Source organism: Microcebus murinus, unplaced genomic scaffold (genome assembly GCF_040939455.1).
Source record: "Microcebus murinus isolate Inina unplaced genomic scaffold, M.murinus_Inina_mat1.0 scaf017_hap2_Mmur4.0, whole genome shotgun sequence".
Lineage (NCBI taxonomy): Eukaryota > Metazoa > Chordata > Mammalia > Primates > Cheirogaleidae > Microcebus > Microcebus murinus.
Window position 1 is genome coordinate 1 of NW_027438963.1, and position 122970 is coordinate 122970.

General features: G+C 62.8%; 31 pseudogenes; all 31 read left to right on the top strand.

The window, feature by feature from the left end:
- Window positions 1–953: 953 nt before the first annotated feature.
- On the top strand, window positions 954–1072 carry LOC142867451 (uncharacterized; annotated as a pseudogene).
- Window positions 1073–4912: 3840 nt separating this feature from the next.
- On the top strand, window positions 4913–5031 carry LOC142867523 (uncharacterized; annotated as a pseudogene).
- A 3844-nt stretch (window positions 5032–8875) lies between these two features.
- Window positions 8876–8994, top strand: LOC142867534 (uncharacterized; annotated as a pseudogene).
- Window positions 8995–12840: 3846 nt separating this feature from the next.
- Window positions 12841–12959, top strand: LOC142867545 (uncharacterized; annotated as a pseudogene).
- A 3839-nt stretch (window positions 12960–16798) lies between these two features.
- Window positions 16799–16917, top strand: LOC142867547 (uncharacterized; annotated as a pseudogene).
- A 3847-nt stretch (window positions 16918–20764) lies between these two features.
- On the top strand, window positions 20765–20883 carry LOC142867556 (uncharacterized; annotated as a pseudogene).
- A 3861-nt stretch (window positions 20884–24744) lies between these two features.
- On the top strand, window positions 24745–24863 carry LOC142867457 (uncharacterized; annotated as a pseudogene).
- Window positions 24864–28702: 3839 nt separating this feature from the next.
- On the top strand, window positions 28703–28821 carry LOC142867468 (uncharacterized; annotated as a pseudogene).
- A 3839-nt stretch (window positions 28822–32660) lies between these two features.
- Window positions 32661–32779, top strand: LOC142867479 (uncharacterized; annotated as a pseudogene).
- Window positions 32780–36599: 3820 nt separating this feature from the next.
- Window positions 36600–36718, top strand: LOC142867490 (uncharacterized; annotated as a pseudogene).
- Window positions 36719–40537: 3819 nt separating this feature from the next.
- LOC142867501 (uncharacterized) lies at window positions 40538–40656 on the top strand (annotated as a pseudogene).
- Window positions 40657–44478: 3822 nt separating this feature from the next.
- On the top strand, window positions 44479–44597 carry LOC142867512 (uncharacterized; annotated as a pseudogene).
- A 3860-nt stretch (window positions 44598–48457) lies between these two features.
- LOC142867519 (uncharacterized) lies at window positions 48458–48576 on the top strand (annotated as a pseudogene).
- A 3828-nt stretch (window positions 48577–52404) lies between these two features.
- On the top strand, window positions 52405–52523 carry LOC142867520 (uncharacterized; annotated as a pseudogene).
- A 3811-nt stretch (window positions 52524–56334) lies between these two features.
- Window positions 56335–56453, top strand: LOC142867548 (uncharacterized; annotated as a pseudogene).
- Window positions 56454–60298: 3845 nt separating this feature from the next.
- LOC142867549 (uncharacterized) lies at window positions 60299–60417 on the top strand (annotated as a pseudogene).
- A 3826-nt stretch (window positions 60418–64243) lies between these two features.
- On the top strand, window positions 64244–64362 carry LOC142867521 (uncharacterized; annotated as a pseudogene).
- A 3853-nt stretch (window positions 64363–68215) lies between these two features.
- On the top strand, window positions 68216–68334 carry LOC142867522 (uncharacterized; annotated as a pseudogene).
- Window positions 68335–72148: 3814 nt separating this feature from the next.
- LOC142867550 (uncharacterized) lies at window positions 72149–72267 on the top strand (annotated as a pseudogene).
- Window positions 72268–76093: 3826 nt separating this feature from the next.
- LOC142867551 (uncharacterized) lies at window positions 76094–76212 on the top strand (annotated as a pseudogene).
- Window positions 76213–80039: 3827 nt separating this feature from the next.
- Window positions 80040–80158, top strand: LOC142867552 (uncharacterized; annotated as a pseudogene).
- A 3826-nt stretch (window positions 80159–83984) lies between these two features.
- LOC142867553 (uncharacterized) lies at window positions 83985–84103 on the top strand (annotated as a pseudogene).
- Window positions 84104–87944: 3841 nt separating this feature from the next.
- Window positions 87945–88063, top strand: LOC142867554 (uncharacterized; annotated as a pseudogene).
- Window positions 88064–91902: 3839 nt separating this feature from the next.
- On the top strand, window positions 91903–92021 carry LOC142867524 (uncharacterized; annotated as a pseudogene).
- A 3839-nt stretch (window positions 92022–95860) lies between these two features.
- Window positions 95861–95979, top strand: LOC142867525 (uncharacterized; annotated as a pseudogene).
- Window positions 95980–99816: 3837 nt separating this feature from the next.
- On the top strand, window positions 99817–99935 carry LOC142867526 (uncharacterized; annotated as a pseudogene).
- Window positions 99936–103782: 3847 nt separating this feature from the next.
- Window positions 103783–103901, top strand: LOC142867555 (uncharacterized; annotated as a pseudogene).
- Window positions 103902–107740: 3839 nt separating this feature from the next.
- Window positions 107741–107859, top strand: LOC142867527 (uncharacterized; annotated as a pseudogene).
- Window positions 107860–111693: 3834 nt separating this feature from the next.
- On the top strand, window positions 111694–111812 carry LOC142867528 (uncharacterized; annotated as a pseudogene).
- Window positions 111813–115651: 3839 nt separating this feature from the next.
- Window positions 115652–115770, top strand: LOC142867529 (uncharacterized; annotated as a pseudogene).
- Window positions 115771–119605: 3835 nt separating this feature from the next.
- On the top strand, window positions 119606–119724 carry LOC142867530 (uncharacterized; annotated as a pseudogene).
- The last annotated feature ends 3246 nt before the right edge of the window (window positions 119725–122970 follow it).

Below are 122970 nucleotides of genomic sequence, written 5' to 3' on the forward strand. Positions count from 1 at the left end.
AAAGGCTTCCTTACTGGGTGTGGAAATCTCCTATGCCTTTCCTCGCCTATTCTGTCAGCTCTAAAATTCTCTTTCGGTTGCCACCCTCACAGATGGATTAGGAAACTCTTTGCGGTGCACTCATTAGTGAAATGACCTCAATGACGCTGGAATCCAATATCTAATCGCCGATTTTTGGCGAGTCCACACGCCAGGGTGGTTGGGGTCCAATGCAGCCCCGGCCAGGCCCAGGCCCCTTGGACTGGGCCACAGGAGGACACAGAGGAGGGTCCCGGCCCCCACGGTAGGTAGAGGTGCGGGCAGTTCTCCAAGGGCTTGGGTGTTTTCCAGAGGGAGGAGATGGAGGGGACTGATTTCTTCAGCGCCCCACAAACCACGCCACCCCACCCCACCCATGGGACACATCCCGAGAGAGAGAGACGCCCCATACACTGGCTCCCCTCCCCCGTGCGCTGTGCCCCAGCCCTGGCCCGGGGGAATAGGCGGCCGCCAGGCCACAGGGTGGGGGGCGCAGCTGAAAGGGGTTGTGGGGGAGGGCCGCCCCTGGCTGGGGTCAAAGGGCGAGCGCCCCGCCCCTCCCGCCCGTGCGCAGTCAGCGGCCCCGGCGCGCTGGGGGTGGGGGGCGGGGAGGTGAAGGAGGCCAGGCGAGGAGAGGAGGGGGGCTTGAAGGTCTCCACCTTGGCGGGTCCAGCCGTGGAGGCGCATCTTGTGTGAGTGTGAGTGTGAGTGAGTGAGTGAGTGTGAGTGTGAGTGTGTGTGTATACAGAGACAGCCCCCAACCCCGGCCCGCCGCTCCCTGCCCGCCCCGCCTGTCACCCCCGTCCCTCGGAGCCCGCGGGACCCGGCCGGCGAACTCAACAGGCCCGACCCGGCGCGGGGCCTGGGGCGGGATTAGGCGGCGGGGAAGCGTGGAGAGGCTCGGCTTCTTGAGCGGGGCAGGGGCGCCCTCCGCCGTCCACGGCCACACCACCCCGAACGCGCCCGATCCCGTCTGGTCTCGGAAGCTAAGCAGGGTCGGGCCTGGTTAGAACTTGGATGGGAGACCGCCCGGGAATACCGGGTGCCGTAGGCTTCTTCTTTTTTTTTTTGCCTCTGGTTCTGTCGCGTTTCTGGGAGTGCGGGGGCGGCCCGGGGTGGGGGGGACCCCCACCCTCGGCGCCCGCCGCGGTGCCTGGCGCCCCAGCCCGCACCGTGGGGCCTCCTCTTGTCCCGAGCCGTGACACCGCCGCCACGCGGCAGCATGCCTGGCTTCTGGACAGTCAGGTCTCAGACCAAAGGTCTGCTCTGTGGGAGCCGACACGCTGGAGGAAACCTTGAGAGTCTGAGAGGGGAGGGAGTTCCAGAAGAAGGCCAGGATGTCATTTTGAGGGAGTATGTGACCAGAACTCCTCCCGTTGCTTTTGGGGTTCTATGGGCTACACGTAGGAATCTTTGGTGGTGGCACCTGATGTTCGGGGATCCGGAGTCACACCCAGACCTGCTCCACAGGCCTCCTTTTACTTTTCTCTTCGGATTCATTTTTTTTTTTTTTTTTGAGACAGAGTCTCGGTTTGTTGCCCAGGCTAGAGTGAGTGCCGTGGCGTCAGCCTAGCTCACAGCAACTTCAAACTCCTGGGCTCGAGTGATCCTTCTGCCTCAGCCTCCCGGGTAGCTGGGACTGCAGGCATGCGCCACCATGCCCCGCTAATTTTTTATATATATATCAGTTGGCCAATTAATTTCTTTCTATTTATAGTAGAGACGGGGTCTCGCTCTTGCTCAGGCTGGTTTTGAACTCCTGACCTTGAGCAATCCGCCCGCCTCGGCCTCCCAAGAGCTAGGATTACAGGCGTGAGCCACAGCGCCCGGCCGGATTCATTATTTTTAAAAAGTGTCTCTTATCTCTATTATTGCATTTTCTTTTCTCTCTCTTTTCAAGCAGATGATGGGAGTCCAAGTGTTAAGGTGACATGTGTTGCCCGTGCCCCCCTCCCCCCCCGTGTTCTTATTCATTTACCTCTCATGTTGTTCCAGCATATTGTGGGGGCACCAATGTTAAGGTCGGGTGCGTTGCCCTCTCCCAGCCTCCCCCCTCGGGTCAGAGCTTCAAGTGCGCCCATCCCCCAGTCGGTGCGTACCCACCCCATTCCTAATGGATGTGTATGCCCATCCCCTCCCCCCACCCGCCCGACACCCACCCGAAGAAGGTGATTCCTCTGTGTCCACTTAGGTGTCCATCGGTTCGTACCCATTTGCTGGTGAGCGCGAGCACGTGGTGCTCGTGTGTCCATTCTTGGGATACTTGGCTTACTGGAACGGGTTCCAGCTCTGGCCAGGAGAACCACGAGAGGTGCCCCCTCACCGCTGCTCCTCATAGCCGAATAGCACTCCGTGGTGTCCACGGGCCACATTTTACTTACCCACTCGTGGGTCGATGGGCACTCGGGTGGCTTCCAGGTCTTTGCGATTGTGACTTGTGCCCTGACACTAACCCTAACCCTTACCCAGCCCGTCTCCTCCACGGCCCCTGCCTGACTGACTCCTTCCCGCCCGGCCTGTCACCTGTCACCGTCCTCTGCCCCTGCCTGACACGCTCCTCCCCGCCCGGGCCGTCACCGTCCTCGGCCCCTGCCTGACGGGGCTCCTCCGTCGCCTGGGCCTTCCAAGGGCTTGGTGTGGACGCTGGTTCCAGGACGCCCTCCCAGGAACCCGGTAGCAGGGCGGCCGCAGCGTCTCGCGCAACCCAACCGTCCGCCGGCTGGCCGCCGTCGCTAAGTGGCCTGCGGGGGACGTGCTCCCGCTGTGCCGTGGGGGCCCAGCCTGGTGTCTTCTCTGAGGCCCCGCGGCTGCCGCTCCCCGCAAGGGGATAGCCGCGGAGGTGGGGACCGCCTCCTCATGGGGACGTACACCCAGCTCTCCACGTCGGATTCCGGGGCTCTCTGTCCTGCCAGAAGGCCCAGCTGGCCTGCGGGTCCTTAGAGTGGCAAAAACATCCGAAAACTGAGATTGAGGGTCCGGTGGGTGTCTGCACTTTTGTGCTGGGCTCCCCAGGGAGGCCCGGGGGCTGGCTGGACAACGCGGTCTGCTGGGCTGGGGGGGGGGTTTGGAGGAGCAACTGATGCCCTTTGCACTTTGGGTAGCAAGTGTCTGAGGTGTCTCTGGGCCCTGTGCCATGTGGGGGCGGGGGCGGGGGCGGGGTGGGAGGAGGAGGAGGAGGAGGAGGAGGAGGAGGAGGAGGAGGAGGAGGTGGGAAGGGCCGTGGCCTGCAGTCGTGTTCCCCGGGGTGGCACAGCATGTGGCTTCTTCCACAGGCTGCTTGGCCTGGGCTCCCTGCACCTGGGCCTTTGGAGGACTGGCCCTGTGCTTGCCAACACTTCCTGCAGGGACCCAGAGCTGGGAGGTTGCATCTCTCAGCCCTGGGTCGGGCAGAGCCCCAGCGGGCCAGGCCCACAACCTCTCTCAGCAGGGGTCCCCCAGAAGGCTCCTTTGGGACCAGGATTCTCTTGCGGGTGACTCTTTAAGGTCTGGCCCCTGGATGGAGGGGCACCAGGAGTAGAGGAGCAGGAAGGGGAAGGGGGTGGCCATGCGAGGGGACACTTTCAGGCCAAGTCCCAGCTTCAGTCTGATCCTCCTGGGAACGCCGGGGTGGACATCACACCTCCTGGTTGCCCCGCTCTGAGACCAGGAGCCGGGCTTCGCATTCCCACAGCAGCCAGTCGTGGGCTGAGGACACCTGGGGCGTTGGGAACTCCCTGGCTTCTCCTTGGTTTAACATCTGGAGCTGCTTGTGAATTGTGCCGCCACACACACCCGAGTGCAGGTGTCTTCCGCACAGACTGCGGGCCTCGCTCTTCTGAATGCCGCTAGCTCGCGACCCACCCACGGGTGAACCTGGTCAGGGTACTTTCTCTCAGGGGCAGACTCTGATCCGGGCGGGCTACCGGTGTCTCTGTTTGCTCCTTTCTTTCTTCCACTTCGGGAAAGGCTTCCTTACTGGGTGTGGAAATCTCCTATGCCTTTCCTCGCCTATTCTGTCAGCTCTAAAATTCTCTTTCGGTTGCCACCCTCACAGATGGATTAGGAAACTCTTTGCGGTGCACTCATTAGTGAAATGACCTCAATGACGCTGGAATCCAATATCTAATCGCCGATTTTTGGCGAGTCCACACGCCAGGGTGGTTGGGGTCCAATGCAGCCCCGGCCAGGCCCAGGCCCCTTGGACTGGGCCACAGGAGGACACAGAGGAGGGTCCCGGCCCCCACGGTAGGTAGAGGTGCGGGCAGTTCTCCAAGGGCTTGGGTGTTTTCCAGAGGGAGGAGATGGAGGGGACTGATTTCTTCAGCGCCCCACAAACCACGCCACCCCACCCCACCCATGGGACACATCCCGAGAGAGAGAGACGCCCCATACACTGGCTCCCCTCCCCCGTGCGCTGTGCCCCAGCCCTGGCCCGGGGGAATAGGCGGCCGCCAGGCCACAGGGTGGGGGGCGCAGCTGAAAGGGGTTGTGGGGGAGGGCCGCCCCTGGCTGGGGTCAAAGGGCGAGCGCCCCGCCCCTCCCGCCCGTGCGCAGTCAGCGGCCCCGGCGCGCTGGGGGTGGGGGGCGGGGAGGTGAAGGAGGCCAGGCGAGGAGAGGAGGGGGGCTTGAAGGTCTCCACCTTGGCGGGTCCAGCCGTGGAGGCGCATCTTGTGTGAGTGTGAGTGTGAGTGAGTGAGTGAGTGTGAGTGTGAGTGTGTGTGTATACAGAGACAGCCCCCAACCCCGGCCCGCCGCTCCCTGCCCGCCCCGCCTGTCACCCCCGTCCCTCGGAGCCCGCGGGACCCGGCCGGCGAACTCAACAGGCCCGACCCGGCGCGGGGCCTGGGGCGGGAGGAGGCGGCGGGGAAGCGCGGAGAGGCTCGGCTTCTTGAGCGGGGCAGGGGCGCCCTCCGCCGTCCACGGCCACACCACCCCGAACGCGCCCGATCCCGTCTGGTCTCGGAAGCTAAGCAGGGTCGGGCCTGGTTAGAACTTGGATGGGAGACCGCCCGGGAATACCGGGTGCCGTAGGCTTCTTCTTTTTTTTTTTGCCTCTGGTTCTGTCGCGTTTCTGGGAGTGCGGGGGCGGCCCGGGGTGGGGGGGACCCCCACCCTCGGCGCCCGCCGCGGTGCCTGGCGCCCCAGCCCGCACCGTGGGGCCTCCTCTTGTCCCGAGCCGTGACACCGCCGCCACGCGGCAGCATGCCTGGCTTCTGGACAGTCAGGTCTCAGACCAAAGGTCTGCTCTGTGGGAGCCGACACGCTGGAGGAAACCTTGAGAGTCTGAGAGGGGAGGGAGTTCCAGAAGAAGGCCAGGATGTCATTTTGAGGGAGTATGTGACCAGAACTCCTCCCGTTGCTTTTGGGGTTCTATGGGCTACACGTAGGAATCTTTGGTGGTGGCACCTGATGTTCGGGGATCCGGAGTCACACCCAGACCTGCTCCACAGGCCTCCTTTTACTTTTCTCTTCGGATTCATTTTTTTTTTTTTTTTTGAGACAGAGTCTCGGTTTGTTGCCCAGGCTAGAGTGAGTGCCGTGGCGTCAGCCTAGCTCACAGCAACTTCAAACTCCTGGGCTCGAGTGATCCTTCTGCCTCAGCCTCCCGGGTAGCTGGGACTGCAGGCATGCGCCACCATGCCCCGCTAATTTTTTATATATATATCAGTTGGCCAATTAATTTCTTTCTATTTATAGTAGAGACGGGGTCTCGCTCTTGCTCAGGCTGGTTTTGAACTCCTGACCTTGAGCAATCCGCCCGCCTCGGCCTCCCAAGAGCTAGGATTACAGGCGTGAGCCACAGCGCCCGGCCGGATTCATTATTTTTAAAAAGTGTCTCTTATCTCTATTATTGCATTTTCTTTTCTCTCTCTTTTCAAGCAGATGATGGGAGTCCAAGTGTTAAGGTGACATGTGTTGCCCGTGCCCCCCTCCCCCCCCCCCCGTGTTCTTATTCATTTACCTCTCATGTTGTTCCAGCATATTGTGGGGGCACCAATGTTAAGGTCGGGTGCGTTGCCCTCTCCCAGCCTCCCCCCTCGGGTCAGAGCTTCAAGTGCGCCCATCCCCCAGTCGGTGCGTACCCACCCCATTCCTAATGGATGTGTATGCCCATCCCCTCCCCCCACCCGCCCGACACCCACCCGAAGAAGGTGATTCCTCTGTGTCCACTTAGGTGTCCATCGGTTCGTACCCATTTGCTGGTGAGCGCGAGCACGTGGTGCTCGTGTGTCCATTCTTGGGATACTTGGCTTACTGGAACGGGTTCCAGCTCTGGCCAGGAGAACCACGAGAGGTGCCCCCTCACCGCTGCTCCTCATAGCCGAATAGCACTCCGTGGTGTCCACGGGCCACATTTTACTTACCCACTCGTGGGTCGATGGGCACTCGGGTGGCTTCCAGGTCTTTGCGATTGTGACTTGTGCCCTGACACTAACCCTAACCCTTACCCAGCCCGTCTCCTCCACGGCCCCTGCCTGACTGACTCCTTCCCGCCCGGCCTGTCACCTGTCACCGTCCTCTGCCCCTGCCTGACACGCTCCTCCCCGCCCGGGCCGTCACCGTCCTCGGCCCCTGCCTGACGGGGCTCCTCCGTCGCCTGGGCCTTCCAAGGGCTTGGTGTGGACGCTGGTTCCAGGACGCCCTCCCAGGAACCCGGTAGCAGGGCGGCCGCAGCGTCTCGCGCAACCCAACCGTCCGCCGGCTGGCCGCCATCGCTAAGTGGCCTGCGGGGGACGTGCTCCCGCTGTGCCGTGGGGGCCCAGCCTGGTGTCTTCTCTGAGGCCCCGCGGCTGCCGCTCCCCGCAAGGGGATAGCCGCGGAGGTGGGGACCGCCTCCTCATGGGGACGTACACCCAGCTCTCCACGTCGGATTCCGGGGCTCTCTGTCCTGCCAGAAGGCCCAGCTGGCCTGCGGGTCCTTAGAGTGGCAAAAACATCCGAAAACTGAGATTGAGGGTCCGGTGGGTGTCTGCACTTTTGTGCTGGGCTCCCCAGGGAGGCCCGGGGGCTGGCTGGACAACGCGGTCTGCTGGGCTGGGGGGGGGGTTTGGAGGAGCAACTGATGCCCTTTGCACTTTGGGTAGCAAGTGTCTGAGGTGTCTCTGGGCCCTGTGCCATGTGGGGGCGGGGGCGGGGGCGGGGTGGGAGGAGGAGGAGGAGGAGGAGGAGGAGGAGGAGGAGGAGGAGGAGGTGGGAAGGGCCGTGGCCTGCAGTCGTGTTCCCCGGGGTGGCACAGCATGTGGCTTCTTCCACAGGCTGCTTGGCCTGGGCTCCCTGCACCTGGGCCTTTGGAGGACTGGCCCTGTGCTTGCCAACACTTCCTGCAGGGACCCAGAGCTGGGAGGTTGCATCTCTCAGCCCTGGGTCGGGCAGAGCCCCAGCGGGCCAGGCCCACAACCTCTCTCAGCAGGGGTCCCCCAGAAGGCTCCTTTGGGACCAGGATTCTCTTGCGGGTGACTCTTTAAGGTCTGGCCCCTGGATGGAGGGGCACCAGGAGTAGAGGAGCAGGAAGGGGAAGGGGGTGGCCATGCGAGGGGACACTTTCAGGCCAAGTCCCAGCTTCAGTCTGATCCTCCTGGGAACGCCGGGGTGGACATCACACCTCCTGGTTGCCCCGCTCTGAGACCAGGAGCCGGGCTTCGCATTCCCACAGCAGCCAGTCGTGGGCTGAGGACACCTGGGGCGTTGGGAACTCCCTGGCTTCTCCTTGGTTTAACATCTGGAGCTGCTTGTGAATTGTGCCGCCACACACACCCGAGTGCAGGTGTCTTCCGCACAGACTGCGGGCCTCGCTCTTCTGAATGCCGCTAGCTCGCGACCCACCCACGGGTGAACCTGGTCAGGGTACTTTCTCTCAGGGGCAGACTCTGATCCGGGCGGGCTACCGGTGTCTCTGTTTGCTCCTTTCTTTCTTCCACTTCGGGAAAGGCTTCCTTACTGGGTGTGGAAATCTCCTATGCCTTTCCTCGCCTATTCTGTCAGCTCTAAAATTCTCTTTCGGTTGCCACCCTCACAGATGGATTAGGAAACTCTTTGCGGTGCACTCATTAGTGAAATGACCTCAATGACGCTGGAATCCAATATCTAATCGCCGATTTTTGGCGAGTCCACACGCCAGGGTGGTTGGGGTCCAATGCAGCCCCGGCCAGGCCCAGGCCCCTTGGACTGGGCCACAGGAGGACACAGAGGAGGGTCCCGGCCCCCACGGTAGGTAGAGGTGCGGGCAGTTCTCCAAGGGCTTGGGTGTTTTCCAGAGGGAGGAGATGGAGGGGACTGATTTCTTCAGCGCCCCACAAACCACGCCACCCCACCCCACCCATGGGACACATCCCGAGAGAGAGAGACGCCCCATACACTGGCTCCCCTCCCCCGTGCGCTGTGCCCCAGCCCTGGCCCGGGGGAATAGGCGGCCGCCAGGCCACAGGGTGGGGGGCGCAGCTGAAAGGGGTTGTGGGGGAGGGCCGCCCCTGGCTGGGGTCAAAGGGCGAGCGCCCCGCCCCTCCCGCCCGTGCGCAGTCAGCGGCCCCGGCGCGCTGGGGGTGGGGGGCGGGGAGGTGAAGGAGGCCAGGCGAGGAGAGGAGGGGGGCTTGAAGGTCTCCACCTTGGCGGGTCCAGCCGTGGAGGCGCATCTTGTGTGAGTGTGAGTGTGAGTGAGTGAGTGAGTGTGAGTGTGAGTGTGTGTGTATACAGAGACAGCCCCCAACCCCGGCCCGCCGCTCCCTGCCCGCCCCGCCTGTCACCCCCGTCCCTCGGAGCCCGCGGGACCCGGCCGGCGAACTCAACAGGCCCGACCCGGCGCGGGGCCTGGGGCGGGAGGAGGCGGCGGGGAAGCGCGGAGAGGCTCGGCTTCTTGAGCGGGGCAGGGGCGCCCTCCGCCGTCCACGGCCACACCACCCCGAACGCGCCCGATCCCGTCTGGTCTCGGAAGCTAAGCAGGGTCGGGCCTGGTTAGAACTTGGATGGGAGACCGCCCGGGAATACCGGGTGCCGTAGGCTTCTTCTTTTTTTTTTTTGCCTCTGGTTCTGTCGCGTTTCTGGGAGTGCGGGGGCGGCCCGGGGTGGGGGGGACCCCCACCCTCGGCGCCCGCCGCGGTGCCTGGCGCCCCAGCCCGCACCGTGGGGCCTCCTCTTGTCCCGAGCCGTGACACCGCCGCCACGCGGCAGCATGCCTGGCTTCTGGACAGTCAGGTCTCAGACCAAAGGTCTGCTCTGTGGGAGCCGACACGCTGGAGGAAACCTTGAGAGTCTGAGAGGGGAGGGAGTTCCAGAAGAAGGCCAGGATGTCATTTTGAGGGAGTATGTGACCAGAACTCCTCCCGTTGCTTTTGGGGTTCTATGGGCTACACGTAGGAATCTTTGGTGGTGGCACCTGATGTTCGGGGATCCGGAGTCACACCCAGACCTGCTCCACAGGCCTCCTTTTACTTTTCTCTTCGGATTCATTTTTTTTTTTTTTTTTGAGACAGAGTCTCGGTTTGTTGCCCAGGCTAGAGTGAGTGCCGTGGCGTCAGCCTAGCTCACAGCAACTTCAAACTCCTGGGCTCGAGTGATCCTTCTGCCTCAGCCTCCCGGGTAGCTGGGACTGCAGGCATGCGCCACCATGCCCCGCTAATTTTTTATATATATATCAGTTGGCCAATTAATTTCTTTCTATTTATAGTAGAGACGGGGTCTCGCTCTTGCTCAGGCTGGTTTTGAACTCCTGACCTTGAGCAATCCGCCCGCCTCGGCCTCCCAAGAGCTAGGATTACAGGCGTGAGCCACAGCGCCCGGCCGGATTCATTATTTTTAAAAAGTGTCTCTTATCTCTATTATTGCATTTTCTTTTCTCTCTCTTTTCAAGCAGATGATGGGAGTCCAAGTGTTAAGGTGACATGTGTTGCCCGTGCCCCCCTCCCCCCCCCGTGTTCTTATTCATTTACCTCTCATGTTGTTCCAGCATATTGTGGGGGCACCAATGTTAAGGTCGGGTGCGTTGCCCTCTCCCAGCCTCCCCCCTCGGGTCAGAGCTTCAAGTGCGCCCATCCCCCAGTCGGTGCGTACCCACCCCATTCCTAATGGATGTGTATGCCCATCCCCTCCCCCCACCCGCCCGACACCCACCCGAAGAAGGTGATTCCTCTGTGTCCACTTAGGTGTCCATCGGTTCGTACCCATTTGCTGGTGAGCGCGAGCACGTGGTGCTCGTGTGTCCATTCTTGGGATACTTGGCTTACTGGAACGGGTTCCAGCTCTGGCCAGGAGAACCACGAGAGGTGCCCCCTCACCGCTGCTCCTCATAGCCGAATAGCACTCCGTGGTGTCCACGGGCCACATTTTACTTACCCACTCGTGGGTCGATGGGCACTCGGGTGGCTTCCAGGTCTTTGCGATTGTGACTTGTGCCCTGACACTAACCCTAACCCTTACCCAGCCCGTCTCCTCCACGGCCCCTGCCTGACTGACTCCTTCCCGCCCGGCCTGTCACCTGTCACCGTCCTCTGCCCCTGCCTGACACGCTCCTCCCCGCCCGGGCCGTCACCGTCCTCGGCCCCTGCCTGACGGGGCTCCTCCGTCGCCTGGGCCTTCCAAGGGCTTGGTGTGGACGCTGGTTCCAGGACGCCCTCCCAGGAACCCGGTAGCAGGGCGGCCGCAGCGTCTCGCGCAACCCAACCGTCCGCCGGCTGGCCGCCGTCGCTAAGTGGCCTGCGGGGGACGTGCTCCCGCTGTGCCGTGGGGGCCCAGCCTGGTGTCTTCTCTGAGGCCCCGCGGCTGCCGCTCCCCGCAAGGGGATAGCCGCGGAGGTGGGGACCGCCTCCTCATGGGGACGTACACCCAGCTCTCCACGTCGGATTCCGGGGCTCTCTGTCCTGCCAGAAGGCCCAGCTGGCCTGCGGGTCCTTAGAGTGGCAAAAACATCCGAAAACTGAGATTGAGGGTCCGGTGGGTGTCTGCACTTTTGTGCTGGGCTCCCCAGGGAGGCCCGGGGGCTGGCTGGACAACGCGGTCTGCTGGGCTGGGGGGGGGGGTTTGGAGGAGCAACTGATGCCCTTTGCACTTTGGGTAGCAAGTGTCTGAGGTGTCTCTGGGCCCTGTGCCATGTGGGGGCGGGGGCGGGGGCGGGGTGGGAGGAGGAGGAGGAGGAGGAGGAGGAGGAGGAGGAGGAGGAGGAGGAGGTGGGAAGGGCCGTGGCCTGCAGTCGTGTTCCCCGGGGTGGCACAGCATGTGGCTTCTTCCACAGGCTGCTTGGCCTGGGCTCCCTGCACCTGGGCCTTTGGAGGACTGGCCCTGTGCTTGCCAACACTTCCTGCAGGGACCCAGAGCTGGGAGGTTGCATCTCTCAGCCCTGGGTCGGGCAGAGCCCCAGCGGGCCAGGCCCACAACCTCTCTCAGCAGGGGTCCCCCAGAAGGCTCCTTTGGGACCAGGATTCTCTTGCGGGTGACTCTTTAAGGTCTGGCCCCTGGATGGAGGGGCACCAGGAGTAGAGGAGCAGGAAGGGGAAGGGGGTGGCCATGCGAGGGGACACTTTCAGGCCAAGTCCCAGCTTCAGTCTGATCCTCCTGGGAACGCCGGGGTGGACATCACACCTCCTGGTTGCCCCGCTCTGAGACCAGGAGCCGGGCTTCGCATTCCCACAGCAGCCAGTCGTGGGCTGAGGACACCTGGGGCGTTGGGAACTCCCTGGCTTCTCCTTGGTTTAACATCTGGAGCTGCTTGTGAATTGTGCCGCCACACACACCCGAGTGCAGGTGTCTTCCGCACAGACTGCGGGCCTCGCTCTTCTGAATGCCGCTAGCTCGCGACCCACCCACGGGTGAACCTGGTCAGGGTACTTTCTCTCAGGGGCAGACTCTGATCCGGGCGGGCTACCGGTGTCTCTGTTTGCTCCTTTCTTTCTTCCACTTCGGGAAAGGCTTCCTTACTGGGTGTGGAAATCTCCTATGCCTTTCCTCGCCTATTCTGTCAGCTCTAAAATTCTCTTTCGGTTGCCACCCTCACAGATGGATTAGGAAACTCTTTGCGGTGCACTCATTAGTGAAATGACCTCAATGACGCTGGAATCCAATATCTAATCGCCGATTTTTGGCGAGTCCACACGCCAGGGTGGTTGGGGTCCAATGCAGCCCCGGCCAGGCCCAGGCCCCTTGGACTGGGCCACAGGAGGACACAGAGGAGGGTCCCGGCCCCCACGGTAGGTAGAGGTGCGGGCAGTTCTCCAAGGGCTTGGGTGTTTTCCAGAGGGAGGAGATGGAGGGGACTGATTTCTTCAGCGCCCCACAAACCACGCCACCCCACCCCACCCATGGGACACATCCCGAGAGAGAGAGACGCCCCATACACTGGCTCCCCTCCCCCGTGCGCTGTGCCCCAGCCCTGGCCCGGGGGAATAGGCGGCCGCCAGGCCACAGGGTGGGGGGCGCAGCTGAAAGGGGTTGTGGGGGAGGGCCGCCCCTGGCTGGGGTCAAAGGGCGAGCGCCCCGCCCCTCCCGCCCGTGCGCAGTCAGCGGCCCCGGCGCGCTGGGGGTGGGGGGCGGGGAGGTGAAGGAGGCCAGGCGAGGAGAGGAGGGGGGCTTGAAGGTCTCCACCTTGGCGGGTCCAGCCGTGGAGGCGCATCTTGTGTGAGTGTGAGTGTGAGTGAGTGAGTGAGTGTGAGTGTGAGTGTGTGTGTATACAGAGACAGCCCCCAACCCCGGCCCGCCGCTCCCTGCCCGCCCCGCCTGTCACCCCCGTCCCTCGGAGCCCGCGGGACCCGGCCGGCGAACTCAACAGGCCCGACCCGGCGCGGGGCCTGGGGCGGGAGGAGGCGGCGGGGAAGCGCGGAGAGGCTCGGCTTCTTGAGCGGGGCAGGGGCGCCCTCCGCCGTCCACGGCCACACCACCCCGAACGCGCCCGATCCCGTCTGGTCTCGGAAGCTAAGCAGGGTCGGGCCTGGTTAGAACTTGGATGGGAGACCGCCCGGGAATACCGGGTGCCGTAGGCTTCTTCTTTTTTTTTTTGCCTCTGGTTCTGTCGCGTTTCTGGGAGTGCGGGGGCGGCCCGGGGTGGGGGGACCCCCACCCTCGGCGCCCGCCGCGGTGCCTGGCGCCCCAGCCCGCACCGTGGGGCCTCCTCTTGTCCCGAGCCGTGACACCGCCGCCACGCGGCAGCATGCCTGGCTTCTGGACAGTCAGGTCTCAGACCAAAGGTCTGCTCTGTGGGAGCCGACACGCTGGAGGAAACCTTGAGAGTCTGAGAGGGGAGGGAGTTCCAGAAGAAGGCCAGGATGTCATTTTGAGGGAGTATGTGACCAGAACTCCTCCCGTTGCTTTTGGGGTTCTATGGGCTACACGTAGGAATCTTTGGTGGTGGCACCTGATGTTCGGGGATCCGGAGTCACACCCAGACCTGCTCCACAGGCCTCCTTTTACTTTTCTCTTCGGATTCATTTTTTTTTTTTTTTTTGAGACAGAGTCTCGGTTTGTTGCCCAGGCTAGAGTGAGTGCCGTGGCGTCAGCCTAGCTCACAGCAACTTCAAACTCCTGGGCTCGAGTGATCCTTCTGCCTCAGCCTCCCGGGTAGCTGGGACTGCAGGCATGCGCCACCATGCCCCGCTAATTTTTTATATATATATCAGTTGGCCAATTAATTTCTTTCTATTTATAGTAGAGACGGGGTCTCGCTCTTGCTCAGGCTGGTTTTGAACTCCTGACCTTGAGCAATCCGCCCGCCTCGGCCTCCCAAGAGCTAGGATTACAGGCGTGAGCCACAGCGCCCGGCCGGATTCATTATTTTTAAAAAGTGTCTCTTATCTCTATTATTGCATTTTCTTTTCTCTCTCTTTTCAAGCAGATGATGGGAGTCCAAGTGTTAAGGTGACATGTGTTGCCCGTGCCCCCCTCCCCCCCCGTGTTCTTATTCATTTACCTCTCATGTTGTTCCAGCATATTGTGGGGGCACCAATGTTAAGGTCGGGTGCGTTGCCCTCTCCCAGCCTCCCCCCTCGGGTCAGAGCTTCAAGTGCGCCCATCCCCCAGTCGGTGCGTACCCACCCCATTCCTAATGGATGTGTATGCCCATCCCCTCCCCCCACCCGCCCGACACCCACCCGAAGAAGGTGATTCCTCTGTGTCCACTTAGGTGTCCATCGGTTCGTACCCATTTGCTGGTGAGCGCGAGCACGTGGTGCTCGTGTGTCCATTCTTGGGATACTTGGCTTACTGGAACGGGTTCCAGCTCTGGCCAGGAGAACCACGAGAGGTGCCCCCTCACCGCTGCTCCTCATAGCCGAATAGCACTCCGTGGTGTCCACGGGCCACATTTTACTTACCCACTCGTGGGTCGATGGGCACTCGGGTGGCTTCCAGGTCTTTGCGATTGTGACTTGTGCCCTGACACTAACCCTAACCCTTACCCAGCCCGTCTCCTCCACGGCCCCTGCCTGACTGACTCCTTCCCGCCCGGCCTGTCACCTGTCACCGTCCTCTGCCCCTGCCTGACACGCTCCTCCCCGCCCGGGCCGTCACCGTCCTCGGCCCCTGCCTGACGGGGCTCCTCCGTCGCCTGGGCCTTCCAAGGGCTTGGTGTGGACGCTGGTTCCAGGACGCCCTCCCAGGAACCCGGTAGCAGGGCGGCCGCAGCGTCTCGCGCAACCCAACCGTCCGCCGGCTGGCCGCCATCGCTAAGTGGCCTGCGGGGGACGTGCTCCCGCTGTGCCGTGGGGGCCCAGCCTGGTGTCTTCTCTGAGGCCCCGCGGCTGCCGCTCCCCGCAAGGGGATAGCCGCGGAGGTGGGGACCGCCTCCTCATGGGGACGTACACCCAGCTCTCCACGTCGGATTCCGGGGCTCTCTGTCCTGCCAGAAGGCCCAGCTGGCCTGCGGGTCCTTAGAGTGGCAAAAACATCCGAAAACTGAGATTGAGGGTCCGGTGGGTGTCTGCACTTTTGTGCTGGGCTCCCCAGGGAGGCCCGGGGGCTGGCTGGACAACGCGGTCTGCTGGGCTGGGGGGGGGGTTTGGAGGAGCAACTGATGCCCTTTGCACTTTGGGTAGCAAGTGTCTGAGGTGTCTCTGGGCCCTGTGCCATGTGGGGGCGGGGGCGGGGGCGGGGTGGGAGGAGGAGGAGGAGGAGGAGGAGGAGGAGGAGGAGGAGGAGGAGGTGGGAAGGGCCGTGGCCTGCAGTCGTGTTCCCCGGGGTGGCACAGCATGTGGCTTCTTCCACAGGCTGCTTGGCCTGGGCTCCCTGCACCTGGGCCTTTGGAGGACTGGCCCTGTGCTTGCCAACACTTCCTGCAGGGACCCAGAGCTGGGAGGTTGCATCTCTCAGCCCTGGGTCGGGCAGAGCCCCAGCGGGCCAGGCCCACAACCTCTCTCAGCAGGGGTCCCCCAGAAGGCTCCTTTGGGACCAGGATTCTCTTGCGGGTGACTCTTTAAGGTCTGGCCCCTGGATGGAGGGGCACCAGGAGTAGAGGAGCAGGAAGGGGAAGGGGGTGGCCATGCGAGGGGACACTTTCAGGCCAAGTCCCAGCTTCAGTCTGATCCTCCTGGGAACGCCGGGGTGGACATCACACCTCCTGGTTGCCCCGCTCTGAGACCAGGAGCCGGGCTTCGCATTCCCACAGCAGCCAGTCGTGGGCTGAGGACACCTGGGGCGTTGGGAACTCCCTGGCTTCTCCTTGGTTTAACATCTGGAGCTGCTTGTGAATTGTGCCGCCACACACACCCGAGTGCAGGTGTCTTCCGCACAGACTGCGGGCCTCGCTCTTCTGAATGCCGCTAGCTCGCGACCCACCCACGGGTGAACCTGGTCAGGGTACTTTCTCTCAGGGGCAGACTCTGATCCGGGCGGGCTACCGGTGTCTCTGTTTGCTCCTTTCTTTCTTCCACTTCGGGAAAGGCTTCCTTACTGGGTGTGGAAATCTCCTATGCCTTTCCTCGCCTATTCTGTCAGCTCTAAAATTCTCTTTCGGTTGCCACCCTCACAGATGGATTAGGAAACTCTTTGCGGTGCACTCATTAGTGAAATGACCTCAATGACGCTGGAATCCAATATCTAATCGCCGATTTTTGGCGAGTCCACACGCCAGGGTGGTTGGGGTCCAATGCAGCCCCGGCCAGGCCCAGGCCCCTTGGACTGGGCCACAGGAGGACACAGAGGAGGGTCCCGGCCCCCACGGTAGGTAGAGGTGCGGGCAGTTCTCCAAGGGCTTGGGTGTTTTCCAGAGGGAGGAGATGGAGGGGACTGATTTCTTCAGCGCCCCACAAACCACGCCACCCCACCCCACCCATGGGACACATCCCGAGAGAGAGAGACGCCCCATACACTGGCTCCCCTCCCCCGTGCGCTGTGCCCCAGCCCTGGCCCGGGGGAATAGGCGGCCGCCAGGCCACAGGGTGGGGGGCGCAGCTGAAAGGGGTTGTGGGGGAGGGCCGCCCCTGGCTGGGGTCAAAGGGCGAGCGCCCCGCCCCTCCCGCCCGTGCGCAGTCAGCGGCCCCGGCGCGCTGGGGGTGGGGGGCGGGGAGGTGAAGGAGGCCAGGCGAGGAGAGGAGGGGGGCTTGAAGGTCTCCACCTTGGCGGGTCCAGCCGTGGAGGCGCATCTTGTGTGAGTGTGAGTGTGAGTGAGTGAGTGAGTGTGAGTGTGAGTGTGTGTGTATACAGAGACAGCCCCCAACCCCGGCCCGCCGCTCCCTGCCCGCCCCGCCTGTCACCCCCGTCCCTCGGAGCCCGCGGGACCCGGCCGGCGAACTCAACAGGCCCGACCCGGCGCGGGGCCTGGGGCGGGAGGAGGCGGCGGGGAAGCGCGGAGAGGCTCGGCTTCTTGAGCGGGGCAGGGGCGCCCTCCGCCGTCCACGGCCACACCACCCCGAACGCGCCCGATCCCGTCTGGTCTCGGAAGCTAAGCAGGGTCGGGCCTGGTTAGAACTTGGATGGGAGACCGCCCGGGAATACCGGGTGCCGTAGGGTTCTTCTTTTTTTTTTTTGCCTCTGGTTCTGTCGCGTTTCTGGGAGTGCGGGGGCGGCCCGGGGTGGGGGGGACCCCCACCCTCGGCGCCCGCCGCGGTGCCTGGCGCCCCAGCCCGCACCGTGGGGCCTCCTCTTGTCCCGAGCCGTGACACCGCCGCCACGCGGCAGCATGCCTGGCTTCTGGACAGTCAGGTCTCAGACCAAAGGTCTGCTCTGTGGGAGCCGACACGCTGGAGGAAACCTTGAGAGTCTGAGAGGGGAGGGAGTTCCAGAAGAAGGCCAGGATGTCATTTTGAGGGAGTATGTGACCAGAACTCCTCCCGTTGCTTTTGGGGTTCTATGGGCTACACGTAGGAATCTTTGGTGGTGGCACCTGATGTTCGGGGATCCGGAGTCACACCCAGACCTGCTCCACAGGCCTCCTTTTACTTTTCTCTTCGGATTCATTTTTTTTTTTTTTTTTGAGACAGAGTCTCGGTTTGTTGCCCAGGCTAGAGTGAGTGCCGTGGCGTCAGCCTAGCTCACAGCAACTTCAAACTCCTGGGCTCGAGTGATCCTTCTGCCTCAGCCTCCCGGGTAGCTGGGACTGCAGGCATGCGCCACCATGCCCCGCTAATTTTTTATATATATATCAGTTGGCCAATTAATTTCTTTCTATTTATAGTAGAGACGGGGTCTCGCTCTTGCTCAGGCTGGTTTTGAACTCCTGACCTTGAGCAATCCGCCCGCCTCGGCCTCCCAAGAGCTAGGATTACAGGCGTGAGCCACAGCGCCCGGCCGGATTCATTATTTTTAAAAAGTGTCTCTTATCTCTATTATTGCATTTTCTTTTCTCTCTCTTTTCAAGCAGATGATGGGAGTCCAAGTGTTAAGGTGACATGTGTTGCCCGTGCCCCCCTCCCCCCCCCGTGTTCTTATTCATTTACCTCTCATGTTGTTCCAGCATATTGTGGGGGCACCAATGTTAAGGTCGGGTGCGTTGCCCTCTCCCAGCCTCCCCCCTCGGGTCAGAGCTTCAAGTGCGCCCATCCCCCAGTCGGTGCGTACCCACCCCATTCCTAATGGATGTGTATGCCCATCCCCTCCCCCCACCCGCCCGACACCCACCCGAAGAAGGTGATTCCTCTGTGTCCACTTAGGTGTCCATCGGTTCGTACCCATTTGCTGGTGAGCGGGAGCACGTGGTGCTCGTGTGTCCATTCTTGGGATACTTGGCTTACTGGAACGGGTTCCAGCTCTGGCCAGGAGAACCACGAGAGGTGCCCCCTCACCGCTGCTCCTCATAGCCGAATAGCACTCCGTGGTGTCCACGGGCCACATTTTACTTACCCACTCGTGGGTCGATGGGCACTCGGGTGGCTTCCAGGTCTTTGCGATTGTGACTTGTGCCCTGACACTAACCCTAACCCTTACCCAGCCCGTCTCCTCCACGGCCCCTGCCTGACTGACTCCTTCCCGCCCGGCCTGTCACCTGTCACCGTCCTCTGCCCCTGCCTGACACGCTCCTCCCCGCCCGGGCCGTCACCGTCCTCGGCCCCTGCCTGACGGGGCTCCTCCGTCGCCTGGGCCTTCCAAGGGCTTGGTGTGGACGCTGGTTCCAGGACGCCCTCCCAGGAACCCGGTAGCAGGGCGGCCGCAGCGTCTCGCGCAACCCAACCGTCCGCCGGCTGGCCGCCGTCGCTAAGTGGCCTGCGGGGGACGTGCTCCCGCTGTGCCGTGGGGGCCCAGCCTGGTGTCTTCTCTGAGGCCCCGCGGCTGCCGCTCCCCGCAAGGGGATAGCCGCGGAGGTGGGGACCGCCTCCTCATGGGGACGTACACCCAGCTCTCCACGTCGGATTCCGGGGCTCTCTGTCCTGCCAGAAGGCCCAGCTGGCCTGCGGGTCCTTAGAGTGGCAAAAACATCCGAAAACTGAGATTGAGGGTCCGGTGGGTGTCTGCACTTTTGTGCTGGGCTCCCCAGGGAGGCCCGGGGGCTGGCTGGACAACGCGGTCTGCTGGGCTGGGGGGGGGGGGTTTGGAGGAGCAACTGATGCCCTTTGCACTTTGGGTAGCAAGTGTCTGAGGTGTCTCTGGGCCCTGTGCCATGTGGGGGCGGGGGCGGGGGCGGGGTGGGAGGAGGAGGAGGAGGAGGAGGAGGAGGAGGAGGAGGAGGAGGAGGAGGTGGGAAGGGCCGTGGCCTGCAGTCGTGTTCCCCGGGGTGGCACAGCATGTGGCTTCTTCCACAGGCTGCTTGGCCTGGGCTCCCTGCACCTGGGCCTTTGGAGGACTGGCCCTGTGCTTGCCAACACTTCCTGCAGGGACCCAGAGCTGGGAGGTTGCATCTCTCAGCCCTGGGTCGGGCAGAGCCCCAGCGGGCCATGCCCACAACCTCTCTCAGCAGGGGTCCCCCAGAAGGCTCCTTTGGGACCAGGATTCTCTTGCGGGTGACTCTTTAAGGTCTGGCCCCTGGATGGAGGGGCACCAGGAGTAGAGGAGCAGGAAGGGGAAGGGGGTGGCCATGCGAGGGGACACTTTCAGGCCAAGTCCCAGCTTCAGTCTGATCCTCCTGGGAACGCCGGGGTGGACATCACACCTCCTGGTTGCCCCGCTCTGAGACCAGGAGCCGGGCTTCGCATTCCCACAGCAGCCAGTCGTGGGCTGAGGACACCTGGGGCGTTGGGAACTCCCTGGCTTCTCCTTGGTTTAACATCTGGAGCTGCTTGTGAATTGTGCCGCCACACACACCCGAGTGCAGGTGTCTTCTGCACAGACTGCGGGCCTCGCTCTTCTGAATGCCGCTAGCTCGCGACCCACCCACGGGTGAACCTGGTCAGGGTACTTTCTCTCAGGGGCAGACTCTGATCCGGGCGGGCTACCGGTGTCTCTGTTTGCTCCTTTCTTTCTTCCACTTCGGGAAAGGCTTCCTTACTGGGTGTGGAAATCTCCTATGCCTTTCCTCGCCTATTCTGTCAGCTCTAAAATTCTCTTTCGGTTGCCACCCTCACAGATGGATTAGGAAACTCTTTGCGGTGCACTCATTAGTGAAATGACCTCAATGACGCTGGAATCCAATATCTAATCGCCGATTTTTGGCGAGTCCACACGCCAGGGTGGTTGGGGTCCAATGCAGCCCCGGCCAGGCCCAGGCCCCTTGGACTGGGCCACAGGAGGACACAGAGGAGGGTCCCGGCCCCCACGGTAGGTAGAGGTGCGGGCAGTTCTCCAAGGGCTTGGGTGTTTTCCAGAGGGAGGAGATGGAGGGGACTGATTTCTTCAGCGCCCCACAAACCACGCCACCCCACCCCACCCATGGGACACATCCCGAGAGAGAGAGACGCCCCATACACTGGCTCCCCTCCCCCGTGCGCTGTGCCCCAGCCCTGGCCCGGGGGAATAGGCGGCCGCCAGGCCACAGGGTGGGGGGCGCAGCTGAAAGGGGTTGTGGGGGAGGGCCGCCCCTGGCTGGGGTCAAAGGGCGAGCGCCCCGCCCCTCCCGCCCGTGCGCAGTCAGCGGCCCCGGCGCGCTGGGGGTGGGGGGCGGGGAGGTGAAGGAGGCCAGGCGAGGAGAGGAGGGGGGCTTGAAGGTCTCCACCTTGGCGGGTCCAGCCGTGGAGGCGCATCTTGTGTGAGTGTGAGTGTGAGTGAGTGAGTGAGTGTGAGTGTGAGTGTGTGTGTATACAGAGACAGCCCCCAACCCCGGCCCGCCGCTCCCTGCCCGCCCCGCCTGTCACCCCCGTCCCTCGGAGCCCGCGGGACCCGGCCGGCGAACTCAACAGGCCCGACCCGGCGCGGGGCCTGGGGCGGGAGGAGGCGGCGGGGAAGCGCGGAGAGGCTCGGCTTCTTGAGCGGGGCAGGGGCGCCCTCCGCCGTCCACGGCCACACCACCCCGAACGCGCCCGATCCCGTCTGGTCTCGGAAGCTAAGCAGGGTCGGGCCTGGTTAGAACTTGGATGGGAGACCGCCCGGGAATACCGGGTGCCGTAGGCTTCTTCTTTTTTTTTTTTGCCTCTGGTTCTGTCGCGTTTCTGGGAGTGCGGGGGCGGCCCGGGGTGGGGGGGACCCCCACCCTCGGCGCCCGCCGCGGTGCCTGGCGCCCCAGCCCGCACCGTGGGGCCTCCTCTTGTCCCGAGCCGTGACACCGCCGCCACGCGGCAGCATGCCTGGCTTCTGGACAGTCAGGTCTCAGACCAAAGGTCTGCTCTGTGGGAGCCGACACGCTGGAGGAAACCTTGAGAGTCTGAGAGGGGAGGGAGTTCCAGAAGAAGGCCAGGATGTCATTTTGAGGGAGTATGTGACCAGAACTCCTCCCGTTGCTTTTGGGGTTCTATGGGCTACACGTAGGAATCTTTGGTGGTGGCACCTGATGTTCGGGGATCCGGAGTCACACCCAGACCTGCTCCACAGGCCTCCTTTTACTTTTCTCTTCGGATTCATTTTTTTTTTTTTTTTTGAGACAGAGTCTCGGTTTGTTGCCCAGGCTAGAGTGAGTGCCGTGGCGTCAGCCTAGCTCACAGCAACTTCAAACTCCTGGGCTCGAGTGATCCTTCTGCCTCAGCCTCCCGGGTAGCTGGGACTGCAGGCATGCGCCACCATGCCCCGCTAATTTTTTATATATATATCAGTTGGCCAATTAATTTCTTTCTATTTATAGTAGAGACGGGGTCTCGCTCTTGCTCAGGCTGGTTTTGAACTCCTGACCTTGAGCAATCCGCCCGCCTCGGCCTCCCAAGAGCTAGGATTACAGGCGTGAGCCACAGCGCCCGGCCGGATTCATTATTTTTAAAAAGTGTCTCTTATCTCTATTATTGCATTTTCTTTTCTCTCTCTTTTCAAGCAGATGATGGGAGTCCAAGTGTTAAGGTGACATGTGTTGCCCGTGCCCCCCTCCCCCCCCCCGTGTTCTTATTCATTTACCTCTCATGTTGTTCCAGCATATTGTGGGGGCACCAATGTTAAGGTCGGGTGCGTTGCCCTCTCCCAGCCTCCCCCCTCGGGTCAGAGCTTCAAGTGCGCCCATCCCCCAGTCGGTGCGTACCCACCCCATTCCTAATGGATGTGTATGCCCATCCCCTCCCCCCACCCGCCCGACACCCACCCGAAGAAGGTGATTCCTCTGTGTCCACTTAGGTGTCCATCGGTTCGTACCCATTTGCTGGTGAGCGCGAGCACGTGGTGCTCGTGTGTCCATTCTTGGGATACTTGGCTTACTGGAACGGGTTCCAGCTCTGGCCAGGAGAACCACGAGAGGTGCCCCCTCACCGCTGCTCCTCATAGCCGAATAGCACTCCGTGGTGTCCACGGGCCACATTTTACTTACCCACTCGTGGGTCGATGGGCACTCGGGTGGCTTCCAGGTCTTTGCGATTGTGACTTGTGCCCTGACACTAACCCTAACCCTTACCCAGCCCGTCTCCTCCACGGCCCCTGCCTGACTGACTCCTTCCCGCCCGGCCTGTCACCTGTCACCGTCCTCTGCCCCTGCCTGACACGCTCCTCCCCGCCCGGGCCGTCACCGTCCTCGGCCCCTGCCTGACGGGGCTCCTCCGTCGCCTGGGCCTTCCAAGGGCTTGGTGTGGACGCTGGTTCCAGGACGCCCTCCCAGGAACCCGGTAGCAGGGCGGCCGCAGCGTCTCGCGCAACCCAACCGTCCGCCGGCTGGCCGCCGTCGCTAAGTGGCCTGCGGGGGACGTGCTCCCGCTGTGCCGTGGGGGCCCAGCCTGGTGTCTTCTCTGAGGCCCCGCGGCTGCCGCTCCCCGCAAGGGGATAGCCGCGGAGGTGGGGACCGCCTCCTCATGGGGACGTACACCCAGCTCTCCACGTCGGATTCCGGGGCTCTCTGTCCTGCCAGAAGGCCCAGCTGGCCTGCGGGTCCTTAGAGTGGCAAAAACATCCGAAAACTGAGATTGAGGGTCCGGTGGGTGTCTGCACTTTTGTGCTGGGCTCCCCAGGGAGGCCCGGGGGCTGGCTGGACAACGCGGTCTGCTGGGCTGGGGGGGGGGTTTGGAGGAGCAACTGATGCCCTTTGCACTTTGGGTAGCAAGTGTCTGAGGTGTCTCTGGGCCCTGTGCCATGTGGGGGCGGGGGCGGGGGCGGGGTGGGAGGAGGAGGAGGAGGAGGAGGAGGAGGAGGAGGAGGAGGAGGAGGAGGTGGGAAGGGCCGTGGCCTGCAGTCGTGTTCCCCGGGGTGGCACAGCATGTGGCTTCTTCCACAGGCTGCTTGGGCTGGGCTCCCTGCACCTGGGCCTTTGGAGGACTGGCCCTGTGCTTGCCAACACTTCCTGCAGGGACCCAGAGCTGGGAGGTTGCATCTCTCAGCCCTGGGTCGGGCAGAGCCCCAGCGGGCCAGGCCCACAACCTCTCTCAGCAGGGGTCCCCCAGAAGGCTCCTTTGGGACCAGGATTCTCTTGCGGGTGACTCTTTAAGGTCTGGCCCCTGGATGGAGGGGCACCAGGAGTAGAGGAGCAGGAAGGGGAAGGGGGTGGCCATGCGAGGGGACACTTTCAGGCCAAGTCCCAGCTTCAGTCTGATCCTCCTGGGAACGCCGGGGTGGACATCACACCTCCTGGTTGCCCCGCTCTGAGACCAGGAGCCGGGCTTCGCATTCCCACAGCAGCCAGTCGTGGGCTGAGGACACCTGGGGCGTTGGGAACTCCCTGGCTTCTCCTTGGTTTAACATCTGGAGCTGCTTGTGAATTGTGCCGCCACACACACCCGAGTGCAGGTGTCTTCTGCACAGACTGCGGGCCTCGCTCTTCTGAATGCCGCTAGCTCGCGACCCACCCACGGGTGAACCTGGTCAGGGTACTTTCTCTCAGGGGCAGACTCTGATCCGGGCGGGCTACCGGTGTCTCTGTTTGCTCCTTTCTTTCTTCCACTTCGGGAAAGGCTTCCTTACTGGGTGTGGAAATCTCCTATGCCTTTCCTCGCCTATTCTGTCAGCTCTAAAATTCTCTTTCAGTTGCCACCCTCACAGATGGATTAGGAAACTCTTTGCGGTGCACTCATTAGTGAAATGACCTCAATGACGCTGGAATCCAATATCTAATCGCCGATTTTTGGCGAGTCCACACGCCAGGGTGGTTGGGGTCCAATGCAGCCCCGGCCAGGCCCAGGCCCCTTGGACTGGGCCACAGGAGGACACAGAGGAGGGTCCCGGCCCCCACGGTAGGTAGAGGTGCGGGCAGTTCTCCAAGGGCTTGGGTGTTTTCCAGAGGGAGGAGATGGAGGGGACTGATTTCTTCAGCGCCCCACAAACCACGCCACCCCACCCCACCCATGGGACACATCCCGAGAGAGAGAGACGCCCCATACACTGGCTCCCCTCCCCCGTGCGCTGTGCCCCAGCCCTGGCCCGGGGGAATAGGCGGCCGCCAGGCCACAGGGTGGGGGGCGCAGCTGAAAGGGGTTGTGGGGGAGGGCCGCCCCTGGCTGGGGTCAAAGGGCGAGTGGCCCGCCCCTCCCGCCCGTGCGCAGTCAGCAGCCCCGGCACGCTGGGGGTGGGGGGCGGGGAGGTGAAGGAGGCCAGGCAAGGAGAGGAGGGGGGCTTGAAGGTCTCCACCTTGGCGGGTCCAGCCGTGGAGGCGCATCTTGTGTGAGTGTGAGTGTGAGTGAGTGAGTGAGTGTGAGTGTGAGTGTGTGTGTATACAGAGACAGCCCCCAACCCCGGCCCGCCGCTCCCTGCCCGCCCCGCCTGTCACCCCCGTCCCTCGGAGCCCGCGGGACCCGGCCGGCGAACTCAACAGGCCCGACCCGGCGCGGGGCCTGGGGCGGGAGGAGGCGGCGGGGAAGCGCGGAGAGGCTCGGCTTCTTGAGCGGGGCAGGGGCGCCCTCCGCCGTCCACGGCCACGCCGTCCACGGCCACACCACCCCGAACGCGCCCGATCCCGTCTGGTCTCGGAAGCTAAGCAGGGTCGGGCCTGGTTAGAACTTGGATGGGAGACCGCCCGGGAATACCGGGTGCCGTAGGCTTCTTCTTTTTTTTTTTGCCTCTGGTTCTGTCACGTTTCTGGGAGTGCGGGGGCGGCCCGGGGTGGGGGGGACCCCCACCCTCGGCGCCCGCCGCGGTGCCTGGCGCCCCAGCCCGCACCGTGGGGCCTCCTCTTGTCCCGAGCCGTGACACCGCCGCCACGCGGCAGCATGCCTGGCTTCTGGACAGTCAGGTCTCAGACCAAAGGTCTGCTCTGTGGGAGCCGACACGCTGGAGGAAACCTTGAGAGTCTGAGAGGGGAGGGAGTTCCAGAAGAAGGCCAGGATGTCATTTTGAGGGAGTATGTGACCAGAACTCCTCCCGTTGCTTTTGGGGTTCTATGGGCTACACGTAGGAATCTTTGGTGGTGGCACCTGATGTTCGGGGATCCGGAGTCACACCCAGACCTGCTCCACAGGCCTCCTTTTACTTTTCTCTTCGGATTCATTTTTTTTTTTTTTTTTTGAGACAGAGTCTCGGTTTGTTGCCCAGGCTAGAGTGAGTGCCGTGGCGTCAGCCTAGCTCACAGCAACTTCAAACTCCTGGGCTCGAGTGATCCTTCTGCCTCAGCCTCCCGGGTAGCTGGGACTGCAGGCATGCGCCACCATGCCCCGCTAATTTTTTATATATATATCAGTTGGCCAATTAATTTCTTTCTATTTATAGTAGAGACGGGGTCTCGCTCTTGCTCAGGCTGGTTTTGAACTCCTGACCTTGAGCAATCCGCCCGCCTCGGCCTCCCAAGAGCTAGGATTACAGGCGTGAGCCACAGCGCCCGGCCGGATTCATTATTTTTAAAAAGTGTCTCTTATCTCTATTATTGCATTTTCTTTTCTCTCTCTTTTCAAGCAGATGATGGGAGTCCAAGTGTTAAGGTGACATGTGTTGCCCGTGCCCCCCTCCCCCCCCCCGTGTTCTTATTCATTTACCTCTCATGTTGTTCCAGCATATTGTGGGGGCACCAATGTTAAGGTCGGGTGCGTTGCCCTCTCCCAGCCTCCCCCCTCGGGTCAGAGCTTCAAGTGCGCCCATCCCCCAGTCGGTGCGTACCCACCCCATTCCTAATGGATGTGTATGCCCATCCCCTCCCCCCACCCGCCCGACACCCACCCGAAGAAGGTGATTCCTCTGTGTCCACTTAGGTGTCCATCGGTTCGTACCCATTTGCTGGTGAGCGCGAGCACGTGGTGCTCGTGTGTCCATTCTTGGGATACTTGGCTTACTGGAACGGGTTCCAGCTCTGGCCAGGAGAACCACGAGAGGTGCCCCCTCACCGCTGCTCCTCATAGCCGAATAGCACTCCGTGGTGTCCACGGGCCACATTTTACTTACCCACTCGTGGGTCGATGGGCACTCGGGTGGCTTCCAGGTCTTTGCGATTGTGACTTGTGCCCTGACACTAACCCTAACCCTTACCCAGCCCGTCTCCTCCACGGCCCCTGCCTGACTGACTCCTTCCCGCCCGGCCTGTCACCTGTCACCGTCCTCTGCCCCTGCCTGACACGCTCCTCCCCGCCCGGGCCGTCACCGTCCTCGGCCCCTGCCTGACGGGGCTCCTCCGTCGCCTGGGCCTTCCAAGGGCTTGGTGTGGACGCTGGTTCCAGGACGCCCTCCCAGGAACCCGGTAGCAGGGCGGCCGCAGCGTCTCGCGCAACCCAACCGTCCGCCGGCTGGCCGCCGTCGCTAAGTGGCCTGCGGGGGACGTGCTCCCGCTGTGCCGTGGGGGCCCAGCCTGGTGTCTTCTCTGAGGCCCCGCGGCTGCCGCTCCCCGCAAGGGGATAGCCGCGGAGGTGGGGACCGCCTCCTCATGGGGACGTACACCCAGCTCTCCACGTCGGATTCCGGGGCTCTCTGTCCTGCCAGAAGGCCCAGCTGGCCTGCGGGTCCTTAGAGTGGCAAAAACATCCGAAAACTGAGATTGAGGGTCCGGTGGGTGTCTGCACTTTTGTGCTGGGCTCCCCAGGGAGGCCCGGGGGCTGGCTGGACAACGCGGTCTGCTGGGCTGGGGGGGGGGGTTTGGAGGAGCAACTGATGCCCTTTGCACTTTGGGTAGCAAGTGTCTGAGGTGTCTCTGGGCCCTGTGCCATGTGGGGGCGGGGGCGGGGGCGGGGTGGGAGGAGGAGGAGGAGGAGGAGGAGGAGGAGGAGGAGGAGGAGGAGGAGGTGGGAAGGGCCGTGGCCTGCAGTCGTGTTCCCCGGGGTGGCACAGCATGTGGCTTCTTCCACAGGCTGCTTGGCCTGGGCTCCCTGCACCTGGGCCTTTGGAGGACTGGCCCTGTGCTTGCCAACACTTCCTGCAGGGACCCAGAGCTGGGAGGTTGCATCTCTCAGCCCTGGGTCGGGCAGAGCCCCAGCGGGCCATGCCCACAACCTCTCTCAGCAGGGGTCCCCCAGAAGGCTCCTTTGGGACCAGGATTCTCTTGCGGGTGACTCTTTAAGGTCTGGCCCCTGGATGGAGGGGCACCAGGAGTAGAGGAGCAGGAAGGGGAAGGGGGTGGCCATGCGAGGGGACACTTTCAGGCCAAGTCCCAGCTTCAGTCTGATCCTCCTGGGAACGCCGGGGTGGACATCACACCTCCTGGTTGCCCCGCTCTGAGACCAGGAGCCGGGCTTCGCATTCCCACAGCAGCCAGTCGTGGGCTGAGGACACCTGGGGCGTTGGGAACTCCCTGGCTTCTCCTTGGTTTAACATCTGGAGCTGCTTGTGAATTGTGCCGCCACACACACCCGAGTGCAGGTGTCTTCTGCACAGACTGCGGGCCTCGCTCTTCTGAATGCCGCTAGCTCGCGACCCACCCACGGGTGAACCTGGTCAGGGTACTTTCTCTCAGGGGCAGACTCTGATCCGGGCGGGCTACCGGTGTCTCTGTTTGCTCCTTTCTTTCTTCCACTTCGGGAAAGGCTTCCTTACTGGGTGTGGAAATCTCCTATGCCTTTCCTCGCCTATTCTGTCAGCTCTAAAATTCTCTTTCGGTTGCCACCCTCACAGATGGATTAGGAAACTCTTTGCGGTGCACTCATTAGTGAAATGACCTCAATGACGCTGGAATCCAATATCTAATCGCCGATTTTTGGCGAGTCCACACGCCAGGGTGGTTGGGGTCCAATGCAGCCCCGGCCAGGCCCAGGCCCCTTGGACTGGGCCACAGGAGGACACAGAGGAGGGTCCCGGCCCCCACGGTAGGTAGAGGTGCGGGCAGTTCTCCAAGGGCTTGGGTGTTTTCCAGAGGGAGGAGATGGAGGGGACTGATTTCTTCAGCGCCCCACAAACCACGCCACCCCACCCCACCCATGGGACACATCCCGAGAGAGAGAGACGCCCCATACACTGGCTCCCCTCCCCCGTGCGCTGTGCCCCAGCCCTGGCCCGGGGGAATAGGCGGCCGCCAGGCCACAGGGTGGGGGGCGCAGCTGAAAGGGGTTGTGGGGGAGGGCCGCCCCTGGCTGGGGTCAAAGGGCGAGCGCCCCGCCCCTCCCGCCCGTGCGCAGTCAGCGGCCCCGGCGCGCTGGGGGTGGGGGGCGGGGAGGTGAAGGAGGCCAGGCAAGGAGAGGAGGGGGGCTTGAAGGTCTCCACCTTGGCGGGTCCAGCCGTGGAGGCGCATCTTGTGTGAGTGTGAGTGAGTGAGTGAGTGCCTGTGAGTGTGTGTGTATACAGAGACAGCCCCCAACCCCGGCCCGCCGCTCCCTGCCCGCCCCGCCTGTCACCTTCGTCCCTCGGAGCCCGCGGGACCCGGCCGGCGAACTCAACAGGCCCGACCCGGCGCGGGGCCTGGGGCGGGAGGAGGCGGCGGGGAAGCGCGGAGAGGCTCGGCTTCTTGAGCGGGGCAGGGGCGCCCTCCGCCGTCCACGGCCACACCACCCCGAACGCGCCCGATCCCGTCTGGTCTCGGAAGCTAAGCAGGGTCGGGCCTGGTTAGAACTTGGATGGGAGACCGCCCGGGAATACCGGGTGCCGTAGGCTTCTTCTTTTTTTTTTTGCCTCTGGTTCTGTCGCGTTTCTGGGAGTGCGGGGGCGGCCCGGGGTGGGGGGGACCCCCACCCTCGGCGCCCGCCGCGGTGCCTGGCGCCCCAGCCCGCACCGTGGGGCCTCCTCTTGTCCCGAGCCGTGACACCGCCGCCACGCGGCAGCATGCCTGGCTTCTGGACAGTCAGGTCTCAGACCAAAGGTCTGCTCTGTGGGAGCCGACACGCTGGAGGAAACCTTGAGAGTCTGAGAGGGGAGGGAGTTCCAGAAGAAGGCCAGGATGTCATTTTGAGGGAGTATGTGACCAGAACTCCTCCCGTTGCTTTTGGGGTTCTATGGGCTACACGTAGGAATCTTTGGTGGTGGCACCTGATGTTCGGGGATCCGGAGTCACACCCAGACCTGCTCCACAGGCCTCCTTTTACTTTTCTCTTCGGATTCATTTTTTTTTTTTTTTTTGAGACAGAGTCTCGGTTTGTTGCCCAGGCTAGAGTGAGTGCCGTGGCGTCAGCCTAGCTCACAGCAACTTCAAACTCCTGGGCTCGAGTGATCCTTCTGCCTCAGCCTCCCGGGTAGCTGGGACTGCAGGCATGCGCCACCATGCCCCGCTAATTTTTTATATATATATCAGTTGGCCAATTAATTTCTTTCTATTTATAGTAGAGACGGGGTCTCGCTCTTGCTCAGGCTGGTTTTGAACTCCTGACCTTGAGCAATCCGCCCGCCTCGGCCTCCCAAGAGCTAGGATTACAGGCGTGAGCCACAGCGCCCGGCCGGATTCATTATTTTTAAAAAGTGTCTCTTATCTCTATTATTGCATTTTCTTTTCTCTCTCTTTTCAAGCAGATGATGGGAGTCCAAGTGTTAAGGTGACATGTGTTGCCCGTGCCCCCCTCCCCCCCCCGTGTTCTTATTCATTTACCTCTCATGTTGTTCCAGCATATTGTGGGGGCACCAATGTTAAGGTCGGGTGCGTTGCCCTCTCCCAGCCTCCCCCCTCGGGTCAGAGCTTCAAGTGCGCCCATCCCCCAGTCGGTGCGTACCCACCCCATTCCTAATGGATGTGTATGCCCATCCCCTCCCCCCACCCGCCCGACACCCACCCGAAGAAGGTGATTCCTCTGTGTCCACTTAGGTGTCCATCGGTTCGTACCCATTTGCTGGTGAGCGCGAGCACGTGGTGCTCGTGTGTCCATTCTTGGGATACTTGGCTTACTGGAACGGGTTCCAGCTCTGGCCAGGAGAACCACGAGAGGTGCCCCCTCACCGCTGCTCCTCATAGCCGAATAGCACTCCGTGGTGTCCACGGGCCACATTTTACTTACCCACTCGTGGGTCGATGGGCACTCGGGTGGCTTCCAGGTCTTTGCGATTGTGACTTGTGCCCTGACACTAACCCTAACCCTTACCCAGCCCGTCTCCTCCACGGCCCCTGCCTGACTGACTCCTTCCCGCCCGGCCTGTCACCTGTCACCGTCCTCTGCCCCTGCCTGACACGCTCCTCCCCGCCCGGGCCGTCACCGTCCTCGGCCCCTGCCTGACGGGGCTCCTCCGTCGCCTGGGCCTTCCAAGGGCTTGGTGTGGACGCTGGTTCCAGGACGCCCTCCCAGGAACCCGGTAGCAGGGCGGCCGCAGCGTCTCGCGCAACCCAACCGTCCGCCGGCTGGCCGCCGTCGCTAAGTGGCCTGCGGGGGACGTGCTCCCGCTGTGCCGTGGGGGCCCAGCCTGGTGTCTTCTCTGAGGCCCCGCGGCTGCCGCTCCCCGCAAGGGGATAGCCGCGGAGGTGGGGACCGCCTCCTCATGGGGACGTACACCCAGCTCTCCACGTCGGATTCCGGGGCTCTCTGTCCTGCCAGAAGGCCCAGCTGGCCTGCGGGTCCTTAGAGTGGCAAAAACATCCGAAAACTGAGATTGAGGGTCCGGTGGGTGTCTGCACTTTTGTGCTGGGCTCCCCAGGGAGGCCCGGGGGCTGGCTGGACAACGCGGTCTGCTGGGCTGGGGGGGGGGGTTTGGAGGAGCAACTGATGCCCTTTGCACTTTGGGTAGCAAGTGTCTGAGGTGTCTCTGGGCCCTGTGCCATGTGGGGGCGGGGGCGGGGGCGGGGTGGGAGGAGGAGGAGGAGGAGGAGGAGGAGGAGGAGGAGGAGGAGGTGGGAAGGGCCGTGGCCTGCAGTCGTGTTCCCCGGGGTGGCACAGCATGTGGCTTCTTCCACAGGCTGCTTGGGCTGGGCTCCCTGCACCTGGGCCTTTGGAGGACTGGCCCTGTGCTTGCCAACACTTCCTGCAGGGACCCAGAGCTGGGAGGTTGCATCTCTCAGCCCTGGGTCGGGCAGAGCCCCAGCGGGCCAGGCCCACAACCTCTCTCAGCAGGGGTCCCCCAGAAGGCTCCTTTGGGACCAGGATTCTCTTGCGGGTGACTCTTTAAGGTCTGGCCCCTGGATGGAGGGGCACCAGGAGTAGAGGAGCAGGAAGGGGAAGGGGGTGGCCATGCGAGGGGACACTTTCAGGCCAAGTCCCAGCTTCAGTCTGATCCTCCTGGGAACGCCGGGGTGGACATCACACCTCCTGGTTGCCCCGCTCTGAGACCAGGAGCCGGGCTTCGCATTCCCACAGCAGCCAGTCGTGGGCTGAGGACACCTGGGGCGTTGGGAACTCCCTGGCTTCTCCTTGGTTTAACATCTGGAGCTGCTTGTGAATTGTGCCGCCACACACACCCGAGTGCAGGTGTCTTCTGCACAGACTGCGGGCCTCGCTCTTCTGAATGCCGCTAGCTCGCGACCCACCCACGGGTGAACCTGGTCAGGGTACTTTCTCTCAGGGGCAGACTCTGATCCGGGCGGGCTACCGGTGTCTCTGTTTGCTCCTTTCTTTCTTCCACTTCGGGAAAGGCTTCCTTACTGGGTGTGGAAATCTCCTATGCCTTTCCTCGCCTATTCTGTCAGCTCTAAAATTCTCTTTCGGTTGCCACCCTCACAGATGGATTAGGAAACTCTTTGCGGTGCACTCATTAGTGAAATGACCTCAATGACGCTGGAATCCAATATCTAATCGCCGATTTTTGGCGAGTCCACACGCCAGGGTGGTTGGGGTCCAATGCAGCCCCGGCCAGGCCCAGGCCCCTTGGACTGGGCCACAGGAGGACACAGAGGAGGGTCCCGGCCCCCACGGTAGGTAGAGGTGCGGGCAGTTCTCCAAGGGCTTGGGTGTTTTCCAGAGGGAGGAGATGGAGGGGACTGATTTCTTCAGCGCCCCACAAACCACGCCACCCCACCCCACCCATGGGACACATCCCGAGAGAGAGAGACGCCCCATACACTGGCTCCCCTCCCCCGTGCGCTGTGCCCCAGCCCTGGCCCGGGGGAATAGGCGGCCGCCAGGCCACAGGGTGGGGGGCGCAGCTGAAAGGGGTTGTGGGGGAGGGCCGCCCCTGGCTGGGGTCAAAGGGCGAGCGCCCCGCCCCTCCCGCCCGTGCGCAGTCAGCGGCCCCGGCGCGCTGGGGGTGGGGGGCGGGGAGGTGAAGGAGGCCAGGCGAGGAGAGGAGGGGGGCTTGAAGGTCTCCACCTTGGCGGGTCCAGCCGTGGAGGCGCATCTTGTGTGAGTGTGAGTGTGAGTGAGTGAGTGAGTGTGAGTGTGAGTGTGTGTGTATACAGAGACAGCCCCCAACCCCGGCCCGCCGCTCCCTGCCCGCCCCGCCTGTCACCCCCGTCCCTCGGAGCCCGCGGGACCCGGCCGGCGAACTCAACAGGCCCGACCCGGCGCGGGGCCTGGGGCGGGAGGAGGCGGCGGGGAAGCGCGGAGAGGCTCGGCTTCTTGAGCGGGGCAGGGGCGCCCTCCGCCGTCCACGGCCACACCACCCCGAACGCGCCCGATCCCGTCTGGTCTCGGAAGCTAAGCAGGGTCGGGCCTGGTTAGAACTTGGATGGGAGACCGCCCGGGAATACCGGGTGCCGTAGGCTTCTTCTTTTTTTTTTTTGCCTCTGGTTCTGTCGCGTTTCTGGGAGTGCGGGGGCGGCCCGGGGTGGGGGGGACCCCCACCCTCGGCGCCCGCCGCGGTGCCTGGCGCCCCAGCCCGCACCGTGGGGCCTCCTCTTGTCCCGAGCCGTGACACCGCCGCCACGCGGCAGCATGCCTGGCTTCTGGACAGTCAGGTCTCAGACCAAAGGTCTGCTCTGTGGGAGCCGACACGCTGGAGGAAACCTTGAGAGTCTGAGAGGGGAGGGAGTTCCAGAAGAAGGCCAGGATGTCATTTTGAGGGAGTATGTGACCAGAACTCCTCCCGTTGCTTTTGGGGTTCTATGGGCTACACGTAGGAATCTTTGGTGGTGGCACCTGATGTTCGGGGATCCGGAGTCACACCCAGACCTGCTCCACAGGCCTCCTTTTACTTTTCTCTTCGGATTCATTTTTTTTTTTTTTTTTGAGACAGAGTCTCGGTTTGTTGCCCAGGCTAGAGTGAGTGCCGTGGCGTCAGCCTAGCTCACAGCAACTTCAAACTCCTGGGCTCGAGTGATCCTTCTGCCTCAGCCTCCCGGGTAGCTGGGACTGCAGGCATGCGCCACCATGCCCCGCTAATTTTTTATATATATATCAGTTGGCCAATTAATTTCTTTCTATTTATAGTAGAGACGGGGTCTCGCTCTTGCTCAGGCTGGTTTTGAACTCCTGACCTTGAGCAATCCGCCCGCCTCGGCCTCCCAAGAGCTAGGATTACAGGCGTGAGCCACAGCGCCCGGCCGGATTCATTATTTTTAAAAAGTGTCTCTTATCTCTATTATTGCATTTTCTTTTCTCTCTCTTTTCAAGCAGATGATGGGAGTCCAAGTGTTAAGGTGACATGTGTTGCCCGTGCCCCCCTCCCCCCCCCCGTGTTCTTATTCATTTACCTCTCATGTTGTTCCAGCATATTGTGGGGGCACCAATGTTAAGGTCGGGTGCGTTGCCCTCTCCCAGCCTCCCCCCTCGGGTCAGAGCTTCAAGTGCGCCCATCCCCCAGTCGGTGCGTACCCACCCCATTCCTAATGGATGTGTATGCCCATCCCCTCCCCCCACCCGCCCGACACCCACCCGAAGAAGGTGATTCCTCTGTGTCCACTTAGGTGTCCATCGGTTCGTACCCATTTGCTGGTGAGCGCGAGCACGTGGTGCTCGTGTGTCCATTCTTGGGATACTTGGCTTACTGGAACGGGTTCCAGCTCTGGCCAGGAGAACCACGAGAGGTGCCCCCTCACCGCTGCTCCTCATAGCCGAATAGCACTCCGTGGTGTCCACGGGCCACATTTTACTTACCCACTCGTGGGTCGATGGGCACTCGGGTGGCTTCCAGGTCTTTGCGATTGTGACTTGTGCCCTGACACTAACCCTAACCCTTACCCAGCCCGTCTCCTCCACGGCCCCTGCCTGACTGACTCCTTCCCGCCCGGCCTGTCACCTGTCACCGTCCTCTGCCCCTGCCTGACACGCTCCTCCCCGCCCGGGCCGTCACCGTCCTCGGCCCCTGCCTGACGGGGCTCCTCCGTCGCCTGGGCCTTCCAAGGGCTTGGTGTGGACGCTGGTTCCAGGACGCCCTCCCAGGAACCCGGTAGCAGGGCGGCCGCAGCGTCTCGCGCAACCCAACCATCCGCCGGCTGGCCGCCGTCGCTAAGTGGCCTGCGGGGGACGTGCTCCCGCTGTGCCGTGGGGGCCCAGCCTGGTGTCTTCTCTGAGGCCCCGCGGCTGCCGCTCCCCGCAAGGGGATAGCCGCGGAGGTGGGGACCGCCTCCTCATGGGGACGTACACCCAGCTCTCCACGTCGGATTCCGGGGCTCTCTGTCCTGCCAGAAGGCCCAGCTGGCCTGCGGGTCCTTAGAGTGGCAAAAACATCCGAAAACTGAGATTGAGGGTCCGGTGGGTGTCTGCACTTTTGTGCTGGGCTCCCCAGGGAGGCCCGGGGGCTGGCTGGACAACGCGGTCTGCTGGGCTGGGGGGGGGGTTTGGAGGAGCAACTGATGCCCTTTGCACTTTGGGTAGCAAGTGTCTGAGGTGTCTCTGGGCCCTGTGCCATGTGGGGGCGGGGGCGGGGGCGGGGTGGGAGGAGGAGGAGGAGGAGGAGGAGGAGGAGGTGGGAAGGGCCGTGGCCTGCAGTCGTGTTCCCCGGGGTGGCACAGCATGTGGCTTCTTCCACAGGCTGCTTGTCCTGGGCTCCCTGCACCTGGGCCTTTGGAGGACTGGCCCTGTGCTTGCCAACACTTCCTGCAGGGACCCAGAGCTGGGAGGTTGCATCTCTCAGCCCTGGGTCGGGCAGAGCCCCAGCGGGCCAGGCCCACAACCTCTCTCAGCAGGGGTCCCCCAGAAGGCTCCTTTGGGACCAGGATTCTCTTGCGGGTGACTCTTTAAGGTCTGGCCCCTGGATGGAGGGGCACCAGGAGTAGAGGAGCAGGAAGGGGAAGGGGGTGGCCATGCGAGGGGACACTTTCAGGCCAAGTCCCAGCTTCAGTCTGATCCTCCTGGGAACGCCGGGGTGGACATCACACCTCCTGGTTGCCCCGCTCTGAGACCAGGAGCCGGGCTTCGCATTCCCACAGCAGCCAGTCGTGGGCTGAGGACACCTGGGGCGTTGGGAACTCCCTGGCTTCTCCTTGGTTTAACATCTGGAGCTGCTTGTGAATTGTGCCGCCACACACACCCGAGTGCAGGTGTCTTCTGCACAGACTGCGGGCCTCGCTCTTCTGAATGCCGCTAGCTCGCGACCCACCCACGGGTGAACCTGGTCAGGGTACTTTCTCTCAGGGGCAGACTCTGATCCGGGCGGGCTACCGGTGTCTCTGTTTGCTCCTTTCTTTCTTCCACTTCGGGAAAGGCTTCCTTACTGGGTGTGGAAATCTCCTATGCCTTTCCTCGCCTATTCTGTCAGCTCTAAAATTCTCTTTCGGTTGCCACCCTCACAGATGGATTAGGAAACTCTTTGCGGTGCACTCATTAGTGAAATGACCTCAATGACGCTGGAATCCAATATCTAATCGCCGATTTTTGGCGAGTCCACACGCCAGGGTGGTTGGGGTCCAATGCAGCCCCGGCCAGGCCCAGGCCCCTTGGACTGGGCCACAGGAGGACACAGAGGAGGGTCCCGGCCCCCACGGTAGGTAGAGGTGCGGGCAGTTCTCCAAGGGCTTGGGTGTTTTCCAGAGGGAGGAGATGGAGGGGACTGATTTCTTCAGCGCCCCACAAACCACGCCACCCCACCCCACCCATGGGACACATCCCGAGAGAGAGAGACGCCCCATACACTGGCTCCCCTCCCCCGTGCGCTGTGCCCCAGCCCTGGCCCGGGGGAATAGGCGGCCGCCAGGCCACAGGGTGGGGGGCGCAGCTGAAAGGGGTTGTGGGGGAGGGCCGCCCCTGGCTGGGGTCAAAGGGCGAGCGCCCCGCCCCTCCCGCCCGTGCGCAGTCAGCGGCCCCGGCGCGCTGGGGGTGGGGGGCGGGGAGGTGAAGGAGGCCAGGCAAGGAGAGGAGGGGGGCTTGAAGGTCTCCACCTTGGCGGGTCCAGCCGTGGAGGCGCATCTTGTGTGAGTGTGAGTGAGTGAGTGAGTGCGTGTGAGTGTGTGTGTATACAGAGACAGCCCCCAACCCCGGCCCGCCGCTCCCTGCCCGCCCCGCCTGTCACCCCCGTCCCTCGGAGCCCGCGGGACCCGGCCGGCGAACTCAACAGGCCCGACCCGGCGCGGGGCCTGGGGCGGGAGGAGGCGGCGGGGAAGCGCAGAGAGGCTCGGCTTCTTGAGCGGGGCAGGGGCGCCCTCCGCCGTCCACGGCCACACCACCCCGAACGCGCCCGATCCCGTCTGGTCTCGGAAGCTAAGCAGGGTCGGGCCTGGTTAGAACTTGGATGGGAGACCGCCCGGGAATACCGGGTGCCGTAGGCTTCTTCTTTTTTTTTTTGCCTCTGGTTCTGTCGCGTTTCTGGGAGTGCGGGGGCGGCCCGGGGTGGGGGGACCCCCACCCTCGGCGCCCGCCGCGGTGCCTGGCGCCCCAGCCCGCACCGTGGGGCCTCCTCTTGTCCCGAGCCGTGACACCGCCGCCACGCGGCAGCATGCCTGGCTTCTGGACAGTCAGGTCTCAGACCAAAGGTCTGCTCTGTGGGAGCCGACACGCTGGAGGAAACCTTGAGAGTCTGAGAGGGGAGGGAGTTCCAGAAGAAGGCCAGGATGTCATTTTGAGGGAGTATGTGACCAGAACTCCTCCCGTTGCTTTTGGGGTTCTATGGGCTACACGTAGGAATCTTTGGTGGTGGCACCTGATGTTCGGGGATCCGGAGTCACACCCAGACCTGCTCCACAGGCCTCCTTTTACTTTTCTCTTCGGATTCATTTTTTTTTTTTTTTTTGAGACAGAGTCTCGGTTTGTTGCCCAGGCTAGAGTGAGTGCCGTGGCGTCAGCCTAGCTCACAGCAACTTCAAACTCCTGGGCTCGAGTGATCCTTCTGCCTCAGCCTCCCGGGTAGCTGGGACTGCAGGCATGCGCCACCATGCCCCGCTAATTTTTTATATATATATCAGTTGGCCAATTAATTTCTTTCTATTTATAGTAGAGACGGGGTCTCGCTCTTGCTCAGGCTGGTTTTGAACTCCTGACCTTGAGCAATCCGCCCGCCTCGGCCTCCCAAGAGCTAGGATTACAGGCGTGAGCCACAGCGCCCGGCCGGATTCATTATTTTTAAAAAGTGTCTCTTATCTCTATTATTGCATTTTCTTTTCTCTCTCTTTTCAAGCAGATGATGGGAGTCCAAGTGTTAAGGTGACATGTGTTGCCCGTGCCCCCCTCCCCCCCCCCGTGTTCTTATTCATTTACCTCTCATGTTGTTCCAGCATATTGTGGGGGCACCAATGTTAAGGTCGGGTGCGTTGCCCTCTCCCAGCCTCCCCCCTCGGGTCAGAGCTTCAAGTGCGCCCATCCCCCAGTCGGTGCGTACCCACCCCATTCCTAATGGATGTGTATGCCCATCCCCTCCCCCCACCCGCCCGACACCCACCCGAAGAAGGTGATTCCTCTGTGTCCACTTAGGTGTCCATCGGTTCGTACCCATTTGCTGGTGAGCGCGAGCACGTGGTGCTCGTGTGTCCATTCTTGGGATACTTGGCTTACTGGAACGGGTTCCAGCTCTGGCCAGGAGAACCACGAGAGGTGCCCCCTCACCGCTGCTCCTCATAGCCGAATAGCACTCCGTGGTGTCCACGGGCCACATTTTACTTACCCACTCGTGGGTCGATGGGCACTCGGGTGGCTTCCAGGTCTTTGCGATTGTGACTTGTGCCCTGACACTAACCCTAACCCTTACCCAGCCCGTCTCCTCCACGGCCCCTGCCTGACTGACTCCTTCCCGCCCGGCCTGTCACCTGTCACCGTCCTCTGCCCCTGCCTGACACGCTCCTCCCCGCCCGGGCCGTCACCGTCCTCGGCCCCTGCCTGACGGGGCTCCTCCGTCGCCTGGGCCTTCCAAGGGCTTGGTGTGGACGCTGGTTCCAGGACGCCCTCCCAGGAACCCGGTAGCAGGGCGGCCGCAGCGTCTCGCGCAACCCAACCATCCGCCGGCTGGCCGCCGTCGCTAAGTGGCCTGCGGGGGACGTGCTCCCGCTGTGCCGTGGGGGCCCAGCCTGGTGTCTTCTCTGAGGCCCCGCGGCTGCCGCTCCCCGCAAGGGGATAGCCGCGGAGGTGGGGACCGCCTCCTCATGGGGACGTACACCCAGCTCTCCACGTCGGATTCCGGGGCTCTCTGTCCTGCCAGAAGGCCCAGCTGGCCTGCGGGTCCTTAGAGTGGCAAAAACATCCGAAAACTGAGATTGAGGGTCCGGTGGGTGTCTGCACTTTTGTGCTGGGCTCCCCAGGGAGGCCCGGGGGCTGGCTGGACAACGCGGTCTGCTGGGCTGGGGGGGGGTTTGGAGGAGCAACTGATGCCCTTTGCACTTTGGGTAGCAAGTGTCTGAGGTGTCTCTGGGCCCTGTGCCATGTGGGGGCGGGGGCGGGGGCGGGGTGGGAGGAGGAGGAGGAGGAGGAGGAGGTGGGAAGGGCCGTGGCCTGCAGTCGTGTTCCCCGGGGTGGCACAGCATGTGGCTTCTTCCACAGGCTGCTTGGGCTGGGCTCCCTGCACCTGGGCCTTTGGAGGACTGGCCCTGTGCTTGCCAACACTTCCTGCAGGGACCCAGAGCTGGGAGGTTGCATCTCTCAGCCCTGGGTCGGGCAGAGCCCCAGCGGGCCAGGCCCACAACCTCTCTCAGCAGGGGTCCCCCAGAAGGCTCCTTTGGGACCAGGATTCTCTTGCGGGTGACTCTTTAAGGTCTGGCCCCTGGATGGAGGGGCACCAGGAGTAGAGGAGCAGGAAGGGGAAGGGGGTGGCCATGCGAGGGGACACTTTCAGGCCAAGTCCCAGCTTCAGTCTGATCCTCCTGGGAACGCCGGGGTGGACATCACACCTCCTGGTTGCCCCGCTCTGAGACCAGGAGCCGGGCTTCGCATTCCCACAGCAGCCAGTCGTGGGCTGAGGACACCTGGGGCGTTGGGAACTCCCTGGCTTCTCCTTGGTTTAACATCTGGAGCTGCTTGTGAATTGTGCCGCCACACACACCCGAGTGCAGGTGTCTTCTGCACAGACTGCGGGCCTCGCTCTTCTGAATGCCGCTAGCTCGCGACCCACCCACGGGTGAACCTGGTCAGGGTACTTTCTCTCAGGGGCAGACTCTGATCCGGGCGGGCTACCGGTGTCTCTGTTTGCTCCTTTCTTTCTTCCACTTCGGGAAAGGCTTCCTTACTGGGTGTGGAAATCTCCTATGCCTTTCCTCGCCTATTCTGTCAGCTCTAAAATTCTCTTTCGGTTGCCACCCTCACAGATGGATTAGGAAACTCTTTGCGGTGCACTCATTAGTGAAATGACCTCAATGACGCTGGAATCCAATATCTAATCGCCGATTTTTGGCGAGTCCACACGCCAGGGTGGTTGGGGTCCAATGCAGCCCCGGCCAGGCCCAGGCCCCTTGGACTGGGCCACAGGAGGACACAGAGGAGGGTCCCGGCCCCCACGGTAGGTAGAGGTGCGGGCAGTTCTCCAAGGGCTTGGGTGTTTTCCAGAGGGAGGAGATGGAGGGGACTGATTTCTTCAGCGCCCCACAAACCACGCCACCCCACCCCACCCATGGGACACATCCCGAGAGAGAGAGACGCCCCATACACTGGCTCCCCTCCCCCGTGCGCTGTGCCCCAGCCCTGGCCCGGGGGAATAGGCGGCCGCCAGGCCACAGGGTGGGGGGCGCAGCTGAAAGGGGTTGTGGGGGAGGGCCGCCCCTGGCTGGGGTCAAAGGGCGAGCGCCCCGCCCCTCCCGCCCGTGCGCAGTCAGCGGCCCCGGCGCGCTGGGGGTGGGGGGCGGGGAGGTGAAGGAGGCCAGGCGAGGAGAGGAGGGGGGCTTGAAGGTCTCCACCTTGGCGGGTCCAGCCGTGGAGGCGCATCTTGTGTGAGTGTGAGTGTGAGTGAGTGAGTGAGTGTGAGTGTGAGTGTGTGTGTATACAGAGACAGCCCCCAACCCCGGCCCGCCGCTCCCTGCCCGCCCCGCCTGTCACCCCCGTCCCTCGGAGCCCGCGGGACCCGGCCGGCGAACTCAACAGGCCCGACCCGGCGCGGGGCCTGGGGCGGGAGGAGGCGGCGGGGAAGCGCGGAGAGGCTCGGCTTCTTGAGCGGGGCAGGGGCGCCCTCCGCCGTCCACGGCCACACCACCCCGAACGCGCCCGATCCCGTCTGGTCTCGGAAGCTAAGCAGGGTCGGGCCTGGTTAGAACTTGGATGGGAGACCGCCCGGGAATACCGGGTGCCGTAGGCTTCTTCTTTTTTTTTTTTGCCTCTGGTTCTGTCGCGTTTCTGGGAGTGCGGGGGCGGCCCGGGGTGGGGGGGACCCCCACCCTCGGCGCCCGCCGCGGTGCCTGGCGCCCCAGCCCGCACCGTGGGGCCTCCTCTTGTCCCGAGCCGTGACACCGCCGCCACGCGGCAGCATGCCTGGCTTCTGGACAGTCAGGTCTCAGACCAAAGGTCTGCTCTGTGGGAGCCGACACGCTGGAGGAAACCTTGAGAGTCTGAGAGGGGAGGGAGTTCCAGAAGAAGGCCAGGATGTCATTTTGAGGGAGTATGTGACCAGAACTCCTCCCGTTGCTTTTGGGGTTCTATGGGCTACACGTAGGAATCTTTGGTGGTGGCACCTGATGTTCGGGGATCCGGAGTCACACCCAGACCTGCTCCACAGGCCTCCTTTTACTTTTCTCTTCGGATTCATTTTTTTTTTTTTTTTTGAGACAGAGTCTCGGTTTGTTGCCCAGGCTAGAGTGAGTGCCGTGGCGTCAGCCTAGCTCACAGCAACTTCAAACTCCTGGGCTCGAGTGATCCTTCTGCCTCAGCCTCCCGGGTAGCTGGGACTGCAGGCATGCGCCACCATGCCCCGCTAATTTTTTATATATATATCAGTTGGCCAATTAATTTCTTTCTATTTATAGTAGAGACGGGGTCTCGCTCTTGCTCAGGCTGGTTTTGAACTCCTGACCTTGAGCAATCCGCCCGCCTCGGCCTCCCAAGAGCTAGGATTACAGGCGTGAGCCACAGCGCCCGGCCGGATTCATTATTTTTAAAAAGTGTCTCTTATCTCTATTATTGCATTTTCTTTTCTCTCTCTTTTCAAGCAGATGATGGGAGTCCAAGTGTTAAGGTGACATGTGTTGCCCGTGCCCCCCTCCCCCCCCCGTGTTCTTATTCATTTACCTCTCATGTTGTTCCAGCATATTGTGGGGGCACCAATGTTAAGGTCGGGTGCGTTGCCCTCTCCCAGCCTCCCCCCTCGGGTCAGAGCTTCAAGTGCGCCCATCCCCCAGTCGGTGCGTACCCACCCCATTCCTAATGGATGTGTATGCCCATCCCCTCCCCCCACCCGCCCGACACCCACCCGAAGAAGGTGATTCCTCTGTGTCCACTTAGGTGTCCATCGGTTCGTACCCATTTGCTGGTGAGCGCGAGCACGTGGTGCTCGTGTGTCCATTCTTGGGATACTTGGCTTACTGGAACGGGTTCCAGCTCTGGCCAGGAGAACCACGAGAGGTGCCCCCTCACCGCTGCTCCTCATAGCCGAATAGCACTCCGTGGTGTCCACGGGCCACATTTTACTTACCCACTCGTGGGTCGATGGGCACTCGGGTGGCTTCCAGGTCTTTGCGATTGTGACTTGTGCCCTGACACTAACCCTAACCCTTACCCAGCCCGTCTCCTCCACGGCCCCTGCCTGACTGACTCCTTCCCGCCCGGCCTGTCACCTGTCACCGTCCTCTGCCCCTGCCTGACACGCTCCTCCCCGCCCGGGCCGTCACCGTCCTCGGCCCCTGCCTGACGGGGCTCCTCCGTCGCCTGGGCCTTCCAAGGGCTTGGTGTGGACGCTGGTTCCAGGACGCCCTCCCAGGAACCCGGTAGCAGGGCGGCCGCAGCGTCTCGCGCAACCCAACCGTCCGCCGGCTGGCCGCCGTCGCTAAGTGGCCTGCGGGGGACGTGCTCCCGCTGTGCCGTGGGGGCCCAGCCTGGTGTCTTCTCTGAGGCCCCGCGGCTGCCGCTCCCCGCAAGGGGATAGCCGCGGAGGTGGGGACCGCCTCCTCATGGGGACGTACACCCAGCTCTCCACGTCGGATTCCGGGGCTCTCTGTCCTGCCAGAAGGCCCAGCTGGCCTGCGGGTCCTTAGAGTGGCAAAAACATCCGAAAACTGAGATTGAGGGTCCGGTGGGTGTCTGCACTTTTGTGCTGGGCTCCCCAGGGAGGCCCGGGGGCTGGCTGGACAACGCGGTCTGCTGGGCTGGGGGGGGGGGTTTGGAGGAGCAACTGATGCCCTTTGCACTTTGGGTAGCAAGTGTCTGAGGTGTCTCTGGGCCCTGTGCCATGTGGGGGCGGGGGCGGGGGCGGGGTGGGAGGAGGAGGAGGAGGAGGAGGAGGTGGGAAGGGCCGTGGCCTGCAGTCGTGTTCCCCGGGGTGGCACAGCATGTGGCTTCTTCCACAGGCTGCTTGGCCTGGGCTCCCTGCACCTGGGCCTTTGGAGGACTGGCCCTGTGCTTGCCAACACTTCCTGCAGGGACCCAGAGCTGGGAGGTTGCATCTCTCAGCCCTGGGTCGGGCAGAGCCCCAGCGGGCCAGGCCCACAACCTCTCTCAGCAGGGGTCCCCCAGAAGGCTCCTTTGGGACCAGGATTCTCTTGCGGGTGACTCTTTAAGGTCTGGCCCCTGGATGGAGGGGCACCAGGAGTAGAGGAGCAGGAAGGGGAAGGGGGTGGCCATGCGAGGGGACACTTTCAGGCCAAGTCCCAGCTTCAGTCTGATCCTCCTGGGAACGCCGGGGTGGACATCACACCTCCTGGTTGCCCCGCTCTGAGACCAGGAGCCGGGCTTCGCATTCCCACAGCAGCCAGTCGTGGGCTGAGGACACCTGGGGCGTTGGGAACTCCCTGGCTTCTCCTTGGTTTAACATCTGGAGCTGCTTGTGAATTGTGCCGCCACACACACCCGAGTGCAGGTGTCTTCTGCACAGACTGCGGGCCTCGCTCTTCTGAATGCCGCTAGCTCGCGACCCACCCACGGGTGAACCTGGTCAGGGTACTTTCTCTCAGGGGCAGACTCTGATCCGGGCGGGCTACCGGTGTCTCTGTTTGCTCCTTTCTTTCTTCCACTTCGGGAAAGGCTTCCTTACTGGGTGTGGAAATCTCCTATGCCTTTCCTCGCCTATTCTGTCAGCTCTAAAATTCTCTTTCGGTTGCCACCCTCACAGATGGATTAGGAAACTCTTTGCGGTGCACTCATTAGTGAAATGACCTCAATGACGCTGGAATCCAATATCTAATCGCCGATTTTTGGCGAGTCCACACGCCAGGGTGGTTGGGGTCCAATGCAGCCCCGGCCAGGCCCAGGCCCCTTGGACTGGGCCACAGGAGGACACAGAGGAGGGTCCCGGCCCCCACGGTAGGTAGAGGTGCGGGCAGTTCTCCAAGGGCTTGGGTGTTTTCCAGAGGGAGGAGATGGAGGGGACTGATTTCTTCAGCGCCCCACAAACCACGCCACCCCACCCCACCCATGGGACACATCCCGAGAGAGAGAGACGCCCCATACACTGGCTCCCCTCCCCCGTGCGCTGTGCCCCAGCCCTGGCCCGGGGGAATAGGCGGCCGCCAGGCCACAGGGTGGGGGGCGCAGCTGAAAGGGGTTGTGGGGGAGGGCCGCCCCTGGCTGGGGTCAAAGGGCGAGCGCCCCGCCCCTCCCGCCCGTGCGCAGTCAGCGGCCCCGGCGCGCTGGGGGTGGGGGGCGGGGAGGTGAAGGAGGCCAGGCGAGGAGAGGAGGGGGGCTTGAAGGTCTCCACCTTGGCGGGTCCAGCCGTGGAGGCGCATCTTGTGTGAGTGTGAGTGTGAGTGAGTGAGTGAGTGTGAGTGTGAGTGTGTGTGTATACAGAGACAGCCCCCAACCCCGGCCCGCCGCTCCCTGCCCGCCCCGCCTGTCACCCCCGTCCCTCGGAGCCCGCGGGACCCGGCCGGCGAACTCAACAGGCCCGACCCGGCGCGGGGCCTGGGGCGGGAGGAGGCGGCGGGGAAGCGCGGAGAGGCTCGGCTTCTTGAGCGGGGCAGGGGCGCCCTCCGCCGTCCACGGCCACACCACCCCGAACGCGCCCGATCCCGTCTGGTCTCGGAAGCTAAGCAGGGTCGGGCCTGGTTAGAACTTGGATGGGAGACCGCCCGGGAATACCGGGTGCCGTAGGCTTCTTCTTTTTTTTTTTTGCCTCTGGTTCTGTCGCGTTTCTGGGAGTGCGGGGGCGGCCCGGGGTGGGGGGGACCCCCACCCTCGGCGCCCGCCGCGGTGCCTGGCGCCCCAGCCCGCACCGTGGGGCCTCCTCTTGTCCCGAGCCGTGACACCGCCGCCACGCGGCAGCATGCCTGGCTTCTGGACAGTCAGGTCTCAGACCAAAGGTCTGCTCTGTGGGAGCCGACACGCTGGAGGAAACCTTGAGAGTCTGAGAGGGGAGGGAGTTCCAGAAGAAGGCCAGGATGTCATTTTGAGGGAGTATGTGACCAGAACTCCTCCCGTTGCTTTTGGGGTTCTATGGGCTACACGTAGGAATCTTTGGTGGTGGCACCTGATGTTCGGGGATCCGGAGTCACACCCAGACCTGCTCCACAGGCCTCCTTTTACTTTTCTCTTCGGATTCATTTTTTTTTTTTTTTTTGAGACAGAGTCTCGGTTTGTTGCCCAGGCTAGAGTGAGTGCCGTGGCGTCAGCCTAGCTCACAGCAACTTCAAACTCCTGGGCTCGAGTGATCCTTCTGCCTCAGCCTCCCGGGTAGCTGGGACTGCAGGCATGCGCCACCATGCCCCGCTAATTTTTTATATATATATCAGTTGGCCAATTAATTTCTTTCTATTTATAGTAGAGACGGGGTCTCGCTCTTGCTCAGGCTGGTTTTGAACTCCTGACCTTGAGCAATCCGCCCGCCTCGGCCTCCCAAGAGCTAGGATTACAGGCGTGAGCCACAGCGCCCGGCCGGATTCATTATTTTTAAAAAGTGTCTCTTATCTCTATTATTGCATTTTCTTTTCTCTCTCTTTTCAAGCAGATGATGGGAGTCCAAGTGTTAAGGTGACATGTGTTGCCCGTGCCCCCCTCCCCCCCCCGTGTTCTTATTCATTTACCTCTCATGTTGTTCCAGCATATTGTGGGGGCACCAATGTTAAGGTCGGGTGCGTTGCCCTCTCCCAGCCTCCCCCCTCGGGTCAGAGCTTCAAGTGCGCCCATCCCCCAGTCGGTGCGTACCCACCCCATTCCTAATGGATGTGTATGCCCATCCCCTCCCCCCACCCGCCCGACACCCACCCGAAGAAGGTGATTCCTCTGTGTCCACTTAGGTGTCCATCGGTTCGTACCCATTTGCTGGTGAGCGCGAGCACGTGGTGCTCGTGTGTCCATTCTTGGGATACTTGGCTTACTGGAACGGGTTCCAGCTCTGGCCAGGAGAACCACGAGAGGTGCCCCCTCACCGCTGCTCCTCATAGCCGAATAGCACTCCGTGGTGTCCACGGGCCACATTTTACTTACCCACTCGTGGGTCGATGGGCACTCGGGTGGCTTCCAGGTCTTTGCGATTGTGACTTGTGCCCTGACACTAACCCTAACCCTTACCCAGCCCGTCTCCTCCACGGCCCCTGCCTGACTGACTCCTTCCCGCCCGGCCTGTCACCTGTCACCGTCCTCTGCCCCTGCCTGACACGCTCCTCCCCGCCCGGGCCGTCACCGTCCTCGGCCCCTGCCTGACGGGGCTCCTCCGTCGCCTGGGCCTTCCAAGGGCTTGGTGTGGACGCTGGTTCCAGGACGCCCTCCCAGGAACCCGGTAGCAGGGCGGCCGCAGCGTCTCGCGCAACCCAACCGTCCGCCGGCTGGCCGCCGTCGCTAAGTGGCCTGCGGGGGACGTGCTCCCGCTGTGCCGTGGGGGCCCAGCCTGGTGTCTTCTCTGAGGCCCCGCGGCTGCCGCTCCCCGCAAGGGGATAGCCGCGGAGGTGGGGACCGCCTCCTCATGGGGACGTACACCCAGCTCTCCACGTCGGATTCCGGGGCTCTCTGTCCTGCCAGAAGGCCCAGCTGGCCTGCGGGTCCTTAGAGTGGCAAAAACATCCGAAAACTGAGATTGAGGGTCCGGTGGGTGTCTGCACTTTTGTGCTGGGCTCCCCAGGGAGGCCCGGGGGCTGGCTGGACAACGCGGTCTGCTGGGCTGGGGGGGGGGTTTGGAGGAGCAACTGATGCCCTTTGCACTTTGGGTAGCAAGTGTCTGAGGTGTCTCTGGGCCCTGTGCCATGTGGGGGCGGGGGCGGGGGCGGGGTGGGAGGAGGAGGAGGAGGAGGAGGAGGAGGAGGAGGAGGAGGAGGAGGAGGTGGGAAGGGCCGTGGCCTGCAGTCGTGTTCCCCGGGGTGGCACAGCATGTGGCTTCTTCCACAGGCTGCTTGGGCTGGGCTCCCTGCACCTGGGCCTTTGGAGGACTGGCCCTGTGCTTGCCAACACTTCCTGCAGGGACCCAGAGCTGGGAGGTTGCATCTCTCAGCCCTGGGTCGGGCAGAGCCCCAGCGGGCCAGGCCCACAACCTCTCTCAGCAGGGGTCCCCCAGAAGGCTCCTTTGGGACCAGGATTCTCTTGCGGGTGACTCTTTAAGGTCTGGCCCCTGGATGGAGGGGCACCAGGAGTAGAGGAGCAGGAAGGGGAAGGGGGTGGCCATGCGAGGGGACACTTTCAGGCCAAGTCCCAGCTTCAGTCTGATCCTCCTGGGAACGCCGGGGTGGACATCACACCTCCTGGTTGCCCCGCTCTGAGACCAGGAGCCGGGCTTCGCATTCCCACAGCAGCCAGTCGTGGGCTGAGGACACCTGGGGCGTTGGGAACTCCCTGGCTTCTCCTTGGTTTAACATCTGGAGCTGCTTGTGAATTGTGCCGCCACACACACCCGAGTGCAGGTGTCTTCTGCACAGACTGCGGGCCTCGCTCTTCTGAATGCCGCTAGCTCGCGACCCACCCACGGGTGAACCTGGTCAGGGTACTTTCTCTCAGGGGCAGACTCTGATCCGGGCGGGCTACCGGTGTCTCTGTTTGCTCCTTTCTTTCTTCCACTTCGGGAAAGGCTTCCTTACTGGGTGTGGAAATCTCCTATGCCTTTCCTCGCCTATTCTGTCAGCTCTAAAATTCTCTTTCAGTTGCCACCCTCACAGATGGATTAGGAAACTCTTTGCGGTGCACTCATTAGTGAAATGACCTCAATGACGCTGGAATCCAATATCTAATCGCCGATTTTTGGCGAGTCCACACGCCAGGGTGGTTGGGGTCCAATGCAGCCCCGGCCAGGCCCAGGCCCCTTGGACTGGGCCACAGGAGGACACAGAGGAGGGTCCCGGCCCCCACGGTAGGTAGAGGTGCGGGCAGTTCTCCAAGGGCTTGGGTGTTTTCCAGAGGGAGGAGATGGAGGGGACTGATTTCTTCAGCGCCCCACAAACCACGCCACCCCACCCCACCCATGGGACACATCCCGAGAGAGAGAGACGCCCCATACACTGGCTCCCCTCCCCCGTGCGCTGTGCCCCAGCCCTGGCCCGGGGGAATAGGCGGCCGCCAGGCCACAGGGTGGGGGGCGCAGCTGAAAGGGGTTGTGGGGGAGGGCCGCCCCTGGCTGGGGTCAAAGGGCGAGTGGCCCGCCCCTCCCGCCCGTGCGCAGTCAGCAGCCCCGGCACGCTGGGGGTGGGGGGCGGGGAGGTGAAGGAGGCCAGGCAAGGAGAGGAGGGGGGCTTGAAGGTCTCCACCTTGGCGGGTCCAGCCGTGGAGGCGCATCTTGTGTGAGTGTGAGTGTGAGTGAGTGAGTGAGTGTGAGTGTGAGTGTGTGTGTATACAGAGACAGCCCCCAACCCCGGCCCGCCGCTCCCTGCCCGCCCCGCCTGTCACCCCCGTCCCTCGGAGCCCGCGGGACCCGGCCGGCGAACTCAACAGGCCCGACCCGGCGCGGGGCCTGGGGCGGGAGGAGGCGGCGGGGAAGCGCGGAGAGGCTCGGCTTCTTGAGCGGGGCAGGGGCGCCCTCCGCCGTCCACGGCCACGCCGTCCACGGCCACACCACCCCGAACGCGCCCGATCCCGTCTGGTCTCGGAAGCTAAGCAGGGTCGGGCCTGGTTAGAACTTGGATGGGAGACCGCCCGGGAATACCGGGTGCCGTAGGCTTCTTCTTTTTTTTTTTGCCTCTGGTTCTGTCACGTTTCTGGGAGTGCGGGGGCGGCCCGGGGTGGGGGGGACCCCCACCCTCGGCGCCCGCCGCGGTGCCTGGCGCCCCAGCCCGCACCGTGGGGCCTCCTCTTGTCCCGAGCCGTGACACCGCCGCCACGCGGCAGCATGCCTGGCTTCTGGACAGTCAGGTCTCAGACCAAAGGTCTGCTCTGTGGGAGCCGACACGCTGGAGGAAACCTTGAGAGTCTGAGAGGGGAGGGAGTTCCAGAAGAAGGCCAGGATGTCATTTTGAGGGAGTATGTGACCAGAACTCCTCCCGTTGCTTTTGGGGTTCTATGGGCTACACGTAGGAATCTTTGGTGGTGGCACCTGATGTTCGGGGATCCGGAGTCACACCCAGACCTGCTCCACAGGCCTCCTTTTACTTTTCTCTTCGGATTCATTTTTTTTTTTTTTTTTGAGACAGAGTCTCGGTTTGTTGCCCAGGCTAGAGTGAGTGCCGTGGCGTCAGCCTAGCTCACAGCAACTTCAAACTCCTGGGCTCGAGTGATCCTTCTGCCTCAGCCTCCCGGGTAGCTGGGACTGCAGGCATGCGCCACCATGCCCCGCTAATTTTTTATATATATATCAGTTGGCCAATTAATTTCTTTCTATTTATAGTAGAGACGGGGTCTCGCTCTTGCTCAGGCTGGTTTTGAACTCCTGACCTTGAGCAATCCGCCCGCCTCGGCCTCCCAAGAGCTAGGATTACAGGCGTGAGCCACAGCGCCCGGCCGGATTCATTATTTTTAAAAAGTGTCTCTTATCTCTATTATTGCATTTTCTTTTCTCTCTCTTTTCAAGCAGATGATGGGAGTCCAAGTGTTAAGGTGACATGTGTTGCCCGTGCCCCCCTCCCCCCCCCCGTGTTCTTATTCATTTACCTCTCATGTTGTTCCAGCATATTGTGGGGGCACCAATGTTAAGGTCGGGTGCGTTGCCCTCTCCCAGCCTCCCCCCTCGGGTCAGAGCTTCAAGTGCGCCCATCCCCCAGTCGGTGCGTACCCACCCCATTCCTAATGGATGTGTATGCCCATCCCCTCCCCCCACCCGCCCGACACCCACCCGAAGAAGGTGATTCCTCTGTGTCCACTTAGGTGTCCATCGGTTCGTACCCATTTGCTGGTGAGCGCGAGCACGTGGTGCTCGTGTGTCCATTCTTGGGATACTTGGCTTACTGGAACGGGTTCCAGCTCTGGCCAGGAGAACCACGAGAGGTGCCCCCTCACCGCTGCTCCTCATAGCCGAATAGCACTCCGTGGTGTCCACGGGCCACATTTTACTTACCCACTCGTGGGTCGATGGGCACTCGGGTGGCTTCCAGGTCTTTGCGATTGTGACTTGTGCCCTGACACTAACCCTAACCCTTACCCAGCCCGTCTCCTCCACGGCCCCTGCCTGACTGACTCCTTCCCGCCCGGCCTGTCACCTGTCACCGTCCTCTGCCCCTGCCTGACACGCTCCTCCCCGCCCGGGCCGTCACCGTCCTCGGCCCCTGCCTGACGGGGCTCCTCCGTCGCCTGGGCCTTCCAAGGGCTTGGTGTGGACGCTGGTTCCAGGACGCCCTCCCAGGAACCCGGTAGCAGGGCGGCCGCAGCGTCTCGCGCAACCCAACCATCCGCCGGCTGGCCGCCGTCGCTAAGTGGCCTGCGGGGGACGTGCTCCCGCTGTGCCGTGGGGGCCCAGCCTGGTGTCTTCTCTGAGGCCCCGCGGCTGCCGCTCCCCGCAAGGGGATAGCCGCGGAGGTGGGGACCGCCTCCTCATGGGGACGTACACCCAGCTCTCCACGTCGGATTCCGGGGCTCTCTGTCCTGCCAGAAGGCCCAGCTGGCCTGCGGGTCCTTAGAGTGGCAAAAACATCCGAAAACTGAGATTGAGGGTCCGGTGGGTGTCTGCACTTTTGTGCTGGGCTCCCCAGGGAGGCCCGGGGGCTGGCTGGACAACGCGGTCTGCTGGGCTGGGGGGGGGGTTTGGAGGAGCAACTGATGCCCTTTGCACTTTGGGTAGCAAGTGTCTGAGGTGTCTCTGGGCCCTGTGCCATGTGGGGGCGGGGGCGGGGGCGGGGTGGGAGGAGGAGGAGGAGGAGGAGGAGGAGGAGGAGGAGGAGGTGGGAAGGGCCGTGGCCTGCAGTCGTGTTCCCCGGGGTGGCACAGCATGTGGCTTCTTCCACAGGCTGCTTGTCCTGGGCTCCCTGCACCTGGGCCTTTGGAGGACTGGCCCTGTGCTTGCCAACACTTCCTGCAGGGACCCAGAGCTGGGAGGTTGCATCTCTCAGCCCTGGGTCGGGCAGAGCCCCAGCGGGCCAGGCCCACAACCTCTCTCAGCAGGGGTCCCCCAGAAGGCTCCTTTGGGACCAGGATTCTCTTGCGGGTGACTCTTTAAGGTCTGGCCCCTGGATGGAGGGGCACCAGGAGTAGAGGAGCAGGAAGGGGAAGGGGGTGGCCATGCGAGGGGACACTTTCAGGCCAAGTCCCAGCTTCAGTCTGATCCTCCTGGGAACGCCGGGGTGGACATCACACCTCCTGGTTGCCCCGCTCTGAGACCAGGAGCCGGGCTTCGCATTCCCACAGCAGCCAGTCGTGGGCTGAGGACACCTGGGGCGTTGGGAACTCCCTGGCTTCTCCTTGGTTTAACATCTGGAGCTGCTTGTGAATTGTGCCGCCACACACACCCGAGTGCAGGTGTCTTCTGCACAGACTGCGGGCCTCGCTCTTCTGAATGCCGCTAGCTCGCGACCCACCCACGGGTGAACCTGGTCAGGGTACTTTCTCTCAGGGGCAGACTCTGATCCGGGCGGGCTACCGGTGTCTCTGTTTGCTCCTTTCTTTCTTCCACTTCGGGAAAGGCTTCCTTACTGGGTGTGGAAATCTCCTATGCCTTTCCTCGCCTATTCTGTCAGCTCTAAAATTCTCTTTCGGTTGCCACCCTCACAGATGGATTAGGAAACTCTTTGCGGTGCACTCATTAGTGAAATGACCTCAATGACGCTGGAATCCAATATCTAATCGCCGATTTTTGGCGAGTCCACACGCCAGGGTGGTTGGGGTCCAATGCAGCCCCGGCCAGGCCCAGGCCCCTTGGACTGGGCCACAGGAGGACACAGAGGAGGGTCCCGGCCCCCACGGTAGGTAGAGGTGCGGGCAGTTCTCCAAGGGCTTGGGTGTTTTCCAGAGGGAGGAGATGGAGGGGACTGATTTCTTCAGCGCCCCACAAACCACGCCACCCCACCCCACCCATGGGACACATCCCGAGAGAGAGAGACGCCCCATACACTGGCTCCCCTCCCCCGTGCGCTGTGCCCCAGCCCTGGCCCGGGGGAATAGGCGGCCGCCAGGCCACAGGGTGGGGGGCGCAGCTGAAAGGGGTTGTGGGGGAGGGCCGCCCCTGGCTGGGGTCAAAGGGCGAGCGCCCCGCCCCTCCCGCCCGTGCGCAGTCAGCGGCCCCGGCGCGCTGGGGGTGGGGGGCGGGGAGGTGAAGGAGGCCAGGCAAGGAGAGGAGGGGGGCTTGAAGGTCTCCACCTTGGCGGGTCCAGCCGTGGAGGCGCATCTTGTGTGAGTGTGAGTGAGTGAGTGAGTGCGTGTGAGTGTGTGTGTATACAGAGACAGCCCCCAACCCCGGCCCGCCGCTCCCTGCCCGCCCCGCCTGTCACCCCCGTCCCTCGGAGCCCGCGGGACCCGGCCGGCGAACTCAACAGGCCCGACCCGGCGCGGGGCCTGGGGCGGGAGGAGGCGGCGGGGAAGCGCAGAGAGGCTCGGCTTCTTGAGCGGGGCAGGGGCGCCCTCCGCCGTCCACGGCCACACCACCCCGAACGCGCCCGATCCCGTCTGGTCTCGGAAGCTAAGCAGGGTCGGGCCTGGTTAGAACTTGGATGGGAGACCGCCCGGGAATACCGGGTGCCGTAGGCTTCTTCTTTTTTTTTTTGCCTCTGGTTCTGTCGCGTTTCTGGGAGTGCGGGGGCGGCCCGGGGTGGGGGGACCCCCACCCTCGGCGCCCGCCGCGGTGCCTGGCGCCCCAGCCCGCACCGTGGGGCCTCCTCTTGTCCCGAGCCGTGACACCGCCGCCACGCGGCAGCATGCCTGGCTTCTGGACAGTCAGGTCTCAGACCAAAGGTCTGCTCTGTGGGAGCCGACACGCTGGAGGAAACCTTGAGAGTCTGAGAGGGGAGGGAGTTCCAGAAGAAGGCCAGGATGTCATTTTGAGGGAGTATGTGACCAGAACTCCTCCCGTTGCTTTTGGGGTTCTATGGGCTACACGTAGGAATCTTTGGTGGTGGCACCTGATGTTCGGGGATCCGGAGTCACACCCAGACCTGCTCCACAGGCCTCCTTTTACTTTTCTCTTCGGATTCATTTTTTTTTTTTTTTTTGAGACAGAGTCTCGGTTTGTTGCCCAGGCTAGAGTGAGTGCCGTGGCGTCAGCCTAGCTCACAGCAACTTCAAACTCCTGGGCTCGAGTGATCCTTCTGCCTCAGCCTCCCGGGTAGCTGGGACTGCAGGCATGCGCCACCATGCCCCGCTAATTTTTTATATATATATCAGTTGGCCAATTAATTTCTTTCTATTTATAGTAGAGACGGGGTCTCGCTCTTGCTCAGGCTGGTTTTGAACTCCTGACCTTGAGCAATCCGCCCGCCTCGGCCTCCCAAGAGCTAGGATTACAGGCGTGAGCCACAGCGCCCGGCCGGATTCATTATTTTTAAAAAGTGTCTCTTATCTCTATTATTGCATTTTCTTTTCTCTCTCTTTTCAAGCAGATGATGGGAGTCCAAGTGTTAAGGTGACATGTGTTGCCCGTGCCCCCCTCCCCCCCCCCGTGTTCTTATTCATTTACCTCTCATGTTGTTCCAGCATATTGTGGGGGCACCAATGTTAAGGTCGGGTGCGTTGCCCTCTCCCAGCCTCCCCCCTCGGGTCAGAGCTTCAAGTGCGCCCATCCCCCAGTCGGTGCGTACCCACCCCATTCCTAATGGATGTGTATGCCCATCCCCTCCCCCCACCCGCCCGACACCCACCCGAAGAAGGTGATTCCTCTGTGTCCACTTAGGTGTCCATCGGTTCGTACCCATTTGCTGGTGAGCGCGAGCACGTGGTGCTCGTGTGTCCATTCTTGGGATACTTGGCTTACTGGAACGGGTTCCAGCTCTGGCCAGGAGAACCACGAGAGGTGCCCCCTCACCGCTGCTCCTCATAGCCGAATAGCACTCCGTGGTGTCCACGGGCCACATTTTACTTACCCACTCGTGGGTCGATGGGCACTCGGGTGGCTTCCAGGTCTTTGCGATTGTGACTTGTGCCCTGACACTAACCCTAACCCTTACCCAGCCCGTCTCCTCCACGGCCCCTGCCTGACTGACTCCTTCCCGCCCGGCCTGTCACCTGTCACCGTCCTCTGCCCCTGCCTGACACGCTCCTCCCCGCCCGGGCCGTCACCGTCCTCGGCCCCTGCCTGACGGGGCTCCTCCGTCGCCTGGGCCTTCCAAGGGCTTGGTGTGGACGCTGGTTCCAGGACGCCCTCCCAGGAACCCGGTAGCAGGGCGGCCGCAGCGTCTCGCGCAACCCAACCGTCCGCCGGCTGGCCGCCGTCGCTAAGTGGCCTGCGGGGGACGTGCTCCCGCTGTGCCGTGGGGGCCCAGCCTGGTGTCTTCTCTGAGGCCCCGCGGCTGCCGCTCCCCGCAAGGGGATAGCCGCGGAGGTGGGGACCGCCTCCTCATGGGGACGTACACCCAGCTCTCCACGTCGGATTCCGGGGCTCTCTGTCCTGCCAGAAGGCCCAGCTGGCCTGCGGGTCCTTAGAGTGGCAAAAACATCCGAAAACTGAGATTGAGGGTCCGGTGGGTGTCTGCACTTTTGTGCTGGGCTCCCCAGGGAGGCCCGGGGGCTGGCTGGACAACGCGGTCTGCTGGGCTGGGGGGGGGTTTGGAGGAGCAACTGATGCCCTTTGCACTTTGGGTAGCAAGTGTCTGAGGTGTCTCTGGGCCCTGTGCCATGTGGGGGCGGGGGCGGGGGCGGGGTGGGAGGAGGAGGAGGAGGAGGAGGAGGTGGGAAGGGCCGTGGCCTGCAGTCGTGTTCCCCGGGGTGGCACAGCATGTGGCTTCTTCCACAGGCTGCTTGGCCTGGGCTCCCTGCACCTGGGCCTTTGGAGGACTGGCCCTGTGCTTGCCAACACTTCCTGCAGGGACCCAGAGCTGGGAGGTTGCATCTCTCAGCCCTGGGTCGGGCAGAGCCCCAGCGGGCCAGGCCCACAACCTCTCTCAGCAGGGGTCCCCCAGAAGGCTCCTTTGGGACCAGGATTCTCTTGCGGGTGACTCTTTAAGGTCTGGCCCCTGGATGGAGGGGCACCAGGAGTAGAGGAGCAGGAAGGGGAAGGGGGTGGCCATGCGAGGGGACACTTTCAGGCCAAGTCCCAGCTTCAGTCTGATCCTCCTGGGAACGCCGGGGTGGACATCACACCTCCTGGTTGCCCCGCTCTGAGACCAGGAGCCGGGCTTCGCATTCCCACAGCAGCCAGTCGTGGGCTGAGGACACCTGGGGCGTTGGGAACTCCCTGGCTTCTCCTTGGTTTAACATCTGGAGCTGCTTGTGAATTGTGCCGCCACACACACCCGAGTGCAGGTGTCTTCTGCACAGACTGCGGGCCTCGCTCTTCTGAATGCCGCTAGCTCGCGACCCACCCACGGGTGAACCTGGTCAGGGTACTTTCTCTCAGGGGCAGACTCTGATCCGGGCGGGCTACCGGTGTCTCTGTTTGCTCCTTTCTTTCTTCCACTTCGGGAAAGGCTTCCTTACTGGGTGTGGAAATCTCCTATGCCTTTCCTCGCCTATTCTGTCAGCTCTAAAATTCTCTTTCGGTTGCCACCCTCACAGATGGATTAGGAAACTCTTTGCGGTGCACTCATTAGTGAAATGACCTCAATGACGCTGGAATCCAATATCTAATCGCCGATTTTTGGCGAGTCCACACGCCAGGGTGGTTGGGGTCCAATGCAGCCCCGGCCAGGCCCAGGCCCCTTGGACTGGGCCACAGGAGGACACAGAGGAGGGTCCCGGCCCCCACGGTAGGTAGAGGTGCGGGCAGTTCTCCAAGGGCTTGGGTGTTTTCCAGAGGGAGGAGATGGAGGGGACTGATTTCTTCAGCGCCCCACAAACCACGCCACCCCACCCCACCCATGGGACACATCCCGAGAGAGAGAGACGCCCCATACACTGGCTCCCCTCCCCCGTGCGCTGTGCCCCAGCCCTGGCCCGGGGGAATAGGCGGCCGCCAGGCCACAGGGTGGGGGGCGCAGCTGAAAGGGGTTGTGGGGGAGGGCCGCCCCTGGCTGGGGTCAAAGGGCGAGCGCCCCGCCCCTCCCGCCCGTGCGCAGTCAGCGGCCCCGGCGCGCTGGGGGTGGGGGGCGGGGAGGTGAAGGAGGCCAGGCAAGGAGAGGAGGGGGGCTTGAAGGTCTCCACCTTGGCGGGTCCAGCCGTGGAGGCGCATCTTGTGTGAGTGTGAGTGAGTGAGTGAGTGCGTGTGAGTGTGTGTGTATACAGAGACAGCCCCCAACCCCGGCCCGCCGCTCCCTGCCCGCCCCGCCTGTCACCTTCGTCCCTCGGAGCCCGCGGGACCCGGCCGGCGAACTCAACAGGCCCGACCCGGCGCGGGGCCTGGGGCGGGAGGAGGCGGCGGGGAAGCGCAGAGAGGCTCGGCTTCTTGAGCGGGGCAGGGGCGCCCTCCGCCGTCCACGGCCACACCACCCCGAACGCGCCCGATCCCGTCTGGTCTCGGAAGCTAAGCAGGCTCGGGCCTGGTTAGAACTTGGATGGGAGACCGCCCGGGAATACCGGGTGCCGTAGGCTTCTTCTTTTTTTTTTTGCCTCTGGTTCTGTCGCGTTTCTGGGAGTGCGGGGGCGGCCCGGGGTGGGGGGGACCCCCACCCTCGGCGCCCGCCGCGGTGCCTGGCGCCCCAGCCCGCACCGTGGGGCCTCCTCTTGTCCCGAGCCGTGACACCGCCGCCACGCGGCAGCATGCCTGGCTTCTGGACAGTCAGGTCTCAGACCAAAGGTCTGCTCTGTGGGAGCCGACACGCTGGAGGAAACCTTGAGAGTCTGAGAGGGGAGGGAGTTCCAGAAGAAGGCCAGGATGTCATTTTGAGGGAGTATGTGACCAGAACTCCTCCCGTTGCTTTTGGGGTTCTATGGGCTACACGTAGGAATCTTTGGTGGTGGCACCTGATGTTCGGGGATCCGGAGTCACACCCAGACCTGCTCCACAGGCCTCCTTTTACTTTTCTCTTCGGATTCATTTTTTTTTTTTTTTTTGAGACAGAGTCTCGGTTTGTTGCCCAGGCTAGAGTGAGTGCCGTGGCGTCAGCCTAGCTCACAGCAACTTCAAACTCCTGGGCTCGAGTGATCCTTCTGCCTCAGCCTCCCGGGTAGCTGGGACTGCAGGCATGCGCCACCATGCCCCGCTAATTTTTTATATATATATCAGTTGGCCAATTAATTTCTTTCTATTTATAGTAGAGACGGGGTCTCGCTCTTGCTCAGGCTGGTTTTGAACTCCTGACCTTGAGCAATCCGCCCGCCTCGGCCTCCCAAGAGCTAGGATTACAGGCGTGAGCCACAGCGCCCGGCCGGATTCATTATTTTTAAAAAGTGTCTCTTATCTCTATTATTGCATTTTCTTTTCTCTCTCTTTTCAAGCAGATGATGGGAGTCCAAGTGTTAAGGTGACATGTGTTGCCCGTGCCCCCCTCCCCCCCCCGTGTTCTTATTCATTTACCTCTCATGTTGTTCCAGCATATTGTGGGGGCACCAATGTTAAGGTCGGGTGCGTTGCCCTCTCCCAGCCTCCCCCCTCGGGTCAGAGCTTCAAGTGCGCCCATCCCCCAGTCGGTGCGTACCCACCCCATTCCTAATGGATGTGTATGCCCATCCCCTCCCCCCACCCGCCCGACACCCACCCGAAGAAGGTGATTCCTCTGTGTCCACTTAGGTGTCCATCGGTTCGTACCCATTTGCTGGTGAGCGCGAGCACGTGGTGCTCGTGTGTCCATTCTTGGGATACTTGGCTTACTGGAACGGGTTCCAGCTCTGGCCAGGAGAACCACGAGAGGTGCCCCCTCACCGCTGCTCCTCATAGCCGAATAGCACTCCGTGGTGTCCACGGGCCACATTTTACTTACCCACTCGTGGGTCGATGGGCACTCGGGTGGCTTCCAGGTCTTTGCGATTGTGACTTGTGCCCTGACACTAACCCTAACCCTTACCCAGCCCGTCTCCTCCACGGCCCCTGCCTGACTGACTCCTTCCCGCCCGGCCTGTCACCTGTCACCGTCCTCTGCCCCTGCCTGACACGCTCCTCCCCGCCCGGGCCGTCACCGTCCTCGGCCCCTGCCTGACGGGGCTCCTCCGTCGCCTGGGCCTTCCAAGGGCTTGGTGTGGACGCTGGTTCCAGGACGCCCTCCCAGGAACCCGGTAGCAGGGCGGCCGCAGCGTCTCGCGCAACCCAACCGTCCGCCGGCTGGCCGCCGTCGCTAAGTGGCCTGCGGGGGACGTGCTCCCGCTGTGCCGTGGGGGCCCAGCCTGGTGTCTTCTCTGAGGCCCCGCGGCTGCCGCTCCCCGCAAGGGGATAGCCGCGGAGGTGGGGACCGCCTCCTCATGGGGACGTACACCCAGCTCTCCACGTCGGATTCCGGGGCTCTCTGTCCTGCCAGAAGGCCCAGCTGGCCTGCGGGTCCTTAGAGTGGCAAAAACATCCGAAAACTGAGATTGAGGGTCCGGTGGGTGTCTGCACTTTTGTGCTGGGCTCCCCAGGGAGGCCCGGGGGCTGGCTGGACAACGCGGTCTGCTGGGCTGGGGGGGGGGTTTGGAGGAGCAACTGATGCCCTTTGCACTTTGGGTAGCAAGTGTCTGAGGTGTCTCTGGGCCCTGTGCCATGTGGGGGCGGGGGCGGGGGCGGGGTGGGAGGAGGAGGAGGAGGAGGAGGAGGAGGAGGAGGAGGAGGAGGAGGAGGAGGAGGAGGTGGGAAGGGCCGTGGCCTGCAGTCGTGTTCCCCGGGGTGGCACAGCATGTGGCTTCTTCCACAGGCTGCTTGGCCTGGGCTCCCTGCACCTGGGCCTTTGGAGGACTGGCCCTGTGCTTGCCAACACTTCCTGCAGGGACCCAGAGCTGGGAGGTTGCATCTCTCAGCCCTGGGTCGGGCAGAGCCCCAGCGGGCCAGGCCCACAACCTCTCTCAGCAGGGGTCCCCCAGAAGGCTCCTTTGGGACCAGGATTCTCTTGCGGGTGACTCTTTAAGGTCTGGCCCCTGGATGGAGGGGCACCAGGAGTAGAGGAGCAGGAAGGGGAAGGGGGTGGCCATGCGAGGGGACACTTTCAGGCCAAGTCCCAGCTTCAGTCTGATCCTCCTGGGAACGCCGGGGTGGACATCACACCTCCTGGTTGCCCCGCTCTGAGACCAGGAGCCGGGCTTCGCATTCCCACAGCAGCCAGTCGTGGGCTGAGGACACCTGGGGCGTTGGGAACTCCCTGGCTTCTCCTTGGTTTAACATCTGGAGCTGCTTGTGAATTGTGCCGCCACACACACCCGAGTGCAGGTGTCTTCTGCACAGACTGCGGGCCTCGCTCTTCTGAATGCCGCTAGCTCGCGACCCACCCACGGGTGAACCTGGTCAGGGTACTTTCTCTCAGGGGCAGACTCTGATCCGGGCGGGCTACCGGTGTCTCTGTTTGCTCCTTTCTTTCTTCCACTTCGGGAAAGGCTTCCTTACTGGGTGTGGAAATCTCCTATGCCTTTCCTCGCCTATTCTGTCAGCTCTAAAATTCTCTTTCGGTTGCCACCCTCACAGATGGATTAGGAAACTCTTTGCGGTGCACTCATTAGTGAAATGACCTCAATGACGCTGGAATCCAATATCTAATCACCGATTTTTGGCGAGTCCACACGCCAGGGTGGTTGGGGTCCAATGCAGCCCCGGCCAGGCCCAGGCCCCTTGGACTGGGCCACAGGAGGACACAGAGGAGGGTCCCGGCCCCCACGGTAGGTAGAGGTGCGGGCAGTTCTCCAAGGGCTTGGGTGTTTTCCAGAGGGAGGAGATGGAGGGGACTGATTTCTTCAGCGCCCCACAAACCACGCCACCCCACCCCACCCATGGGACACATCCCGAGAGAGAGAGACGCCCCATACACTGGCTCCCCTCCCCCGTGCGCTGTGCCCCAGCCCTGGCCCGGGGGAATAGGCGGCCGCCAGGCCACAGGGTGGGGGGCGCAGCTGAAAGGGGTTGTGGGGGAGGGCCGCCCCTGGCTGGGGTCAAAGGGCGAGCGCCCCGCCCCTCCCGCCCGTGCGCAGTCAGCGGCCCCGGCGCGCTGGGGGTGGGGGGCGGGGAGGTGAAGGAGGCCAGGCAAGGAGAGGAGGGGGGCTTGAAGGTCTCCACCTTGGCGGGTCCAGCCGTGGAGGCGCATCTTGTGTGAGTGTGAGTGAGTGAGTGAGTGCGTGTGAGTGTGTGTGTATACAGAGACAGCCCCCAACCCCGGCCCGCCGCTCCCTGCCCGCCCCGCCTGTCACCTTCGTCCCTCGGAGCCCGCGGGACCCGGCCGGCGAACTCAACAGGCCCGACCCGGCGCGGGGCCTGGGGCGGGAGGAGGCGGCGGGGAAGCGCAGAGAGGCTCGGCTTCTTGAGCGGGGCAGGGGCGCCCTCCGCCGTCCACGGCCACACCACCCCGAACGCGCCCGATCCCGTCTGGTCTCGGAAGCTAAGCAGGCTCGGGCCTGGTTAGAACTTGGATGGGAGACCGCCCGGGAATACCGGGTGCCGTAGGCTTCTTCTTTTTTTTTTTGCCTCTGGTTCTGTCGCGTTTCTGGGAGTGCGGGGGCGGCCCGGGGTGGGGGGGACCCCCACCCTCGGCGCCCGCCGCGGTGCCTGGCGCCCCAGCCCGCACCGTGGGGCCTCCTCTTGTCCCGAGCCGTGACACCGCCGCCACGCGGCAGCATGCCTGGCTTCTGGACAGTCAGGTCTCAGACCAAAGGTCTGCTCTGTGGGAGCCGACACGCTGGAGGAAACCTTGAGAGTCTGAGAGGGGAGGGAGTTCCAGAAGAAGGCCAGGATGTCATTTTGAGGGAGTATGTGACCAGAACTCCTCCCGTTGCTTTTGGGGTTCTATGGGCTACACGTAGGAATCTTTGGTGGTGGCACCTGATGTTCGGGGATCCGGAGTCACACCCAGACCTGCTCCACAGGCCTCCTTTTACTTTTCTCTTCGGATTCATTTTTTTTTTTTTTTTTGAGACAGAGTCTCGGTTTGTTGCCCAGGCTAGAGTGAGTGCCGTGGCGTCAGCCTAGCTCACAGCAACTTCAAACTCCTGGGCTCGAGTGATCCTTCTGCCTCAGCCTCCCGGGTAGCTGGGACTGCAGGCATGCGCCACCATGCCCCGCTAATTTTTTATATATATATCAGTTGGCCAATTAATTTCTTTCTATTTATAGTAGAGACGGGGTCTCGCTCTTGCTCAGGCTGGTTTTGAACTCCTGACCTTGAGCAATCCGCCCGCCTCGGCCTCCCAAGAGCTAGGATTACAGGCGTGAGCCACAGCGCCCGGCCGGATTCATTATTTTTAAAAAGTGTCTCTTATCTCTATTATTGCATTTTCTTTTCTCTCTCTTTTCAAGCAGATGATGGGAGTCCAAGTGTTAAGGTGACATGTGTTGCCCGTGCCCCCCTCCCCCCCCCCCGTGTTCTTATTCATTTACCTCTCATGTTGTTCCAGCATATTGTGGGGGCACCAATGTTAAGGTCGGGTGCGTTGCCCTCTCCCAGCCTCCCCCCTCGGGTCAGAGCTTCAAGTGCGCCCATCCCCCAGTCGGTGCGTACCCACCCCATTCCTAATGGATGTGTATGCCCATCCCCTCCCCCCACCCGCCCGACACCCACCCGAAGAAGGTGATTCCTCTGTGTCCACTTAGGTGTCCATCGGTTCGTACCCATTTGCTGGTGAGCGCGAGCACGTGGTGCTCGTGTGTCCATTCTTGGGATACTTGGCTTACTGGAACGGGTTCCAGCTCTGGCCAGGAGAACCACGAGAGGTGCCCCCTCACCGCTGCTCCTCATAGCCGAATAGCACTCCGTGGTGTCCACGGGCCACATTTTACTTACCCACTCGTGGGTCGATGGGCACTCGGGTGGCTTCCAGGTCTTTGCGATTGTGACTTGTGCCCTGACACTAACCCTAACCCTTACCCAGCCCGTCTCCTCCACGGCCCCTGCCTGACTGACTCCTTCCCGCCCGGCCTGTCACCTGTCACCGTCCTCTGCCCCTGCCTGACACGCTCCTCCCCGCCCGGGCCGTCACCGTCCTCGGCCCCTGCCTGACGGGGCTCCTCCGTCGCCTGGGCCTTCCAAGGGCTTGGTGTGGACGCTGGTTCCAGGACGCCCTCCCAGGAACCCGGTAGCAGGGCGGCCGCAGCGTCTCGCGCAACCCAACCGTCCGCCGGCTGGCCGCCGTCGCTAAGTGGCCTGCGGGGGACGTGCTCCCGCTGTGCCGTGGGGGCCCAGCCTGGTGTCTTCTCTGAGGCCCCGCGGCTGCCGCTCCCCGCAAGGGGATAGCCGCGGAGGTGGGGACCGCCTCCTCATGGGGACGTACACCCAGCTCTCCACGTCGGATTCCGGGGCTCTCTGTCCTGCCAGAAGGCCCAGCTGGCCTGCGGGTCCTTAGAGTGGCAAAAACATCCGAAAACTGAGATTGAGGGTCCGGTGGGTGTCTGCACTTTTGTGCTGGGCTCCCCAGGGAGGCCCGGGGGCTGGCTGGACAACGCGGTCTGCTGGGCTGGGGGGGGGGTTTGGAGGAGCAACTGATGCCCTTTGCACTTTGGGTAGCAAGTGTCTGAGGTGTCTCTGGGCCCTGTGCCATGTGGGGGCGGGGGCGGGGGCGGGGTGGGAGGAGGAGGAGGAGGAGGAGGAGGAGGAGGAGGAGGTGGGAAGGGCCGTGGCCTGCAGTCGTGTTCCCCGGGGTGGCACAGCATGTGGCTTCTTCCACAGGCTGCTTGGGCTGGGCTCCCTGCACCTGGGCCTTTGGAGGACTGGCCCTGTGCTTGCCAACACTTCCTGCAGGGACCCAGAGCTGGGAGGTTGCATCTCTCAGCCCTGGGTCGGGCAGAGCCCCAGCGGGCCAGGCCCACAACCTCTCTCAGCAGGGGTCCCCCAGAAGGCTCCTTTGGGACCAGGATTCTCTTGCGGGTGACTCTTTAAGGTCTGGCCCCTGGATGGAGGGGCACCAGGAGTAGAGGAGCAGGAAGGGGAAGGGGGTGGCCATGCGAGGGGACACTTTCAGGCCAAGTCCCAGCTTCAGTCTGATCCTCCTGGGAACGCCGGGGTGGACATCACACCTCCTGGTTGCCCCGCTCTGAGACCAGGAGCCGGGCTTCGCATTCCCACAGCAGCCAGTCGTGGGCTGAGGACACCTGGGGCGTTGGGAACTCCCTGGCTTCTCCTTGGTTTAACATCTGGAGCTGCTTGTGAATTGTGCCGCCACACACACCCGAGTGCAGGTGTCTTCTGCACAGACTGCGGGCCTCGCTCTTCTGAATGCCGCTAGCTCGCGACCCACCCACGGGTGAACCTGGTCAGGGTACTTTCTCTCAGGGGCAGACTCTGATCCGGGCGGGCTACCGGTGTCTCTGTTTGCTCCTTTCTTTCTTCCACTTCGGGAAAGGCTTCCTTACTGGGTGTGGAAATCTCCTATGCCTTTCCTCGCCTATTCTGTCAGCTCTAAAATTCTCTTTCGGTTGCCACCCTCACAGATGGATTAGGAAACTCTTTGCGGTGCACTCATTAGTGAAATGACCTCAATGACGCTGGAATCCAATATCTAATCGCCGATTTTTGGCGAGTCCACACGCCAGGGTGGTTGGGGTCCAATGCAGCCCCGGCCAGGCCCAGGCCCCTTGGACTGGGCCACAGGAGGACACAGAGGAGGGTCCCGGCCCCCACGGTAGGTAGAGGTGCGGGCAGTTCTCCAAGGGCTTGGGTGTTTTCCAGAGGGAGGAGATGGAGGGGACTGATTTCTTCAGCGCCCCACAAACCACGCCACCCCACCCCACCCATGGGACACATCCCGAGAGAGAGAGACGCCCCATACACTGGCTCCCCTCCCCCGTGCGCTGTGCCCCAGCCCTGGCCCGGGGGAATAGGCGGCCGCCAGGCCACAGGGTGGGGGGCGCAGCTGAAAGGGGTTGTGGGGGAGGGCCGCCCCTGGCTGGGGTCAAAGGGCGAGCGCCCCGCCCCTCCCGCCCGTGCGCAGTCAGCGGCCCCGGCGCGCTGGGGGTGGGGGGCGGGGAGGTGAAGGAGGCCAGGCAAGGAGAGGAGGGGGGCTTGAAGGTCTCCACCTTGGCGGGTCCAGCCGTGGAGGCGCATCTTGTGTGAGTGTGAGTGAGTGAGTGAGTGCGTGTGAGTGTGTGTGTATACAGAGACAGCCCCCAACCCCGGCCCGCCGCTCCCTGCCCGCCCCGCCTGTCACCCCCGTCCCTCGGAGCCCGCGGGACCCGGCCGGCGAACTCAACAGGCCCGACCCGGCGCGGGGCCTGGGGCGGGAGGAGGCGGCGGGGAAGCGCAGAGAGGCTCGGCTTCTTGAGCGGGGCAGGGGCGCCCTCCGCCGTCCACGGCCACACCACCCCGAACGCGCCCGATCCCGTCTGGTCTCGGAAGCTAAGCAGGGTCGGGCCTGGTTAGAACTTGGATGGGAGACCGCCCGGGAATACCGGGTGCCGTAGGCTTCTTCTTTTTTTTTTTGCCTCTGGTTCTGTCGCGTTTCTGGGAGTGCGGGGGCGGCCCGGGGTGGGGGGACCCCCACCCTCGGCGCCCGCCGCGGTGCCTGGCGCCCCAGCCCGCACCGTGGGGCCTCCTCTTGTCCCGAGCCGTGACACCGCCGCCACGCGGCAGCATGCCTGGCTTCTGGACAGTCAGGTCTCAGACCAAAGGTCTGCTCTGTGGGAGCCGACACGCTGGAGGAAACCTTGAGAGTCTGAGAGGGGAGGGAGTTCCAGAAGAAGGCCAGGATGTCATTTTGAGGGAGTATGTGACCAGAACTCCTCCCGTTGCTTTTGGGGTTCTATGGGCTACACGTAGGAATCTTTGGTGGTGGCACCTGATGTTCGGGGATCCGGAGTCACACCCAGACCTGCTCCACAGGCCTCCTTTTACTTTTCTCTTCGGATTCATTTTTTTTTTTTTTTTTGAGACAGAGTCTCGGTTTGTTGCCCAGGCTAGAGTGAGTGCCGTGGCGTCAGCCTAGCTCACAGCAACTTCAAACTCCTGGGCTCGAGTGATCCTTCTGCCTCAGCCTCCCGGGTAGCTGGGACTGCAGGCATGCGCCACCATGCCCCGCTAATTTTTTATATATATATCAGTTGGCCAATTAATTTCTTTCTATTTATAGTAGAGACGGGGTCTCGCTCTTGCTCAGGCTGGTTTTGAACTCCTGACCTTGAGCAATCCGCCCGCCTCGGCCTCCCAAGAGCTAGGATTACAGGCGTGAGCCACAGCGCCCGGCCGGATTCATTATTTTTAAAAAGTGTCTCTTATCTCTATTATTGCATTTTCTTTTCTCTCTCTTTTCAAGCAGATGATGGGAGTCCAAGTGTTAAGGTGACATGTGTTGCCCGTGCCCCCCTCCCCCCCCCCCGTGTTCTTATTCATTTACCTCTCATGTTGTTCCAGCATATTGTGGGGGCACCAATGTTAAGGTCGGGTGCGTTGCCCTCTCCCAGCCTCCCCCCTCGGGTCAGAGCTTCAAGTGCGCCCATCCCCCAGTCGGTGCGTACCCACCCCATTCCTAATGGATGTGTATGCCCATCCCCTCCCCCCACCCGCCCGACACCCACCCGAAGAAGGTGATTCCTCTGTGTCCACTTAGGTGTCCATCGGTTCGTACCCATTTGCTGGTGAGCGCGAGCACGTGGTGCTCGTGTGTCCATTCTTGGGATACTTGGCTTACTGGAACGGGTTCCAGCTCTGGCCAGGAGAACCACGAGAGGTGCCCCCTCACCGCTGCTCCTCATAGCCGAATAGCACTCCGTGGTGTCCACGGGCCACATTTTACTTACCCACTCGTGGGTCGATGGGCACTCGGGTGGCTTCCAGGTCTTTGCGATTGTGACTTGTGCCCTGACACTAACCCTAACCCTTACCCAGCCCGTCTCCTCCACGGCCCCTGCCTGACTGACTCCTTCCCGCCCGGCCTGTCACCTGTCACCGTCCTCTGCCCCTGCCTGACACGCTCCTCCCCGCCCGGGCCGTCACCGTCCTCGGCCCCTGCCTGACGGGGCTCCTCCGTCGCCTGGGCCTTCCAAGGGCTTGGTGTGGACGCTGGTTCCAGGACGCCCTCCCAGGAACCCGGTAGCAGGGCGGCCGCAGCGTCTCGCGCAACCCAACCGTCCGCCGGCTGGCCGCCGTCGCTAAGTGGCCTGCGGGGGACGTGCTCCCGCTGTGCCGTGGGGGCCCAGCCTGGTGTCTTCTCTGAGGCCCCGCGGCTGCCGCTCCCCGCAAGGGGATAGCCGCGGAGGTGGGGACCGCCTCCTCATGGGGACGTACACCCAGCTCTCCACGTCGGATTCCGGGGCTCTCTGTCCTGCCAGAAGGCCCAGCTGGCCTGCGGGTCCTTAGAGTGGCAAAAACATCCGAAAACTGAGATTGAGGGTCCGGTGGGTGTCTGCACTTTTGTGCTGGGCTCCCCAGGGAGGCCCGGGGGCTGGCTGGACAACGCGGTCTGCTGGGCTGGGGGGGGGGTTTGGAGGAGCAACTGATGCCCTTTGCACTTTGGGTAGCAAGTGTCTGAGGTGTCTCTGGGCCCTGTGCCATGTGGGGGCGGGGGCGGGGGCGGGGTGGGAGGAGGAGGAGGAGGAGGAGGAGGAGGAGGAGGAGGAGGTGGGAAGGGCCGTGGCCTGCAGTCGTGTTCCCCGGGGTGGCACAGCATGTGGCTTCTTCCACAGGCTGCTTGTCCTGGGCTCCCTGCACCTGGGCCTTTGGAGGACTGGCCCTGTGCTTGCCAACACTTCCTGCAGGGACCCAGAGCTGGGAGGTTGCATCTCTCAGCCCTGGGTCGGGCAGAGCCCCAGCGGGCCAGGCCCACAACCTCTCTCAGCAGGGGTCCCCCAGAAGGCTCCTTTGGGACCAGGATTCTCTTGCGGGTGACTCTTTAAGGTCTGGCCCCTGGATGGAGGGGCACCAGGAGTAGAGGAGCAGGAAGGGGAAGGGGGTGGCCATGCGAGGGGACACTTTCAGGCCAAGTCCCAGCTTCAGTCTGATCCTCCTGGGAACGCCGGGGTGGACATCACACCTCCTGGTTGCCCCGCTCTGAGACCAGGAGCCGGGCTTCGCATTCCCACAGCAGCCAGTCGTGGGCTGAGGACACCTGGGGCGTTGGGAACTCCCTGGCTTCTCCTTGGTTTAACATCTGGAGCTGCTTGTGAATTGTGCCGCCACACACACCCGAGTGCAGGTGTCTTCTGCACAGACTGCGGGCCTCGCTCTTCTGAATGCCGCTAGCTCGCGACCCACCCACGGGTGAACCTGGTCAGGGTACTTTCTCTCAGGGGCAGACTCTGATCCGGGCGGGCTACCGGTGTCTCTGTTTGCTCCTTTCTTTCTTCCACTTCGGGAAAGGCTTCCTTACTGGGTGTGGAAATCTCCTATGCCTTTCCTCGCCTATTCTGTCAGCTCTAAAATTCTCTTTCGGTTGCCACCCTCACAGATGGATTAGGAAACTCTTTGCGGTGCACTCATTAGTGAAATGACCTCAATGACGCTGGAATCCAATATCTAATCGCCGATTTTTGGCGAGTCCACACGCCAGGGTGGTTGGGGTCCAATGCAGCCCCGGCCAGGCCCAGGCCCCTTGGACTGGGCCACAGGAGGACACAGAGGAGGGTCCCGGCCCCCACGGTAGGTAGAGGTGCGGGCAGTTCTCCAAGGGCTTGGGTGTTTTCCAGAGGGAGGAGATGGAGGGGACTGATTTCTTCAGCGCCCCACAAACCACGCCACCCCACCCCACCCATGGGACACATCCCGAGAGAGAGAGAGACGCCCCATACACTGGCTCCCCTCCCCCGTGCGCTGTGCCCCAGCCCTGGCCCGGGGGAATAGGCGGCCGCCAGGCCACAGGGTGGGGGGCGCAGCTGAAAGGGGTTGTGGGGGAGGGCCGCCCCTGGCTGGGGTCAAAGGGCGAGTGGCCCGCCCCTCCCGCCCGTGCGCAGTCAGCGGCCCCGGCACGCTGGGGGTGGGGGGCGGGGAGGTGAAGGAGGCCAGGCAAGGAGAGGAGGGGGGCTTGAAGGTCTCCACCTTGGCGGGTCCAGCCGTGGAGGCGCATCTTGTGTGAGTGTGAGTGTGAGTGAGTGAGTGAGTGTGAGTGTGAGTGTGTGTGTATACAGAGACAGCCCCCAACCCCGGCCCGCCGCTCCCTGCCCGCCCCGCCTGTCACCCCCGTCCCTCGGAGCCCGCGGGACCCGGCCGGCGAACTCAACAGGCCCGACCCGGCGCGGGGCCTGGGGCGGGAGGAGGCGGCGGGGAAGCGCGGAGAGGCTCGGCTTCTTGAGCGGGGCAGGGGCGCCCTCCGCCGTCCACGGCCACGCCGTCCACGGCCACACCACCCCGAACGCGCCCGATCCCGTCTGGTCTCGGAAGCTAAGCAGGGTCGGGCCTGGTTAGAACTTGGATGGGAGACCGCCCGGGAATACCGGGTGCCGTAGGCTTCTTCTTTTTTTTTTTGCCTCTGGTTCTGTCGCGTTTCTGGGAGTGCGGGGGCGGCCCGGGGTGGGGGGGACCCCCACCCTCGGCGCCCGCCGCGGTGCCTGGCGCCCCAGCCCGCACCGTGGGGCCTCCTCTTGTCCCGAGCCGTGACACCGCCGCCACGCGGCAGCATGCCTGGCTTCTGGACAGTCAGGTCTCAGACCAAAGGTCTGCTCTGTGGGAGCCGACACGCTGGAGGAAACCTTGAGAGTCTGAGAGGGGAGGGAGTTCCAGAAGAAGGCCAGGATGTCATTTTGAGGGAGTATGTGACCAGAACTCCTCCCGTTGCTTTTGGGGTTCTATGGGCTACACGTAGGAATCTTTGGTGGTGGCACCTGATGTTCGGGGATCCGGAGTCACACCCAGACCTGCTCCACAGGCCTCCTTTTACTTTTCTCTTCGGATTCATTTTTTTTTTTTTTTTTGAGACAGAGTCTCGGTTTGTTGCCCAGGCTAGAGTGAGTGCCGTGGCGTCAGCCTAGCTCACAGCAACTTCAAACTCCTGGGCTCGAGTGATCCTTCTGCCTCAGCCTCCCGGGTAGCTGGGACTGCAGGCATGCGCCACCATGCCCCGCTAATTTTTTATATATATATCAGTTGGCCAATTAATTTCTTTCTATTTATAGTAGAGACGGGGTCTCGCTCTTGCTCAGGCTGGTTTTGAACTCCTGACCTTGAGCAATCCGCCCGCCTCGGCCTCCCAAGAGCTAGGATTACAGGCGTGAGCCACAGCGCCCGGCCGGATTCATTATTTTTAAAAAGTGTCTCTTATCTCTATTATTGCATTTTCTTTTCTCTCTCTTTTCAAGCAGATGATGGGAGTCCAAGTGTTAAGGTGACATGTGTTGCCCGTGCCCCCCTCCCCCCCCCCCCGTGTTCTTATTCATTTACCTCTCATGTTGTTCCAGCATATTGTGGGGGCACCAATGTTAAGGTCGGGTGCGTTGCCCTCTCCCAGCCTCCCCCCTCGGGTCAGAGCTTCAAGTGCGCCCATCCCCCAGTCGGTGCGTACCCACCCCATTCCTAATGGATGTGTATGCCCATCCCCTCCCCCCACCCGCCCGACACCCACCCGAAGAAGGTGATTCCTCTGTGTCCACTTAGGTGTCCATCGGTTCGTACCCATTTGCTGGTGAGCGCGAGCACGTGGTGCTCGTGTGTCCATTCTTGGGATACTTGGCTTACTGGAACGGGTTCCAGCTCTGGCCAGGAGAACCACGAGAGGTGCCCCCTCACCGCTGCTCCTCATAGCCGAATAGCACTCCGTGGTGTCCACGGGCCACATTTTACTTACCCACTCGTGGGTCGATGGGCACTCGGGTGGCTTCCAGGTCTTTGCGATTGTGACTTGTGCCCTGACACTAACCCTAACCCTTACCCAGCCCGTCTCCTCCACGGCCCCTGCCTGACTGACTCCTTCCCGCCCGGCCTGTCACCTGTCACCGTCCTCTGCCCCTGCCTGACACGCTCCTCCCCGCCCGGGCCGTCACCGTCCTCGGCCCCTGCCTGACGGGGCTCCTCCGTCGCCTGGGCCTTCCAAGGGCTTGGTGTGGACGCTGGTTCCAGGACGCCCTCCCAGGAACCCGGTAGCAGGGCGGCCGCAGCGTCTCGCGCAACCCAACCATCCGCCGGCTGGCCGCCGTCGCTAAGTGGCCTGCGGGGGACGTGCTCCCGCTGTGCCGTGGGGGCCCAGCCTGGTGTCTTCTCTGAGGCCCCGCGGCTGCCGCTCCCCGCAAGGGGATAGCCGCGGAGGTGGGGACCGCCTCCTCATGGGGACGTACACCCAGCTCTCCACGTCGGATTCCGGGGCTCTCTGTCCTGCCAGAAGGCCCAGCTGGCCTGCGGGTCCTTAGAGTGGCAAAAACATCCGATAACTGAGATTGAGGGTCCGGTGGGTGTCTGCACTTTTGTGCTGGGCTCCCCAGGGAGGCCCGGGGGCTGGCTGGACAACGCGGTCTGCTGGGCTGGGGGGGGGTTTGGAGGAGCAACTGATGCCCTTTGCACTTTGGGTAGCAAGTGTCTGAGGTGTCTCTGGGCCCTGTGCCATGTGGGGGCGGGGGCGGGGGCGGGGTGGGAGGAGGAGGAGGAGGAGGAGGAGGTGGGAAGGGCCGTGGCCTGCAGTCGTGTTCCCCGGGGTGGCACAGCATGTGGCTTCTTCCACAGGCTGCTTGGCCTGGGCTCCCTGCACCTGGGCCTTTGGAGGACTGGCCCTGTGCTTGCCAACACTTCCTGCAGGGACCCAGAGCTGGGAGGTTGCATCTCTCAGCCCTGGGTCGGGCAGAGCCCCAGCGGGCCAGGCCCACAACCTCTCTCAGCAGGGGTCCCCCAGAAGGCTCCTTTGGGACCAGGATTCTCTTGCGGGTGACTCTTTAAGGTCTGGCCCCTGGATGGAGGGGCACCAGGAGTAGAGGAGCAGGAAGGGGAAGGGGGTGGCCATGCGAGGGGACACTTTCAGGCCAAGTCCCAGCTTCAGTCTGATCCTCCTGGGAACGCCGGGGTGGACATCACACCTCCTGGTTGCCCCGCTCTGAGACCAGGAGCCGGGCTTCGCATTCCCACAGCAGCCAGTCGTGGGCTGAGGACACCTGGGGCGTTGGGAACTCCCTGGCTTCTCCTTGGTTTAACATCTGGAGCTGCTTGTGAATTGTGCCGCCACACACACCCGAGTGCAGGTGTCTTCTGCACAGACTGCGGGCCTCGCTCTTCTGAATGCCGCTAGCTCGCGACCCACCCACGGGTGAACCTGGTCAGGGTACTTTCTCTCAGGGGCAGACTCTGATCCGGGCGGGCTACCGGTGTCTCTGTTTGCTCCTTTCTTTCTTCCACTTCGGGAAAGGCTTCCTTACTGGGTGTGGAAATCTCCTATGCCTTTCCTCGCCTATTCTGTCAGCTCTAAAATTCTCTTTCGGTTGCCACCCTCACAGATGGATTAGGAAACTCTTTGCGGTGCACTCATTAGTGAAATGACCTCAATGACGCTGGAATCCAATATCTAATCGCCGATTTTTGGCGAGTCCACACGCCAGGGTGGTTGGGGTCCAATGCAGCCCCGGCCAGGCCCAGGCCCCTTGGACTGGGCCACAGGAGGACACAGAGGAGGGTCCCGGCCCCCACGGTAGGTAGAGGTGCGGGCAGTTCTCCAAGGGCTTGGGTGTTTTCCAGAGGGAGGAGATGGAGGGGACTGATTTCTTCAGCGCCCCACAAACCACGCCACCCCACCCCACCCATGGGACACATCCCGAGAGAGAGAGACGCCCCATACACTGGCTCCCCTCCCCCGTGCGCTGTGCCCCAGCCCTGGCCCGGGGGAATAGGCGGCCGCCAGGCCACAGGGTGGGGGGCGCAGCTGAAAGGGGTTGTGGGGGAGGGCCGCCCCTGGCTGGGGTCAAAGGGCGAGCGCCCCGCCCCTCCCGCCCGTGCGCAGTCAGCGGCCCCGGCGCGCTGGGGGTGGGGGGCGGGGAGGTGAAGGAGGCCAGGCAAGGAGAGGAGGGGGGCTTGAAGGTCTCCACCTTGGCGGGTCCAGCCGTGGAGGCGCATCTTGTGTGAGTGTGAGTGAGTGAGTGAGTGCGTGTGAGTGTGTGTGTATACAGAGACAGCCCCCAACCCCGGCCCGCCGCTCCCTGCCCGCCCCGCCTGTCACCTTCGTCCCTCGGAGCCCGCGGGACCCGGCCGGCGAACTCAACAGGCCCGACCCGGCGCGGGGCCTGGGGCGGGAGGAGGCGGCGGGGAAGCGCAGAGAGGCTCGGCTTCTTGAGCGGGGCAGGGGCGCCCTCCGCCGTCCACGGCCACACCACCCCGAACGCGCCCGATCCCGTCTGGTCTCGGAAGCTAAGCAGGCTCGGGCCTGGTTAGAACTTGGATGGGAGACCGCCCGGGAATACCGGGTGCCGTAGGCTTCTTCTTTTTTTTTTTGCCTCTGGTTCTGTCGCGTTTCTGGGAGTGCGGGGGCGGCCCGGGGTGGGGGGGACCCCCACCCTCGGCGCCCGCCGCGGTGCCTGGCGCCCCAGCCCGCACCGTGGGGCCTCCTCTTGTCCCGAGCCGTGACACCGCCGCCACGCGGCAGCATGCCTGGCTTCTGGACAGTCAGGTCTCAGACCAAAGGTCTGCTCTGTGGGAGCCGACACGCTGGAGGAAACCTTGAGAGTCTGAGAGGGGAGGGAGTTCCAGAAGAAGGCCAGGATGTCATTTTGAGGGAGTATGTGACCAGAACTCCTCCCGTTGCTTTTGGGGTTCTATGGGCTACACGTAGGAATCTTTGGTGGTGGCACCTGATGTTCGGGGATCCGGAGTCACACCCAGACCTGCTCCACAGGCCTCCTTTTACTTTTCTCTTCGGATTCATTTTTTTTTTTTTTTTTGAGACAGAGTCTCGGTTTGTTGCCCAGGCTAGAGTGAGTGCCGTGGCGTCAGCCTAGCTCACAGCAACTTCAAACTCCTGGGCTCGAGTGATCCTTCTGCCTCAGCCTCCCGGGTAGCTGGGACTGCAGGCATGCGCCACCATGCCCCGCTAATTTTTTATATATATATCAGTTGGCCAATTAATTTCTTTCTATTTATAGTAGAGACGGGGTCTCGCTCTTGCTCAGGCTGGTTTTGAACTCCTGACCTTGAGCAATCCGCCCGCCTCGGCCTCCCAAGAGCTAGGATTACAGGCGTGAGCCACAGCGCCCGGCCGGATTCATTATTTTTAAAAAGTGTCTCTTATCTCTATTATTGCATTTTCTTTTCTCTCTCTTTTCAAGCAGATGATGGGAGTCCAAGTGTTAAGGTGACATGTGTTGCCCGTGCCCCCCTCCCCCCCCCCCGTGTTCTTATTCATTTACCTCTCATGTTGTTCCAGCATATTGTGGGGGCACCAATGTTAAGGTCGGGTGCGTTGCCCTCTCCCAGCCTCCCCCCTCGGGTCAGAGCTTCAAGTGCGCCCATCCCCCAGTCGGTGCGTACCCACCCCATTCCTAATGGATGTGTATGCCCATCCCCTCCCCCCACCCGCCCGACACCCACCCGAAGAAGGTGATTCCTCTGTGTCCACTTAGGTGTCCATCGGTTCGTACCCATTTGCTGGTGAGCGCGAGCACGTGGTGCTCGTGTGTCCATTCTTGGGATACTTGGCTTACTGGAACGGGTTCCAGCTCTGGCCAGGAGAACCACGAGAGGTGCCCCCTCACCGCTGCTCCTCATAGCCGAATAGCACTCCGTGGTGTCCACGGGCCACATTTTACTTACCCACTCGTGGGTCGATGGGCACTCGGGTGGCTTCCAGGTCTTTGCGATTGTGACTTGTGCCCTGACACTAACCCTAACCCTTACCCAGCCCGTCTCCTCCACGGCCCCTGCCTGACTGACTCCTTCCCGCCCGGCCTGTCACCTGTCACCGTCCTCTGCCCCTGCCTGACACGCTCCTCCCCGCCCGGGCCGTCACCGTCCTCGGCCCCTGCCTGACGGGGCTCCTCCGTCGCCTGGGCCTTCCAAGGGCTTGGTGTGGACGCTGGTTCCAGGACGCCCTCCCAGGAACCCGGTAGCAGGGCGGCCGCAGCGTCTCGCGCAACCCAACCGTCCGCCGGCTGGCCGCCGTCGCTAAGTGGCCTGCGGGGGACGTGCTCCCGCTGTGCCGTGGGGGCCCAGCCTGGTGTCTTCTCTGAGGCCCCGCGGCTGCCGCTCCCCGCAAGGGGATAGCCGCGGAGGTGGGGACCGCCTCCTCATGGGGACGTACACCCAGCTCTCCACGTCGGATTCCGGGGCTCTCTGTCCTGCCAGAAGGCCCAGCTGGCCTGCGGGTCCTTAGAGTGGCAAAAACATCCGAAAACTGAGATTGAGGGTCCGGTGGGTGTCTGCACTTTTGTGCTGGGCTCCCCAGGGAGGCCCGGGGGCTGGCTGGACAACGCGGTCTGCTGGGCTGGGGGGGGGGTTTGGAGGAGCAACTGATGCCCTTTGCACTTTGGGTAGCAAGTGTCTGAGGTGTCTCTGGGCCCTGTGCCATGTGGGGGCGGGGGCGGGGGCGGGGTGGGAGGAGGAGGAGGAGGAGGAGGAGGAGGAGGAGGAGGTGGGAAGGGCCGTGGCCTGCAGTCGTGTTCCCCGGGGTGGCACAGCATGTGGCTTCTTCCACAGGCTGCTTGTCCTGGGCTCCCTGCACCTGGGCCTTTGGAGGACTGGCCCTGTGCTTGCCAACACTTCCTGCAGGGACCCAGAGCTGGGAGGTTGCATCTCTCAGCCCTGGGTCGGGCAGAGCCCCAGCGGGCCAGGCCCACAACCTCTCTCAGCAGGGGTCCCCCAGAAGGCTCCTTTGGGACCAGGATTCTCTTGCGGGTGACTCTTTAAGGTCTGGCCCCTGGATGGAGGGGCACCAGGAGTAGAGGAGCAGGAAGGGGAAGGGGGTGGCCATGCGAGGGGACACTTTCAGGCCAAGTCCCAGCTTCAGTCTGATCCTCCTGGGAACGCCGGGGTGGACATCACACCTCCTGGTTGCCCCGCTCTGAGACCAGGAGCCGGGCTTCGCATTCCCACAGCAGCCAGTCGTGGGCTGAGGACACCTGGGGCGTTGGGAACTCCCTGGCTTCTCCTTGGTTTAACATCTGGAGCTGCTTGTGAATTGTGCCGCCACACACACCCGAGTGCAGGTGTCTTCTGCACAGACTGCGGGCCTCGCTCTTCTGAATGCCGCTAGCTCGCGACCCACCCACGGGTGAACCTGGTCAGGGTACTTTCTCTCAGGGGCAGACTCTGATCCGGGCGGGCTACCGGTGTCTCTGTTTGCTCCTTTCTTTCTTCCACTTCGGGAAAGGCTTCCTTACTGGGTGTGGAAATCTCCTATGCCTTTCCTCGCCTATTCTGTCAGCTCTAAAATTCTCTTTCGGTTGCCACCCTCACAGATGGATTAGGAAACTCTTTGCGGTGCACTCATTAGTGAAATGACCTCAATGACGCTGGAATCCAATATCTAATCGCCGATTTTTGGCGAGTCCACACGCCAGGGTGGTTGGGGTCCAATGCAGCCCCGGCCAGGCCCAGGCCCCTTGGACTGGGCCACAGGAGGACACAGAGGAGGGTCCCGGCCCCCACGGTAGGTAGAGGTGCGGGCAGTTCTCCAAGGGCTTGGGTGTTTTCCAGAGGGAGGAGATGGAGGGGACTGATTTCTTCAGCGCCCCACAAACCACGCCACCCCACCCCACCCATGGGACACATCCCGAGAGAGAGAGACGCCCCATACACTGGCTCCCCTCCCCCGTGCGCTGTGCCCCAGCCCTGGCCCGGGGGAATAGGCGGCCGCCAGGCCACAGGGTGGGGGGCGCAGCTGAAAGGGGTTGTGGGGGAGGGCCGCCCCTGGCTGGGGTCAAAGGGCGAGCGCCCCGCCCCTCCCGCCCGTGCGCAGTCAGCGGCCCCGGCGCGCTGGGGGTGGGGGGCGGGGAGGTGAAGGAGGCCAGGCAAGGAGAGGAGGGGGGCTTGAAGGTCTCCACCTTGGCGGGTCCAGCCGTGGAGGCGCATCTTGTGTGAGTGTGAGTGAGTGAGTGAGTGCGTGTGAGTGTGTGTGTATACAGAGACAGCCCCCAACCCCGGCCCGCCGCTCCCTGCCCGCCCCGCCTGTCACCTTCGTCCCTCGGAGCCCGCGGGACCCGGCCGGCGAACTCAACAGGCCCGACCCGGCGCGGGGCCTGGGGCGGGAGGAGGCGGCGGGGAAGCGCGGAGAGGCTCGGCTTCTTGAGCGGGGCAGGGGCGCCCTCCGCCGTCCACGGCCACACCACCCCGAACGCGCCCGATCCCGTCTGGTCTCGGAAGCTAAGCAGGCTCGGGCCTGGTTAGAACTTGGATGGGAGACCGCCCGGGAATACCGGGTGCCGTAGGCTTCTTCTTTTTTTTTTTGCCTCTGGTTCTGTCGCGTTTCTGGGAGTGCGGGGGCGGCCCGGGGTGGGGGGGACCCCCACCCTCGGCGCCCGCCGCGGTGCCTGGCGCCCCAGCCCGCACCGTGGGGCCTCCTCTTGTCCCGAGCCGTGACACCGCCGCCACGCGGCAGCATGCCTGGCTTCTGGACAGTCAGGTCTCAGACCAAAGGTCTGCTCTGTGGGAGCCGACACGCTGGAGGAAACCTTGAGAGTCTGAGAGGGGAGGGAGTTCCAGAAGAAGGCCAGGATGTCATTTTGAGGGAGTATGTGACCAGAACTCCTCCCGTTGCTTTTGGGGTTCTATGGGCTACACGTAGGAATCTTTGGTGGTGGCACCTGATGTTCGGGGATCCGGAGTCACACCCAGACCTGCTCCACAGGCCTCCTTTTACTTTTCTCTTCGGATTCATTTTTTTTTTTTTTTTTGAGACAGAGTCTCGGTTTGTTGCCCAGGCTAGAGTGAGTGCCGTGGCGTCAGCCTAGCTCACAGCAACTTCAAACTCCTGGGCTCGAGTGATCCTTCTGCCTCAGCCTCCCGGGTAGCTGGGACTGCAGGCATGCGCCACCATGCCCCGCTAATTTTTTATATATATATCAGTTGGCCAATTAATTTCTTTCTATTTATAGTAGAGACGGGGTCTCGCTCTTGCTCAGGCTGGTTTTGAACTCCTGACCTTGAGCAATCCGCCCGCCTCGGCCTCCCAAGAGCTAGGATTACAGGCGTGAGCCACAGCGCCCGGCCGGATTCATTATTTTTAAAAAGTGTCTCTTATCTCTATTATTGCATTTTCTTTTCTCTCTCTTTTCAAGCAGATGATGGGAGTCCAAGTGTTAAGGTGACATGTGTTGCCCGTGCCCCCCTCCCCCCCCCCCCGTGTTCTTATTCATTTACCTCTCATGTTGTTCCAGCATATTGTGGGGGCACCAATGTTAAGGTCGGGTGCGTTGCCCTCTCCCAGCCTCCCCCCTCGGGTCAGAGCTTCAAGTGCGCCCATCCCCCAGTCGGTGCGTACCCACCCCATTCCTAATGGATGTGTATGCCCATCCCCTCCCCCCACCCGCCCGACACCCACCCGAAGAAGGTGATTCCTCTGTGTCCACTTAGGTGTCCATCGGTTCGTACCCATTTGCTGGTGAGCGCGAGCACGTGGTGCTCGTGTGTCCATTCTTGGGATACTTGGCTTACTGGAACGGGTTCCAGCTCTGGCCAGGAGAACCACGAGAGGTGCCCCCTCACCGCTGCTCCTCATAGCCGAATAGCACTCCGTGGTGTCCACGGGCCACATTTTACTTACCCACTCGTGGGTCGATGGGCACTCGGGTGGCTTCCAGGTCTTTGCGATTGTGACTTGTGCCCTGACACTAACCCTAACCCTTACCCAGCCCGTCTCCTCCACGGCCCCTGCCTGACTGACTCCTTCCCGCCCGGCCTGTCACCTGTCACCGTCCTCTGCCCCTGCCTGACACGCTCCTCCCCGCCCGGGCCGTCACCGTCCTCGGCCCCTGCCTGACGGGGCTCCTCCGTCGCCTGGGCCTTCCAAGGGCTTGGTGTGGACGCTGGTTCCAGGACGCCCTCCCAGGAACCCGGTAGCAGGGCGGCCGCAGCGTCTCGCGCAACCCAACCGTCCGCCGGCTGGCCGCCGTCGCTAAGTGGCCTGCGGGGGACGTGCTCCCGCTGTGCCGTGGGGGCCCAGCCTGGTGTCTTCTCTGAGGCCCCGCGGCTGCCGCTCCCCGCAAGGGGATAGCCGCGGAGGTGGGGACCGCCTCCTCATGGGGACGTACACCCAGCTCTCCACGTCGGATTCCGGGGCTCTCTGTCCTGCCAGAAGGCCCAGCTGGCCTGCGGGTCCTTAGAGTGGCAAAAACATCCGAAAACTGAGATTGAGGGTCCGGTGGGTGTCTGCACTTTTGTGCTGGGCTCCCCAGGGAGGCCCGGGGGCTGGCTGGACAACGCGGTCTGCTGGGCTGGGGGGGGGGTTTGGAGGAGCAACTGATGCCCTTTGCACTTTGGGTAGCAAGTGTCTGAGGTGTCTCTGGGCCCTGTGCCATGTGGGGGCGGGGGCGGGGGCGGGGTGGGAGGAGGAGGAGGAGGAGGAGGAGGAGGAGGAGGAGGTGGGAAGGGCCGTGGCCTGCAGTCGTGTTCCCCGGGGTGGCACAGCATGTGGCTTCTTCCACAGGCTGCTTGTCCTGGGCTCCCTGCACCTGGGCCTTTGGAGGACTGGCCCTGTGCTTGCCAACACTTCCTGCAGGGACCCAGAGCTGGGAGGTTGCATCTCTCAGCCCTGGGTCGGGCAGAGCCCCAGCGGGCCAGGCCCACAACCTCTCTCAGCAGGGGTCCCCCAGAAGGCTCCTTTGGGACCAGGATTCTCTTGCGGGTGACTCTTTAAGGTCTGGCCCCTGGATGGAGGGGCACCAGGAGTAGAGGAGCAGGAAGGGGAAGGGGGTGGCCATGCGAGGGGACACTTTCAGGCCAAGTCCCAGCTTCAGTCTGATCCTCCTGGGAACGCCGGGGTGGACATCACACCTCCTGGTTGCCCCGCTCTGAGACCAGGAGCCGGGCTTCGCATTCCCACAGCAGCCAGTCGTGGGCTGAGGACACCTGGGGCGTTGGGAACTCCCTGGCTTCTCCTTGGTTTAACATCTGGAGCTGCTTGTGAATTGTGCCGCCACACACACCCGAGTGCAGGTGTCTTCTGCACAGACTGCGGGCCTCGCTCTTCTGAATGCCGCTAGCTCGCGACCCACCCACGGGTGAACCTGGTCAGGGTACTTTCTCTCAGGGGCAGACTCTGATCCGGGCGGGCTACCGGTGTCTCTGTTTGCTCCTTTCTTTCTTCCACTTCGGGAAAGGCTTCCTTACTGGGTGTGGAAATCTCCTATGCCTTTCCTCGCCTATTCTGTCAGCTCTAAAATTCTCTTTCGGTTGCCACCCTCACAGATGGATTAGGAAACTCTTTGCGGTGCACTCATTAGTGAAATGACCTCAATGACGCTGGAATCCAATATCTAATCGCCGATTTTTGGCGAGTCCACACGCCAGGGTGGTTGGGGTCCAATGCAGCCCCGGCCAGGCCCAGGCCCCTTGGACTGGGCCACAGGAGGACACAGAGGAGGGTCCCGGCCCCCACGGTAGGTAGAGGTGCGGGCAGTTCTCCAAGGGCTTGGGTGTTTTCCAGAGGGAGGAGATGGAGGGGACTGATTTCTTCAGCGCCCCACAAACCACGCCACCCCACCCCACCCATGGGACACATCCCGAGAGAGAGAGACGCCCCATACACTGGCTCCCCTCCCCCGTGCGCTGTGCCCCAGCCCTGGCCCGGGGGAATAGGCGGCCGCCAGGCCACAGGGTGGGGGGCGCAGCTGAAAGGGGTTGTGGGGGAGGGCCGCCCCTGGCTGGGGTCAAAGGGCGAGCGCCCCGCCCCTCCCGCCCGTGCGCAGTCAGCGGCCCCGGCGCGCTGGGGGTGGGGGGCGGGGAGGTGAAGGAGGCCAGGCAAGGAGAGGAGGGGGGCTTGAAGGTCTCCACCTTGGCGGGTCCAGCCGTGGAGGCGCATCTTGTGTGAGTGTGAGTGAGTGAGTGAGTGCGTGTGAGTGTGTGTGTATACAGAGACAGCCCCCAACCCCGGCCCGCCGCTCCCTGCCCGCCCCGCCTGTCACCTTCGTCCCTCGGAGCCCGCGGGACCCGGCCGGCGAACTCAACAGGCCCGACCCGGCGCGGGGCCTGGGGCGGGAGGAGGCGGCGGGGAAGCGCGGAGAGGCTCGGCTTCTTGAGCGGGGCAGGGGCGCCCTCCGCCGTCCACGGCCACACCACCCCGAACGCGCCCGATCCCGTCTGGTCTCGGAAGCTAAGCAGGCTCGGGCCTGGTTAGAACTTGGATGGGAGACCGCCCGGGAATACCGGGTGCCGTAGGCTTCTTCTTTTTTTTTTTGCCTCTGGTTCTGTCGCGTTTCTGGGAGTGCGGGGGCGGCCCGGGGTGGGGGGGACCCCCACCCTCGGCGCCCGCCGCGGTGCCTGGCGCCCCAGCCCGCACCGTGGGGCCTCCTCTTGTCCCGAGCCGTGACACCGCCGCCACGCGGCAGCATGCCTGGCTTCTGGACAGTCAGGTCTCAGACCAAAGGTCTGCTCTGTGGGAGCCGACACGCTGGAGGAAACCTTGAGAGTCTGAGAGGGGAGGGAGTTCCAGAAGAAGGCCAGGATGTCATTTTGAGGGAGTATGTGACCAGAACTCCTCCCGTTGCTTTTGGGGTTCTATGGGCTACACGTAGGAATCTTTGGTGGTGGCACCTGATGTTCGGGGATCCGGAGTCACACCCAGACCTGCTCCACAGGCCTCCTTTTACTTTTCTCTTCGGATTCATTTTTTTTTTTTTTTTTGAGACAGAGTCTCGGTTTGTTGCCCAGGCTAGAGTGAGTGCCGTGGCGTCAGCCTAGCTCACAGCAACTTCAAACTCCTGGGCTCGAGTGATCCTTCTGCCTCAGCCTCCCGGGTAGCTGGGACTGCAGGCATGCGCCACCATGCCCCGCTAATTTTTTATATATATATCAGTTGGCCAATTAATTTCTTTCTATTTATAGTAGAGACGGGGTCTCGCTCTTGCTCAGGCTGGTTTTGAACTCCTGACCTTGAGCAATCCGCCCGCCTCGGCCTCCCAAGAGCTAGGATTACAGGCGTGAGCCACAGCGCCCGGCCGGATTCATTATTTTTAAAAAGTGTCTCTTATCTCTATTATTGCATTTTCTTTTCTCTCTCTTTTCAAGCAGATGATGGGAGTCCAAGTGTTAAGGTGACATGTGTTGCCCGTGCCCCCCTCCCCCCCCCCCGTGTTCTTATTCATTTACCTCTCATGTTGTTCCAGCATATTGTGGGGGCACCAATGTTAAGGTCGGGTGCGTTGCCCTCTCCCAGCCTCCCCCCTCGGGTCAGAGCTTCAAGTGCGCCCATCCCCCAGTCGGTGCGTACCCACCCCATTCCTAATGGATGTGTATGCCCATCCCCTCCCCCCACCCGCCCGACACCCACCCGAAGAAGGTGATTCCTCTGTGTCCACTTAGGTGTCCATCGGTTCGTACCCATTTGCTGGTGAGCGCGAGCACGTGGTGCTCGTGTGTCCATTCTTGGGATACTTGGCTTACTGGAACGGGTTCCAGCTCTGGCCAGGAGAACCACGAGAGGTGCCCCCTCACCGCTGCTCCTCATAGCCGAATAGCACTCCGTGGTGTCCACGGGCCACATTTTACTTACCCACTCGTGGGTCGATGGGCACTCGGGTGGCTTCCAGGTCTTTGCGATTGTGACTTGTGCCCTGACACTAACCCTAACCCTTACCCAGCCCGTCTCCTCCACGGCCCCTGCCTGACTGACTCCTTCCCGCCCGGCCTGTCACCTGTCACCGTCCTCTGCCCCTGCCTGACACGCTCCTCCCCGCCCGGGCCGTCACCGTCCTCGGCCCCTGCCTGACGGGGCTCCTCCGTCGCCTGGGCCTTCCAAGGGCTTGGTGTGGACGCTGGTTCCAGGACGCCCTCCCAGGAACCCGGTAGCAGGGCGGCCGCAGCGTCTCGCGCAACCCAACCGTCCGCCGGCTGGCCGCCGTCGCTAAGTGGCCTGCGGGGGACGTGCTCCCGCTGTGCCGTGGGGGCCCAGCCTGGTGTCTTCTCTGAGGCCCCGCGGCTGCCGCTCCCCGCAAGGGGATAGCCGCGGAGGTGGGGACCGCCTCCTCATGGGGACGTACACCCAGCTCTCCACGTCGGATTCCGGGGCTCTCTGTCCTGCCAGAAGGCCCAGCTGGCCTGCGGGTCCTTAGAGTGGCAAAAACATCCGAAAACTGAGATTGAGGGTCCGGTGGGTGTCTGCACTTTTGTGCTGGGCTCCCCAGGGAGGCCCGGGGGCTGGCTGGACAACGCGGTCTGCTGGGCTGGGGGGGGGGTTTGGAGGAGCAACTGATGCCCTTTGCACTTTGGGTAGCAAGTGTCTGAGGTGTCTCTGGGCCCTGTGCCATGTGGGGGCGGGGGCGGGGGCGGGGTGGGAGGAGGAGGAGGAGGAGGAGGAGGAGGAGGAGGAGGTGGGAAGGGCCGTGGCCTGCAGTCGTGTTCCCCGGGGTGGCACAGCATGTGGCTTCTTCCACAGGCTGCTTGTCCTGGGCTCCCTGCACCTGGGCCTTTGGAGGACTGGCCCTGTGCTTGCCAACACTTCCTGCAGGGACCCAGAGCTGGGAGGTTGCATCTCTCAGCCCTGGGTCGGGCAGAGCCCCAGCGGGCCAGGCCCACAACCTCTCTCAGCAGGGGTCCCCCAGAAGGCTCCTTTGGGACCAGGATTCTCTTGCGGGTGACTCTTTAAGGTCTGGCCCCTGGATGGAGGGGCACCAGGAGTAGAGGAGCAGGAAGGGGAAGGGGGTGGCCATGCGAGGGGACACTTTCAGGCCAAGTCCCAGCTTCAGTCTGATCCTCCTGGGAACGCCGGGGTGGACATCACACCTCCTGGTTGCCCCGCTCTGAGACCAGGAGCCGGGCTTCGCATTCCCACAGCAGCCAGTCGTGGGCTGAGGACACCTGGGGCGTTGGGAACTCCCTGGCTTCTCCTTGGTTTAACATCTGGAGCTGCTTGTGAATTGTGCCGCCACACACACCCGAGTGCAGGTGTCTTCTGCACAGACTGCGGGCCTCGCTCTTCTGAATGCCGCTAGCTCGCGACCCACCCACGGGTGAACCTGGTCAGGGTACTTTCTCTCAGGGGCAGACTCTGATCCGGGCGGGCTACCGGTGTCTCTGTTTGCTCCTTTCTTTCTTCCACTTCGGGAAAGGCTTCCTTACTGGGTGTGGAAATCTCCTATGCCTTTCCTCGCCTATTCTGTCAGCTCTAAAATTCTCTTTCGGTTGCCACCCTCACAGATGGATTAGGAAACTCTTTGCGGTGCACTCATTAGTGAAATGACCTCAATGACGCTGGAATCCAATATCTAATCGCCGATTTTTGGCGAGTCCACACGCCAGGGTGGTTGGGGTCCAATGCAGCCCCGGCCAGGCCCAGGCCCCTTGGACTGGGCCACAGGAGGACACAGAGGAGGGTCCCGGCCCCCACGGTAGGTAGAGGTGCGGGCAGTTCTCCAAGGGCTTGGGTGTTTTCCAGAGGGAGGAGATGGAGGGGACTGATTTCTTCAGCGCCCCACAAACCACGCCACCCCACCCCACCCATGGGACACATCCCGAGAGAGAGAGACGCCCCATACACTGGCTCCCCTCCCCCGTGCGCTGTGCCCCAGCCCTGGCCCGGGGGAATAGGCGGCCGCCAGGCCACAGGGTGGGGGGCGCAGCTGAAAGGGGTTGTGGGGGAGGGCCGCCCCTGGCTGGGGTCAAAGGGCGAGCGCCCCGCCCCTCCCGCCCGTGCGCAGTCAGCGGCCCCGGCGCGCTGGGGGTGGGGGGCGGGGAGGTGAAGGAGGCCAGGCAAGGAGAGGAGGGGGGCTTGAAGGTCTCCACCTTGGCGGGTCCAGCCGTGGAGGCGCATCTTGTGTGAGTGTGAGTGAGTGAGTGAGTGCGTGTGAGTGTGTGTGTATACAGAGACAGCCCCCAACCCCGGCCCGCCGCTCCCTGCCCGCCCCGCCTGTCACCTTCGTCCCTCGGAGCCCGCGGGACCCGGCCGGCGAACTCAACAGGCCCGACCCGGCGCGGGGCCTGGGGCGGGAGGAGGCAGCGGGGAAGCGCAGAGAGGCTCGGCTTCTTGAGCGGGGCAGGGGCGCCCTCCGCCGTCCACGGCCACACCACCCCGAACGCGCCCGATCCCGTCTGGTCTCGGAAGCTAAGCAGGCTCGGGCCTGGTTAGAACTTGGATGGGAGACCGCCCGGGAATACCGGGTGCCGTAGGCTTCTTCTTTTTTTTTTTGCCTCTGGTTCTGTCGCGTTTCTGGGAGTGCGGGGGCGGCCCGGGGTGGGGGGGACCCCCACCCTCGGCGCCCGCCGCGGTGCCTGGCGCCCCAGCCCGCACCGTGGGGCCTCCTCTTGTCCCGAGCCGTGACACCGCCGCCACGCGGCAGCATGCCTGGCTTCTGGACAGTCAGGTCTCAGACCAAAGGTCTGCTCTGTGGGAGCCGACACGCTGGAGGAAACCTTGAGAGTCTGAGAGGGGAGGGAGTTCCAGAAGAAGGCCAGGATGTCATTTTGAGGGAGTATGTGACCAGAACTCCTCCCGTTGCTTTTGGGGTTCTATGGGCTACACGTAGGAATCTTTGGTGGTGGCACCTGATGTTCGGGGATCCGGAGTCACACCCAGACCTGCTCCACAGGCCTCCTTTTACTTTTCTCTTCGGATTCATTTTTTTTTTTTTTTTTGAGACAGAGTCTCGGTTTGTTGCCCAGGCTAGAGTGAGTGCCGTGGCGTCAGCCTAGCTCACAGCAACTTCAAACTCCTGGGCTCGAGTGATCCTTCTGCCTCAGCCTCCCGGGTAGCTGGGACTGCAGGCATGCGCCACCATGCCCCGCTAATTTTTTATATATATATCAGTTGGCCAATTAATTTCTTTCTATTTATAGTAGAGACGGGGTCTCGCTCTTGCTCAGGCTGGTTTTGAACTCCTGACCTTGAGCAATCCGCCCGCCTCGGCCTCCCAAGAGCTAGGATTACAGGCGTGAGCCACAGCGCCCGGCCGGATTCATTATTTTTAAAAAGTGTCTCTTATCTCTATTATTGCATTTTCTTTTCTCTCTCTTTTCAAGCAGATGATGGGAGTCCAAGTGTTAAGGTGACATGTGTTGCCCGTGCCCCCCTCCCCCCCCCCGTGTTCTTATTCATTTACCTCTCATGTTGTTCCAGCATATTGTGGGGGCACCAATGTTAAGGTCGGGTGCGTTGCCCTCTCCCAGCCTCCCCCCTCGGGTCAGAGCTTCAAGTGCGCCCATCCCCCAGTCGGTGCGTACCCACCCCATTCCTAATGGATGTGTATGCCCATCCCCTCCCCCCACCCGCCCGACACCCACCCGAAGAAGGTGATTCCTCTGTGTCCACTTAGGTGTCCATCGGTTCGTACCCATTTGCTGGTGAGCGCGAGCACGTGGTGCTCGTGTGTCCATTCTTGGGATACTTGGCTTACTGGAACGGGTTCCAGCTCTGGCCAGGAGAACCACGAGAGGTGCCCCCTCACCGCTGCTCCTCATAGCCGAATAGCACTCCGTGGTGTCCACGGGCCACATTTTACTTACCCACTCGTGGGTCGATGGGCACTCGGGTGGCTTCCAGGTCTTTGCGATTGTGACTTGTGCCCTGACACTAACCCTAACCCTTACCCAGCCCGTCTCCTCCACGGCCCCTGCCTGACTGACTCCTTCCCGCCCGGCCTGTCACCTGTCACCGTCCTCTGCCCCTGCCTGACACGCTCCTCCCCGCCCGGGCCGTCACCGTCCTCGGCCCCTGCCTGACGGGGCTCCTCCGTCGCCTGGGCCTTCCAAGGGCTTGGTGTGGACGCTGGTTCCAGGACGCCCTCCCAGGAACCCGGTAGCAGGGCGGCCGCAGCGTCTCGCGCAACCCAACCATCCGCCGGCTGGCCGCCGTCGCTAAGTGGCCTGCGGGGGACGTGCTCCCGCTGTGCCGTGGGGGCCCAGCCTGGTGTCTTCTCTGAGGCCCCGCGGCTGCCGCTCCCCGCAAGGGGATAGCCGCGGAGGTGGGGACCGCCTCCTCATGGGGACGTACACCCAGCTCTCCACGTCGGATTCCGGGGCTCTCTGTCCTGCCAGAAGGCCCAGCTGGCCTGCGGGTCCTTAGAGTGGCAAAAACATCCGAAAACTGAGATTGAGGGTCCGGTGGGTGTCTGCACTTTTGTGCTGGGCTCCCCAGGGAGGCCCGGGGGCTGGCTGGACAACGCGGTCTGCTGGGCTGGGGGGGGGGGTTTGGAGGAGCAACTGATGCCCTTTGCACTTTGGGTAGCAAGTGTCTGAGGTGTCTCTGGGCCCTGTGCCATGTGGGGGCGGGGGCGGGGGCGGGGTGGGAGGAGGAGGAGGAGGAGGAGGAGGAGGAGGAGGAGGAGGAGGAGGAGGAGGTGGGAAGGGCCGTGGCCTGCAGTCGTGTTCCCCGGGGTGGCACAGCATGTGGCTTCTTCCACAGGCTGCTTGGCCTGGGCTCCCTGCACCTGGGCCTTTGGAGGACTGGCCCTGTGCTTGCCAACACTTCCTGCAGGGACCCAGAGCTGGGAGGTTGCATCTCTCAGCCCTGGGTCGGGCAGAGCCCCAGCGGGCCAGGCCCACAACCTCTCTCAGCAGGGGTCCCCCAGAAGGCTCCTTTGGGACCAGGATTCTCTTGCGGGTGACTCTTTAAGGTCTGGCCCCTGGATGGAGGGGCACCAGGAGTAGAGGAGCAGGAAGGGGAAGGGGGTGGCCATGCGAGGGGACACTTTCAGGCCAAGTCCCAGCTTCAGTCTGATCCTCCTGGGAACGCCGGGGTGGACATCACACCTCCTGGTTGCCCCGCTCTGAGACCAGGAGCCGGGCTTCGCATTCCCACAGCAGCCAGTCGTGGGCTGAGGACACCTGGGGCGTTGGGAACTCCCTGGCTTCTCCTTGGTTTAACATCTGGAGCTGCTTGTGAATTGTGCCGCCACACACACCCGAGTGCAGGTGTCTTCTGCACAGACTGCGGGCCTCGCTCTTCTGAATGCCGCTAGCTCGCGACCCACCCACGGGTGAACCTGGTCAGGGTACTTTCTCTCAGGGGCAGACTCTGATCCGGGCGGGCTACCGGTGTCTCTGTTTGCTCCTTTCTTTCTTCCACTTCGGGAAAGGCTTCCTTACTGGGTGTGGAAATCTCCTATGCCTTTCCTCGCCTATTCTGTCAGCTCTAAAATTCTCTTTCGGTTGCCACCCTCACAGATGGATTAGGAAACTCTTTGCGGTGCACTCATTAGTGAAATGACCTCAATGACGCTGGAATCCAATATCTAATCACCGATTTTTGGCGAGTCCACACGCCAGGGTGGTTGGGGTCCAATGCAGCCCCGGCCAGGCCCAGGCCCCTTGGACTGGGCCACAGGAGGACACAGAGGAGGGTCCCGGCCCCCACGGTAGGTAGAGGTGCGGGCAGTTCTCCAAGGGCTTGGGTGTTTTCCAGAGGGAGGAGATGGAGGGGACTGATTTCTTCAGCGCCCCACAAACCACGCCACCCCACCCCACCCATGGGACACATCCCGAGAGAGAGAGACGCCCCATACACTGGCTCCCCTCCCCCGTGCGCTGTGCCCCAGCCCTGGCCCGGGGGAATAGGCGGCCGCCAGGCCACAGGGTGGGGGGCGCAGCTGAAAGGGGTTGTGGGGGAGGGCCGCCCCTGGCTGGGGTCAAAGGGCGAGCGCCCCGCCCCTCCCGCCCGTGCGCAGTCAGCGGCCCCGGCGCGCTGGGGGTGGGGGGCGGGGAGGTGAAGGAGGCCAGGCAAGGAGAGGAGGGGGGCTTGAAGGTCTCCACCTTGGCGGGTCCAGCCGTGGAGGCGCATCTTGTGTGAGTGTGAGTGAGTGAGTGAGTGCGTGTGAGTGTGTGTGTATACAGAGACAGCCCCCAACCCCGGCCCGCCGCTCCCTGCCCGCCCCGCCTGTCACCTTCGTCCCTCGGAGCCCGCGGGACCCGGCCGGCGAACTCAACAGGCCCGACCCGGCGCGGGGCCTGGGGCGGGAGGAGGCGGCGGGGAAGCGCAGAGAGGCTCGGCTTCTTGAGCGGGGCAGGGGCGCCCTCCGCCGTCCACGGCCACACCACCCCGAACGCGCCCGATCCCGTCTGGTCTCGGAAGCTAAGCAGGCTCGGGCCTGGTTAGAACTTGGATGGGAGACCGCCCGGGAATACCGGGTGCCGTAGGCTTCTTCTTTTTTTTTTTGCCTCTGGTTCTGTCGCGTTTCTGGGAGTGCGGGGGCGGCCCGGGGTGGGGGGGACCCCCACCCTCGGCGCCCGCCGCGGTGCCTGGCGCCCCAGCCCGCACCGTGGGGCCTCCTCTTGTCCCGAGCCGTGACACCGCCGCCACGCGGCAGCATGCCTGGCTTCTGGACAGTCAGGTCTCAGACCAAAGGTCTGCTCTGTGGGAGCCGACACGCTGGAGGAAACCTTGAGAGTCTGAGAGGGGAGGGAGTTCCAGAAGAAGGCCAGGATGTCATTTTGAGGGAGTATGTGACCAGAACTCCTCCCGTTGCTTTTGGGGTTCTATGGGCTACACGTAGGAATCTTTGGTGGTGGCACCTGATGTTCGGGGATCCGGAGTCACACCCAGACCTGCTCCACAGGCCTCCTTTTACTTTTCTCTTCGGATTCATTTTTTTTTTTTTTTTTGAGACAGAGTCTCGGTTTGTTGCCCAGGCTAGAGTGAGTGCCGTGGCGTCAGCCTAGCTCACAGCAACTTCAAACTCCTGGGCTCGAGTGATCCTTCTGCCTCAGCCTCCCGGGTAGCTGGGACTGCAGGCATGCGCCACCATGCCCCGCTAATTTTTTATATATATATCAGTTGGCCAATTAATTTCTTTCTATTTATAGTAGAGACGGGGTCTCGCTCTTGCTCAGGCTGGTTTTGAACTCCTGACCTTGAGCAATCCGCCCGCCTCGGCCTCCCAAGAGCTAGGATTACAGGCGTGAGCCACAGCGCCCGGCCGGATTCATTATTTTTAAAAAGTGTCTCTTATCTCTATTATTGCATTTTCTTTTCTCTCTCTTTTCAAGCAGATGATGGGAGTCCAAGTGTTAAGGTGACATGTGTTGCCCGTGCCCCCCTCCCCCCCCCCCCGTGTTCTTATTCATTTACCTCTCATGTTGTTCCAGCATATTGTGGGGGCACCAATGTTAAGGTCGGGTGCGTTGCCCTCTCCCAGCCTCCCCCCTCGGGTCAGAGCTTCAAGTGCGCCCATCCCCCAGTCGGTGCGTACCCACCCCATTCCTAATGGATGTGTATGCCCATCCCCTCCCCCCACCCGCCCGACACCCACCCGAAGAAGGTGATTCCTCTGTGTCCACTTAGGTGTCCATCGGTTCGTACCCATTTGCTGGTGAGCGCGAGCACGTGGTGCTCGTGTGTCCATTCTTGGGATACTTGGCTTACTGGAACGGGTTCCAGCTCTGGCCAGGAGAACCACGAGAGGTGCCCCCTCACCGCTGCTCCTCATAGCCGAATAGCACTCCGTGGTGTCCACGGGCCACATTTTACTTACCCACTCGTGGGTCGATGGGCACTCGGGTGGCTTCCAGGTCTTTGCGATTGTGACTTGTGCCCTGACACTAACCCTAACCCTTACCCAGCCCGTCTCCTCCACGGCCCCTGCCTGACTGACTCCTTCCCGCCCGGCCTGTCACCTGTCACCGTCCTCTGCCCCTGCCTGACACGCTCCTCCCCGCCCGGGCCGTCACCGTCCTCGGCCCCTGCCTGACGGGGCTCCTCCGTCGCCTGGGCCTTCCAAGGGCTTGGTGTGGACGCTGGTTCCAGGACGCCCTCCCAGGAACCCGGTAGCAGGGCGGCCGCAGCGTCTCGCGCAACCCAACCGTCCGCCGGCTGGCCGCCGTCGCTAAGTGGCCTGCGGGGGACGTGCTCCCGCTGTGCCGTGGGGGCCCAGCCTGGTGTCTTCTCTGAGGCCCCGCGGCTGCCGCTCCCCGCAAGGGGATAGCCGCGGAGGTGGGGACCGCCTCCTCATGGGGACGTACACCCAGCTCTCCACGTCGGATTCCGGGGCTCTCTGTCCTGCCAGAAGGCCCAGCTGGCCTGCGGGTCCTTAGAGTGGCAAAAACATCCGAAAACTGAGATTGAGGGTCCGGTGGGTGTCTGCACTTTTGTGCTGGGCTCCCCAGGGAGGCCCGGGGGCTGGCTGGACAACGCGGTCTGCTGGGCTGGGGGGGGGGTTTGGAGGAGCAACTGATGCCCTTTGCACTTTGGGTAGCAAGTGTCTGAGGTGTCTCTGGGCCCTGTGCCATGTGGGGGCGGGGGCGGGGGCGGGGTGGGAGGAGGAGGAGGAGGAGGAGGAGGAGGAGGAGGAGGAGGAGGAGGAGGTGGGAAGGGCCGTGGCCTGCAGTCGTGTTCCCCGGGGTGGCACAGCATGTGGCTTCTTCCACAGGCTGCTTGGCCTGGGCTCCCTGCACCTGGGCCTTTGGAGGACTGGCCCTGTGCTTGCCAACACTTCCTGCAGGGACCCAGAGCTGGGAGGTTGCATCTCTCAGCCCTGGGTCGGGCAGAGCCCCAGCGGGCCAGGCCCACAACCTCTCTCAGCAGGGGTCCCCCAGAAGGCTCCTTTGGGACCAGGATTCTCTTGCGGGTGACTCTTTAAGGTCTGGCCCCTGGATGGAGGGGCACCAGGAGTAGAGGAGCAGGAAGGGGAAGGGGGTGGCCATGCGAGGGGACACTTTCAGGCCAAGTCCCAGCTTCAGTCTGATCCTCCTGGGAACGCCGGGGTGGACATCACACCTCCTGGTTGCCCCGCTCTGAGACCAGGAGCCGGGCTTCGCATTCCCACAGCAGCCAGTCGTGGGCTGAGGACACCTGGGGCGTTGGGAACTCCCTGGCTTCTCCTTGGTTTAACATCTGGAGCTGCTTGTGAATTGTGCCGCCACACACACCCGAGTGCAGGTGTCTTCTGCACAGACTGCGGGCCTCGCTCTTCTGAATGCCGCTAGCTCGCGACCCACCCACGGGTGAACCTGGTCAGGGTACTTTCTCTCAGGGGCAGACTCTGATCCGGGCGGGCTACCGGTGTCTCTGTTTGCTCCTTTCTTTCTTCCACTTTGGGAAAGGCTTCCTTACTGGGTGTGGAAATCTCCTATGCCTTTCCTCGCCTATTCTGTCAGCTCTAAAATTCTCTTTCGGTTGCCACCCTCACAGATGGATTAGGAAACTCTTTGCGGTGCACTCATTAGTGAAATGACCTCAATGACGCTGGAATCCAATATCTAATCGCCGATTTTTGGCGAGTCCACACGCCAGGGTGGTTGGGGTCCAATGCAGCCCCGGCCAGGCCCAGGCCCCTTGGACTGGGCCACAGGAGGACACAGAGGAGGGTCCCGGCCCCCACGGTAGGTAGAGGTGCGGGCAGTTCTCCAAGGGCTTGGGTGTTTTCCAGAGGGAGGAGATGGAGGGGACTGATTTCTTCAGCGCCCCACAAACCACGCCACCCCACCCCACCCATGGGACACATCCCGAGAGAGAGAGACGCCCCATACACTGGCTCCCCTCCCCCGTGCGCTGTGCCCCAGCCCTGGCCCGGGGGAATAGGCGGCCGCCAGGCCACAGGGTGGGGGGCGCAGCTGAAAGGGGTTGTGGGGGAGGGCCGCCCCTGGCTGGGGTCAAAGGGCGAGCGCCCCGCCCCTCCCGCCCGTGCGCAGTCAGCGGCCCCGGCGCGCTGGGGGTGGGGGGCGGGGAGGTGAAGGAGGCCAGGCAAGGAGAGGAGGGGGGCTTGAAGGTCTCCACCTTGGCGGGTCCAGCCGTGGAGGCGCATCTTGTGTGAGTGTGAGTGAGTGAGTGAGTGCGTGTGAGTGTGTGTGTATACAGAGACAGCCCCCAACCCCGGCCCGCCGCTCCCTGCCCGCCCCGCCTGTCACCCCCGTCCCTCGGAGCCCGCGGGACCCGGCCGGCGAACTCAACAGGCCCGACCCGGCGCGGGGCCTGGGGCGGGAGGAGGCGGCGGGGAAGCGCGGAGAGGCTCGGCTTCTTGAGCGGGGCAGGGGCGCCCTCCGCCGTCCACGGCCACACCACCCCGAACGCGCCCGATCCCGTCTGGTCTCGGAAGCTAAGCAGGGTCGGGCCTGGTTAGAACTTGGATGGGAGACCGCCCGGGAATACCGGGTGCCGTAGGCTTCTTCTTTTTTTTTTTTGCCTCTGGTTCTGTCGCGTTTCTGGGAGTGCGGGGGCGGCCCGGGGTGGGGGTGACCCCCACCCTCGGCGCCCGCCGCGGTGCCTGGCGCCCCAGCCCGCACCGTGGGGCCTCCTCTTGTCCCGAGCCGTGACACCGCCGCCACGCGGCAGCATGCCTGGCTTCTGGACTGTCAGGTCTCAGACCAAAGGTCTGCTCTGTGGGAGCCGACACGCTGGAGGAAACCTTGAGAGTCTGAGAGGGGAGGGAGTTCCAGAAGAAGGCCAGGATGTCATTTTGAGGGAGTATGTGACCAGAACTCCTCCCGTTGCTTTTGGGGTTCTATGGGCTACACGTAGGAATCTTTGGTGGTGGCACCTGATGTTCGGGGATCCGGAGTCACACCCAGACCTGCTCCACAGGCCTCCTTTTACTTTTCTCTTCGGATTCATTTTTTTTTTTTTTTTTTGAGACAGAGTCTCGGTTTGTTGCCCAGGCTAGAGTGAGTGCCGTGGCGTCAGCCTAGCTCACAGCAACTTCAAACTCCTGGGCTCGAGTGATCCTTCTGCCTCAGCCTCCCGGGTAGCTGGGACTGCAGGCATGCGCCACCATGCCCCGCTAATTTTTTATATATATATCAGTTGGCCAATTAATTTCTTTCTATTTATAGTAGAGACGGGGTCTCGCTCTTGCTCAGGCTGGTTTTGAACTCCTGACCTTGAGCAATCCGCCCGCCTCGGCCTCCCAAGAGCTAGGATTACAGGCGTGAGCCACAGCGCCCGGCCGGATTCATTATTTTTAAAAAGTGTCTCTTATCTCTATTATTGCATTTTCTTTTCTCTCTCTTTTCAAGCAGATGATGGGAGTCCAAGTGTTAAGGTGACATGTGTTGCCCGTGCCCCCCTCCCCCCCCCCGTGTTCTTATTCATTTACCTCTCATGTTGTTCCAGCATATTGTGGGGGCACCAATGTTAAGGTCGGGTGCGTTGCCCTCTCCCAGCCTCCCCCCTCGGGTCAGAGCTTCAAGTGCGCCCATCCCCCAGTCGGTGCGTACCCACCCCATTCCTAATGGATGTGTATGCCCATCCCCTCCCCCCACCCGCCCGACACCCACCCGAAGAAGGTGATTCCTCTGTGTCCACTTAGGTGTCCATCGGTTCGTACCCATTTGCTGGTGAGCGCGAGCACGTGGTGCTCGTGTGTCCATTCTTGGGATACTTGGCTTACTGGAACGGGTTCCAGCTCTGGCCAGGAGAACCACGAGAGGTGCCCCCTCACCGCTGCTCCTCATAGCCGAATAGCACTCCGTGGTGTCCACGGGCCACATTTTACTTACCCACTCGTGGGTCGATGGGCACTCGGGTGGCTTCCAGGTCTTTGCGATTGTGACTTGTGCCCTGACACTAACCCTAACCCTTACCCAGCCCGTCTCCTCCACGGCCCCTGCCTGACTGACTCCTTCCCGCCCGGCCTGTCACCTGTCACCGTCCTCTGCCCCTGCCTGACACGCTCCTCCCCGCCCGGGCCGTCACCGTCCTCGGCCCCTGCCTGACGGGGCTCCTCCGTCGCCTGGGCCTTCCAAGGGCTTGGTGTGGACGCTGGTTCCAGGACGCCCTCCCAGGAACCCGGTAGCAGGGCGGCCGCAGCGTCTCGCGCAACCCAACCGTCCGCCGGCTGGCCGCCGTCGCTAAGTGGCCTGCGGGGGACGTGCTCCCGCTGTGCCGTGGGGGCCCAGCCTGGTGTCTTCTCTGAGGCCCCGCGGCTGCCGCTCCCCGCAAGGGGATAGCCGCGGAGGTGGGGACCGCCTCCTCATGGGGACGTACACCCAGCTCTCCACGTCGGATTCCGGGGCTCTCTGTCCTGCCAGAAGGCCCAGCTGGCCTGCGGGTCCTTAGAGTGGCAAAAACATCCGAAAACTGAGATTGAGGGTCCGGTGGGTGTCTGCACTTTTGTGCTGGGCTCCCCAGGGAGGCCCGGGGGCTGGCTGGACAACGCGGTCTGCTGGGCTGGGGGGGGGGTTTGGAGGAGCAACTGATGCCCTTTGCACTTTGGGTAGCAAGTGTCTGAGGTGTCTCTGGGCCCTGTGCCATGTGGGGGCGGGGGCGGGGGCGGGGTGGGAGGAGGAGGAGGAGGAGGAGGAGGAGGAGGAGGAGGAGGAGGAGGAGGTGGGAAGGGCCGTGGCCTGCAGTCGTGTTCCCCGGGGTGGCACAGCATGTGGCTTCTTCCACAGGCTGCTTGGCCTGGGCTCCCTGCACCTGGGCCTTTGGAGGACTGGCCCTGTGCTTGCCAACACTTCCTGCAGGGACCCAGAGCTGGGAGGTTGCATCTCTCAGCCCTGGGTCGGGCAGAGCCCCAGCGGGCCAGGCCCACAACCTCTCTCAGCAGGGGTCCCCCAGAAGGCTCCTTTGGGACCAGGATTCTCTTGCGGGTGACTCTTTAAGGTCTGGCCCCTGGATGGAGGGGCACCAGGAGTAGAGGAGCAGGAAGGGGAAGGGGGTGGCCATGCGAGGGGACACTTTCAGGCCAAGTCCCAGCTTCAGTCTGATCCTCCTGGGAACGCCGGGGTGGACATCACACCTCCTGGTTGCCCCGCTCTGAGACCAGGAGCCGGGCTTCGCATTCCCACAGCAGCCAGTCGTGGGCTGAGGACACCTGGGGCGTTGGGAACTCCCTGGCTTCTCCTTGGTTTAACATCTGGAGCTGCTTGTGAATTGTGCCGCCACACACACCCGAGTGCAGGTGTCTTCTGCACAGACTGCGGGCCTCGCTCTTCTGAATGCCGCTAGCTCGCGACCCACCCACGGGTGAACCTGGTCAGGGTACTTTCTCTCAGGGGCAGACTCTGATCCGGGCGGGCTACCGGTGTCTCTGTTTGCTCCTTTCTTTCTTCCACTTTGGGAAAGGCTTCCTTACTGGGTGTGGAAATCTCCTATGCCTTTCCTCGCCTATTCTGTCAGCTCTAAAATTCTCTTTCGGTTGCCACCCTCACAGATGGATTAGGAAACTCTTTGCGGTGCACTCATTAGTGAAATGACCTCAATGACGCTGGAATCCAATATCTAATCGCCGATTTTTGGCGAGTCCACACGCCAGGGTGGTTGGGGTCCAATGCAGCCCCGGCCAGGCCCAGGCCCCTTGGACTGGGCCACAGGAGGACACAGAGGAGGGTCCCGGCCCCCACGGTAGGTAGAGGTGCGGGCAGTTCTCCAAGGGCTTGGGTGTTTTCCAGAGGGAGGAGATGGAGGGGACTGATTTCTTCAGCGCCCCACAAACCACGCCACCCCACCCCACCCATGGGACACATCCCGAGAGAGAGAGACGCCCCATACACTGGCTCCCCTCCCCCGTGCGCTGTGCCCCAGCCCTGGCCCGGGGGAATAGGCGGCCGCCAGGCCACAGGGTGGGGGGCGCAGCTGAAAGGGGTTGTGGGGGAGGGCCGCCCCTGGCTGGGGTCAAAGGGCGAGCGCCCCGCCCCTCCCGCCCGTGCGCAGTCAGCGGCCCCGGCGCGCTGGGGGTGGGGGGCGGGGAGGTGAAGGAGGCCAGGCAAGGAGAGGAGGGGGGCTTGAAGGTCTCCACCTTGGCGGGTCCAGCCGTGGAGGCGCATCTTGTGTGAGTGTGAGTGAGTGAGTGAGTGCGTGTGAGTGTGTGTGTATACAGAGACAGCCCCCAACCCCGGCCCGCCGCTCCCTGCCCGCCCCGCCTGTCACCCCCGTCCCTCGGAGCCCGCGGGACCCGGCCGGCGAACTCAACAGGCCCGACCCGGCGCGGGGCCTGGGGCGGGAGGAGGCGGCGGGGAAGCGCGGAGAGGCTCGGCTTCTTGAGCGGGGCAGGGGCGCCCTCCGCCGTCCACGGCCACACCACCCCGAACGCGCCCGATCCCGTCTGGTCTCGGAAGCTAAGCAGGGTCGGGCCTGGTTAGAACTTGGATGGGAGACCGCCCGGGAATACCGGGTGCCGTAGGCTTCTTCTTTTTTTTTTTTGCCTCTGGTTCTGTCGCGTTTCTGGGAGTGCGGGGGCGGCCCGGGGTGGGGGTGACCCCCACCCTCGGCGCCCGCCGCGGTGCCTGGCGCCCCAGCCCGCACCGTGGGGCCTCCTCTTGTCCCGAGCCGTGACACCGCCGCCACGCGGCAGCATGCCTGGCTTCTGGACTGTCAGGTCTCAGACCAAAGGTCTGCTCTGTGGGAGCCGACACGCTGGAGGAAACCTTGAGAGTCTGAGAGGGGAGGGAGTTCCAGAAGAAGGCCAGGATGTCATTTTGAGGGAGTATGTGACCAGAACTCCTCCCGTTGCTTTTGGGGTTCTATGGGCTACACGTAGGAATCTTTGGTGGTGGCACCTGATGTTCGGGGATCCGGAGTCACACCCAGACCTGCTCCACAGGCCTCCTTTTACTTTTCTCTTCGGATTCATTTTTTTTTTTTTTTTTTGAGACAGAGTCTCGGTTTGTTGCCCAGGCTAGAGTGAGTGCCGTGGCGTCAGCCTAGCTCACAGCAACTTCAAACTCCTGGGCTCGAGTGATCCTTCTGCCTCAGCCTCCCGGGTAGCTGGGACTGCAGGCATGCGCCACCATGCCCCGCTAATTTTTTATATATATATCAGTTGGCCAATTAATTTCTTTCTATTTATAGTAGAGACGGGGTCTCGCTCTTGCTCAGGCTGGTTTTGAACTCCTGACCTTGAGCAATCCGCCCGCCTCGGCCTCCCAAGAGCTAGGATTACAGGCGTGAGCCACAGCGCCCGGCCGGATTCATTATTTTTAAAAAGTGTCTCTTATCTCTATTATTGCATTTTCTTTTCTCTCTCTTTTCAAGCAGATGATGGGAGTCCAAGTGTTAAGGTGACATGTGTTGCCCGTGCCCCCCTCCCCCCCCCCGTGTTCTTATTCATTTACCTCTCATGTTGTTCCAGCATATTGTGGGGGCACCAATGTTAAGGTCGGGTGCGTTGCCCTCTCCCAGCCTCCCCCCTCGGGTCAGAGCTTCAAGTGCGCCCATCCCCCAGTCGGTGCGTACCCACCCCATTCCTAATGGATGTGTATGCCCATCCCCTCCCCCCACCCGCCCGACACCCACCCGAAGAAGGTGATTCCTCTGTGTCCACTTAGGTGTCCATCGGTTCGTACCCATTTGCTGGTGAGCGCGAGCACGTGGTGCTCGTGTGTCCATTCTTGGGATACTTGGCTTACTGGAACGGGTTCCAGCTCTGGCCAGGAGAACCACGAGAGGTGCCCCCTCACCGCTGCTCCTCATAGCCGAATAGCACTCCGTGGTGTCCACGGGCCACATTTTACTTACCCACTCGTGGGTCGATGGGCACTCGGGTGGCTTCCAGGTCTTTGCGATTGTGACTTGTGCCCTGACACTAACCCTAACCCTTACCCAGCCCGTCTCCTCCACGGCCCCTGCCTGACTGACTCCTTCCCGCCCGGCCTGTCACCTGTCACCGTCCTCTGCCCCTGCCTGACACGCTCCTCCCCGCCCGGGCCGTCACCGTCCTCGGCCCCTGCCTGACGGGGCTCCTCCGTCGCCTGGGCCTTCCAAGGGCTTGGTGTGGACGCTGGTTCCAGGACGCCCTCCCAGGAACCCGGTAGCAGGGCGGCCGCAGCGTCTCGCGCAACCCAACCGTCCGCCGGCTGGCCGCCGTCGCTAAGTGGCCTGCGGGGGACGTGCTCCCGCTGTGCCGTGGGGGCCCAGCCTGGTGTCTTCTCTGAGGCCCCGCGGCTGCCGCTCCCCGCAAGGGGATAGCCGCGGAGGTGGGGACCGCCTCCTCATGGGGACGTACACCCAGCTCTCCACGTCGGATTCCGGGGCTCTCTGTCCTGCCAGAAGGCCCAGCTGGCCTGCGGGTCCTTAGAGTGGCAAAAACATCCGAAAACTGAGATTGAGGGTCCGGTGGGTGTCTGCACTTTTGTGCTGGGCTCCCCAGGGAGGCCCGGGGGCTGGCTGGACAACGCGGTCTGCTGGGCTGGGGGGGGGGGTTTGGAGGAGCAACTGATGCCCTTTGCACTTTGGGTAGCAAGTGTCTGAGGTGTCTCTGGGCCCTGTGCCATGTGGGGGCGGGGGCGGGGGCGGGGTGGGAGGAGGAGGAGGAGGAGGAGGAGGAGGAGGAGGAGGAGGAGGAGGTGGGAAGGGCCGTGGCCTGCAGTCGTGTTCCCCGGGGTGGCACAGCATGTGGCTTCTTCCACAGGCTGCTTGGCCTGGGCTCCCTGCACCTGGGCCTTTGGAGGACTGGCCCTGTGCTTGCCAACACTTCCTGCAGGGACCCAGAGCTGGGAGGTTGCATCTCTCAGCCCTGGGTCGGGCAGAGCCCCAGCGGGCCAGGCCCACAACCTCTCTCAGCAGGGGTCCCCCAGAAGGCTCCTTTGGGACCAGGATTCTCTTGCGGGTGACTCTTTAAGGTCTGGCCCCTGGATGGAGGGGCACCAGGAGTAGAGGAGCAGGAAGGGGAAGGGGGTGGCCATGCGAGGGGACACTTTCAGGCCAAGTCCCAGCTTCAGTCTGATCCTCCTGGGAACGCCGGGGTGGACATCACACCTCCTGGTTGCCCCGCTCTGAGACCAGGAGCCGGGCTTCGCATTCCCACAGCAGCCAGTCGTGGGCTGAGGACACCTGGGGCGTTGGGAACTCCCTGGCTTCTCCTTGGTTTAACATCTGGAGCTGCTTGTGAATTGTGCCGCCACACACACCCGAGTGCAGGTGTCTTCTGCACAGACTGCGGGCCTCGCTCTTCTGAATGCCGCTAGCTCGCGACCCACCCACGGGTGAACCTGGTCAGGGTACTTTCTCTCAGGGGCAGACTCTGATCCGGGCGGGCTACCGGTGTCTCTGTTTGCTCCTTTCTTTCTTCCACTTCGGGAAAGGCTTCCTTACTGGGTGTGGAAATCTCCTATGCCTTTCCTCGCCTATTCTGTCAGCTCTAAAATTCTCTTTCGGTTGCCACCCTCACAGATGGATTAGGAAACTCTTTGCGGTGCACTCATTAGTGAAATGACCTCAATGACGCTGGAATCCAATATCTAATCGCCGATTTTTGGCGAGTCCACACGCCAGGGTGGTTGGGGTCCAATGCAGCCCCGGCCAGGCCCAGGCCCCTTGGACTGGGCCACAGGAGGACACAGAGGAGGGTCCCGGCCCCCACGGTAGGTAGAGGTGCGGGCAGTTCTCCAAGGGCTTGGGTGTTTTCCAGAGGGAGGAGATGGAGGGGACTGATTTCTTCAGCGCCCCACAAACCACGCCACCCCACCCCACCCATGGGACACATCCCGAGAGAGAGAGACGCCCCATACACTGGCTCCCCTCCCCCGTGCGCTGTGCCCCAGCCCTGGCCCGGGGGAATAGGCGGCCGCCAGGCCACAGGGTGGGGGGCGCAGCTGAAAGGGGTTGTGGGGGAGGGCCGCCCCTGGCTGGGGTCAAAGGGCGAGCGCCCCGCCCCTCCCGCCCGTGCGCAGTCAGCGGCCCCGGCGCGCTGGGGGTGGGGGGCGGGGAGGTGAAGGAGGCCAGGCAAGGAGAGGAGGGGGGCTTGAAGGTCTCCACCTTGGCGGGTCCAGCCGTGGAGGCGCATCTTGTGTGAGTGTGAGTGAGTGAGTGAGTGCGTGTGAGTGTGTGTGTATACAGAGACAGCCCCCAACCCCGGCCCGCCGCTCCCTGCCCGCCCCGCCTGTCACCCCCGTCCCTCGGAGCCCGCGGGACCCGGCCGGCGAACTCAACAGGCCCGACCCGGCGCGGGGCCTGGGGCGGGAGGAGGCGGCGGGGAAGCGCGGAGAGGCTCGGCTTCTTGAGCGGGGCAGGGGCGCCCTCCGCCGTCCACGGCCACACCACCCCGAACGCGCCCGATCCCGTCTGGTCTCGGAAGCTAAGCAGGGTCGGGCCTGGTTAGAACTTGGATGGGAGACCGCCCGGGAATACCGGGTGCCGTAGGCTTCTTCTTTTTTTTTTTTGCCTCTGGTTCTGTCGCGTTTCTGGGAGTGCGGGGGCGGCCCGGGGTGGGGGTGACCCCCACCCTCGGCGCCCGCCGCGGTGCCTGGCGCCCCAGCCCGCACCGTGGGGCCTCCTCTTGTCCCGAGCCGTGACACCGCCGCCACGCGGCAGCATGCCTGGCTTCTGGACTGTCAGGTCTCAGACCAAAGGTCTGCTCTGTGGGAGCCGACACGCTGGAGGAAACCTTGAGAGTCTGAGAGGGGAGGGAGTTCCAGAAGAAGGCCAGGATGTCATTTTGAGGGAGTATGTGACCAGAACTCCTCCCGTTGCTTTTGGGGTTCTATGGGCTACACGTAGGAATCTTTGGTGGTGGCACCTGATGTTCGGGGATCCGGAGTCACACCCAGACCTGCTCCACAGGCCTCCTTTTACTTTTCTCTTCGGATTCATTTTTTTTTTTTTTTTTTGAGACAGAGTCTCGGTTTGTTGCCCAGGCTAGAGTGAGTGCCGTGGCGTCAGCCTAGCTCACAGCAACTTCAAACTCCTGGGCTCGAGTGATCCTTCTGCCTCAGCCTCCCGGGTAGCTGGGACTGCAGGCATGCGCCACCATGCCCCGCTAATTTTTTATATATATATCAGTTGGCCAATTAATTTCTTTCTATTTATAGTAGAGACGGGGTCTCGCTCTTGCTCAGGCTGGTTTTGAACTCCTGACCTTGAGCAATCCGCCCGCCTCGGCCTCCCAAGAGCTAGGATTACAGGCGTGAGCCACAGCGCCCGGCCGGATTCATTATTTTTAAAAAGTGTCTCTTATCTCTATTATTGCATTTTCTTTTCTCTCTCTTTTCAAGCAGATGATGGGAGTCCAAGTGTTAAGGTGACATGTGTTGCCCGTGCCCCCCTCCCCCCCCCGTGTTCTTATTCATTTACCTCTCATGTTGTTCCAGCATATTGTGGGGGCACCAATGTTAAGGTCGGGTGCGTTGCCCTCTCCCAGCCTCCCCCCTCGGGTCAGAGCTTCAAGTGCGCCCATCCCCCAGTCGGTGCGTACCCACCCCATTCCTAATGGATGTGTATGCCCATCCCCTCCCCCCACCCGCCCGACACCCACCCGAAGAAGGTGATTCCTCTGTGTCCACTTAGGTGTCCATCGGTTCGTACCCATTTGCTGGTGAGCGCGAGCACGTGGTGCTCGTGTGTCCATTCTTGGGATACTTGGCTTACTGGAACGGGTTCCAGCTCTGGCCAGGAGAACCACGAGAGGTGCCCCCTCACCGCTGCTCCTCATAGCCGAATAGCACTCCGTGGTGTCCACGGGCCACATTTTACTTACCCACTCGTGGGTCGATGGGCACTCGGGTGGCTTCCAGGTCTTTGCGATTGTGACTTGTGCCCTGACACTAACCCTAACCCTTACCCAGCCCGTCTCCTCCACGGCCCCTGCCTGACTGACTCCTTCCCGCCCGGCCTGTCACCTGTCACCGTCCTCTGCCCCTGCCTGACACGCTCCTCCCCGCCCGGGCCGTCACCGTCCTCGGCCCCTGCCTGACGGGGCTCCTCCGTCGCCTGGGCCTTCCAAGGGCTTGGTGTGGACGCTGGTTCCAGGACGCCCTCCCAGGAACCCGGTAGCAGGGCGGCCGCAGCGTCTCGCGCAACCCAACCGTCCGCCGGCTGGCCGCCGTCGCTAAGTGGCCTGCGGGGGACGTGCTCCCGCTGTGCCGTGGGGGCCCAGCCTGGTGTCTTCTCTGAGGCCCCGCGGCTGCCGCTCCCCGCAAGGGGATAGCCGCGGAGGTGGGGACCGCCTCCTCATGGGGACGTACACCCAGCTCTCCACGTCGGATTCCGGGGCTCTCTGTCCTGCCAGAAGGCCCAGCTGGCCTGCGGGTCCTTAGAGTGGCAAAAACATCCGAAAACTGAGATTGAGGGTCCGGTGGGTGTCTGCACTTTTGTGCTGGGCTCCCCAGGGAGGCCCGGGGGCTGGCTGGACAACGCGGTCTGCTGGGCTGGGGGGGGGGTTTGGAGGAGCAACTGATGCCCTTTGCACTTTGGGTAGCAAGTGTCTGAGGTGTCTCTGGGCCCTGTGCCATGTGGGGGCGGGGGCGGGGGCGGGGTGGGAGGAGGAGGAGGAGGAGGAGGAGGAGGAGGAGGAGGAGGAGGAGGAGGAGGAGGAGGTGGGAAGGGCCGTGGCCTGCAGTCGTGTTCCCCGGGGTGGCACAGCATGTGGCTTCTTCCACAGGCTGCTTGGCCTGGGCTCCCTGCACCTGGGCCTTTGGAGGACTGGCCCTGTGCTTGCCAACACTTCCTGCAGGGACCCAGAGCTGGGAGGTTGCATCTCTCAGCCCTGGGTCGGGCAGAGCCCCAGCGGGCCAGGCCCACAACCTCTCTCAGCAGGGGTCCCCCAGAAGGCTCCTTTGGGACCAGGATTCTCTTGCGGGTGACTCTTTAAGGTCTGGCCCCTGGATGGAGGGGCACCAGGAGTAGAGGAGCAGGAAGGGGAAGGGGGTGGCCATGCGAGGGGACACTTTCAGGCCAAGTCCCAGCTTCAGTCTGATCCTCCTGGGAACGCCGGGGTGGACATCACACCTCCTGGTTGCCCCGCTCTGAGACCAGGAGCCGGGCTTCGCATTCCCACAGCAGCCAGTCGTGGGCTGAGGACACCTGGGGCGTTGGGAACTCCCTGGCTTCTCCTTGGTTTAACATCTGGAGCTGCTTGTGAATTGTGCCGCCACACACACCCGAGTGCAGGTGTCTTCTGCACAGACTGCGGGCCTCGCTCTTCTGAATGCCGCTAGCTCGCGACCCACCCACGGGTGAACCTGGTCAGGGTACTTTCTCTCAGGGGCAGACTCTGATCCGGGCGGGCTACCGGTGTCTCTGTTTGCTCCTTTCTTTCTTCCACTTCGGGAAAGGCTTCCTTACTGGGTGTGGAAATCTCCTATGCCTTTCCTCGCCTATTCTGTCAGCTCTAAAATTCTCTTTCGGTTGCCACCCTCACAGATGGATTAGGAAACTCTTTGCGGTGCACTCATTAGTGAAATGACCTCAATGACGCTGGAATCCAATATCTAATCACCGATTTTTGGCGAGTCCACACGCCAGGGTGGTTGGGGTCCAATGCAGCCCCGGCCAGGCCCAGGCCCCTTGGACTGGGCCACAGGAGGACACAGAGGAGGGTCCCGGCCCCCACGGTAGGTAGAGGTGCGGGCAGTTCTCCAAGGGCTTGGGTGTTTTCCAGAGGGAGGAGATGGAGGGGACTGATTTCTTCAGCGCCCCACAAACCACGCCACCCCACCCCACCCATGGGACACATCCCGAGAGAGAGAGACGCCCCATACACTGGCTCCCCTCCCCCGTGCGCTGTGCCCCAGCCCTGGCCCGGGGGAATAGGCGGCCGCCAGGCCACAGGGTGGGGGGCGCAGCTGAAAGGGGTTGTGGGGGAGGGCCGCCCCTGGCTGGGGTCAAAGGGCGAGCGCCCCGCCCCTCCCGCCCGTGCGCAGTCAGCGGCCCCGGCGCGCTGGGGGTGGGGGGCGGGGAGGTGAAGGAGGCCAGGCAAGGAGAGGAGGGGGGCTTGAAGGTCTCCACCTTGGCGGGTCCAGCCGTGGAGGCGCATCTTGTGTGAGTGTGAGTGAGTGAGTGAGTGCGTGTGAGTGTGTGTGTATACAGAGACAGCCCCCAACCCCGGCCCGCCGCTCCCTGCCCGCCCCGCCTGTCACCTTCGTCCCTCGGAGCCCGCGGGACCCGGCCGGCGAACTCAACAGGCCCGACCCGGCGCGGGGCCTGGGGCGGGAGGAGGCGGCGGGGAAGCGCAGAGAGGCTCGGCTTCTTGAGCGGGGCAGGGGCGCCCTCCGCCGTCCACGGCCACACCACCCCGAACGCGCCCGATCCCGTCTGGTCTCGGAAGCTAAGCAGGCTCGGGCCTGGTTAGAACTTGGATGGGAGACCGCCCGGGAATACCGGGTGCCGTAGGCTTCTTCTTTTTTTTTTTGCCTCTGGTTCTGTCGCGTTTCTGGGAGTGCGGGGGCGGCCCGGGGTGGGGGGGACCCCCACCCTCGGCGCCCGCCGCGGTGCCTGGCGCCCCAGCCCGCACCGTGGGGCCTCCTCTTGTCCCGAGCCGTGACACCGCCGCCACGCGGCAGCATGCCTGGCTTCTGGACAGTCAGGTCTCAGACCAAAGGTCTGCTCTGTGGGAGCCGACACGCTGGAGGAAACCTTGAGAGTCTGAGAGGGGAGGGAGTTCCAGAAGAAGGCCAGGATGTCATTTTGAGGGAGTATGTGACCAGAACTCCTCCCGTTGCTTTTGGGGTTCTATGGGCTACACGTAGGAATCTTTGGTGGTGGCACCTGATGTTCGGGGATCCGGAGTCACACCCAGACCTGCTCCACAGGCCTCCTTTTACTTTTCTCTTCGGATTCATTTTTTTTTTTTTTTTTGAGACAGAGTCTCGGTTTGTTGCCCAGGCTAGAGTGAGTGCCGTGGCGTCAGCCTAGCTCACAGCAACTTCAAACTCCTGGGCTCGAGTGATCCTTCTGCCTCAGCCTCCCGGGTAGCTGGGACTGCAGGCATGCGCCACCATGCCCCGCTAATTTTTTATATATATATCAGTTGGCCAATTAATTTCTTTCTATTTATAGTAGAGACGGGGTCTCGCTCTTGCTCAGGCTGGTTTTGAACTCCTGACCTTGAGCAATCCGCCCGCCTCGGCCTCCCAAGAGCTAGGATTACAGGCGTGAGCCACAGCGCCCGGCCGGATTCATTATTTTTAAAAAGTGTCTCTTATCTCTATTATTGCATTTTCTTTTCTCTCTCTTTTCAAGCAGATGATGGGAGTCCAAGTGTTAAGGTGACATGTGTTGCCCGTGCCCCCCTCCCCCCCCCCCCGTGTTCTTATTCATTTACCTCTCATGTTGTTCCAGCATATTGTGGGGGCACCAATGTTAAGGTCGGGTGCGTTGCCCTCTCCCAGCCTCCCCCCTCGGGTCAGAGCTTCAAGTGCGCCCATCCCCCAGTCGGTGCGTACCCACCCCATTCCTAATGGATGTGTATGCCCATCCCCTCCCCCCACCCGCCCGACACCCACCCGAAGAAGGTGATTCCTCTGTGTCCACTTAGGTGTCCATCGGTTCGTACCCATTTGCTGGTGAGCGCGAGCACGTGGTGCTCGTGTGTCCATTCTTGGGATACTTGGCTTACTGGAACGGGTTCCAGCTCTGGCCAGGAGAACCACGAGAGGTGCCCCCTCACCGCTGCTCCTCATAGCCGAATAGCACTCCGTGGTGTCCACGGGCCACATTTTACTTACCCACTCGTGGGTCGATGGGCACTCGGGTGGCTTCCAGGTCTTTGCGATTGTGACTTGTGCCCTGACACTAACCCTAACCCTTACCCAGCCCGTCTCCTCCACGGCCCCTGCCTGACTGACTCCTTCCCGCCCGGCCTGTCACCTGTCACCGTCCTCTGCCCCTGCCTGACACGCTCCTCCCCGCCCGGGCCGTCACCGTCCTCGGCCCCTGCCTGACGGGGCTCCTCCGTCGCCTGGGCCTTCCAAGGGCTTGGTGTGGACGCTGGTTCCAGGACGCCCTCCCAGGAACCCGGTAGCAGGGCGGCCGCAGCGTCTCGCGCAACCCAACCGTCCGCCGGCTGGCCGCCGTCGCTAAGTGGCCTGCGGGGGACGTGCTCCCGCTGTGCCGTGGGGGCCCAGCCTGGTGTCTTCTCTGAGGCCCCGCGGCTGCCGCTCCCCGCAAGGGGATAGCCGCGGAGGTGGGGACCGCCTCCTCATGGGGACGTACACCCAGCTCTCCACGTCGGATTCCGGGGCTCTCTGTCCTGCCAGAAGGCCCAGCTGGCCTGCGGGTCCTTAGAGTGGCAAAAACATCCGAAAACTGAGATTGAGGGTCCGGTGGGTGTCTGCACTTTTGTGCTGGGCTCCCCAGGGAGGCCCGGGGGCTGGCTGGACAACGCGGTCTGCTGGGCTGGGGGGGGGGTTTGGAGGAGCAACTGATGCCCTTTGCACTTTGGGTAGCAAGTGTCTGAGGTGTCTCTGGGCCCTGTGCCATGTGGGGGCGGGGGCGGGGGCGGGGTGGGAGGAGGAGGAGGAGGAGGAGGAGGAGGAGGAGGAGGAGGAGGAGGAGGTGGGAAGGGCCGTGGCCTGCAGTCGTGTTCCCCGGGGTGGCACAGCATGTGGCTTCTTCCACAGGCTGCTTGGCCTGGGCTCCCTGCACCTGGGCCTTTGGAGGACTGGCCCTGTGCTTGCCAACACTTCCTGCAGGGACCCAGAGCTGGGAGGTTGCATCTCTCAGCCCTGGGTCGGGCAGAGCCCCAGCGGGCCAGGCCCACAACCTCTCTCAGCAGGGGTCCCCCAGAAGGCTCCTTTGGGACCAGGATTCTCTTGCGGGTGACTCTTTAAGGTCTGGCCCCTGGATGGAGGGGCACCAGGAGTAGAGGAGCAGGAAGGGGAAGGGGGTGGCCATGCGAGGGGACACTTTCAGGCCAAGTCCCAGCTTCAGTCTGATCCTCCTGGGAACGCCGGGGTGGACATCACACCTCCTGGTTGCCCCGCTCTGAGACCAGGAGCCGGGCTTCGCATTCCCACAGCAGCCAGTCGTGGGCTGAGGACACCTGGGGCGTTGGGAACTCCCTGGCTTCTCCTTGGTTTAACATCTGGAGCTGCTTGTGAATTGTGCCGCCACACACACCCGAGTGCAGGTGTCTTCTGCACAGACTGCGGGCCTCGCTCTTCTGAATGCCGCTAGCTCGCGACCCACCCACGGGTGAACCTGGTCAGGGTACTTTCTCTCAGGGGCAGACTCTGATCCGGGCGGGCTACCGGTGTCTCTGTTTGCTCCTTTCTTTCTTCCACTTTGGGAAAGGCTTCCTTACTGGGTGTGGAAATCTCCTATGCCTTTCCTCGCCTATTCTGTCAGCTCTAAAATTCTCTTTCGGTTGCCACCCTCACAGATGGATTAGGAAACTCTTTGCGGTGCACTCATTAGTGAAATGACCTCAATGACGCTGGAATCCAATATCCAATCGCCGATTTTTGGCGAGTCCACACGCCAGGGTGGTTGGGGTCCAATGCAGCCCCGGCCAGGCCCAGGCCCCTTGGACTGGGCCACAGGAGGACACAGAGGAGGGTCCCGGCCCCCACGGTAGGTAGAGGTGCGGGCAGTTCTCCAAGGGCTTGGGTGTTTTCCAGAGGGAGGAGATGGAGGGGACTGATTTCTTCAGCGCCCCACAAACCACGCCACCCCACCCCACCCATGGGACACATCCCGAGAGAGAGAGACGCCCCATACACTGGCTCCCCTCCCCCGTGCGCTGTGCCCCAGCCCTGGCCCGGGGGAATAGGCGGCCGCCAGGCCACAGGGTGGGGGGCGCAGCTGAAAGGGGTTGTGGGGGAGGGCCGCCCCTGGCTGGGGTCAAAGGGCGAGCGCCCCGCCCCTCCCGCCCGTGCGCAGTCAGCGGCCCCGGCGCGCTGGGGGTGGGGGGCGGGGAGGTGAAGGAGGCCAGGCAAGGAGAGGAGGGGGGCTTGAAGGTCTCCACCTTGGCGGGTCCAGCCGTGGAGGCGCATCTTGTGTGAGTGTGAGTGAGTGAGTGAGTGCGTGTGAGTGTGTGTGTATACAGAGACAGCCCCCAACCCCGGCCCGCCGCTCCCTGCCCGCCCCGCCTGTCACCCCCGTCCCTCGGAGCCCGCGGGACCCGGCCGGCGAACTCAACAGGCCCGACCCGGCGCGGGGCCTGGGGCGGGAGGAGGCGGCGGGGAAGCGCGGAGAGGCTCGGCTTCTTGAGCGGGGCAGGGGCGCCCTCCGCCGTCCACGGCCACACCACCCCGAACGCGCCCGATCCCGTCTGGTCTCGGAAGCTAAGCAGGGTCGGGCCTGGTTAGAACTTGGATGGGAGACCGCCCGGGAATACCGGGTGCCGTAGGCTTCTTCTTTTTTTTTTTTGCCTCTGGTTCTGTCGCGTTTCTGGGAGTGCGGGGGCGGCCCGGGGTGGGGGTGACCCCCACCCTCGGCGCCCGCCGCGGTGCCTGGCGCCCCAGCCCGCACCGTGGGGCCTCCTCTTGTCCCGAGCCGTGACACCGCCGCCACGCGGCAGCATGCCTGGCTTCTGGACTGTCAGGTCTCAGACCAAAGGTCTGCTCTGTGGGAGCCGACACGCTGGAGGAAACCTTGAGAGTCTGAGAGGGGAGGGAGTTCCAGAAGAAGGCCAGGATGTCATTTTGAGGGAGTATGTGACCAGAACTCCTCCCGTTGCTTTTGGGGTTCTATGGGCTACACGTAGGAATCTTTGGTGGTGGCACCTGATGTTCGGGGATCCGGAGTCACACCCAGACCTGCTCCACAGGCCTCCTTTTACTTTTCTCTTCGGATTCATTTTTTTTTTTTTTTTTTGAGACAGAGTCTCGGTTTGTTGCCCAGGCTAGAGTGAGTGCCGTGGCGTCAGCCTAGCTCACAGCAACTTCAAACTCCTGGGCTCGAGTGATCCTTCTGCCTCAGCCTCCCGGGTAGCTGGGACTGCAGGCATGCGCCACCATGCCCCGCTAATTTTTTATATATATATCAGTTGGCCAATTAATTTCTTTCTATTTATAGTAGAGACGGGGTCTCGCTCTTGCTCAGGCTGGTTTTGAACTCCTGACCTTGAGCAATCCGCCCGCCTCGGCCTCCCAAGAGCTAGGATTACAGGCGTGAGCCACAGCGCCCGGCCGGATTCATTATTTTTAAAAAGTGTCTCTTATCTCTATTATTGCATTTTCTTTTCTCTCTCTTTTCAAGCAGATGATGGGAGTCCAAGTGTTAAGGTGACATGTGTTGCCCGTGCCCCCCTCCCCCCCCCCGTGTTCTTATTCATTTACCTCTCATGTTGTTCCAGCATATTGTGGGGGCACCAATGTTAAGGTCGGGTGCGTTGCCCTCTCCCAGCCTCCCCCCTCGGGTCAGAGCTTCAAGTGCGCCCATCCCCCAGTCGGTGCGTACCCACCCCATTCCTAATGGATGTGTATGCCCATCCCCTCCCCCCACCCGCCCGACACCCACCCGAAGAAGGTGATTCCTCTGTGTCCACTTAGGTGTCCATCGGTTCGTACCCATTTGCTGGTGAGCGCGAGCACGTGGTGCTCGTGTGTCCATTCTTGGGATACTTGGCTTACTGGAACGGGTTCCAGCTCTGGCCAGGAGAACCACGAGAGGTGCCCCCTCACCGCTGCTCCTCATAGCCGAATAGCACTCCGTGGTGTCCACGGGCCACATTTTACTTACCCACTCGTGGGTCGATGGGCACTCGGGTGGCTTCCAGGTCTTTGCGATTGTGACTTGTGCCCTGACACTAACCCTAACCCTTACCCAGCCCGTCTCCTCCACGGCCCCTGCCTGACTGACTCCTTCCCGCCCGGCCTGTCACCTGTCACCGTCCTCTGCCCCTGCCTGACACGCTCCTCCCCGCCCGGGCCGTCACCGTCCTCGGCCCCTGCCTGACGGGGCTCCTCCGTCGCCTGGGCCTTCCAAGGGCTTGGTGTGGACGCTGGTTCCAGGACGCCCTCCCAGGAACCCGGTAGCAGGGCGGCCGCAGCGTCTCGCGCAACCCAACCGTCCGCCGGCTGGCCGCCGTCGCTAAGTGGCCTGCGGGGGACGTGCTCCCGCTGTGCCGTGGGGGCCCAGCCTGGTGTCTTCTCTGAGGCCCCGCGGCTGCCGCTCCCCGCAAGGGGATAGCCGCGGAGGTGGGGACCGCCTCCTCATGGGGACGTACACCCAGCTCTCCACGTCGGATTCCGGGGCTCTCTGTCCTGCCAGAAGGCCCAGCTGGCCTGCGGGTCCTTAGAGTGGCAAAAACATCCGAAAACTGAGATTGAGGGTCCGGTGGGTGTCTGCACTTTTGTGCTGGGCTCCCCAGGGAGGCCCGGGGGCTGGCTGGACAACGCGGTCTGCTGGGCTGGGGGGGGGGGTTTGGAGGAGCAACTGATGCCCTTTGCACTTTGGGTAGCAAGTGTCTGAGGTGTCTCTGGGCCCTGTGCCATGTGGGGGCGGGGGCGGGGGCGGGGTGGGAGGAGGAGGAGGAGGAGGAGGAGGAGGAGGAGGAGGAGGAGGTGGGAAGGGCCGTGGCCTGCAGTCGTGTTCCCCGGGGTGGCACAGCATGTGGCTTCTTCCACAGGCTGCTTGGCCTGGGCTCCCTGCACCTGGGCCTTTGGAGGACTGGCCCTGTGCTTGCCAACACTTCCTGCAGGGACCCAGAGCTGGGAGGTTGCATCTCTCAGCCCTGGGTCGGGCAGAGCCCCAGCGGGCCAGGCCCACAACCTCTCTCAGCAGGGGTCCCCCAGAAGGCTCCTTTGGGACCAGGATTCTCTTGCGGGTGACTCTTTAAGGTCTGGCCCCTGGATGGAGGGGCACCAGGAGTAGAGGAGCAGGAAGGGGAAGGGGGTGGCCATGCGAGGGGACACTTTCAGGCCAAGTCCCAGCTTCAGTCTGATCCTCCTGGGAACGCCGGGGTGGACATCACACCTCCTGGTTGCCCCGCTCTGAGACCAGGAGCCGGGCTTCGCATTCCCACAGCAGCCAGTCGTGGGCTGAGGACACCTGGGGCGTTGGGAACTCCCTGGCTTCTCCTTGGTTTAACATCTGGAGCTGCTTGTGAATTGTGCCGCCACACACACCCGAGTGCAGGTGTCTTCTGCACAGACTGCGGGCCTCGCTCTTCTGAATGCCGCTAGCTCGCGACCCACCCACGGGTGAACCTGGTCAGGGTACTTTCTCTCAGGGGCAGACTCTGATCCGGGCGGGCTACCGGTGTCTCTGTTTGCTCCTTTCTTTCTTCCACTTCGGGAAAGGCTTCCTTACTGGGTGTGGAAATCTCCTATGCCTTTCCTCGCCTATTCTGTCAGCTCTAAAATTCTCTTTCGGTTGCCACCCTCACAGATGGATTAGGAAACTCTTTGCGGTGCACTCATTAGTGAAATGACCTCAATGACGCTGGAATCCAATATCTAATCGCCGATTTTTGGCGAGTCCACACGCCAGGGTGGTTGGGGTCCAATGCAGCCCCGGCCAGGCCCAGGCCCCTTGGACTGGGCCACAGGAGGACACAGAGGAGGGTCCCGGCCCCCACGGTAGGTAGAGGTGCGGGCAGTTCTCCAAGGGCTTGGGTGTTTTCCAGAGGGAGGAGATGGAGGGGACTGATTTCTTCAGCGCCCCACAAACCACGCCACCCCACCCCACCCATGGGACACATCCCGAGAGAGAGAGACGCCCCATACACTGGCTCCCCTCCCCCGTGCGCTGTGCCCCAGCCCTGGCCCGGGGGAATAGGCGGCCGCCAGGCCACAGGGTGGGGGGCGCAGCTGAAAGGGGTTGTGGGGGAGGGCCGCCCCTGGCTGGGGTCAAAGGGCGAGCGCCCCGCCCCTCCCGCCCGTGCGCAGTCAGCGGCCCCGGCGCGCTGGGGGTGGGGGGCGGGGAGGTGAAGGAGGCCAGGCAAGGAGAGGAGGGGGGCTTGAAGGTCTCCACCTTGGCGGGTCCAGCCGTGGAGGCGCATCTTGTGTGAGTGTGAGTGAGTGAGTGAGTGCGTGTGAGTGTGTGTGTATACAGAGACAGCCCCCAACCCCGGCCCGCCGCTCCCTGCCCGCCCCGCCTGTCACCCCCGTCCCTCGGAGCCCGCGGGACCCGGCCGGCGAACTCAACAGGCCCGACCCGGCGCGGGGCCTGGGGCGGGAGGAGGCGGCGGGGAAGCGCGGAGAGGCTCGGCTTCTTGAGCGGGGCAGGGGCGCCCTCCGCCGTCCACGGCCACACCACCCCGAACGCGCCCGATCCCGTCTGGTCTCGGAAGCTAAGCAGGGTCGGGCCTGGTTAGAACTTGGATGGGAGACCGCCCGGGAATACCGGGTGCCGTAGGCTTCTTCTTTTTTTTTTTTGCCTCTGGTTCTGTCGCGTTTCTGGGAGTGCGGGGGCGGCCCGGGGTGGGGGTGACCCCCACCCTCGGCGCCCGCCGCGGTGCCTGGCGCCCCAGCCCGCACCGTGGGGCCTCCTCTTGTCCCGAGCCGTGACACCGCCGCCACGCGGCAGCATGCCTGGCTTCTGGACTGTCAGGTCTCAGACCAAAGGTCTGCTCTGTGGGAGCCGACACGCTGGAGGAAACCTTGAGAGTCTGAGAGGGGAGGGAGTTCCAGAAGAAGGCCAGGATGTCATTTTGAGGGAGTATGTGACCAGAACTCCTCCCGTTGCTTTTGGGGTTCTATGGGCTACACGTAGGAATCTTTGGTGGTGGCACCTGATGTTCGGGGATCCGGAGTCACACCCAGACCTGCTCCACAGGCCTCCTTTTACTTTTCTCTTCGGATTCATTTTTTTTTTTTTTTTTTTGAGACAGAGTCTCGGTTTGTTGCCCAGGCTAGAGTGAGTGCCGTGGCGTCAGCCTAGCTCACAGCAACTTCAAACTCCTGGGCTCGAGTGATCCTTCTGCCTCAGCCTCCCGGGTAGCTGGGACTGCAGGCATGCGCCACCATGCCCCGCTAATTTTTTATATATATATCAGTTGGCCAATTAATTTCTTTCTATTTATAGTAGAGACGGGGTCTCGCTCTTGCTCAGGCTGGTTTTGAACTCCTGACCTTGAGCAATCCGCCCGCCTCGGCCTCCCAAGAGCTAGGATTACAGGCGTGAGCCACAGCGCCCGGCCGGATTCATTATTTTTAAAAAGTGTCTCTTATCTCTATTATTGCATTTTCTTTTCTCTCTCTTTTCAAGCAGATGATGGGAGTCCAAGTGTTAAGGTGACATGTGTTGCCCGTGCCCCCCTCCCCCCCCGTGTTCTTATTCATTTACCTCTCATGTTGTTCCAGCATATTGTGGGGGCACCAATGTTAAGGTCGGGTGCGTTGCCCTCTCCCAGCCTCCCCCCTCGGGTCAGAGCTTCAAGTGCGCCCATCCCCCAGTCGGTGCGTACCCACCCCATTCCTAATGGATGTGTATGCCCATCCCCTCCCCCCACCCGCCCGACACCCACCCGAAGAAGGTGATTCCTCTGTGTCCACTTAGGTGTCCATCGGTTCGTACCCATTTGCTGGTGAGCGCGAGCACGTGGTGCTCGTGTGTCCATTCTTGGGATACTTGGCTTACTGGAACGGGTTCCAGCTCTGGCCAGGAGAACCACGAGAGGTGCCCCCTCACCGCTGCTCCTCATAGCCGAATAGCACTCCGTGGTGTCCACGGGCCACATTTTACTTACCCACTCGTGGGTCGATGGGCACTCGGGTGGCTTCCAGGTCTTTGCGATTGTGACTTGTGCCCTGACACTAACCCTAACCCTTACCCAGCCCGTCTCCTCCACGGCCCCTGCCTGACTGACTCCTTCCCGCCCGGCCTGTCACCTGTCACCGTCCTCTGCCCCTGCCTGACACGCTCCTCCCCGCCCGGGCCGTCACCGTCCTCGGCCCCTGCCTGACGGGGCTCCTCCGTCGCCTGGGCCTTCCAAGGGCTTGGTGTGGACGCTGGTTCCAGGACGCCCTCCCAGGAACCCGGTAGCAGGGCGGCCGCAGCGTCTCGCGCAACCCAACCGTCCGCCGGCTGGCCGCCGTCGCTAAGTGGCCTGCGGGGGACGTGCTCCCGCTGTGCCGTGGGGGCCCAGCCTGGTGTCTTCTCTGAGGCCCCGCGGCTGCCGCTCCCCGCAAGGGGATAGCCGCGGAGGTGGGGACCGCCTCCTCATGGGGACGTACACCCAGCTCTCCACGTCGGATTCCGGGGCTCTCTGTCCTGCCAGAAGGCCCAGCTGGCCTGCGGGTCCTTAGAGTGGCAAAAACATCCGAAAACTGAGATTGAGGGTCCGGTGGGTGTCTGCACTTTTGTGCTGGGCTCCCCAGGGAGGCCCGGGGGCTGGCTGGACAACGCGGTCTGCTGGGCTGGGGGGGGGGGTTTGGAGGAGCAACTGATGCCCTTTGCACTTTGGGTAGCAAGTGTCTGAGGTGTCTCTGGGCCCTGTGCCATGTGGGGGCGGGGGCGGGGGCGGGGTGGGAGGAGGAGGAGGAGGAGGAGGAGGAGGAGGAGGAGGAGGAGGAGGAGGTGGGAAGGGCCGTGGCCTGCAGTCGTGTTCCCCGGGGTGGCACAGCATGTGGCTTCTTCCACAGGCTGCTTGGCCTGGGCTCCCTGCACCTGGGCCTTTGGAGGACTGGCCCTGTGCTTGCCAACACTTCCTGCAGGGACCCAGAGCTGGGAGGTTGCATCTCTCAGCCCTGGGTCGGGCAGAGCCCCAGCGGGCCAGGCCCACAACCTCTCTCAGCAGGGGTCCCCCAGAAGGCTCCTTTGGGACCAGGATTCTCTTGCGGGTGACTCTTTAAGGTCTGGCCCCTGGATGGAGGGGCACCAGGAGTAGAGGAGCAGGAAGGGGAAGGGGGTGGCCATGCGAGGGGACACTTTCAGGCCAAGTCCCAGCTTCAGTCTGATCCTCCTGGGAACGCCGGGGTGGACATCACACCTCCTGGTTGCCCCGCTCTGAGACCAGGAGCCGGGCTTCGCATTCCCACAGCAGCCAGTCGTGGGCTGAGGACACCTGGGGCGTTGGGAACTCCCTGGCTTCTCCTTGGTTTAACATCTGGAGCTGCTTGTGAATTGTGCCGCCACACACACCCGAGTGCAGGTGTCTTCTGCACAGACTGCGGGCCTCGCTCTTCTGAATGCCGCTAGCTCGCGACCCACCCACGGGTGAACCTGGTCAGGGTACTTTCTCTCAGGGGCAGACTCTGATCCGGGCGGGCTACCGGTGTCTCTGTTTGCTCCTTTCTTTCTTCCACTTTGGGAAAGGCTTCCTTACTGGGTGTGGAAATCTCCTATGCCTTTCCTCGCCTATTCTGTCAGCTCTAAAATTCTCTTTCGGTTGCCACCCTCACAGATGGATTAGGAAACTCTTTGCGGTGCACTCATTAGTGAAATGACCTCAATGACGCTGGAATCCAATATCTAATCGCCGATTTTTGGCGAGTCCACACGCCAGGGTGGTTGGGGTCCAATGCAGCCCCGGCCAGGCCCAGGCCCCTTGGACTGGGCCACAGGAGGACACAGAGGAGGGTCCCGGCCCCCACGGTAGGTAGAGGTGCGGGCAGTTCTCCAAGGGCTTGGGTGTTTTCCAGAGGGAGGAGATGGAGGGGACTGATTTCTTCAGCGCCCCACAAACCACGCCACCCCACCCCACCCATGGGACACATCCCGAGAGAGAGAGACGCCCCATACACTGGCTCCCCTCCCCCGTGCGCTGTGCCCCAGCCCTGGCCCGGGGGAATAGGCGGCCGCCAGGCCACAGGGTGGGGGGCGCAGCTGAAAGGGGTTGTGGGGGAGGGCCGCCCCTGGCTGGGGTCAAAGGGCGAGCGCCCCGCCCCTCCCGCCCGTGCGCAGTCAGCGGCCCCGGCGCGCTGGGGGTGGGGGGCGGGGAGGTGAAGGAGGCCAGGCAAGGAGAGGAGGGGGGCTTGAAGGTCTCCACCTTGGCGGGTCCAGCCGTGGAGGCGCATCTTGTGTGAGTGTGAGTGAGTGAGTGAGTGCGTGTGAGTGTGTGTGTATACAGAGACAGCCCCCAACCCCGGCCCGCCGCTCCCTGCCCGCCCCGCCTGTCACCCCCGTCCCTCGGAGCCCGCGGGACCCGGCCGGCGAACTCAACAGGCCCGACCCGGCGCGGGGCCTGGGGCGGGAGGAGGCGGCGGGGAAGCGCGGAGAGGCTCGGCTTCTTGAGCGGGGCAGGGGCGCCCTCCGCCGTCCACGGCCACACCACCCCGAACGCGCCCGATCCCGTCTGGTCTCGGAAGCTAAGCAGGGTCGGGCCTGGTTAGAACTTGGATGGGAGACCGCCCGGGAATACCGGGTGCCGTAGGCTTCTTCTTTTTTTTTTTTGCCTCTGGTTCTGTCGCGTTTCTGGGAGTGCGGGGGCGGCCCGGGGTGGGGGTGACCCCCACCCTCGGCGCCCGCCGCGGTGCCTGGCGCCCCAGCCCGCACCGTGGGGCCTCCTCTTGTCCCGAGCCGTGACACCGCCGCCACGCGGCAGCATGCCTGGCTTCTGGACTGTCAGGTCTCAGACCAAAGGTCTGCTCTGTGGGAGCCGACACGCTGGAGGAAACCTTGAGAGTCTGAGAGGGGAGGGAGTTCCAGAAGAAGGCCAGGATGTCATTTTGAGGGAGTATGTGACCAGAACTCCTCCCGTTGCTTTTGGGGTTCTATGGGCTACACGTAGGAATCTTTGGTGGTGGCACCTGATGTTCGGGGATCCGGAGTCACACCCAGACCTGCTCCACAGGCCTCCTTTTACTTTTCTCTTCGGATTCATTTTTTTTTTTTTTTTTTTGAGACAGAGTCTCGGTTTGTTGCCCAGGCTAGAGTGAGTGCCGTGGCGTCAGCCTAGCTCACAGCAACTTCAAACTCCTGGGCTCGAGTGATCCTTCTGCCTCAGCCTCCCGGGTAGCTGGGACTGCAGGCATGCGCCACCATGCCCCGCTAATTTTTTATATATATATCAGTTGGCCAATTAATTTCTTTCTATTTATAGTAGAGACGGGGTCTCGCTCTTGCTCAGGCTGGTTTTGAACTCCTGACCTTGAGCAATCCGCCCGCCTCGGCCTCCCAAGAGCTAGGATTACAGGCGTGAGCCACAGCGCCCGGCCGGATTCATTATTTTTAAAAAGTGTCTCTTATCTCTATTATTGCATTTTCTTTTCTCTCTCTTTTCAAGCAGATGATGGGAGTCCAAGTGTTAAGGTGACATGTGTTGCCCGTGCCCCCCTCCCCCCCCCCGTGTTCTTATTCATTTACCTCTCATGTTGTTCCAGCATATTGTGGGGGCACCAATGTTAAGGTCGGGTGCGTTGCCCTCTCCCAGCCTCCCCCCTCGGGTCAGAGCTTCAAGTGCGCCCATCCCCCAGTCGGTGCGTACCCACCCCATTCCTAATGGATGTGTATGCCCATCCCCTCCCCCCACCCGCCCGACACCCACCCGAAGAAGGTGATTCCTCTGTGTCCACTTAGGTGTCCATCGGTTCGTACCCATTTGCTGGTGAGCGCGAGCACGTGGTGCTCGTGTGTCCATTCTTGGGATACTTGGCTTACTGGAACGGGTTCCAGCTCTGGCCAGGAGAACCACGAGAGGTGCCCCCTCACCGCTGCTCCTCATAGCCGAATAGCACTCCGTGGTGTCCACGGGCCACATTTTACTTACCCACTCGTGGGTCGATGGGCACTCGGGTGGCTTCCAGGTCTTTGCGATTGTGACTTGTGCCCTGACACTAACCCTAACCCTTACCCAGCCCGTCTCCTCCACGGCCCCTGCCTGACTGACTCCTTCCCGCCCGGCCTGTCACCTGTCACCGTCCTCTGCCCCTGCCTGACACGCTCCTCCCCGCCCGGGCCGTCACCGTCCTCGGCCCCTGCCTGACGGGGCTCCTCCGTCGCCTGGGCCTTCCAAGGGCTTGGTGTGGACGCTGGTTCCAGGACGCCCTCCCAGGAACCCGGTAGCAGGGCGGCCGCAGCGTCTCGCGCAACCCAACCGTCCGCCGGCTGGCCGCCGTCGCTAAGTGGCCTGCGGGGGACGTGCTCCCGCTGTGCCGTGGGGGCCCAGCCTGGTGTCTTCTCTGAGGCCCCGCGGCTGCCGCTCCCCGCAAGGGGATAGCCGCGGAGGTGGGGACCGCCTCCTCATGGGGACGTACACCCAGCTCTCCACGTCGGATTCCGGGGCTCTCTGTCCTGCCAGAAGGCCCAGCTGGCCTGCGGGTCCTTAGAGTGGCAAAAACATCCGAAAACTGAGATTGAGGGTCCGGTGGGTGTCTGCACTTTTGTGCTGGGCTCCCCAGGGAGGCCCGGGGGCTGGCTGGACAACGCGGTCTGCTGGGCTGGGGGGGGGGGTTTGGAGGAGCAACTGATGCCCTTTGCACTTTGGGTAGCAAGTGTCTGAGGTGTCTCTGGGCCCTGTGCCATGTGGGGGCGGGGGCGGGGGCGGGGTGGGAGGAGGAGGAGGAGGAGGAGGAGGAGGAGGAGGAGGAGGAGGTGGGAAGGGCCGTGGCCTGCAGTCGTGTTCCCCGGGGTGGCACAGCATGTGGCTTCTTCCACAGGCTGCTTGGCCTGGGCTCCCTGCACCTGGGCCTTTGGAGGACTGGCCCTGTGCTTGCCAACACTTCCTGCAGGGACCCAGAGCTGGGAGGTTGCATCTCTCAGCCCTGGGTCGGGCAGAGCCCCAGCGGGCCAGGCCCACAACCTCTCTCAGCAGGGGTCCCCCAGAAGGCTCCTTTGGGACCAGGATTCTCTTGCGGGTGACTCTTTAAGGTCTGGCCCCTGGATGGAGGGGCACCAGGAGTAGAGGAGCAGGAAGGGGAAGGGGGTGGCCATGCGAGGGGACACTTTCAGGCCAAGTCCCAGCTTCAGTCTGATCCTCCTGGGAACGCCGGGGTGGACATCACACCTCCTGGTTGCCCCGCTCTGAGACCAGGAGCCGGGCTTCGCATTCCCACAGCAGCCAGTCGTGGGCTGAGGACACCTGGGGCGTTGGGAACTCCCTGGCTTCTCCTTGGTTTAACATCTGGAGCTGCTTGTGAATTGTGCCGCCACACACACCCGAGTGCAGGTGTCTTCTGCACAGACTGCGGGCCTCGCTCTTCTGAATGCCGCTAGCTCGCGACCCACCCACGGGTGAACCTGGTCAGGGTACTTTCTCTCAGGGGCAGACTCTGATCCGGGCGGGCTACCGGTGTCTCTGTTTGCTCCTTTCTTTCTTCCACTTCGGGAAAGGCTTCCTTACTGGGTGTGGAAATCTCCTATGCCTTTCCTCGCCTATTCTGTCAGCTCTAAAATTCTCTTTCGGTTGCCACCCTCACAGATGGATTAGGAAACTCTTTGCGGTGCACTCATTAGTGAAATGACCTCAATGACGCTGGAATCCAATATCTAATCGCCGATTTTTGGCGAGTCCACACGCCAGGGTGGTTGGGGTCCAATGCAGCCCCGGCCAGGCCCAGGCCCCTTGGACTGGGCCACAGGAGGACACAGAGGAGGGTCCCGGCCCCCACGGTAGGTAGAGGTGCGGGCAGTTCTCCAAGGGCTTGGGTGTTTTCCAGAGGGAGGAGATGGAGGGGACTGATTTCTTCAGCGCCCCACAAACCACGCCACCCCACCCCACCCATGGGACACATCCCGAGAGAGAGAGACGCCCCATACACTGGCTCCCCTCCCCCGTGCGCTGTGCCCCAGCCCTGGCCCGGGGGAATAGGCGGCCGCCAGGCCACAGGGTGGGGGGCGCAGCTGAAAGGGGTTGTGGGGGAGGGCCGCCCCTGGCTGGGGTCAAAGGGCGAGCGCCCCGCCCCTCCCGCCCGTGCGCAGTCAGCGGCCCCGGCGCGCTGGGGGTGGGGGGCGGGGAGGTGAAGGAGGCCAGGCAAGGAGAGGAGGGGGGCTTGAAGGTCTCCACCTTGGCGGGTCCAGCCGTGGAGGCGCATCTTGTGTGAGTGTGAGTGAGTGAGTGAGTGCGTGTGAGTGTGTGTGTATACAGAGACAGCCCCCAACCCCGGCCCGCCGCTCCCTGCCCGCCCCGCCTGTCACCCCCGTCCCTCGGAGCCCGCGGGACCCGGCCGGCGAACTCAACAGGCCCGACCCGGCGCGGGGCCTGGGGCGGGAGGAGGCGGCGGGGAAGCGCGGAGAGGCTCGGCTTCTTGAGCGGGGCAGGGGCGCCCTCCGCCGTCCACGGCCACACCACCCCGAACGCGCCCGATCCCGTCTGGTCTCGGAAGCTAAGCAGGGTCGGGCCTGGTTAGAACTTGGATGGGAGACCGCCCGGGAATACCGGGTGCCGTAGGCTTCTTCTTTTTTTTTTTTGCCTCTGGTTCTGTCGCGTTTCTGGGAGTGCGGGGGCGGCCCGGGGTGGGGGTGACCCCCACCCTCGGCGCCCGCCGCGGTGCCTGGCGCCCCAGCCCGCACCGTGGGGCCTCCTCTTGTCCCGAGCCGTGACACCGCCGCCACGCGGCAGCATGCCTGGCTTCTGGACTGTCAGGTCTCAGACCAAAGGTCTGCTCTGTGGGAGCCGACACGCTGGAGGAAACCTTGAGAGTCTGAGAGGGGAGGGAGTTCCAGAAGAAGGCCAGGATGTCATTTTGAGGGAGTATGTGACCAGAACTCCTCCCGTTGCTTTTGGGGTTCTATGGGCTACACGTAGGAATCTTTGGTGGTGGCACCTGATGTTCGGGGATCCGGAGTCACACCCAGACCTGCTCCACAGGCCTCCTTTTACTTTTCTCTTCGGATTCATTTTTTTTTTTTTTTTTTGAGACAGAGTCTCGGTTTGTTGCCCAGGCTAGAGTGAGTGCCGTGGCGTCAGCCTAGCTCACAGCAACTTCAAACTCCTGGGCTCGAGTGATCCTTCTGCCTCAGCCTCCCGGGTAGCTGGGACTGCAGGCATGCGCCACCATGCCCCGCTAATTTTTTATATATATATCAGTTGGCCAATTAATTTCTTTCTATTTATAGTAGAGACGGGGTCTCGCTCTTGCTCAGGCTGGTTTTGAACTCCTGACCTTGAGCAATCCGCCCGCCTCGGCCTCCCAAGAGCTAGGATTACAGGCGTGAGCCACAGCGCCCGGCCGGATTCATTATTTTTAAAAAGTGTCTCTTATCTCTATTATTGCATTTTCTTTTCTCTCTCTTTTCAAGCAGATGATGGGAGTCCAAGTGTTAAGGTGACATGTGTTGCCCGTGCCCCCCTCCCCCCCCCGTGTTCTTATTCATTTACCTCTCATGTTGTTCCAGCATATTGTGGGGGCACCAATGTTAAGGTCGGGTGCGTTGCCCTCTCCCAGCCTCCCCCCTCGGGTCAGAGCTTCAAGTGCGCCCATCCCCCAGTCGGTGCGTACCCACCCCATTCCTAATGGATGTGTATGCCCATCCCCTCCCCCCACCCGCCCGACACCCACCCGAAGAAGGTGATTCCTCTGTGTCCACTTAGGTGTCCATCGGTTCGTACCCATTTGCTGGTGAGCGCGAGCACGTGGTGCTCGTGTGTCCATTCTTGGGATACTTGGCTTACTGGAACGGGTTCCAGCTCTGGCCAGGAGAACCACGAGAGGTGCCCCCTCACCGCTGCTCCTCATAGCCGAATAGCACTCCGTGGTGTCCACGGGCCACATTTTACTTACCCACTCGTGGGTCGATGGGCACTCGGGTGGCTTCCAGGTCTTTGCGATTGTGACTTGTGCCCTGACACTAACCCTAACCCTTACCCAGCCCGTCTCCTCCACGGCCCCTGCCTGACTGACTCCTTCCCGCCCGGCCTGTCACCTGTCACCGTCCTCTGCCCCTGCCTGACACGCTCCTCCCCGCCCGGGCCGTCACCGTCCTCGGCCCCTGCCTGACGGGGCTCCTCCGTCGCCTGGGCCTTCCAAGGGCTTGGTGTGGACGCTGGTTCCAGGACGCCCTCCCAGGAACCCGGTAGCAGGGCGGCCGCAGCGTCTCGCGCAACCCAACCGTCCGCCGGCTGGCCGCCGTCGCTAAGTGGCCTGCGGGGGACGTGCTCCCGCTGTGCCGTGGGGGCCCAGCCTGGTGTCTTCTCTGAGGCCCCGCGGCTGCCGCTCCCCGCAAGGGGATAGCCGCGGAGGTGGGGACCGCCTCCTCATGGGGACGTACACCCAGCTCTCCACGTCGGATTCCGGGGCTCTCTGTCCTGCCAGAAGGCCCAGCTGGCCTGCGGGTCCTTAGAGTGGCAAAAACATCCGAAAACTGAGATTGAGGGTCCGGTGGGTGTCTGCACTTTTGTGCTGGGCTCCCCAGGGAGGCCCGGGGGCTGGCTGGACAACGCGGTCTGCTGGGCTGGGGGGGGGGGTTTGGAGGAGCAACTGATGCCCTTTGCACTTTGGGTAGCAAGTGTCTGAGGTGTCTCTGGGCCCTGTGCCATGTGGGGGCGGGGGCGGGGGCGGGGTGGGAGGAGGAGGAGGAGGAGGAGGAGGAGGAGGAGGAGGAGGAGGAGGAGGTGGGAAGGGCCGTGGCCTGCAGTCGTGTTCCCCGGGGTGGCACAGCATGTGGCTTCTTCCACAGGCTGCTTGGCCTGGGCTCCCTGCACCTGGGCCTTTGGAGGACTGGCCCTGTGCTTGCCAACACTTCCTGCAGGGACCCAGAGCTGGGAGGTTGCATCTCTCAGCCCTGGGTCGGGCAGAGCCCCAGCGGGCCAGGCCCACAACCTCTCTCAGCAGGGGTCCCCCAGAAGGCTCCTTTGGGACCAGGATTCTCTTGCGGGTGACTCTTTAAGGTCTGGCCCCTGGATGGAGGGGCACCAGGAGTAGAGGAGCAGGAAGGGGAAGGGGGTGGCCATGCGAGGGGACACTTTCAGGCCAAGTCCCAGCTTCAGTCTGATCCTCCTGGGAACGCCGGGGTGGACATCACACCTCCTGGTTGCCCCGCTCTGAGACCAGGAGCCGGGCTTCGCATTCCCACAGCAGCCAGTCGTGGGCTGAGGACACCTGGGGCGTTGGGAACTCCCTGGCTTCTCCTTGGTTTAACATCTGGAGCTGCTTGTGAATTGTGCCGCCACACACACCCGAGTGCAGGTGTCTTCTGCACAGACTGCGGGCCTCGCTCTTCTGAATGCCGCTAGCTCGCGACCCACCCACGGGTGAACCTGGTCAGGGTACTTTCTCTCAGGGGCAGACTCTGATCCGGGCGGGCTACCGGTGTCTCTGTTTGCTCCTTTCTTTCTTCCACTTTGGGAAAGGCTTCCTTACTGGGTGTGGAAATCTCCTATGCCTTTCCTCGCCTATTCTGTCAGCTCTAAAATTCTCTTTCGGTTGCCACCCTCACAGATGGATTAGGAAACTCTTTGCGGTGCACTCATTAGTGAAATGACCTCAATGACGCTGGAATCCAATATCTAATCGCCGATTTTTGGCGAGTCCACACGCCAGGGTGGTTGGGGTCCAATGCAGCCCCGGCCAGGCCCAGGCCCCTTGGACTGGGCCACAGGAGGACACAGAGGAGGGTCCCGGCCCCCACGGTAGGTAGAGGTGCGGGCAGTTCTCCAAGGGCTTGGGTGTTTTCCAGAGGGAGGAGATGGAGGGGACTG